Source organism: Adiantum capillus-veneris, chromosome 2 (assembly GCF_014529385.1).
Source record: "Adiantum capillus-veneris isolate H3 chromosome 2, ASM1452938v2, whole genome shotgun sequence".
Taxonomy (NCBI): domain Eukaryota; kingdom Viridiplantae; phylum Streptophyta; class Polypodiopsida; order Polypodiales; family Pteridaceae; genus Adiantum; species Adiantum capillus-veneris.
Genome location: NC_140932.1, coordinates 133,819,740 through 133,963,918, shown reverse-complemented (window position 1 = coordinate 133,963,918; position 144,179 = coordinate 133,819,740). Strand labels below are relative to the sequence as shown.

Here is a 144,179-nt window from a genome sequence, read left to right as displayed (position 1 = left end):
AGATGGACATGGATAACAGCTGGTATGGTCCATTGATACTTGTAAAACACATCCAAGGCTAACTGAATTGTTGTCTTGTTTGGATGGATGTAGGTAAGGACCCCTATCTTATCTTGGAAAAGGTTTTTTTACTTTGGCAAGCTATTTGACTGTGGATGGAACACTCACTGATGACTTGGGAAGTTCTTTTACTTTCTGCATACTGGAAGGGGATCTCTTTTCCTACAAACATTGTACTTAAATGATTCTAATACTGAGTTGTTTTTGTGCATATCTATTCCTTGACTCCATTGCCAACTGTCTTTTGAATGTAAAAATTGAATTATGTCTTATTATTTAAGATTTAATAGCTACACACACATCCTATACATAAGGTTTTTCTTTCAAGAGAAACAAGGATGCTGGCTTTGGAAATTCTCTTCAAAATTGAGTTCTAAGTTGGACCCACACTCTGTAATCCCTTGATCGGTTGACTGGTGTTAGGTGGTCCCTTTTAGACTCTTTTTCTGGTTCCCTACTCACGGCTACTATTGTCTTTGACTTTGTCGGTTGAAGGTTTGCAACGGCCCGAAATATATTACAATTTACTGTTTTTTGTCTATTAATGTTTACATTGTTCCCTTTTAAGGATTGCTTACCCTATAGAAAGACAGCTCGCATGAGCACTAATCACAACCCTGAAAATCATGCAAAGATTGTCGAACAGATTAGGCTTTACCTTAAGGACCATAAACCAAAGAAAGCCTTGGCAGTTAGAACTAGACCCTTCCTCTCTAGGAAGGCCAAAGATTGTATTACCTACTTTGGCAGTTATAAGTGAACCTCAACTCACTGTTTTTGCAGACTCTTGCTCTCTCACAAGGATTGGAACTGACCTCGGAGCCCCTCTCAGTGGCTACTTCTCTTGTTATCAGATGTATTAACATCTTGGATGATTCACAACTAATTTATGAATCAGCTCTTACTTCTGACAAAAAATTATATGTCTTACATATGCTGTCTTTTAATGATTGGGTGAAAAGAAACTTTGGACAAAGACTCCATGGAAGGAGTAAATTTAATTTCCCAATACATTGCCCAAATTCCTCTATTATCCTCGCAATATCAGCAAGAGCTTGCTCTTTTCTCCTCCTCTGGTGCAGAACTACCTAACTTTCTTAGAAAGTTATGTGGGCTTAGTCCCTCTTTTGTTTGTGCACCAACCACTCCTTCTATTCCACAAACTGGTGGAATTTTCTGTCGAGATAGTGCAGCCCTTAAGCAGTTAAGTAATTTTAGAGTAATCTTTGCTCCCTCAATGACTCAAACCTCCTAGAGATGGTGTCCAAAATATCTAAATTTTTTCTTATCTTGCCCGTAAGACAAATTGAAATTGAATCCCTCGAGGTGGACCATCAGCTCTGGGTCCTTCCTAACAAAGCTTTCTTAGCACCTATTTTAAGTGAAACCTGGGTTTACCTTGCCAACCTCCCTGCCTCTATGATTGAAGATTCCAGACTCAAGATTTTGAAAGGAGGGAAATTCTTGGATAAAGGTGAGCTAATCAAAGCACCCTTCAAACTCAATCTCATCAACCACTCCAAGTGCCACTCTAATTCTAGCCTGTACATTCGTACCAAAGGAAACATGGAATTCGCCAAGAGTAACCCCGATTTTTATATTGAGTCCATCTGGAATGTCTTTCATCCATATGTGAAATATGCCTGCAGATTTCTTGACCCTAAAACCTCTTGTGAATCCAACATCATGTGCTTTGATCATACAATCTGGTTTATTCTCAACCATTTGGACTTAATTTTCTCAGAGAAACCTGTGGACTTTCATCTTTCCCTCATTTGCTCCTGGCTAGGTGGCCAAGCTAAACAAATTGTAATCACACAGATTGCCTTCAACATCTTCCGTGGGCTCATGCTTGATATCTTGAAGGAGCTAAAAGTTGATGAACCTGGCATTTACTTAACTACTTATGCTAACTTTAAAGGTGTTAAACTCATCACTAGTCTTCTTAAACCATGTATTGATGAAGATGACTCCCCAGCTCTCAAAAGGGCTAACTCTTTGATCACCCCTATTTCCTTTACTTCTTTCTTAACACCTAGCTCATCCTCTAACCGAGGAAAAGTTCATAGCTTTACAAGAGGAAGAGGCAGATCTCCCCCCATCGGGAACTTCCCTGATTTTTAATCTCTAGCTATATTGCAGGTTGCTATAAACCCTTGCGAAAGAAGAACTCTCAACAAAGTGGATCCAAAAAATGGTTTCATCTACTTACACTGTCTCTTTCACAATGCAATCCTCGATTGGATTCAACCAATTTTTTTTGTGAGTGCTTTGATCTTATTTTTGTAATCACAATTACTCGACAATATACTCATAGGATGGAAATACCATCATCCCATGAAAAGTCTGATCTATAGCAATGACTTTCTGCGGCAAGATCCAGTCCCTCATTGTACATGTGATCATTTTACCTCTTTTTGTAGAAACTTTGAGGATTTTGGTAACCATGTTTGCACTTGTGATCTTAGCATTATTGAAAACACTAAAATACAAAGAATTTTGGCCAAAGGGCTCAATCATATACCTAACTTTCCCAAAAACCCATACCTTGCCTTATCAACTATATTAAGCTGTCTCACTGACCTTGTCAGTGCTCTCCGACTGGAGATGATAGTCCTATCGGACTTAAGGGAAGTGGTGAAGGAATGCCTCCTTCATAAAATTTCACAACTTCCTAATAAATGGCTATCATCTGATGACTCTTGGCTTACTTCACAGCTATCTCTTGATTTTCAAAAGATCTCTAATAAATGGTTTGTTGTCGGTCTTGACAAAAGCTCTAACTGTCCCACTATTTTTTGCAAATACCTTGCTTGGAAAGCCGCTCGTAATCGAGTATCTGGTAAGGAATTCTATCATATTAATGCTACACCTCAAACTATTTCCAATAAAATTGCTAATCACTTAGGGTTGATTAGCTACTCTGTGATGAACACTAAGCTACCAATACTTTTTTCCACTTATAAAATCCATAAGCATAAATTCAGGTGGATATCGGATGCCTCCAATTGTATTTCAGTGATATCACCAAGGATATTACTTTTTTCCTTGACCTTATTTTATCTGAATTTGAGCTTATTTGTGCCATTAAACAGAAAATTTTCCAGGACTTCCTGCATGTCTAGTATAACCCCTTCTGGCTTGCTAAAAACTCTACGAAGGTTTTACTTAACCTTCCTCAGAATATCTTCCACATCTTTACCGCTGACATCACACAATGTTACGAAAACATTCCCCTTGATGGGGATCTTGGCCTTAAAGGTGTTCTTCCCAAGGCAATCAAATTAACTTTCTCCAATGCTAGAAAGAAGAATTTCTTTTACGTCTCTCTTTCCAAAAAACCTAGGTGGATTCACCTATCTCACTCCATGCACTCCCTACACTTTGATGAAGCTAAACTTTGGTCCTACATCTCTTGGCTACTAAATAGTTGCACTATATTTGAACATTTCTTTTGCTTGTCAGTGTTGTGATTACAACTTTGCATACTATTATAGGACTTCTTACCTTGTTGATGAGGTTGTTCAGGTTGCTAAGGATCATACGATTTCTTTCAAAATTTCTTCTAATCCTTTCCAAAAGTAATAAGAGCCATAGACTTATGAGAACCAGAGGTTTTCTCTCTAAGAGTTTCCTCTTGCTTAAATTATGTAAATACAAATTTCTGGGCTATGGAGATCGCTTCGGAGTCACAGCTTATCGCTTTCATTTGCCGGAGCACTGACGCTTCATGTTTTCCTGCTCGTACATATTTGATGAAGGAGCCCTTCAAACCCAATCACCCTTACCTCCAAGCATCGCACCCTCACCAACGGAATTAGCTCTAGACCCCACTCAACATGAAAAATTGGCACCCCATAATTCTCCTCACAAAGCATGTGAACCTCGCTCAACCCTCACGACATTTCTTTTTGCCTGGTCAACTATCTCAAGTCACAAAGTGACCCCCACTCACATCCCACACCCCCTTGTAGGCTATTGGCCCCGTTTTTTGCTACTTCCACAATCACCTTTTGCGCCAATGTGGCTCCGCCTCACGTTTTTGTCCTCACTTTTTTCGACGCTGATCAACCGCTCTCTTTGGATCCTATCACTTTTCCACCCCCTCTTTTCCCTGTAGTTGCTTCTTGTCAGCACTTAGCTTCCCTCAGAGCTTCTGCCATTAGCGCGCCCACCTCACTTACACGCTCTACAGATGACAACTCAAGCTCTCATCCACTTGCTCTCCAATCATTTCCTACATCCCCACCACCAATTGAAACTACCCTATTTGCACCCCTAGCTTCGCACATTGGCCGCCTTGCATCTACTTCTCCCCTTGCACCAAGGTCCATGCCCTCACCCTCTCATCCAACACCGCTCCTAGAAATTCAGCTTTTGCACACCCCTAAAACTCAATTTTCTCTTGCCCTTACACCTCATCTCACTCTGCAGCACCATTATCAACCAGTCATGACCCTGTTTTACCCAAAACTTATACCTTTAATACAACCCCTTCTCTTTCCAATCCCAAGCTTCACGTGCAACCAATTTTCACACCTAGTTACACCCCATCCTTGCTTCCCATGTCCCGCTTTATTCTTTTGACTCATATCCAAACAATGTCTTATCCCTAGCCTCTTGCTACAGCCCCACCTTTCGAGCATGCCATTTCACTCACTTCAAGCCCTTCATTGGTTCGAACTGTGTACGCCTCACCCTCCACTCCGGACTCCCATGATACCTCCATCAACTACAACATCCCCTTCAACATTGATGAAGTGGAATCTTAATCCTCTCAATCGGTCACTTCCCTAGCTACATTGTCTTCCACCACTTCTTCTTTGGGGAATACCAACCTTGATGGCTACTACAAGCCTCCATATTTGCACTCCCTCTCTCATCGACATCTGTGTTGCTACTAGTTTATCTGCAATGCTGGCACAAGAATTTTTGAAGGATCCGTTCATGCAACCACTTGAAGATGAATTACTGCTTTCAGTTGTTGATGCTCTTTCTGTTAGGATTTGGATCGTGCTAGCTACGGTGGATGAAAGAGAAACATGGTGCAAGTGTGTGAGTGTGTGTAAGCAAGGTTATCACTCAAGTGAATTAGGTTCCAAGATAGATTAGCTTGGACTCATAAACACAATCTTGAGTATTGACTTAGCTTAGCACAAGCTCACCATAGACAAGCATGTAGTGCAAAATGAGTTGTTGTTTATTGATTCAAGAAATGAGCTTTAAGTAGCTCTACAGCCTTGCTCCACAGTATGTGGGATAAATCCACTCTCCTCTCCTTGACTCACACCTTAGGACAAAGCTCACACTTTACAATCCTCCCCTTGAGGTTTGGACTAAGACAAGATACTGAAGATGCATGATCCACATAGGCTAACAAAATCCACATAGGATGGCGATATCCACATAGGAAAATAAAGTCCACAAAGGATGGTGATATCCACACAGGATGGTAAAAAAAAATCCACACAAGAACAATCCACAAAGGATGGTAATGTCCACACAGGATGATAAGCTGGTATCCACACAGGAAAAAGTCCTCCCCTACAAGTAGAGAGTCTGCATCTTCAAAATGGGTCTTCCCAAAAGCTACCTTCGTCTTCGTCCTTTTTGTCTTCTACTATGTGAGCTGATCCTCTGTTAGGTCTCTTGCCTTCATTGCTTCTACTGTTGCTTTTAACTGCTTCATGGTCTGACTTCGTAACCTCCCCTCGAATGAGTACTTATGTCCCCCTTTTTGTGGTACAATCAGGCTTTATTCCATGCGTCATAATGACATGCAACAATATGCAAAAATATCCTATGAAAAGGTTTATGCAAAAATTAATGCTCTCTTCCATCTTGGTTGTACTCCAAGAGCCCAAGCATGCGGAATTTCTCATACAATTTGTCACAAATTCTTCACACATGGAGAGATTTTAGCGATTTGGTGACTCTCCAATGCCAATTTCTATCCCATCACAAAAGCACATAATGTCATCCATGTAGACATATACTATTACATACATTGCGAGGATTTTGTTGTGCTTGGCTGCAAGATTTGAATTTGTACTTTGGATTTTTTTAATTTTATTTTTTTTCTTCAATGTGAAGCTCCTCTTCACTGTCAGTGAAGCCCCTCTTCACAGATAGGGGGAAATGATTCTTTGCTTTTGATGCTCGAAAGAACTCCCTCTTTGAACCTGTTGAAGTGGGTGTTCAAGCTCTTTTGAGTGCTTTGGAGAATCTTGATGAAGCCTTAATAGTTTGAATTCTTCGACTTTATGCATGGACGAGCATTTGGTGCACTGCAGTGAGAACAGACTCTAGTGGCCTTGGAGGCTTTTGGAGGCTTGCCTTGGAGCCGGTGCACAGGGTGGGATCACCCTCTTGTGGTAGCTTGGCGACCTTGGCTTCTCGGGCGTGGGATCCCTTGCTAGTGCCAGTGGGCACATCGGGTTTGAAGCACTTTGAGGCAGTGCGGGAAGGGGTCCCAGCAAGGGCGGACCCGAAAGTTCTTGGAAAACACTTGAGCGCGCGGGTAAGGTCCGTGGCCGGACGGCGATAGCAGGCGATCAGGCACCTTTGGGCAGGCGCCGGTCAGCGGTAGTTTGCAAGCCGTTGCGGCCGATCGGGCAGGCGCGGGCAGTCTCGACCGGGGTCCGTTCGGACCCGAAATTTCTACGCAAAGCGGCTTATCGCCGGGGCTGAAATCCGACGTGGGCGCCCCAAGTGTGGCCTCTTAAAGGTCAACACCCTATAATAGGGTTGCTTCACGCAGGTCCAGCAGAAGGTGTGAGCCTTTAATGCATCAACTTTACACACACTCACTCACACACACACACACACACTTCCCTACTGCAGAACACAAAGAAATAGTAGCATAAACTTTCAAAATTGATTAAGCAATTATTTTCTCATGAGATGTCCAATTGGAGCATGGGAGGATGCATTGCGAAGCTCATGACATTGGCTATGGATGCTCATAAGTGACAAAGCAAGGTGGTTCCGTACTTGGGAGTAATGGAACACAAAAGATGGTAAGAAAATATTGAGAGAAACACCTAATAATTAATCATAATGCTAATTAACCTCAGGATTAGCCAGAAGAGTAGTGGCCCAAGGGAATCAAACCCAAGAACTTGCTCACACTGACTAATTGATGCTAATTAGTCACAAGGTATGCAATGGGAAGAGAAGAAGAGAAATACCAAGGATCCTAATGATGATTAGGAGATGCCAATCAAACTAACACACAAAATTACAACAACAATCCTAGCTAGCACACCGTAGCTCTGATACCAAATGTTAGGATTTGGATCGTGCTAGCTATGGTGGATGAAAGAGAAACATGGTGCAAGTGTGTGAGTGTGTGTAAGCAAGGTTATCACTCAAGTGAATTAGGTTCCAAGATAGATTAGCTTGGACTCATAAACACAATCTTGAGTATTGACTTAGCTTAGCACAAGCTCACCATAGACAAGCATGTAGTGCAAAATGAGTTGTTGTTTATTGATACAAGAAATGAGCTTTAAGTAGCTCTACAGCCTTGCTCCACAGTATGTGGGATAAATCCACTCTCCTCTCCTTGACTCACACCTTAGGACAAAGCTCACACTTTACACTTTCTTCCTCTTAGGGCCCATTATGGCATGCAAACATATTAGAAGAGCTTCATGCGTTACATCTGGTTGATACTTGGGAGCTTGTTCCCCTACCAAAACACTTTAATATTTTCAATTGCAGATGGCTATTTAAAAAGTCGTACAAGGCGTTCCCCACTGTCCAATTGACAGCTACAAAGCAAGTCTTGTTGCTTGCAATTTTACTCAACAGTCAATTTTTTTGACAGGTATCCACTAGTTTTAACTATGGCATCTTTTCGTTTGCTAGTGGCCATTTTTACCAAATTTAGCTTGCCTTTACACAATCATGCTGTCATTACAACATTTTTGCATGGTTATTTTTTTGAAGCTGTCTACATGGAGTAGCCACCTAGCTTTGCTCATTCTGAGTATTCACATTATGTTTGCAAATTGACGGCCCAATTTATGGTTTGAAGTAGTCCTCTCGTCAATGCTATACTGGAATGCATGAATATCCTTTTGGCTATGGATGGAAACATCTCTCTATTGATTACAACATCTATCTATGTTAGTGTCATAAAGAAATTGCTCTACTTGGATTATTTGTTGGCCACATTCCACTTACTGGAACCAATGATATGATGGTTCTTGGTGCAATTGATTGCTTGCAGCAAGAATTTCCCATCATCGACAAACATTAGGGAATTTGGGAGGTCATTTGGAGGGCCTTATTGAGGAGAGAGAAAAGGAGGCGCATCCAATGACCATAAAGTCAACGTAACATAGAAATAGGAAGAAATAAATCAAAAAAAATGCAAAAGAAAGAGAAGAAACATGAGGTAAAACCTCATTTTTACGGAGTTTAAGGTATCTATATGTGGGTCCAAGGTCTAAATATAGTTATCTACAATAATATATCATACTTCCACCACCAAAAGCTCTTGCTCCATTAACCAAGCGTTCAAAACTAAATTTCCCTCCATTGGAAGCAAGTTCACGCTTTCTTCGACCACTAAGAAAGATCCATGGTTTCTTCTTCTTCTTCTTCCTGCCCTAATAGCTCTTGGGGTTGTTGTGCTCTCTCCCCATCCAACCTCGCCATTAGTCTCCCAAGGAGGCCAAGTAGCACCATAAGCTCTATCACTATCTCAAACTCCATCAATATAGATAGCCAATGGCAACAACAAACAATATAAAAAGGTTCTTGGGTTCTTATGCAACCAAGAAGAAGGAAAAGATCCTCAACAACAAACTAAGTTGCATTTATAAGCCCGTATGTTATATATTGTACGTATATTACAGAGTTATATGTTGTATATCCGTATCGTACATGCATATCCAAATAAAACGTACTTCGATCGAACTATATTTCGATCGAAATATAGTTAGACTTATAAAAAAAGGCGCCGTGGCAATTCGTTCAAACTGCCACAATTGCAATTGCAAGAGAGAGCTAGAGACAGAGTTGCTAGAGAGAGAGAGTAGTAGAGAGACAACAGAGCAGAGCAGGCCCGAGCCAAGACAGACAAAGTAGGTGATTTTTCTTGTACTTATGTTTTTTTTTTGTACAATTTATTTGCTAACGCTGTTGTTGTGGAGCTTTGCCTGCACCTCAGTGTTAGTTTGTATTTTGTTTTTACTAGCGTTGTTGTTGTGGAGCTTTGCTCACACCTGTTTGGCAGCGCAAACACAAAGTAGCAGATGACCTTCAGCTATGCTATTTTTAGCATATGCTTATGATGTATTAGCATACGTTGCTTCATTTTTTTATAGACACATCATTTTTTATATGTACTTTTGACATATTTACGGGCTCTACATGAGTTCCAACTTGTATATTTGATGTTACCATGATGCCTAGGAGCTATAGAGATGCTCACAATTCTATGCATCTCATGGGCGGCCGGACATGTTTTTTATGCCCTAGGTACAAAAGTGAAAGTTAGGTCATTTTTTAGGGATCCTCATGTGAGTTAGCTTTCATGGAAATCTTGTAGAGAAGATAGAGGTGAAGATGTTTAGAGTTGGAGCTTCCTCTTGTGCTCACCCACTTTCTATGGCATGCAACGGAAAGCGAAGTGCTCTTGTTCTTCTTTCTCTTTGTCAATTGTGTTTATGGTGTGTAGTTAAGCATTGATTAGTCTCTAATTAGTGTTTCCCTCTCGCATTTATCTTCACTTTTACATTATTTGTGAGCTCATTGAGCTTTTGATTGACGTGTGTGTGTGATTGATGAGAGTGTGCACCCATTATTCTCTTGATTGTTGAGATTAAAGAAGATTAAAGAGTAGGCATTGAGTGATTAGCCTTCTTCATAGCTTTCTCTTCTTCTTAACTCTCTTGATTAGGATCCTCTTCTTGCAGATCTAGTGATTCCATGCCTTCATGCACTAGCTGGGTTATCGATCCATTGGTTTGACATTATGTCGGTGGATTGAGCTACGCGACAACCCCCCAACATTGGCGCCGTTGCCGGGGATCGATTACCTAAGCTAGAGGAGTCATTAGTGTCTTGAAGAGTCATTAATCATGTTTTAGAGTAGTTTAGATTATGCTTTAGGTGTTGGCGATGGTGAATTGTGGATTTATGATGAGATTTGGTTAAGAGATTGTGATTAATTTGTATGTTTTTCTCTCTTTTTCACTAATTTTCTATTAATCCGCTAACAATTGGAGTGCTTTATATGTGTGTATGTCTAATTAGAGGCTTAAGCCTCATTCTTTTGATAAGAAATTGCAAAAAAATTGAGTGAAATCGAGTAATTTTTGAGTGTGTAATTAGGGATTTTTTTCCTAATTATGCTCTCTAATTACTCTCTAATCACACATGATTTTTGTGTTACACATAGCTAAATCATTGATTTTAAGTGTGATTATCATTCTTATGTGTTTAATTTGATTGAAAATGATGCTACACATGAGATTTTGTGCTTGATTGATTGTAGGTTAAGCGGTTGCTAGTACACACACATGTGTGTAGGCATCAATTGGAGTGGAAAATCGACGCGATGCTTATGTTATTGTGAGTGCAATAACCCATTCATTTGCTGATTTGATTTGCAAGTTTGATTAAAGATAAATTTCACAAAAAATTAGTGCAATCTTAGTGCAATTAGTGTGCCTATGTGTAGGCAAAGTGCACATTTTTTAGTGCAAATTATGGTTTAATTGGTGCCAATTGGGTTCATAAAAAGCATTGGATTGCTTGATGTTGTTATGATGATTATGGATCAGTTTTTTCATTGCTAAAATTGCGTCAAAATGCTGCCCAATTTTTGCTAGATTGTGTGTGCATTGATTAGCGATTAGTGTTTGATTATGCTTGTGTGTGTACACTTAATTGGGCTTGTAATTGATTGCAAATTGATGTGAAATTGGATGAATTTCAAAGTTCAAAGTGTGATGATCAATTGTATATGCTTAATTTTGCTTAATTCTATTGCTAATTATGTTAGTTTTTAGTCAAAATTAAGCAAAAAGAGAAGCAAAAATCGACCTAATTTGGATGCAAAATGCATAAAAATTTGATTTTGGGTGTGATTTTGAAGTGTTAATTGCAAAAAAAAATCTTCACCAAATTGAGAGCATACGCACTTCACGACCTATTTTTAGCTTTGCATGCGCACACATCTCACTTCTTGGAACAGTGTGTGCATTTACTTAAATTAGGTGTGTGTGTGTGCACTTACTTGATTTAGGTGTGTGTGCATTTACTTGATTTAGGTGTGTGTGTGCACTTACTTGATTTAGGTGTGTGTGCATTTACTTGATTTAGGTGTGTGTGTGCATTTACTTAAATTGGGTGTGTGTGTGCACTTACTTGATTTAGGTGTGTGTGCATTGCTTGATTTAGGTGTGTGAATCATTTAAGAGGGGTGTGTACCATCCTCAATTTGGGTGTGTGTAAAGTGTAGTGCACAATCAAACAAAGGGGGTGGGGGGTCAAGCGCATGTGCATGCTTGTTTTAAGGTGTGTGGAAAGGGAGTAAAGTCAACAAAAGACAAGGCATGTGAGAAAAGAATCTAGGTGAGAGAAAGAGAAACAAAGTCAACAAAGATAATAAAAAGAGTGTGTGCATGGGCGTCCGAATTTAAAAAAACCCAAAAAAGAGGTATCCATGCGTGTAGGCGTCCCATGCATGTGCGCATCTAGTCGGCCTCTTTCGGACCCTGTATTACGAGGATCTCTCTCTTCTACTTTCTCTTATATACCTCGTTCACTCGCGCATTTATGCACGACTAGACACTGAGAGTACATACGTCCGGAGAGTCGTTTTCTTGATTCGCTTACTTGTTTGACATAGCACACTATAGGATTTAGTGGACTCTCGACACATTTGACATCATTGTGATGTGATTTATAAGCCACTATTATCATGCATGATTGACTATAGGTCGCCCCTGTGACAGTTTCATTTGATCACACCACGATCTTGCCATACACTTATTATATTGCATGCTATTCCTTGAGAGATCTAGATCAGTCATAGTGAGCTTCCACATGATCATTGAGTATTTGCACTCTCCAGATTGATGACGACCATGGCCATGAGAGCTTCTGGTTTGGTGTTGCTATGGTTAGTAGGAGAGTACGAGGGACAGTTATGTTATAGAGATCGATCTACCGATCGCTATTTTGTGAGGCTTCGCCTCATGATCACTCTACTCATGCTTTTCAGTCAGTTAGAGCCAGCGCCCACCCCACGAGGCCTGATCATCTCATAGATTTCTTAGATGTACTCTATCGAGTACAAGATATCCATTCTAGACATGAGATCCCAGTACCATCCCTAGAGGATGTTGCAGACACACGATACCATCCAATGACAGTCCAGTTATAGCGTATGCATGATAGTTTTTTGTATGTTGATAATGATGCACACATGTATTTGAGAGAGTCACAGATGCCTGTACCAGAGCCTCAGGTAGATTTTGGTAGATCCATGGGTAGTAGGACCTATTATGGCCTTGATGATTATAGTACCTACACGATGATTTTTGGCCTACCTTATCGACCTATCCCTAGCCCTAGATCACCTACATCTAGTGCCGGCATTGAGCTTGAGTCCACATACACAACGAGATCACCCATTAGACCACCTCCAGGATTTCCACCTAGACCTATTGGTCCACAGGACTCTATCGATGACCATAGATCTAGATTGACACTGGAGATTGATGAGTCTCGAGAGCAGTTAGTGAGAGAGCCACGCATAGAGACCGAGACGAGATTGACATCAGAGTCCTCACAGACACCACACAGAGCTAGATTCGGCATGATGAGCACTTCACAATCTATGTTTACGATGAGATCAGATCCACCACGAGTCATCGAGATGAGAGCACCCGCCGTGAGTGCACCACACATAGAGCCATTGACTATGATACAATTACATTGCGGACCCATGAGAGAGCATCCATAGCCTTTGGTGACGGAGCATACCATGCATTTACCTAGAGAGGCTGTTACGACCACAACATTGAGCCATATTGATGTTTCAGGATCACATGACCATGAGAGAGTTATGTCACATGGGGCTATAGTTTCGACGAGTGACACGAGTCCTACAATGAGAGATGAGCTACACGAGTTAGACACTACTCTGCAGACAGATAGACCTATGCTAGTCTTGTGTGGTGAGAGGATGGGATTATGCATATCTCATGATATGAGCTGATCGAGTTTCTTTCAAAAACTCAAGCGCTTTGTTCAGGATCCTCCCACACATCAGTTAGTGCGAGTTATGCCTAGCCCAGGCATGCCAGGATCTTTTAGAGACGAGTATGATGCGATGTACTTGCCGATGTTTGAGATTGACTTACAGACCATAGAGCCTTTATCATATGACGAGTCCCTAGATACGCATACTCATCCCACATTGGTAGAGTTGTATAGACTTGAGCAGACAAAGACATATGTTGATGACTCTGGACTTCGATACACATGAGAGTCTAGCACATCTAGTGAGTTATGTCAGAGAGTGACTGCCATGCTTTCGTTTGATCGAGATCCTCAAGAGCGTGTATTTAGAGGCACTGATCATGCCATCTATGTGGTGACTATTGGAGTGAGATACACACCTAGATCATTGATCGATCGAGCACATTGTAGCACTAGACTACCTACTACAGCTTTAGCCCACCAGTCTAGTCATAGATCACCTCCTACACCCATGAGTGATTGTGATCCTCTACGAGAGATTACTAGGACTATGCCACCCCTAGATGGAGCTCTTGAGCTTAGCCTACCACATAGTGAGCTTCATAGCTTAGATCAGCATGAGACCGATGACATAGAGCTGACATGTGTTGCTCATCATCATGATGTGCAGCAGAGTGACACATTAGTGATTGATTCACCTACAGAGCACCCACATCACATAGATGTTGATATAGAGCCATCTATTCTTGCAGAGACACAATCCGGCTCTCTAGTGATGACACTTATGTGTGGATAGAGAGCCGGATTACACATGATGGATTATCACACGGTTGGCTCACATCTAGACGATCACTAGAGGCACAGGGTTATGAGGGACATAGACAGATTTGGGTTCCCAGGTTGAGAGTTGTAGCACATAGTGAGCATTCACGATCACATTTAGTTACGAGAGACTTGAGAGAGATTTCTAGACCTTCTAGATGATCTCAGAGATCATTTCTAGAGAGGCCACGACCCCATAGAGACTGTGTCAGAGAGAGAGATCTTTACATTCACATGTGAAGAAATCTCCCAATGACCTCCTCATGAGATTGAAGGGATTGAAGATTTGGCTACCAAAGAGCCGACCACCTATCACATCACAGGTTGACACTAGTCATAGCTTGTCTGAGGTTTCCATTGACCATGTTGTTGACTTAGAGTTTGGCAAGAGTCAGCCATTCAGTGATCTTGAGCCACATAGTTCATTGACCACACAGTCACAGATTGATGTTATCCCTAGATCCATTAGTTGTGCTATAGATTCTACCATTGACATGGAGCTAGGTGCTAGCCAGTTGATGACCATTATAGAGAGAGCTAGGAGACTACAGGTTTTATTGTTTGGATAGAGTTCTCTTATCCCTCCTAGTTGCACCAGGTTTTATTGTTTGGAGAGAGTTCTCTTATCCCTCCTAGTACAAATTGACTATGGTGCACTAGATACATGCGCATATGCTAGAGGCACTTTTTTCCCTTTCGGTTTTTTCCCTCTAGACATCCAGGTTTGAGACCTTAGTTTAGGATTTATTTTTATTTGTGTTTAGGTAATAAAACTTCCACTTCTATGCTGACACGCCTTTCTAGGTGGTAGTGTTTTGTTTATGATTTTGCAGCATAGATGGACTTTAGCTTTCACACAGCATGGACATCTCGAGTTCCAGCTTCACATGTTTTCTTCCTTGGCTATTGAGGATATGCAACACATATCTCCACGTGTACTACTTTCCATGATTTATGTTTGTGGAGATTTATGTTTGTGGAAATTTATGTTTTTGCTGATTGTTGTATCCATGGTTTGATCGAGTGCATTTAGATATGTTTTGTTATCTGCCATTAAAGATGTATAAACTTGTCTTTTCTTTAGTTAATTGACCTTAAGTTTAATCTTATGGATGAACCTTGATGTTAGGAGATTGTGACTTTAGGTTAACCAATTCACTTGACCACTAGTTTTAGTTGGAAATATTATTTGAGTGTTTGAGACCTTAGGAGTGTTTTAAGCATAGAGAGGCTTGCTCACTCAAACAACAACGACCACTAGTGAGAATACAAAGGAAATGGAAGCAAAATTTGGAAGAGAAATCCCAGCTTCATTGTATTGCCTATGGTATTAGAGTCCTAGAGGTTCCCGGTGTGGGCGCTTTTCTTTGAGAAGCAAAAAGCCCCAGGTGTACAAAATAAACACACATGTTTTAAAAAGAAAAATGAAAAGAAAGAAAAAAAAGACATGAAAAAGACTTCCATTGAGCTTCAAGTAAAAAAATTCAAGCTTTTGTTCGGAGTTGTGAGAGTTAGTAAGCTAATCAAAGCTAAAAAACATAAATAGGGAATCTTACATTTAGATAATCTTTCTAACTTAGCTAGTACTAGAGTAATTGTTTTAACCTTTAGTTGTAGTTAACTAATCGATAGACTCATCCATAAGCCCAAAACTTTTGATTAATTAATTTCAGCAAGTGCAATTTATTTGTTCTTAATGGCAGTGTGGCATTCCATAATTATTTGTATTCATTCATTACCACATACATGATTTGCCTTTCCTTTATGCTTTATTGCCATATGATTCAGCTTGCTACCTCATTGCCTTTTTCTTTTTTAGGTCCATTGTTCACATAGCATCTACCACGACATGGCTTTGTCAGGGACGACAAAGCTTAGGAGGGGGGCAGTGTTTGGCAGTGCAAACACAAAGTAGCAGATGACCTTCAGCTATGCTATTTTTAGCATATGCTTATGATGTATTAGCATACGTTGCTTCATTTTTTGACAGACACATCATTTTGTATATGTACTTTTGACATATTTACGGGCTCTACATGAGTTCCAGCTTGTATATTTGATGTTACCATGATGCCTAGGAGCTATAGAGATGCACACAATTCTATGCATCTCATGGGCGGCCGGACATGTTTTTTATGCCCTAGGTAAAAAAGTGAAAGTTAGGTCATTTTTTTAGGGATCCTCATGTGAGTTAAGCTTTCATGGAAAGCTTGTAGAGAAGATAGAGGTGAAGATGTTTGGAGTTGGAGCTTCCTCTTGTGCTCACCCACTTTCTATGGCATGCAACGGAAAGCTAAGTGCTCTTGTTCTTCTTTCTCTTTGTCAATTGTGTTTATGGTGTGTAGTTAAGCATTGATTAGTCTCTAATTAGTGTTTCCCTCTCTCATTTATCTTCACTTTTACATTATTTGTGAGCTCATTGAGCTTTTGATTGATGTGTGTGTGTGATTGATGAGAGTGTGCACCCATTATCCTCTTGATTGTTGAGATTAAAGAAGATTAAAGAGTAGGCATTGAGTGATTAGCCTTCTTCATAGATTTCTCTTCTTCTTAACTCTCTTGATTAGGATCCTCTTCTTGCACTTCTAGTGATTCCATGCCTTCATGCACTAGCCAGGTTATCGATCCATTGGTTTGAAATTATTTCAGTGGATTGAGCTACGCGACAACCCCCCAACAACACCTTAGTGTTAGTCTGCAGGTTTAGACACCTGCCCTTAACTATGTTGATCCTCGTGACACACTGCAAGGGGGGCTAGACTATAGATGCTTCGTCCTTGACTGTTGTTGCTGATCTCCATGTCGTACCGCATGGAGTAGCTTAGGTTGTACAATTAGACTTTCCATCCCTAGTTGTTGATGACCACCGAGTCGCACTACAGGGAGGAGTTATCTATCTTACATCTTTTCTTCCTAGTTGTTGTTGGCCATTGCGTTGCACTGTTGGAAGATCAAATTTAAAAAAATAGATTCCTCGTCTCTGATTGTTGTTGACCACCGTGTCGCACTGTAGGGAGGGGTTTAGGGTTGTCAAAATCTATCATCCTTGGTTGTTGTTGACCATCACATCGCAGTGCAAGGAGATTGGATTTAATGGATTCCTCGTCTCTGATTGTTGTTGACCACCGTGTCGCACTGCAGGGAGGGGTTTAGGATATTTAAATCCATCATCCTTGGTTGCTGCTGACCATCATGTCATACTGCAAGGAGATTGAATTTAATTGATTCCTCATCTCTGGTTGTTATTGACCAACGTGTTGCACTGCAAGGAGGGGTTTAGGGTTGTAAAATCTATCATCCTTGGTTGTTAATAGATTCCTCATCTCTGATTGTTGTTGACCATCATGTTCCACTGCAGGGGGTTTAGGATTTTTAAATCCATCGTTCTTGGTTGTTTCCGACCATCGCGTCGCACTGCAGGGAGATTGGATTTAATAGCTTCCTCGTCTTTGGTTGTTGCTAACCACCGTGTCGCACTACAAGGAGGGGTTTAAAGTTTTTAAATCCATCGTTCTTGGTTGTTGCTTACCATCGCGTCGCACTGCAAGGAGATTGGATTTAATGGATTCCTTGTCCCTAGTTTTTGCTGACCACCGTGTCACACTGCAGGGAGGAGATATATATTTTACATCCTTCAATCCTGAATGCTTTGACCATCGCGTCTTTCATTATTGTTGTTATTATGGTGCATGAAATGTTTAGATCTTTCATTACTGGAGGTTATAATTGTCCATGAAATGTTTTTGTTTAGAATTATTTATAATCATATATGTCAAATTTTTATATGTTCTAGATTTAACTTACTTATATTTGCTTCATGTATTTTCAGGCTTCAGTCATGGTAGAGACAAAGTTAACGCATAAGCATCGCAAAATCATTAGTTATGCTCTGATTTTGTCTCTCTATGGAGCTTCAGGCGATCATTTGCGACGAGCATTTGATCACTGCAAGCAAAGTTCGATGATTTTGTGATTGAACTTTTGGAATAGTGTTGTCTGAAGCTGTGTAGTGCATCCCCAATTTCGTTTGACCCAGATCTACGTACTAATGGAGTGATGCATAACACAGTAAAGCTTATTAGGCCAAGTCACTAGAAGTTTTAAAATTATGGTTCATCCAGAAATCAAAACCAAACCTGGAATCAAAGAGTGAATGCAGCTTGTAGCACAGCTACATTCAGAATTAAAGAGCAAAGATAAGGTTGAAGGCTCTTCTAAACGTCCTAGACGGAAGCGGATGTACCTCCTCCATCAGGTGCTGAGTCCTTAGCTGTACACCTGGATGATACAATGTGTCCTCCTGTCCTACACTTACTTGGGGAGCATTCCACCCTTCACTTGCAAGCACCCTAATTAGGTGAGGGATGTTTTGAATATGTGAAACAAGTATCAGTGGCTCATCCTCTCTTCAAAGATCATGTCTATGCAGCGAAGATATAAAAAGACCAAATAGGAAGGAAGCCTACATTATAGATCATGCTAGAGGAGGCAACTGCTACAACTATTCAGCATCGTGTCATGATATTGCCCTGTGCTCTTGTTTGGTATAGCAAAAGACCTATGCTGATCTTCAAGCTTTGGAATGGAGGTAATCTTGAGCAGTGGATTCAGGCATGCCATCATGATGGAAGCAAGCCTGCAATCAGAGAGTTCCAACACACGTCTAGAACTATTGTACAACTGTTCATAGACAACATTTTGCCAACCTGCAACACTCTTCTGCAGACGATTAGATTTGTGCATAGTCACGAATTCATTCACAATGATCTACACACTAGAAATATTCTACTCCATTTTGGTGAGCGAGGAGTGTATGTTGGCATTGCGGACTAGGGACAAAGTACACCATCAAGCACTTTGGCAACATTTCCCAAGCTGCCAAATCTCATCCCTCAATGTAGAGCTCAATTTGAGCAAGATTATCCATGGACTCCCCCTGAAAATATCAGCACCAATCCTCCTCCATTCACCAATGCGTCTGATATGTATAGTCTCTCATATATTCTTAGACGCTGGTCTATGTGTATTCCAAAGCCCATTGAGGTTCTCAAGTGCGAACTTTTGTGAAATGTAAACAAACATTTTGCTAGTGGCAAATCCCCCAAACCCTTAGATAGACCTAAGATATGGGATTTAAGCCTTTGTTTGAATGGAGGCCATAATGTTGGCTATCATATTGTAATCGAATCTGGCTTGAGGCCTGTTGATGATTAAACCAGTAATCAACTTTTTTGGCACTAATGGTGTGCCATGTGTGGTGATATTTCAAACTACAACTTTAACAGTATTTTTCAGTTACGTCTTTAAAGTTCTTCAATTTGAGGTTTTAAAGTATTTCAAGTTGGATTGCTCAATTCTCTAAACCATCTCTCTTTTTCAAGTGCTAATACCTGTCTCACTAAAGTTTATTATTTTCCGCTTCAGTTATGGAAGATATTACTCCCGACTAGAATGCACACTAGCCTAATGATCCTTCTCTTAATCATGCAATGGCTCAACAAATTTACAAAGAGGAAGAGATTCGGGTGGCTCAAGGAGATCTTAGCGCTTTGGCTGCAACCCAACAAGACGAATCACAACTTCAAGGGTAGCCATTGAATTACAGGCAATGTAGACAGCTATGCCCGAATCACTTTGTATGCAACACATTATTTTGATTCAGTGGAAATGCTAAGGCTTCTACTCCCTTGAAGGTTTCAGATTTGCAACACACTGTCCTTGCAAGATTTATCCAAGTGTACAGATCGCCACCAAATAATAATCAAGTGGAAATTTACTTTGCGCAACAATGCTATTGCTACTATGTATTGCAGCTCAAAGTTGATTGGAACAATCATCTCACTACAGGAGGTGTTGGCAAAGGGTGCCCAGCCGAGAAGAATCATGCACGGGAAGCTAATCAAGAAGACCCTCCTGGCAAGAGAGGATATACATACTTGCCCAAATAAATCGCAGTGATTGAGTAGCTTGCAACCCACGGCATGGATTTGGCAAGTCAAGGAGAGATCCTAGCCATGCTACACGCTTGTATAGCAGTGCTAGAAATAAAGTTGGCATGGTACGAGGCAAAGTATGGGCCTATTATATCGAAGAAGAGATAGGCAATGCGGGTGCAAGCGATTCATTTGGCCAATAAAAATTTTGTGTATCTAATCGTTTAGGAGATGTGGCCCGTGATTTAAATTAAATCTGCCTCACAATACTAAGCTCTTTTTGTATCTTAAATCTCAAGATTTGTAACTAAAATGTCTTTTTGGCATGTAAATCTCTATTATTGCAACAAATAAACATGTCGGATGTTGTTGCAATTGTGTAAGTTCTGTTCTCTCTCCCTCTCTTTTTAACAATGATATGGAGCAGATGGAGAGAAAGGGAGACAATGAAAGAGTAAGAGAGAGAGAGAGAGAGACAGAGAAAGAGAGAGAGAGAGAGAGAGAGAGAGAGAGAGAGAGAGAGAGATTGTGAAGCTAAACTCTACATAACTTTCGTATTTCAAAATCAATAGAGAATACAGTACAAACTTTATAGCTCATATGTCCCCTCAATCACAGGCACCATGTCATCAATTTCTTCAACATCTGAACATTCTAGATCAATATCTTCCAGGTTTTATTCCAACTCATCATTGGATTTGAGCTCATTTGAAATTGCTTCATGTGTTTGAAAGCGCCCGAAGCTTTCTTCTGTGGCACGTGTGGCTAACTTTGCTGGCTTGTGCATAATTCGCATGTTACAAAATACATACACCAAGTCCGCAGCTCGTTTATGACTTAATCAATTTTGTTTTTTAGTATGCACAAAAGCAAACGAAGACCAACTTCTTTCACAGATACCACTCGAGGTGGCAATAGACAATACTCTCATAGTCACATGTTGAAGTTCCACTTTTTCTCCACCGTACTCTTTCCACCAAACTTGTGCGGTCATCGTTTTGATAGCATCTATATGCCAAGGATCCCCAAACATTCCTTCTCTGCTAGTATATGCCATCTTTTGTGTGTATGCCACGTGTCCATCCACATTGCCTAACAGTTGAGCACACACTTTCTTGAAATCACTGATCACTTCATTGTTTGAAGATTGCTCGTGCATCTGGAACTTAGGATCTAAGACAAAACCTGCTCCATGTAAAGGAGTATGCAGCTGCTCCCATTGTATTTTGACAAATGACATCATCATGGATTTCTCTTTTCCTGCATAAGATGTACAGCCTTTTAATGTGCCAGTGGCTTCATGCATGTACCAGTAAACCCGTCCAAAGATAGAGGCTTCTTTGTACACTAATCGTATTAGATGAGTGAAGGGTTCTGTGACAGTAACAATTTTGTATATATTTCTTCAAAAACAGGAGAGTTTACAAGATGATAGAATTTGGAAGCAACAAGTTCATACTTGGGATATTTATCAAGAAAAATGTCCCATCTTCTATCTGCCACTGTTTCAACAAGGGCTACTTTAACTTGTCGTAGCATAGATAGAACGTAATATGCTGTCGTAAAACGGGTCACACAAAAAATCTATAAATTTTTGGTTGGGGACTTTGTTCTGTACAAAGCATAAGAAAATGAATGCTCTCTTATAACTTCACCAAGTGGTTTGCATCTAGAAGAGTTTTCTTAATAAAAGGAACTTTCCCAAAGTCCTTTAAGAGAAGATTCAAAGTGTGAGAAGCACATGGAACCCATGTTATCTCTGGATACTTTGCTTCAATTTCTTTTCCAGCTGCTTTGTAGTTAGATGCATTACTTGTGACAATGGCTGTCACATTTTTAGGTCCTCCTGCTCTTCTGATTGAACTTTCATATACACCAGCAAGATATCCACTAGTTTTCTCTTTCAAGGATGCATCGATCTCCTCAAGAAAGATGGAACCTCTTGGAAAATCAACATCACATTACTCAATGGTTTCTTCTAATAATTTGTCCAACCATCTAGAGCAATTGTGCATACATAATGTGGCACATAATCAAGAATTGTGCGCTTTAAAATATTTTTTGATGTAGTTTTTACTTTATCTAAGTATTGTGTACGCATCTTCTTATAATCAGGTACCACAAAACCCTTCTTTGTCGTGCTCATTAAAGCATCTTTGAAGACATGATTTTGAATGACATTAAAATGAATTCCACATGCAACAAATGCTTGCATCCACTTAAGATGGAGTTCAAGTAGCCATTGTTTGTCAAATGCCTGATGCAAAGTAGGACCACTTGGTGCAGGTTCTCCTCCAGTCCATGCTTCCCTTCGGCTTATGTTAGTAGAGCTTCCGTTAGGATTAGAGCTACAATCCCGAGCAAAGGATGAATGACACCCTCCTTGACCTCAAGCAGGGATCGAGGGAGGTTTTTGATCATTCTCGAGTGTCATCTTGATGTCCCTAGCCATAGATGGAGCCATCATTTTGAGACCTCCCTTTTTTTGCCCTCAAGATGTGCTCTCTTTGCCCTGAGCGCCCACTCAGGAAATTTTTATGCAATACCTTTTGGGGGGTATTTGTAAGCTAAAACGTTTCTAGAAATTTTGAACACGTGTTCTTTTATCCTGTGAGAATTTCCACTATAATTATGGTCGCAGGTCTTACACCTCAACTTTGATGTAGTCTTTCCACTGACCAATTCATCTACATAGTTCCATCATATCCTTTCACCATCTTCTTCAGATCTGTAAATTCAAACAAAACTAATTACTAAATACACATCTAAAATCAAACTCTAATACCATTTACATTACTTTATTTGTCAATATTTTCAACCTCTTTAATTGATAAACACCTGAATCATGATAAATAAATCGCTTAATCTATCTCAATGACTTCCAAGTGTGAGTAAACTCTACACATAGCAAGATATTTTTTTTAAACCTATCTAAATTACCTCCAAGTGTGATTGTAACTCTACACATGGCAAGTAATCAAAATTCACTACTTCTATAATTCTCTTCTAGGTGTGAGAATACCTCTACACAAAGAGAGAGATTATTATTTAATCTACCTAGATTGTCTGTAGTGTGAGTACTACTCTACAGATGACAGACAATCATTAGATAAATCTAACCCAAGTTACTTCTAGGTGTAAACATAGTTCAACACACAACAAGCAACTCCTAACTTTAACTATCTAACTTAAGTTACTTCTAAGTGTGAACATAGTTCAACGCAAAGCAAAAAACTACTAGCTTTAATTTTATTGAATCACTTCCAAGTGTGAGTTTCCTCTACACAATGCAAGTAATCATTAACTACCTTACTTAATTTACCTCTCAGTATAAGATATACTTCACACAGAGCAGATAAAGACTAAACTCAAAACTCCAAAACCTAGAAAAAAACATTTTTCCAATGCTCTAAATTTCTATTAAATAAATTCTATAACAAAATTTAAACTGATTTTTAAAATATTTTTCTTGTTTTTGAGGCTCACCAATAGATGAGAAAAGGGGAAGAGAGCTCAATGGAATGAGAAAACATTCCGTTTTCACGGTATATAAAGAACTTTATTTCAATCGAATAACATTTCGATCGAACTAATAATTTGATCGAAATGTTACTCGATCAAAACTCCAATAAATTAAAGGATACGGTGGTTTTGCTGATGTGGCACCGTGTAGTATGGCCGAATAAAAATAAGTGTCGTATAATACGTCCATTTAAAGTGTATTATACGTACACCGTATAACGTACAATGCAACTTAGACAGCAAATCTATTTTGTTTAGCATGGAAAGCACGAGTACTAGATTTCAAAGTGGAGATGGGCAAGAAAACTGTTAAGGAGGTTTTGGTACAGCATGTCTATAGTCACTCCGATGTGATTGCTAATGGCGGAGATGTCTCACTGGCTTATCATCCTCAATGCAACTGTAAATGTGTTCATAGCCTTCCATCTCTATTCTTTCTTTTAGACCTTGTTGTTCTTTTTGAAAAGGTAGAACAATATTAACAAAGGTAGATCAAGTTCTCATAAATTCTTCATTTGTTTCAGTAGCTAGACTAGGTGGTCTATTACATTTTGTTGTTGCAATTGCAGATGTCTATCCTTCATCATACGAGGAATGGGAGATAGTGGAGTGTATTATAGGTCTCATCCATGCTTACATTGGTGTTTTACAAGATGATGGAAGAACTAGCAAGAGTATTGCAGATGAGGGAATTTTCTTCTACGAGCATTTCTACCAGCTCAACCAAAAAAAATCAAAAAGATACTCTAGTTAAGCTTCCTCTCCCTACCAATTGGATTTGTATTGATTTGCCACTCCCAAATACCACAGTGTGTGAAGCTCTCAAAAGCAAGTTGTTTAGGGATGTGTAGAGGTCCCTACAAATTTTAGTGTGCACTAAATTGGTAAAGATTGCTAATTTTTGTCCTATAAGTTTATTTGTGGAGCTATTTCACACTTGCCACATACATGTTGCAAAGACAATGCTCATATATAAATCTCTAGATGCTTGCTTCTGTGACAAGCTTCTTAATAGAGGGTGGTATGTTAAAGAGGTGGACAACATACATTGCGAGGTTGCACTAAACACTTTGGTGGTCAAGTACATGATCGGCACACAGTCCCTTCTCATCTTCTCATGATACCAGTGCTCTCAAATTGTAGCAGGCTACTCTAAGTTTATTCCTATTGATCAAGAGTCGGTAGGCCTGGAGAACAATGGTGTCATAGATGTGGAGGTATTCGACAAAGAGCTCAACCTTGTGACAGTGGTCATCAATAATAGAGAAATTCAACCTTCTGCAACTTTGGCACGACATCGTGGACGAGACCGCGGAGAACGAGCCCTCACAGTTCTGTTTCTTCATTGGTGGATGCAAAGTAATGCAACGAAGGGAAAAATAGATTGTCTGTAGAGAAATAACTAGCCGAGTCTAAATCGTGCCAATGTAACTTGAATGAATCTATATTCATGACTTCCATTCCAATGTTTCTTGCAATTTAAATATTTTGTTCAATTGTGAGATGATTCCCACAATTTGGTTATATCTTTATTTCAATTGTAAGATGAGGTCTATCTAACTACCTCCGTCCCTTTGTTAGTTGGAAGTGTGATTATTATATATTTTGAACAACATATGCAGAGTTTGATGTATAATCTCAATCTCTCTCTCTCTCTCTCTCTCTCTCTCTCTCTCTCTCTCTCTCTCTCTCTCTCTCTCTCACACACACACACACACACACACACACACACGCACGCACATTTCCATTGCACCACATTGAGAAGTACAAATAATTATATTAATTTAGATAGCTAGCATTTTGGAGAGTATTTGTAAGTACAAATTCTGAAACAGTCAGTGGACTGAAATACATTTGGTTTGGTAGGGTGGTAGTGGCCTTCAATGTAAACATACTCCTTCTACGAATATAAAAAATCAAATTGTGAACGTTCGATTCCCGCTACGAAGCAAATTATATTTACAAGGGGATTGAGGTTTCTTTGAAGCATAGAAGACCATATCGTTGGAACCTTGGAAGTATAAACTATATAAATTCCTTGGTTCTTGGATGCATAATGGCTCTACGATCGCCTATCTTGAAGGTGCACATGTTGAAAACTTCTGCGTGGGGATCATACGGCTCCCAAAACAACAACAATCCGTCATCCAAAATAATTAGTCTCTGCAAACATTTTGTAAAACAACTAAGTAGTTAGACAATAGGTTGACTTTCATATTCTTTTACATTGGCTATTACCAGAACAATCATGTCAATGTCTAGCAAAGGTCCATATTGAGTTTGCCTGTAGTTGAGGTTGTCTTGTCCAGTGTTGACATCCTCGAGCTTCTTCTCTTGTTCTTCTGTTGTTTGAGACTCTTGTGTCTCCAGTGTTGAGGACTCCATTGCACCTGAATTTTCTTCTAATGTGCTATGATCTGTTTGTGTGTCATGCATAAATGACTCTTGATTTTCAAGCTCAAAAGGTGGAGGGGTGGCAGAGGTGTGCTCTGCTTGAGAGTTAGAGCGTTCTTTCTTAGCCCCTCCCTCTGCATAAACTTCTTCCTTATGAAACCCTCCAAGCGCAGAGGGAGTTTCAACATTTATTTCTTCGTTAGCCCCTCGATCTGTGTAATGTTGCTCCTGTGTGGGCTTCCCCTCATTTGGACTTTTCTCCTTGTCAAACTCTCCCTCTGCAACATTTCTCTTCTCAGAAGTCCCTCCCTCCTCTTGCTCCTGTCCTTTCTCAACTGTCCTTATGGAATCTATTTGTTGCATCAGTCATTTAACTCTACAATGTGGTCATCCAATAGGGTTTGTTCTGCATCCATGGTCACGGGATGTAAAATTGCAAGCAGATTCTAGATTAGGGTGGCACGGTATCAGTTCAAATACTCTACGATGTAATTCTCCAATGCACTCTACAAAAGATAAAACAAAAACAAAAAGGAGCTGAGGCACATTTTTGTCCAAACTGTCACAATGTTATAGTAATGCTGTGCAAAATGTATACCTTTGACATGAATGGATTTAGTGTAAAAAAGCTTTGAAAGTATATACAGCATGGAGGAGACATCTCCATCCACATGAGTTTCCATCCATCTGTAGAGGCACCGTGACTTCCTTAATTTCTGACATGTACAGCTCTAGATTTTTGCATAGCCTTCCATATACGGGCAACATTCTTTTTATGCATCTGCAAGCAGGGGTAGTTGGTATGAACCCAACACAATACCTATCTCCATTGTTTATCAAAAATAAAACCAATTTATAATCCTCAATACTCACAGTCTCAATTCTGGATGTGTTCCTCGAATTGAGTTTAGTGTCTAGACAGTTGGCTTGTCGAGTTCAATACAAACGAGGCTCCATTGGCGGTTGCTCTCATATGGGAAAATTATGGTTGTTACTTGCAGCATTGGACAATGAGCAAGCCACTTCTCGAATGTGCCAATAGGGGCATTTTTAATTCTAAGAAAGGAAGAAATCTGGGAATCCAATATATATATATATATATTTCTACATGGGTTTGTGAAGGTAGCTGGCTCTTTATCAAACTACAAGACAATTACTAGTTGTTAGTCTCTAACCTCAAGACTGAATAAAAATATTGTGAAGCTGGTGAAAGCATCTTACTTCAGGAAGATATATACAATTGAATCTGTGATTTGAGCATCTGGATCCCGCAATATATTGATATCTGTAGTATCTAATGCAAGCCTTCTTATACCATCTTCTAGCTGTATATCTACTATTAATCCTTCCTCCATAGATGACAAAAAAAATTAGTTGCTGACATCAATTTTGTGTGTAACAATGTGGTAGTTGTTAATCTCTTCTTCTATAGCATTTGCTGCCTTTTCCTTCTCTTTCAATTTATTCATCTCCACTGCACGTCGATTTTCCTGCTCAGCCCTGGCCCTAGTATTCACATCGTGGGAGACTTCTACAATCTTTACCACCTCTGGCTTTGATGGAGGAATAAGCAAAATTTCCTTCATTTTATTGTCTATACATTCATTGGGCTGGTACAACTTATCATATCTCCACCTTACTCTTTTCATAATTTCATTGTCCTTGTGCATAATTGTTACCTTGTGTGCATGTGTGTTGCAACAATTGTTATGTCATTGAAATATTCCAACAAAAAATCTTTTGTTGCCTCTTGTAATGCCAGCAATGCAATAGGTTTCCACCTCCCTCTTGCAGGCTGGGGAAAACGTTGATGAGGCTGACTGAAAATGCAGATTGCAAGGGCTGAAAACGCTGGCCTTCTGAGTGGAAAATGCAAAGCTATGGGGGTACTTGTCTTGCTTGAGAATTGTCCTGTTGAGCAATGCTCCTATTGACTCCTCTGCCAGAAAGTGCTATCTCTGGTTTGCTTATATATTATCTTAGCAAAATTGCCCTACCTAATTCCCAACAAAAGTCACTTAATAAACAAGTGAAAAATGTCAAAAATAGGGAAACTAGGTTTAATGCACTAGAAAATTCCCTTGATGGATTTTGATGGATTTTGATGGGAATACTTATTTTGAATGCATACTTTTCAGCTTTTCATGAATAATCTACATACATTTGTGCTCATTCATGAGTGAAACGTGCTCAACGTACAATATGTCATGCCTTTGGAAAGGGATCACCATAAAGACGTTGACTAAAATACAGGAAACGATCACGAATGAATGACTTGAACAATGCGTGCTGACAAATCATTCGAACACATAGTACTTCCTGTAAGGGTTCTTTGGGCCTAGGCTCGAGAGCCAAGATCGATTTGTCGTGTTTGATCGAATTTGCCTGAGGGGTGTTGTGGACCTCGACTCAAAAGCCAAGATCGATTCTTTGTGATTGATTGAATCTGCAACGAGGTTAGCTTTGCTAAAAAAGGATCAACTAAACCATCACCCTTGAGAACAATCACATCGTGGTCATACAAATCATCATGCTCGTGAGAAATCACATCGTGATCATCATGCAAATCATCATGCTTGTCATTGTCATCCAAATCATCATGCTTATCATCATGCAAATCCTGTGTATCATGCTTTGGAGAAGACGAGACTGAGAGAGTCTCCTTCTCCTGCACCCGTTCAATCTTCTCCTGCACATTAGAAATGAGAGATGGAGAATGAACAACTTGCTCTCCACAAATGACAATGGGAGAGTCACTTTTGGCATTGAAAGTGAACGTATTTTCCACCCAATCAATGAGAGGGTTATGCTCACAAAACCATCGAATGCCCAAAATCATATCACATCCTGAGAGAGGAGAGACAACAAAATTTCTACGGAAAGCAGCTTGTTGAACCGTAAACAACACATCAAGACACTCTTTCGTAATGAGAGAGTCCATACCGGGAGCGAAGCCAGAGACCTCGAGAGGAGATTTTTGACTAACCTCTAGGCAGGCTCTCAACAAGAGAGGGACTAATCACATCATGCATACTGCTTGGGTCAAACAATATGACAAAAATGATGCCCGTCATGTGACCATAACATTTAATGAGAGACTCATCAATGGGACGGTCATGAGAAACTTGGGGCACACTTGTGTCCTCATTTATTGCATTGACAGAGGAAGTGGGTTTTGTGGATTCTTTAGATTCATTAGAGTCAAGCTTAGGACATGTTCCTTTTATGTGACCCTTAATGTGACAATGAAAAAAACGACCTTCCTTAGAATAAGTGCTTTGCTCTTTAGACGTGATGTATTCTCCTAAAATTCCTTGTGCTACCTTTTCATCTGGAGTGAGCTTAGGTTTAGCAATTGTGTAAGCTTTACCCTTAGGTTCATTGGAAGAGTTCTTTTCTAAGAGACTATTTAAAGATTGGTTAGAAGAGTTACCGTGCTTACCATTCTTACCATTCTGAGGGTTCTGAGAAGTCTGAGAGGTACTTGTGGAAGTCTTGTTTTCCTTAGGCTTTCCCTTGTTGTGCTTCATATCCTGTGCGAGAGAAATCGCTACCGCCTTGTTGAGATCGATTGGATTGAGGACCTCAACATCGTACTTGATATATTTGTTCAATCCATAAAGGAATGCCTCCTTGCGCTCCGCATCCGATTTGTGTAATTGAGTGCCGAGCTGCAAAACACGATTAGAGAAAGACATAACTGGCATACCATTTTGCTTGAGACCGCACCAATCGTCCTTCAATCATGCAAGGTACTGAGGTGGCATAACCCCCACCTTGAGCTTGTCTTGGAAATCAGTCCAACTGAAGGAAAGTGGCTTGAATTTTTCGACTTCCTCTAGGTGCATGGCTAACTGTGCCTCTTGCCATGCATGGTACCAATTGATGGCATCACCAACAAGGTACATAGTTGCCGTCAAAACCTTGCTATCTCCTGTCTTCTTAGTTGTCACAAAATAAGCATTAAATTGATGCAACCAAGAATGAATTACCGTAGCATCCATCTTACTATCATACTTACTGAACTGGATCTTCTCTTTGACTGGGTTGTTGGAGTCCAAATCTCGGCTTTCACCACTTGATGAACTACCAACATCTTTGACTGGCTCGGGCTTCAAGGTGAGAACATGTCGGACCAACTCTTGCATGCGTCGTTCACTCTATGCCACATGTTCTGCCTGTCTTTCCTCGGCCGCCAAACGATTTGTTTCTTGTTGTGCTATCATGTCCAGCATTGTCTTGATCAAAGCCTCCATAGGATTTGGTACAATCCGTGGCGTAGATGGGGAAGGGGGAGGGTCGAGAAAACCTCCTGGTGGGGAAAACTCTTCTTTGCCACTCCCATGCTCACCACCTCCATGCGAAGTATCCATTCCGCTTCGGGTGATGACCATACACTGTGATCTTGGTTCTTAAGTTCTCGAGGAACTTGGGTTCTTGTGGGTCTTGGGTTCTTGGGTTCTTGGGGGTCTTGAGTTCTTGAGGTTCTTGAGGGTCTTGAGGTTCTTCTCCCGCTTGCAATCTGTGTTAGAGAAGGATCTTATCTTCACCCGAGTTCTGCTCTTTTCCGCGGGTGCACCCCTTGTTGGAGGCCTTGCGCTCACACCAAGGCCCTGCTTTTTCCCACCTCACGTTGATAGGCTGGCCACTAAGTACACGGTCCGTTGGTGCTAAAACATGCTTCCTCACATATTGACCTAACTAGTCTTTGGAATGGAAGCTATGTTACTAGAAGCTCAATACATTTATGAGCCTTCCTAATTTCCTTGAACAGCCTGATGTGTCCTTGTAGCCTACTCATCCTTGGATCTTTCAACTTTTTCATGGGATTTCCTGGTCTCTTCGTTTTACTAGTAGATCTCCCTCTTGCTTTAGCAACCAAACAAGATCCTTTGCCTGCCTTTCTTGCATTCGCCTTTGTTCTTGCCATTTACTTGTAAGCCAATCTCTCTCTCTCTCTCTCTCTCTCTCTCTCTCTCTCTCTCTCTCTCTCTCTCTCTCTCTCTCTCTCTCTGAAAGTGGCATTATGGCGCACGAGGGTGTTTTAATGACTGATAGAATGATATCCACACACCATTGTTCACACAAGGTTCCAAGTTATGTTTCCACAACATTAAAATTATTTTTTATTACACATAAGTACACCCACACGCATACACATCCGCTCTCTATCTACCTCTCTCTTCCTCTCTGTACCCTAGCTGTACTTCTCATCCGTGATTTCATACCCATATCTGACTCTCTATATGCAACAAAGTGTCATTATGGCACGTGTATGACGTTTAGCTGAACGTAGAATCCTCTCTGCGTGCCATTGTGCAAAATCATCAAATTTATGGGCGGTTCTCATTTTGGCTTACGTAGCAGTCCCAATAACATACCATTTCTAGTTTAGCATTCACACACACACACACACACACACACACACACACACACACAACACTATTCTATGTCTCCCCTTTCTCTGCTCTTAATCTACTTCCCTCTCTATGTCTCTCTCTCATACCTGTAGGTATATGTAGAATTTGGGTTTCTGTGATGGATAGCAAGACCCTCTACATTGTCACCTTGTGCGATGCTCTTTTGAGCTGTTGTCTCTCTCTCTCTCTCTCTCTCTCTCTCTCTCTCTCTCTCTCTCTCTCTCTCTCTCTCTCTCTCTCTCTCTCTCTCTCTAAGGTGCTACAATAAGCATTCCAACTAATATTGTACAACCCATTAAGTGTGAAAGTGACCTCTCAATCGAAATTATACGATGCACTAAATGCCCACTAGTTAATTTTAGCTGTTCGACATGTGTAAAGCATGTATTTATTTTTTATGCATACCGGCAACGGTACTATGATAAATCAGATTATGAGAGAGAGAGAGATAGATTTTATTATCATCCTCGGAGGTCAAATATGACCTATGGGACCAAAGTTACATGTGATGTAGTATGTGTATGGATGATGAGTGACTCTCGATGCTCCAAAATTGTGGTGATGAGAGTCGCAATGGAGAGCCCACACTTTGGCTAGGAGAGGAAAATTTGTAGGTCTAAGTTATGGCTAAAAATGTGAGAGAAGCAAGTTCGGATGTGACCAAAAGCTGAGCACTCTAGTAGTGTGTGGTACTCAGACTCTTTAACTTGCAATGAGCATAATGTGCACAGTCGATTTGACTCTTCTCCATTGCCCCAACACCCTATCTCGCATCGAAGGAAATGGGAGCTAAGCCAAATGGCTGCGATAGTGCGTATCGCCAACAAGGGGATAGGCTCAAGAATGTAAGTGTGAGTACGGTTTCCTCTTTCAGCAGAGAACATGGTTTTGTAGTTGGGGGCAATTTGGGTGGTGTAATGTATGAAGCGTGACCCACCGGATTTCTCCCAAGCCGTAATACATTGGTGTTGTAGAAAAGCTTCATTCACTTGGGAGTCAATTGAAGCATCATGTAGCAAGTGTAATGCATCCCATCTCCCAAACCACTTCTCTATGTCTTGCATCCATCCCGTGCTCAAGATCTTGCTTTTATGCGTCTTTTGTACTTTTTTGCTTGCTTCCCATGCAATTGTAGAAAGTCGATGTAAGGAGTTTTGACACATCTTTATCATGTACTCCACAACCCTTTCAATGCCCATAACCTCAATTGGAAGACATCCTGACTCAAGAAGTAGGAGCATATAAGGTGTTTGTGTCTTCACTTGGAGAAAGTTTGTGAGAAAACGCTTTTGGACATTCTCAAACTCTTTCCAAGTAGACTTTGAGATGCTCCCGGCCCACACTTCAACTCCATAAAGAAGAACCGATGTCACCAATGCAATGCATCAAAAACATACTTCTTGAGAACCCAACACTTGATGTTTTCCGCATTACACATATTCTTAAATGCATAATATGCTCTTTTCCGTTTCCAAACGACGCATAGCACATTCATGCCACTTGTGATTGGACGGAACCTCAAGTGTCTCATTGTTGTACACAATGCATGGCTTCTCCTTATGGTTGGTTTTCACAAGCATAACCTTTGTTTTTGATTCATTCACCATCAACCCACTATGCAAGCAAAAGTTCTCAAGGACAACCATAAGCTTTTCTGCATCTTCTAAAGTGTGTGCTAGAAGCACTACATCATCCGCATACAACAAAAGCATGATTATCGCATTGCAAATAGTGACCTCTTCAATGCCTTCTTCTTGCATAAAGTCAAGTACCATTAGTTCCAATTGATCGATGCATAGACCAAAGAGAGTTGGTGACAATGGACATCCTTGTTTAACCCCAATAGTGTTTACAAAATTTTTGAAGTTTCTCTTCCCATGCGCAATTGACAAACCTTCTCATAGATTCGAGAGACCGCAAGCATAAACTCACTTGACACTTGGAGTTCTTCCATCCTTCTCCACAAATTGTTACGTGGAATCATATCAAAGGCTTTCTTAAAGTCCACAAAACAACAATGCAATCGCTTGCCTTTCAACCGACTTTCCTCCATGAGAACACGAAGAGTGACAAGATGATCAATGGTGCTATGGCATCGACGAAAACCCTTTGCACGCTTGTCATTATCTTTGGCCCAATCACTCAATTTCATTTTTATTATGCACCCAAACAAATTTTCCATAAGAGACCCAATCATTATAGTTCGGTAGTTGTTTACATTCTTTACATCCCCTCCTTTATGCAAAGGCTTAACCCAATTAGTACTCCAATCATAAGGCATACCATGTTGAAGTGCAAGGTCGAACATATCACACAATTACTCATGGGTAAAATCCATTTGATCATCTCCGGCTTGATACCTTGAAGATCTCCCGCTTTGCGAGTGGCCAACTTTTCAAGCCCACCGCATACATCCTCAATAGTTTTTTTTTTTTTTTTAAGGGCATACATGGGAGTGAACCATAAAATGGCATTTTTTTAGCATTTGCTTGCTCATATAATTGCCTACAATGTGTGTACATATCCACAAGACTCAAGTTACCAAAATTCTCAACCCGCTTGCCCCTCAAGTTTCTCCAAAATCTTCCACATGCATGTGCCTTTTCTTAAACTTGAAAAAGTTGTTGCTTTACTTCCCGTCTTCTTCTCTTCTTTTGAATTAATGCCTTGTATGTATGCAAATGACTTTGATAGTTGTCTTTGTCCATAGTTGCATCAAGCTTGATCAAGGACTTTCGAGCATCTTGACATTCTTTATCAAACCACCTTTTGCGTGATCTATCTTTGTTGATACCATGGAGATGCTTTATAACAAAGCATTCTTCGGCACAAGAACAAATAAATTTCTTGAAAGCTTTCCATTTAGTTTCCAATGGTGCATCATATTGAAGCTTCTTCATCCATAATTTTTGCTCAACCATTTCAATGTACATTGGTGCCCGTTTGAAATCCATACATAGTGATAGTTTCTCTTTCCTTTGGTTGAGAGACACTTAGGTAGAGCTTGTACACACACACACACAGACCAACACAGAGTGAGAGAGAAAAGATTCCTCTATTTGATGTTCTATGGCATGCATATACGTTGAATCGGTCTGCCGATTGTTCTTCGTGCGCCGTGGAGCATATAAGGGGTTGTAAAATAGGGTGCGAGAGGAGTTGGAACTCAAATTAAGTGAGCTGCTCTAAGTAACCTCTGTAAAATTCCAACATGACCTATGAGATCAATCTGTCACAGAGAGAGAGAGAGAGAGAGAGAGAGAGACCAACAGCTTGTAATTTAGGAGAAATGTGTTATAATATTGAATAAAAATTTTAAATGATGTTGTGTCCCAATGCTTACCTATTATTGCCTGTATTATGTTTTTCTTAGGATTAAGATCTTACAGAATGAAGAGTCACACGGTCAATCCAGAAATTGTCTTAGGTGAACAGGAAGCAGAAGAGAGACCACCTAAGTTGTTGAGAGGCTCTTTAAAGAGAGATGTGGACTTTGCTTAGGCCAAAGATATATTTCTTGGAGATGATGTTGTGGGGACAGAGGAACTCCCCAATGACTCAAAAGCTTTAGAATAGGAAGAAGTGTCTGTAAGCCAGAAGCTTCAAGTGAATAGAACCAAAAAGAGAAACATTGATCTTTCTTCTACCACTGATCCAACTAAAAATGTAAGGAGGGGGTGGATGGGGTTGAAAATCATGTATGTGTGGATGAAAGACTGTTTGGTTTTGAAGTATCTGCAAGAGCTGCTGAAATGTTCGACAAGGTCTCTTCTATCTTCAATGCCACATTCATTCTGGATGACCTTATAGCTCAGCACAACGATTTCTTCAAGTCTGAAAGAGACAAGTAAGTTGAGCTTGAGGTCCACAAGGGCAGAGTGGTTATTGCTGACATGGTGGTGGTTCACTTAAAAGATTGTGATTCCACAAGATAGTCATACAAGAAGTACCATCAGCTACCTATCATCTATAGACACTCACGATGTCCTATGCACGAACGAGATTGCAAGCTAATCAAAGAATCCTTTGGGTTCCTACTATTCTTAAATGCTCTATTTGCTAGTCTATTGCAAGATCCTTCAGAGGTAATGGATGAGGAGGATCTACCACCCGATGAACAAGATGATGAGGGCATGGGATCCATTGAGGTTCCTGAGATTGACGAGGATATTAATCTTGAGGTAGAGGCTAAAGAGGTGCAACGATGCAAAATACTTACAATTAAAACATCTGACATCAAACTACCTTTAGATGTTTCTAGCTTTAATGAGAAGCAAGCCACATTGATGCTTCTTGGATTGCCAGAGTTCAAATTTGGTAAGAGATCATACATTTTCCTCCATGACATTCAAAGTATATTTTCTTTAAGGGAGGACTTTGCACTTGCCACTCTCTCCAAATTTCAAGAGGGGAGGAGTGGATTTGTATCTGATGACAGCAGTGGGATGACAAGGCAATGGAAACCTCTAGTAACCCAATGGAGTGCCTCAAACTCTGCTTTAAGAAGGTAGAAAAGTATAGAGAGACACTCCCCTATGAGGCCACCTTTCAAGCTATCAGAAACAACCTCATGCTATCAACCAGTACACAGTAAGTAGAGAACTGGTTTACACATCCGGCACAAGGATCCAGTTCCACGAGGTCAGCGGACCTATGGAAGGATGACTTATATATGCAAGATGAGAGCTACATGGTAAGCCCCCCCCCCCCCCCCCCCCCCCCCCCCCCAAAAAAAAACAAACAAACAAACAAACAAACAAACAAACAAATCCAGCTGTCACTATCTTTCTCTAACTTATCCTTTTGTGTATAGTCATGGATTCCTGAAAAGGATGACTTCCTTCACGGTCGGACAAGACAATATCGTGGAAGGGACACAGCACTAGGACAATACCTTGCTAGACTCTGTGAGGCACCCATACTAGTCTTTCACAATGGAATGTTCCAAGAGGGAAAACGACAACATTCGCCCTCAAGACGCTCTCACGCTTCCTAGGTGGACCAATGCTACCACAAAATGCAGACAAGTTTATCCTTGTCGACAAAGTTTTTGCTACAGAATGTTTTGGATACTGTCCGAGGTACATTGGTGGTCGTGCAGCTTATTATTATGCATACAAAACAATGGCACTCACTTTGGGGAAACAAAACCCAAATGACTATTAGATTATGGCAAACATTTAATGATCCGATACAAGGGTAATGTGCCCTAAGATATCCACTATCTGTCATCAAGTTGAGAGACTTGTGACTTGTATTGTATCTATTATATCATTAGGCATCTCTTGTACATGTTGTGACCTAAAATCAAAATCTCTTGATCCACCTATGGTTGACATAATGCATTGTCTCTCTCCACTTTCTTTGGCCTTCACGACCACTGGAGTTGTTGAATGCCTCTATTTGTTTCTGTTTCCTTTGTTGCAAATGCCTAATTTCTTGTGTTGTTGCCTGAATAGTCCAATACATGTTTTTATTGCAGCCAATGAAGGATTCTACGACAAAATCACTGAAACAACTGTTTCAAACTATTTGCCTTATCTCGAGAGCCACCATGTTGTGTGTATCTGAAATATGCATTCCTAGCCATGTAATGAGACTTTTCCAAGCCTTGGGTGTTCCATATGCTTAGGTTTCCATACTTTTGAATGAAGTATGGTAAGTGATTGAAAATGATGTGCTGCAAATAAAACAAGTTGTCATGAATTTTCAACAACCTTTTAGCCCTTATCATTTAAAAGGGTGCTTTAACAATACCATGTAAAGAGTAATCTGAGTTTCAATCCATGGTGTCCTAAATGATTTCTTTAGTAGCTAAAGGTTATCCTTAAACTTGTTTAGATCATTTTGTGTCCACTCATCTTTGTCACACATTTGAAATAGCACACCGATGGAACGCCACACTTTACCCTTGGCATTGCGAGTTGTGGATTCCTGATCCTTCACTACTATATGGAGATTTTTCCATTGTTGAAACTCAATTTTGCCGACATAAGTGGACTCATATATTCTTCCACGCTTGGTTAGCTTCTTATCTTTGACACCTGTTGGTTTTGATAAAAAACGATGTGCCTTAACCCCACCAATAGATGGTTGCAAGGTACATCTTTATCATTGATTGACCTTTTCTCGTCTCGCTGAATTTTTACATTGCCCCCATAGCGCGTTGACAAAAAACTTATGTTCTTTTGAGTTCTTGATTTTCCAAGAAAACCCAATGTATAGATACACCAACTTCTCCATAATTTTTCAAAGAGCATGCATTGTACAAATGTGGAGATTGAAAAGTGGAATATCCAGAACTGGGTGAAAATTAGAATCCTCATTGTGGCGAGTAGGAGTCTTTCTCCACCATAAGGCTCCATGCAATACAAGCATGGATCCTTTACCATAGCACCCATTCCACAATTATACATACATTTGAGTGTTTTAATGTCACCTGCAAGATGCCATTGGACCTGAAAGTCTCCACTCCCATTGACAACTAGCACCTTTGCTTGATTCATTTGTTTATCAATGATATCAGAGATGGAGGTTTGATGGAACACCCAAAATAAAATGTCGTGGTCTTCTTTCTTTACCTTCAAGATTAAATCTGCATGAGACGTGAAACTAAATCCAAAATTAAATCTCAAGAGGGCTCACCAAAGCTAAAGAGAAGATGGAAATGGAATACTTGAAAAGCACCAAGCCACCATATATTTGTTTTTTGATTGAACACTGAAGTATGAAGGATCATCAGTGGGGAATTTCGAAAGAGCCCTTTTCATCAATGTTATTGTGACTTGTTCTAGCTTCTTATCTTTGAGAATCTCACACTCATCTAGCTTCAAAACAAAATGCAGAATGCCACCTGTCTCTTCAAATGTTACATTGTAGAATTCAACCATTCTAGTTTGCAAAACAAAGTGTGGTCCATGAAGATATTGTTGTACTCATCGTAGGTTACAATTGTTTCTTGAGATCTATAAATACCATCAATATGAATTGGACATCCAATGAAAGGGACATCCATCAATCATTACGAGCGTTATGACTGTCGAAAGAATCCACTTCGAATTACACTTTCTGAACGGTTGATGAGGACACATTTTCTTTTACCACACCTATTTTCTAGAGAGAGAAGGAAAAAAATTATATTTTTTTAGAAGGCCCTCCAAATGACCTCCCAAATTCCCTAATGGGCCCTATGGAGTACTTTCTTGGCATTAAGGTAATCAAGGATCTATTACCATATACATGTGGTAGTGATGTGTGTGAACACACTAGGATCGTCGGGGCATTTTTCCCTCTTTAGGAGGTTTTGTCCCCCGTGCATTGTATATATGCCCATTCATTCTAGGGCTATCTATCTTTCCATTGCACACTAAGTAAAACACTCTCTATTGTGTGCCTTGAGCTTCCTTTGTCTTCTCCAAGATGTGTGTATTTTACTGCTGCCTAATTCCAACAATTGGTATCATAGCAGGTTGCGTCCTCCCGGGCTTAGTCGCCAGCAGCTCCAGCACACGCCTGCTCACTTTCTTCGATTTCAGTGAGCTTTGGCAAGCGTTCACAGCTTAGTCTGCTCAAATTTCTAATTTGGACTCATTTCGGCCTCCATTTTCACTACAGGTAGTACTACACAGGCTATTTTGTCATTTTGTGTAAAATTTCTGTCAGTGTCGTTTTCTACATAATAGGTCCCTTACCGTCTTCTACTGTTTTTGCTATATATCACGTGTTGTTCCCGCTCTCCTTCTCCTCTTTTTGAGCAATTTTCACATCAGGTTCAGCATTTACCACGGCTCACAACAACACAGATGTGTTCAAGATGTTTGTTGTTGAGGACAGGTTGGATGGGGACAATTAGCCCATGTGGGCTTACATGATACAACATGTTATTGTGTCAAAGGGCGTCTAAAATATTGTGCAGGCATTGATGTATGTCCTAGTTCTGAGGATGTAGGCGATGTTGAGGATGTGGCAGGTCTTGCTGCAAGGATTGCTGCTGTTAGAGTTGTTTTGCCTACGACAGAACAAGCTCGTTGGGATGTAAAGGATGCACAGGCTCATGCATTGATTGCAGTGTCTGTGAAGCGCACTATTACTCCTCACATTCATTTAGTGAAATTTGCAAAACATGCTTGGGATATTCTAGCTGGTCTTTATGCAAGTTGCAATGAGGCTAAAATTGCATTGTTGCGTAAAGAGCTGGAATCGAAGATTATGCATGAGGAAGATGATATGGACACTTTCCTTGCTAGTGTCAAGGATATCAATGAGCAACTTATTTCTGCAGGTGAAGCATTTCAGACAGTTTCCTTGTGCAGAGTGTTCTTGATGCCTTGCTAGATTCTTACCAGACTTTTGCTAGTACTTGGAGACTTATGACCCAAGGAAATCCTGAAGTTGTCAAGTTTGATGCAATTTTGCACATTACTATTGCAAGAGTCACTTTCTAGAAAAACAGGGCTAGACAGCATGTAGTTGAACAGGCATTTATTGCTGCTCAAAGAAAGGGTGGTAACAACAATGCAGCCACTTCTTATGGTTCTTCTGTGAGTGGAAAATCACATGTTCCTAATGCTTCTGCTAGCAGCAATTTGTCTAGAAATTTTGGTGATAAGGAAAAAAACAAGATGCGTTGCAATTATTGTAAAGCTAATGATCACTTGATCAAGTAGTGTCCTAAGTTGAAGGCCAAAGAGGCTAAGAAGAAAGAGGGTGGTTCAAATGCAAATGCTGGTTCCACTACAAATGCAGCCATTGTTGAGTCTTTTGTAAAAGGAGATTGCAATATTGATGTTGATGCAGAATGGGCTTTTAGTGCAGAGTGTACCTATAATCATGTTGTCCATGATGCATGCATGTCAGTTGCTACAGATTCACATGTGTGGTTTTTTGATAGTGGTGCTACAAAGCACATTACCTAACATCGTGATTTGTTCACCTCTCTTGAGTGTGTCCCTCACGGGAATTTTGTGGCTTGTGCCAACAATGCCTTTTATCCTGTTCAAGGAGTTGAAAAGATTGTGCTTACTACTGCAAATGGCACTTCTTTCACGCTTGTTGATGCACTTAATGTACCTGGGTCAAGAAGAATCTTTTGTCTGTATCTGCACTTGCTAGACTTGGACTTGTAGTCAAGTTTGTAGATGACAGATGTACAGTACATGATCTCAATTTTGGTGATGAAATATCTGGCATATATGTCGTGGGCTATAAAAGCTCACTTTGTATGACAAGTGTGGGCAGAATTTTGCAAATGCAGTTGTGGATTCAAAGGCTATTTGAGATGCAAAACTTTGGAATGCATGTTTTGGTCATCTGAATTTTGTCAGTTTGTTGCATTTGCAGAAATCTGATATGGTTACTTCTTTTTCGCCTCTTGAAGCACCTATCAAACACGTTTGTGAAGGCTGTATTTTGGATAAGATGCAGCGTTCAAAGTTTGCAAAGGATGGTTTAGTTAGGGCCACATGCAGGTTACAGCTTGTCAATAGTGATGTTTGTGGGCCCATGCAAACTCTGTTCTTGGGCAATTACCTTTACTTCGTGACTTTCATTGATGATTACTCCAGGCATGCATGGGTATTTCCGCTTAAAGCAAAGTCCGAAGTATTTATGTGCTTCAAGCAATTTTTGGCTATGGCTGAAAATGTCTCGAAATGTACTATGGACACCCTCCGTTCTGATCGAGGGGGGAGTATATGTCTCATGAATTTAATGCATTTCTGGCTAGTCGTGGGATAAAACACCAATGTACAGTGCCTTACACACCTCAGCAAAATGGTGTTGCTGAGAGGAAAAACAGGTCACTTACGGAAATGGCACGATGCATGGTCAAAAGTCAAGCTTTGCTGCATTCTTTTTGGCTTGAGGCCATCATGTGTGCCACTTATGTACTAAACAGGTGTCCTACGAAAGCTTTGTAGTCTATTACTCCATATGAAGCATGGCATGATATAAAGCCGCACATGCGTGTTTTTGGTTGTTTAGCATATGCTTTGGTGCCACAAACACAGCGCAGAAAATTGGATGGTAAGGCTGTCAAATGTATTTTTGTTGGTTATAGTGCTGAAAGAAAAGACAGGTTGTATCATCCGCAAGAAAATCGTATTTTGGTTTCACGGGATGTTGTGTTTGTGGTAGATTCTATTTAGCCCTTACTGTCATGTACTAGAGACAATAATGTAAGCTCACATGACATTTATGACACTTTGTTGCCTCTTTTCAGTGGTGGAAGTATGAATGTAAATTCCAATGAGGCAACTATACAGCGTATGGGGGTTTCTTAAAATGTTATAGATCATCCTATTACTGATGCAGATGTACATGATGCACTTGATGAGGAAAGGGCTGAAAATGAGCAGGCTAGAGGTATGCCAAAATGGTTGGTGCATACATTGCATGACAGTAAATTGTATGCACCTTTTTCTAGTCATACTCGTTCAGGCTCTTGCCATACATCTTATGTATCAGATTGTTATGCATTGACTGTGTCTAGATTACGTGATGTTGAGGAACCTCTGTCCTTTGATGAAGCACAAAATTGAAAAAATTGGATGGCTGCCATGCAATTAGAATATGATGCACTTATAGAAAATGACACATGGACTCTGTGATTTGCGGCAAAAAGGCCATTGGTACAAAGTGGGTTTACAAGTTGAAACGCAAGCCGGATGGTGAGATTGATCGCTATAAGGCTCGACTTGTTGCAAAGGGTTATGCACAGCAAAAAGGCATAGACTATGAAGAAAATTTTGCTTCCACTTGTCGTATGACTACTGTGCGTTTTCTTTGTACATTGGCAACTCATTTGGGTTGGGATGTACATCAATCAAACAATGTTACTGCTTTCTTGAATGGTGACATATTTGAGGAAGTTTATGTAACGCACCCTCGCGGTTTTGTCAAGAAAGGACAAGAGGATAAGGTGTGAAATGTAACAAAGATTTGTGTGGGTTGAAGCAATCTCCTCATGCTTGGTTTGAGAAGGCTGACACTCATTTGGTCAAACGAGGCTTTTATAACAGTCCAACAGAAATCACATTGTATGTAAAGCGTGAGGGTGATGTACTTCTCATTGTGGTTCTTTATGTAGATGATTTGCTGATCACTTGACCAAATGAGAGACATATTGCTGAATTTAAGGCTGATTTGAATGTTACTTTCAAGATGAAAGATTTGGGACTATTGCATCATTACTTGGGTATACAATTTAAGCAATGTGATGGTGGTATTGCCTTGTGTCAAAAAAGTTACATAGAAACATTGCTATATAAGTTTGGACTTGAGGATTGCAAACCTATTGCCACTCCCATGGAGACAGGTTTGAAATTGAGTCTTCATGATGCTCGTGATCCTGCAGATGTCACTCTTTACCAAACTGCTGTTGGATGCCTCATTTATGTATGCAACACAAGGCCGGATATTCAGTTTGTAGTCTCACAGGTTAGCAGATTTATGCATAGCCCAGGGTCTAAGCATTGGCAGTCTGATAAGAGGATTTTCCGCTACTTGAGTGGCACTTTACATCTTGGCTTGTTTTATCCTAAGACGGGACCATTTCCGCCAGACTTACATGCTTTTTCAGACTCAAATTGGGCTGGTTGTTTTGACACACGAGTGTCCACAAGTGGTTTTTGTTTCATGCTTGGCAGTTCATGTATATCATGGTTGAGCAAGAAGCAACCTATTGTGGCCACTTCGAGTTGTGAGACTGAGTATAGGGCAATCTTCACAGCTACGGTTGAGTGTGTATGGCTCAGACGCCTTATGGTTGATTTGGGTGTTAGACATGACACTACCAACACTATCTACACTGATAGTCATAGTGCATTGGCAGTTGCGAGGAACCCAATTTTTCATGCTTGCACAAATCACATTGAAGTGCATTACCACTATGTCAGGGAGAGTCTCTCAGCAGGAGAGATTTGCTTGTCTTATGTGCCAATACAGGACAACCTTGCAGATCTTTTCACAAAGGAATTGTCTCATGAGAAGTTCGAAGCATTAGTCCAAGGGGGATTTGTTACCATATACATGTGGTAGTGATGTGTGTGAACACACTAGGACCGTCGGGGCATTTTTTCCCTCTTCAGGAGGATTTCTCCCCCGTGCATTGTATATACGCCCATTCATTCTAGGGCTATCTATCTGTCCATTGCACACTAAGTAAAATAATCTCTATTGTGTGCCTTGAGCTTCCTTCGTCTTCTCCAAGCTGTGTGCTTTTCCCTGCAACCCTAATTCCAAGAGGATCCCGCAGGTAAATGGATCAAGCTTTCTCAACTCAAATACATTGAGGAAATATTGTAATATTATGGTATGAGCTCATGCTCTTGTGAAGCTGCTCCTCTTCCACTAAAACATAATGTAGCCCCTGAATATCACACACATACACAAACTAATTCACTTTTTTTGCTTTCCTTTCACTTTTCACGCTTTTGCGGACAATTATGCTATCTCATCTCCTACACCCGCTTTGATCTCTGCTACACAGCACACATTCTCTCTGCTCTATGTTTAAGACCTACAACATCCACAAGCAAGTTGCCAAGCACACTCTTCACTATTCAAACACCACTAATAATTATTCCATCACATATCACATTGATCCTACTACGCCACTCTCCATCTCTGACTATGTGGATGCGAACTGAGTTGGGGATGACCCACGCTACTTCTCTATCGGCATCTATATTTTCTTACTTGCAAGAGGCCCTATTTCATGGAAAACTAAGCGTCAGGCTTCCATTGCCTGCTCAACTACTGAGGGCAAATATGTTTTTACTGCTCTTGCTGCTCGTGAAGCTCTTTGGCTATCTGAATTTCTTCAAGAATTTTGCTTACCCTATGCTATCTCCGACGAACCATTGCTACTCTACTACGACAATCAATCAACGATTGCCTTAACTACATGGCCTTGTTTCTCCTCCAACCTCAAACATGTTCATGTTAGCTTTCATTTTTTGAAGGAGCTAGTTGCTTAAGGTATTGTGAAACTACACTATGTGTCTACGAAGGAGAATTGGACCGAGTTCTCAAAAAATCGGTGCTTGTCGCCAAGCAAACTGCTTCCTGCCATAGATTCTCTCTCACACCTCATGGACGAACACCCTCTTTAGGTGGGATTTACAGTCGTTTTTTTTAATAGGTCATGCACCCTTATGGGGTGATGTTAGAAAAACTACCTTGATCTTTTGTAAGGGTGAATTTTCATTGTTAAACCTAAGATAATATCCCACAGATTTACAATCAACATCCCCAAATTTAGCCACCTTCCGTAAATCTAGCAACCCTATGATTTAGGCAATGATCCTTCATCCCAACTCTATATGTAGGCCATTGAGCCTCACACCTTGTATGCTCACTCTCCTCTTGAGCATATCTAGTTAAATGTATAGTTGTGGTGTTATTAGTATTTGGGTTATCCTTATTCTCTCACCCTCTCTCTATTATTAGTGAGTTAACTAAGTATAGGTAAGTGCTTGTGTGATTATGTTTTCACATGGTATGAAAGCATTGAAGCTTTGATCTCTTGAGCTTATCTTCCTACGTAGTGCCTATCCTATAAGTCACCTTCAAGGAACCCGAAACCTTACAAGATGGTCGAGCTTGCTTCTACATCTGCTACTACGGCCAACCTACAAAACCCACTATGTTATCGACAAGCTTAATGGCACTAATCACCAAATACGGAAGATTAGAATGGATCTCTATCTCCACAAGAAGAGGTGTGACCAACCCGAAGAGAAGGCGTCTATTAGCACCGTTGACGCCTATAATGCCTGGCAAATAAAAAATACCAGTGCAAAATGGATTTAATTCTTCATTGCCAAGATCAATAGGTTCAAATGGTAAGAACCCTTCCTACTGCTCATGCTATTTAGAAATTCTTTGAGGAAAGCTGTGACCATACTGACCTTGTCTACCAAGTTTCCTTGATCAAAAGTTGGTTAACACTACTATCAGTCATCCTCCAAGTTCTTAGAGACTTGGTAGGTTTTACTAGATGAAGTTTTCATATCTAGACTAACCATCCCAGAATAGCTGCAATCTATTACACAAGCGACAGTTGAAAATTTGCAACTACATAATCTTGTGGCTAAGATTAAGCAAGAGGAAACTCTTAGAGAGCAAACCTCTGGTTCTTAGCACTTTGTGGCTCTTATTAATATTAGAAAGCATCAGAAGCATTTTTCAAAGAAACCACATAATCCTCAACAACCTCGGCAACCTCATCAACAAGGCAAAGTGCCCTATAATAGTATGCAAAGTTCTAATCCCAACAACAAGCAAAAAAAAAAGTTCAAATTGTCATCGCCTTCTGCACGAGGAATCAAGGCAATGTTTATCAATGGCCCCTTATTGTCTCTCCTGCTTATATACATAATCATCTAACTTATCTTCAAGGGGGCACCAAGCCCTCATTTCCCTCTACATCAAGCTCAATACGCTGAAATCTCTACATATGATAACAACCCTCATTATCCCATGCAGTTATATGCTACTACTATTTCTTCTCCATCTACAATCTACGCTATTAGATACTATAGCTACACATCATATAACCCATCAATTCTCTTGGTTATCTAATCTTACATATCTTGATCCCCACTCGAAGTCTGCCTGGGAGATGACAGTATTCAATATGCCAAAGCTTATGGAGATGATATTATTGATCTTTCCAAACAACCATCCCAAAGATATACTATGTTCCTGGGCTTTATAACAAATTTCATTTTTGTCAGTGAGCTCACTTCTACATGTATTAAAGTTGAATTCAACAATGAAGCTTGCAAGCTTCTAACTAGAGACACCAATGGTCGTCCAGTCAATCTGCATGTTTCCAAAACTTGCCTCCTCTACCCACTTGGTCACTCCTCTAATGCACAATCCCTATCCTCTACTCTTAATAAGCCATCACAAAAAAATACTCTTAAATGGCACTATAGATAGGACACATTTCTCACCGTGTATGAGCTCACACACGGCCAACTTGCTTGAGGTCTTCCTAAACAAATCACACCTATTTCACTCTGTGAAGCATGCATTTTAGCTAAAGCACACCACACCATTTCCTCTTTCTGCTTCACGAGCTTTAGTCCCATTGATCTCATCCATTCCGACGTATGTGGTCCACTGCCTGTTTTATCCATTACTGGCAACAAGTACATGCTGGTTTTTGTTGATGATTACTCCAAATACACGGCTACATAGTACATGGCAGAAAATTCGGCACTCATTTTCAACATTTCAAGGCTCTAGTCTAGAATCAACTCGATTGCACTATCGAGGTTCTTCGCATTGATAATGGCAGAGAATATCTCTCTCATGAATTTCAATAGCTATCTAATGAAGCTGGTATCCGCAACAAACTAACTATACCGGATCATCCACAGCAACTCACGTGGGTGTGTGTGGGTGTGTGTGTGTGTGTGTGTGTGAGAGAGAGAGAGAGAGAGAGACCACTATTTGGAAGAGCTTCCAATTGATTTTCAATATAGCCAATGCCTGGTGCTTCCAACCCTAAACCCTAAACCCTGTTGGCAGGTCCGCAACCGAATGCACGACAACACTTTCCAAACAAGACTGTTTTGGTAACATAGATGATGATAAGCAGGATTGCATCTTACATTGACAGAATCCAGTCAAAAAAATAAAAAATACAAGATTAACATATATAAAGTACACAGATTGTATGACTTGGGCGGTCTAAGATTCAACTGCTTACTAGGCATAATGCCCGAGTAACCATGTTTATCTTCTTCCCTCAAAAGGATGAACCAAAAGGACCTGAAAATTGTACAGCAACATCCCTAGGCAATGTAATCAGGATGACATACACGAACATCTCTGCAAACTTGATCAAACTCTTGCTCCAAATCTGTAGCTGAGACTCCCGGAGATTCAATGGCTGTCGTCATAGTTACAGGTGAGTCTTTTGCAATTACTGGCCCTAGACACTTCCGATCTCAGGTTCGCCAACTTCAGAGGCAAGAACTCTTGTAGATCTTTTAAGCTACGCCAATATTTTGTTTCTGCATGACTATGTAGAGGTCTGCAGGAGGACGCGAAGCCACCATTTCTGAGAGAAACTCTGTGATCAAAATTGCTATAACAAAGTTGATTTAGTCTTTTTTCACTGAGTCAACGCAAAACCTTCCATATTCTTGCGCCGTCAAGCAGCTCATTACTTGTGCTGAGCCCCTCTCTGCCACCAAATACACAGATCACTCATCATCACTCAGCTTTCTCATTTGAGGGGCCACATCAATATCTCTTGCACTAGGAAATATCCTTTTGGCACCCTCAGAAATAAGTCGGGTAGGTGAAAACATTTGTGCTAGGCCAGTTGTAGGAGACGTGCTCTCTGAACCCAGCCTCTTCCTCCATCAAATCCATCAGTAACCACCCATAAATTTTGAAAACCGAACCGTGTCAACGACCTTGCAACAAGCTTTGCAACATCTCCATATCTGGAAAATGGATACCAGCAATATCAAACCAAGAGAAGCAGCCCATAATACTTCACAAATTGAGCCTAGTTCGTGATTAAAAGATGTTAATAACATAAGATTCCAAAATCAGGATATCTTATTGATAGAAAGGGATCTCAACATTAAGAAACAATGCTTTAGCATGCTTGTCCAGCTCTTCATTCAAACGGTCTTCAGATAGACGATTGAATTCTGGCAAAACAACTACCTAATAGGTCAAGATTTGTCACTTCACCTATCCAAAATCACCAATTTGGAGGATTTGTTGATTCTTCTCAAATAGGAAATCTTGATTGGTGCCACTTCTGCCTCCGCTTTCCTGTAGTCCCTGAGCTTCCCTTTGAACTTATAAGAGAGATCCTCAATCCTGTGCATGTTCACAAACAAGGGAAACAAAGTCAGGAGTATTGAATTGCTTGCAATCACGGGCCAATATAAAATGAATCAGAACAAACTAAAAGCAACAAATTTTTCCAGGGATCACATGAATTACGATGACTAACCCAAATATATTATGATTTTCTCTAGTTGCCAATCATTCATTCTAGACACACGCACAAGTTGGGTCACCCGCGAATCTGCTGCGAGCTGCAGAAACCCAGCCCCTTCCTCTTTTTCCTCTGCCTGCTTATCCCCCTGCCTTCTTTTTTCCTTTTCTGTTTTGTTTCTTGTTTCTTCTTTTCGGTGGTTTCTAGTTTCGATTGCTTGGTTGTGTGTTTCTAGCTTGTGAGCTTTTGCTTTGTTTCTTGCTGCTTGTATTGGTTGATTCCTGTGCTGTATGGGGGATGCGTGCATTCTTGTCAGTGGTGTGGCCCTGAGGGTGTGCGTTTGTTTCGCTTGTTGATAGTTTACTTGCATGTTTGTCTGTTTTTCCTTTGTTTATGGAGCACGTTTAGGATTTGGGTTTTTTTTTTTACGAGAAAAGAAACTGCCCATAGGGCTACAACCACCTCTACTAGAGAGGGCTACAACAATCATAAGGGGAGACTCTCCGAATGAAAAATAAGCATGTGTACAATGAGGCTAAATTAGGAGACGGGAGGAGGGAAGAGCCACACAAGTGGACGGTAGTGCCATCTGAGCACACCCTGGACCATGGTGAAGAAAGGCCCAGGGCGCCAGAGTCGAAGGAAAGCCTCTCTACGCTCCCGCCTGTGGTCGGAGCTGCCCTGGAGTCTCTCGAACTGTCCCTTGAGAATATGGATCAGCTCTAGCCAGAGATCTTGAACTGTCTCTGCTGGTGGTACAGGGCGAGCCTCAAAGATGCTGAAGCAGCGGGCCCCCCCAGATGAACCAGAGTGTCAGGCCACAGATGAGATCCCAACACTCCTCTCTCTCACTGCACCACTCCTGTGGAGTAAGCTCTGTAGCAGGCTAGAGTGTAGGTCAACCCCCCTGCATCACTATCATCCTGCTGGTGGAGGATAGCTCAAATTGTAGTGCCGGGCCCGTGAGAGTGGACCAAGCAGCTGCCTCCAAGTGTATTGCCGTGTTGTGGAAATAGCTGGCATCAGCCGAAAGACACGAAGCCCAACCTGCTGTGCCATACGACAGTCCCAAAGACAATGACGCTGACTCTCCACAGGATGGTCACAAGCTGCGCATGCTACCGAGAGACCACTATGTATAAGCCAGCTCCCCACTGTTGTAGCTCTATGTGCAACCAGCCACTGGAACAAAGTGACTCACCGCGGCTATCTGGCGTCCAACAACCTCGCCCAAAAAGCTGACAAGAACTCAGCTGTGAGATCCTCCTCCTGCCAATGAGGTGCTGCAGCAGGACGAGCCTCTTCGTGTTGCCAGTATGTGACGTCCCAAGCGAACAGTGTACTAAAAGAAAGGGACACTTGGATGGTCGGCTGATGCGAAAGGGTCCCTCCAAAACCACTCTCCAGGATCCCACGGCACTCGTGCCAGTGGACAGCTCTCCCAAGCCCATAGCCTCCAGTGGCCAATCTCAAGAATTGTTGGGTCAGAATCTTTGACACAAGTCCTCCCACAGATGCCCACAACTCGGATCCGCTGAAAACAGCACTCTGCCACCTGTGGGATCTCTATTGAAACTCGGTGTAAACGACCCTCACCATGTAGCTCGAAAAACAGGGAGGGTACAGTCTTTGAGCAAGCCCGAACTGCGATGAGAACCTTGAGTCGCATGAAGGCCCCCATCCATCTGGGTGATGTTGGCTCGAGAGATGTGAGCCACTCAGTTGGTACTGCCTCTGTGATGTCCTGACACATGCTCTGCACCTCTCTCATGCCCTGTAGCTGGATGCTATGAAGCTCCTCTGACAAGCCTGAGAACTGTAGCCAGTCACCTAAAGTGCATGTTGGACCCTCTGCCATGGGACCCCAAGAAATATGAGGCCTACTACCAACCAAGTAGCGTCTCTGAGTGCTGACCATGGGGTTCCAAACAAGGGGCTGTCTCAGGCGCTCCTCTGTGCAAGTAGGCTGGTGTTGCTCCAAGCCTCTCCGCAGCTGCTCCCGAGAGCGGAGCAAACTCACAGCAAAACGGTCCTCCAGTCTCCTGCTCAAGCCAACCTTGCGCATCTTTGTGAAAATCTATTTGGTCGAAGGTCTCCAAGGGCCTCCAGCGTGAGGCACTCTAGCACGAAGCCGCTAAAGCAAAAACTCCTTCTAGGACTCCTCCCCTGGAAGCAATCCTCTGACAACAAACTTTGCAAGAAGGGCTCTGCTCTGTTGTGCTGGGTCTATGATACCCAACCCCCCCTGAGAACAAGGTAGAGTGATGACCTGCCAGGCCACTTTGGCCCGGGCTATCTAAGTGTCGCGCCCTGACCAAAGGAAATTCCTGATCATCCTCTCTACCTGGCTGATGCAGGAACTCAAAACGATCCAACAAGATGTGATGTACCACATAGTAGCCAACAACACCTGGTTGGCCAGTGGCCACTACAACTCTGCCAGCTAGAGAAAGTCGTCTGGAGCTCCAATGTAACAGCTTCCTCTTGATGAACAAGAGGGGAGCAATCTGCTGCTCAGGAGACAAGTCCAAGCCAACCTGACAACCCAAGTATCGAACTGCAGTCCCTGGGGGAATCCATCTGAAAGCCTCACCTGGCAGCCAATCAGGCGTAGGAGCACTACCAACAGAGAAAGCCACTGTCTTTCTCCAATTGATCACTGCGCTTGATGCACAACATAAAGTCTCAAGAGCCTGCTCACACCTGTGAAGGTTGGCCTCCTGGCTCTCCAAGTACAAAGCTGAGTCGTTTGCAAACTCGTACTAGAAATGGAAAAAGTATAAAGGTTTCATTAAGTCATTTGTATCTATATTTCATGACCTTTCCTGCGGATACATGTGATGATAAAAGGGTGCTAACCACACTAAATCATCTATGGCATCTATATTTGGCATGCAATCGAGGACGTTTGCGATTCAAGATGGGGGTATGTCACGAGGCTGTGGCAACCACTACTTAGTTGTTTGTTTATTTCTCTTGATTTTTGTTTAATTTTTGGGACCCTCTTTTTGAAGTCACAAATTGCCAGACATTGTATGGCCAATGTGAAACCGCCGACAGCCGAGAGTTTCACCCGCAACAGCGGAAGGGCAGGTCACCACGAGATGGTTGGGCCAGTCAGCACTGAAATCCGAGCAGTAAAAGGGTGCCTAGGCTCAGTTCAAGTCATTTTGGCCCCATGCGACACTTATAAGTGGTGGATATTAGGAAGTTAACTCAAAAGAGGCAAAGTGGACACTTGGCACCTCCAGAGTTCTTTTGCAAGCCACCTCAGTTGGAGCCAAATTTGAGAGAAGAGGTCATTTTGGGACTACATCTTCTTCATTAAGTGCTTACACTGTGTGTGAGTAGTGGGTTTCACAACTTTAATAAAAAGCTTGCCTTCTTCTTATGTAGCAGGATGATTCCGCTCTCGTGCACACCTCTCACCCTTTGAATACAGAAACGTGATGCCCCGCTCGAGGGCTTTCTTCATCTGTATGTACAATTGTGTGGAGTCATGCGCGTTTGCCGAGGCAAGAGCCTCTTGCACAGGTATTGGATTAGCTCCGATTCAAAGGGCAAGTAGCCCTACAACTGCGGGAGCTCGAGGGCTTGCTACGAATGCGAGCAGCACGCGAAACGAAGCCCGAAATAGTGAATTACAACCTCTGTGTATTTTTGTAGGTTTAGGGTTTTGACCCTAATTGATCCCTAATACCCTTAGGAGCTTAGGGGAAACGAGGGGATCACTGTATAGGTGATCTGGTCCATTTACAAGGTAGAAAACAGAGAATTCAGCGTGCTGCAGATTCTCGCCAGGTTTGGGAAAGTGCTCGTATGCACCGGGAAAGTCACCTTTTGCACGAGGATTTTGTCTGTGAAGCCTCCTACTACGATTATGCTGCCAAAATCGAGCTAGAGTAGGCCATTTTCAGCACCGTAAAAGTGGGACAGCTCGTAGGAACTTGCATGTTTTCTCCCAAGTTTAATAAGAAGAAATATCGAAAGGGGCACCATTCTTTGGGCCCTACAGAAAGTCGTCGTCTGCTTGGAAGCACTCTAGCTGCCAAGCCATGCTTTGTTTGAAGTGTTAATTCCAGTTACACGTTTATCTTTGTGTCGTGAAGTTCAAGTAAAGAATCGGGTGAAAGCTAAAGTCTACTGCCCTAAGGGCCGGTTTTAACCTGTGACTGCATAAGTTGTATCTCTTCGAATACAATGGTCAAGTGACGCCTATGCTCCTCTTCATTCTTCGAATAGACTACCATGTCATCAAAGAATGTGCCAACAAACTTTTGATGTGGATGGAAAATCCAATCCATCATCCTATGGAGCGTAGCAAGAGCATTTGTAAGACCAAATGGCATCACTAGAAACTCATATAGACCAAACGTCATTCTAAACGCAAACTTGTACAAATTCTCTGGCATGGTACGAATATGATGGTATCCGCTCTTAAGATCTATCTTGCTGAAAATTGCCGCACCCTCTAAACAGTCAAGAATACCATCAATCGTTGGAATAGGAAACTTGTTTTTGATGGTATTCTTATTCAATGCAGGGTAATCAATACACATGCACCAAGAGCCATCCTTCTTCTGCACTAGAAGCACACAAATAATTTGGGCCCATGTGTTGGAGTTCAAGTTATTGGTGTTTGAACCCATGGGTTGGGGTTCAATGCACATGCATCTAGCAAGGAACCAATGCGACGTACTATGGATGTGTTGTAAACAATCCATTGTTGTTGGCCGGATTATGGACAAGATGTGTTTCAAAGTTCATTGTCTAGGAAAGTTTGGACATGATGTGTTCACAGCTCACGAGTGGAAATTATTGGACGTAGTTGTTGTCTACGATTCAATTTTCTATGAGGCAACCGGTGATCAAGATGGCATTCTTCTCAGGTGACACATTGATAATAGCAAATCCGAGGTGTATCTAGCGGATAGTTGTTGCCGGAATGTCCATGGTTTCTTCATCGACTTGGTCTCACTATTTATGTCCACTATGAGCTACAGAGAGTGTGTTAAAGTTATAGAATCTCAAGTGAATAGCCCAATGTGATCCCAATATTTATTTTGGCTTTACGTATTTATTTTACTTATTTTTCACTCTTGGTAGGGCAATGTGCTTTGGGGGGTAATTAGGGTCCCCAAGGCTAGTATATAAGCACACACCCCAGGCCCCCATTTTAAATTGTTAGTTCATTGCCAAGGTTGGTTGCTTCAGAAGTCTCTCTCTCTCTCTCTCTCTCTCTCTCTCTCTCTCTCTCTCTCTCTCTCTCTCTCCTTGGTTCATCCCTTCCGCATTGTCAACTTTGACAACACCGTGGCTCGGTCCTCTTTGACTGCCTAAGAAGAGGGGGTATGGTCGAGCAGGTCCTGCAAGTTTTGGCTAGGGGTCCATAATTCTAGACATGTAGATATTGATGTTAGACACACAGCAGATTTAAAATTCATAGCCAGTTTGGTTGAGTCCAATTAGAACCATCTTGTAATGTGCAGCGGAAGTGATTGATGGTGAATGCTCAGGATGAGTGCTCACTGTGTACTCAAGGTTCCTTTTACTATGAGAGAGTTCCTTTTACTTCATGAGAGATGTGCAAAGACTAGAGATAGAAGAGAGAATGATACTCTGAGTGAAGGTTCTGCCAGTGATAGAGGGAGAAGACCAACAGTGGATGGGGTCCCAAATGCCCTCCAAGGACCTCCCTCTCTATTGCTAGAGAGATATTTGCTTTAGATTACACAAATGCTGATACAATGGCCCTAAATGCTGAGATGCTAATGAGATCTTGCCGTAGATGCTTGACTTGCGAGGCTAAGGACTGGGAACTAAAAACGCTAGGGCTAATCTATCTTGGAACTGCGATCTGACGATGAGGCTACGGCTGAAATCTGAAAACGCTGGGCTGATTCTGCTACTAAAGTTGGCAATGGGTTGATGGATGAAAAATGATGAAGGTGCTTGTGCTGCGGTACTAGATGTCTGGAGAGGTGACCTCTGAGTCGAGAAGCGTCAGATTGAGCCCCACAACTTTATAAAATGATGCTAAAATGTCACTTATTAATAAGTTGATGGACTACTAATAAGGGGTGCTTTGTATGCAGTTGTTACCTAGGCTTGGTACTAATGGTGTTGTATGGGAACACTCCCCAGTGCCTACACCTAGCAGACACAGGTTATGCTCGTGCAATCAGAGGGTATGCAGCTACTGTAAAGTGCCTAGAGTCTAGACATGCACGTCTTACGTACAAGCTCACAAGGGTGCCAAAACACTTCCTAGGTTGTCCTAAACCCTAGAAATAGGAGTTACAGCTTGTCCACATGTAGATAGGGTTAGATGTGCACGTGACACATCTACAAACACTGTCAAAATGCTTTGTCGTGATATAGGCTCTCTTTTCGATCAGTCTCTACTACATTTAAAAGGCTTTCTTGACGAACCTGACTTAGTTAAGGAATCTGTTTGTATATGGTGGGAGTATGTGGAAAGCAGGTGGATAGATGCTCCGAAGCGCCATCCTACAGATGGGTGGACATGATGAGTTGGGTAACTTTGCACGAGTTGCATTCTAGGTGTTTAGGGTCTAAGCAAGAGATTGCCGCCCTTGCTCTTATGAAAAAAACCATCACATAGCTAGGACTCCTCTTGGCCACGTTCCAGTGTGAGATAGAGCTAGGTCTATTCTCAATTCGTCCTGGTTGGAACTTCTTACTATCAGAGTTTAACTGCTTGCAAAAAGAGAATTCGGGGACCTAGCAGACTACTAAAACCGAACCCCTTGGTCTATGTATCTAGAGGAGCCATTATAGCCCTTGACCAAAAGCCACAAACACGCCTCATGCAGATATAGCTTTGGGATTGTACCTTCTAAGAAAACATCAGGAGGGACCATGTTCTTCAAACAAGCCATTGGAATGAGCATACCAGTGACAACTTAGAGCTGATCTATAGCACCATTGGCTTAAGCAGCCCCCTACCCTTCATCACTAACATCGAATCAATTACTTAAGAAATCAGATTGTATTGATAAACGTGCCTATTCAGCTTGGATTCCTGAGATGTATTGATAATACTCAAGCACCTTGTTCTTAAAGAAAACATCCAAACAAAGGAATGCTGTAGTTGCATCAACCAGTAGCCAACTTACGGAACAAATAGAATATTCTTCATTGCATTCTCAGGCAAGCTGGGAATGCCAGCCTTGAATTTTTCTTTTTCTGTTCGAACATCTATCAAAAGATGGCCTCTCTTCAAAACCATATCAAGGGCCTCCAGAGAAGACAATTCACCTGCCACAAAGTGTAAAGCCTTCAGCAAGTAAACCAGCAGACCTTCCCAATAAGTAACCAAAACATATTTTCACCTTTGTAGCCTCTAACCACACGGACTAACATTTGTATAATGAAAAGAACCAAAAAATAGCTCATGCCAATGAGTACAACAGCTCGAATAAGGTAAAGATGATCAGTTGTTAGTCTTGTTTGTGATACGTTTGAAAGAAGAGGCTCCAAGGCTTCACAAATCTGCTCGGATGCTTGCTTGACGGCTAGAAAAATAATCTACCTTGAAAGTTGCAAATGGGAAATTCAGTGATCATTATGAAGTCATGTTCAAAAATCATAGCTTCTGAAAATCATACCTTAAGTGCTTCAACCACTGGCTTTGTGTCGAATCCCAGTGACTGCAAAAACTTTTCAGTAGGCAAGATGAGGCCACCTGCGACACCTTTGGATAGCTGGACAACCAACCTGACTATGCTGTTGAGAAAGGGGACAAGTGCAACTTCAATTGCCGAGAAAAGACTGCAGCCAGTTCGCCCAAGCTTTTCACGGCCCTCAGAACATGCAAATATACAGCTCGAATCTGGAGGATTAAGTTTATGATATTTTTCAATAAGCAATTTCTTGCGTCTTTATGAAAGATAGGTGTAACAAATCTGCTTATACAGGAAGCATACAGCCACTATTACTAAGATACTTAAATGGCAAATCATTAGTATAGAAGATATACATAAGATGAGGTAAAGACTACGATAAATGATCATCTGCATATCAAACAAAACGTTTTTTAACTGTAATTTGGCAATCTTAGCTATCACTCTCCCAAACTCATATCCTTCGAGTGTAGTAGCATCATAAGATCCTAATTTTCCTATGCATTGGCATGGTCAAAAGAAAAGAAGAATGACAAATGTGAACCAAATTGCAATGTCACTTTCTGACTGGAATGCTTACAAAAGTGCCATCTCTTTGTTGATGTCATTCACGTTTGTCTAAAAAACCAAACACAGCCCCTATTTTGTCACCTGTGACCTTTCTAAGCGGAGCTCCCAAGGTAGCAGATTCTGAGGGTTGTTTTGTGGCCGTGAAGGTTACTTTGTGTCTGTGTTCAGCCTGTGTGAGGTAGTTTCTTAAGCGATGTCAGTCATGTTTGCCTAACCCTTGCGTGCTATTAGAGTTTATCACTTCATTGGACAGAGCTGCTAGTGCACCGGTGTATCTCCTAGGGGCAGACCTTAGGGAGTTGGTTATTATGTGGCTGTACCCACCCTATGTGAGGAAGTTTCTCTCTCATTGGGTCATGTGTTCACGTATTCCTGGCCAATATTATTGGCATGGTGTGTATCCACCTAGTTGGTCTGGGACCAGATTTTATCCACCTTAATTTGGGGAGTCTCCCTTTTTTTTCGCCGGGCACAGGGAAGGGGGTTGTGGTGGCCCCGCACAGAGGGGGGGTGGGTGTTATTACCAAAAGCGCAAGAATTGGGCACTTAATCCTTTCTTGGGCAAGTTTAACGTGATTTTATTGATAATTTTTGTATATATAGCATGCACAAAGATCATTGTGAAAGATTTCAGGAACTTAATCCATATATAATGCTTGTGGTAGGCAGCTGAACCCAAAGAAGTGCCACCTTGCACAACCATGGGTGAAACTACTAGGCCATGTGGTGTCCGAAAGTGGCAAGAAAACCCCGAAAAAGTTAAGGCACTTATGCTTTTGTTATCAAAAAAGGATCCTAAGCAACTTCCTACATTCATCCAAAAGGTAAAATACTTTTCCTGATTCATCCCTCTTTGTTCACAATTGCTTTATCCATATGAGAGTGTCTTCCAAAGTGTGAAGAAAGTGCTTGGGAGCTTTCCCAGCTATGCAAGCTCCAAATTGGGATCAACCTTGCTAAGGCCAATCCTTCTGTTGGTGAAAATGCGATGGGAGCTATTTTTGCTTCAAAGAGGTAAAAATTCCCAGTATATGCGGCATGTTTACTATGCTAGTAGGATTAAGCAAGCACTAGAGCCCACGTATTCAAACATTGAGCTTATCATGATTAGTGTGGTTTATGCATGCAGGCACTTTAGGCATTACCTTTTGCCAGGACCATTTGTTTTCTTGACAATCTATTCATCTCTACCGCAACGCATTAATGGTACACGTCTTTTAAAGTCAATCATGAAGTGGGTGACTGAACTGCGAGAGTTTCAATTTTCATTTTTTAGTTGAAGAAAGCACAAGGGCTACACTTGCAGATTCGCTACCTACAAGCAAAGTCCTCTTAGCATCAAGGAGGAAACTTTGAAGAAGCCAATAGAGCCTAGGTGTGATCTTAAAGATGCTTATACACTCTTTTTTTATGGCTCTTATCAAAAATCTCATGGAGCAGCTTCTGGTGGTCTTATAGTGTATGATCCTACAAGGCAGCTTATAGCCAAAAAGAGCAGTCAAGCTTGATGCTAGAAAAAGAGCAGTCAAGCTTGATGCTAGCACTAATAATGAAGCAAAGTACCGGGCTTTGGAGCTTGGCTTGTGAGTATGCTTTGACTTGGGTGTGCACAGATTACAAAACAAAGGTGATGCTTTGTTGGTTGTTAAGAAAGTTTAACATGTTTTGCAAAGTAAGAATCCTAGATTGAAGACCTTATGCTTTGAAGTAAAGGGTTTGTTGAAACGATTTGAATCTTGGAGAATAAAGCACATTGGCAGGTCATTGAAATTTTGAATGAAGCACATGCCACATCTCAGTTCATGGTTATGGAGGTCTTTATGGTCAAGGCCAAAAGACCTTTATAGCATGGAAAGGAACATCTCTCTCATGAGGAATATTTTCTATTGACGAAATATGCATTTATCCATCGAGCTTTTAAATACAAGCTCATATGTGATGTGCACTTTGTGTGTGGTGGAGATATGTTTCTTCGTTGAGTGTCACAATGTGATGATGTGGAAAACTCAGAATACGGAGAGAGAGGAGGGCTCAAGAAACATTTGTTGTGGACTCGGCTTTAGAACCTTTTCACACGCATATGAGCAGGTTATCTCTGAAATTGAGAGGGATAATCACACTAAAATCCTCATATTATAACTAAAAATTCCATGATTTGAACAGGCCTGAAAACCTTCTTGCTCAAATTTCAGCCGATCGTTTTTCATTTTGAACAGGCTTTGGATAAAGCGAACCTATCTTTTGCCGAGCCCTGAGAGAGAGAGAGAGAGAGAGAGAGAGAGAGAGAGAGAGAGAGAGAGAGAGATGATGAGGCAAGTCCTATGCAGTGGGAAACCAACTTTTGGGTGCTAGCAGAAGCTTTTGAGAATGCCAGCTTTTTGTATCTGTTACTTTCGGCCGAGGGACTTTATAAGTAAGCCTACGGAGCCAATTCTGCATATCAGCTTGGTAGCACGATCGCAAAGTGGACTCCCCCAGCGGTTGTACTCTATGATTGACTAATAAAAAGAAGTACCGTGAGGAGGGCGGGCAATGCATCAAGGAGTCGAACTCCACCTCTTCCAGGAATGAGAACGTGTCCCATCTACAGTTTTGCAAGAAGACGACTCTAATGGCAATGGAGATTCGAATGACAACAAGTCCATTGACAAGTAGTTGGATGATCAACTCAAATAAACTCTCATCGAGACCCACAGCTTGCAAATCTTCGAGGGCAGCTACAAGTTAGCACTTATGCAAAGCAATTGATGAAGTACTCAAAGGATCCAAAATATGCTAAGATTTTGAAGGAATAACTTCTTCCACAGTTTTATAAGAGGTGGCAGAAGATTGCCAATCCTCCCCTCAAGTCAACAATGAAAATCTAAGCAAAGCTGAAATTCAACAAGAAGACCTCTCTTTTGACAGAAGAGGAAACTGATTGACCATGGATCAACGAATTTCTAAAACACAGGAAATACCGACACAAGAGACGAAAGTCCGAGTCTTTCCCTGACTAACAATTTTGGCTAATGCTGTAAATGAATAAAAATGATTTTTGTGCACAAAATTACTAGAATTTATTGATACCAATTAATTTAATAAAAAACGGGTAAGTTTTCCAGTGCATTGTGCCATCTGGGAAATTTATCCATGTTCGGGTAGTACGCTAAGTAGAACAGCCAGATGCAATGCAAAACATGTCTAAACAAGCACATGAATAAGATGGTGTCCCTAGTTTTCATAAAGACATTATTTATTATTATTTTTGGTCACACATCAAAGTGGTCGACTAGACAAAATTCTATGACGACTTGGTAGGAGCAGGCACACTAGGTCTGGAGGGCATAGGGTCGGTTAAGAAGAACTTGCTCCAGATTGGCTAGAAACTCACCTCTTAGCACTGGTTTTGAAGCCTAAGGTTAAAAACCTTTTAAAATAACTGGCAAAGCCAGTGTGAAACCAGCCAAAGATTATCTCATGCCCTCTCTCCTTCTCAATCTCATGTTCCCTCACAAACAAAGGCTATGCATAGGCTAAGGACTATAAACAAAAAGTAAGGGCAGCCAACAGACGCTTGCGTGTGTCCCTCTGAGGGTAGTTGCACTCAGACAAGTGTTCTTATTGGCTGTTCAAACAGTTTTCAGCCCTCAAATGAGCTCAGGAAGACAAAATTTCAGTAAGGAGAACCTCGTTTCCGTGCTTTAGAAGAGGGCAGATACAAAAAGGAACCTCTCATGCACGAAACAAGATAATACGAGTCAAAGATAGCCATTATTGGCTACAAGTATTCTAATTTTCAGCCATGTCTCTAATGAATAGTATGCATTTTGTGCCTTGGAGTAGTTTTGGGACAGAGAATAGACCACGCTTCTCCGATTCATGTGCTTTGTAAGAATCGTTTGATCAGTTAATAGAAAAAAATCTCCTGAAGCGGGGGGACGAGCCCATCTTCTGGTCCCCAGTGACGTGTCTATTGAGTTTTTTTTTTTTTTAATTTTGTTTTGAATTTGAATTGTGCAATTAAATAGTACGAAAGTGTTAATTGCTCGCTTCCGATTCTGTAACACTGGTATCGAAGCAAGGTCCTCCCCATAAGGAGAGACGTTTCTTGGCAGAAATATACCCGTCGTGGCAGGACAAGAAGAGGAGCTTGAGGACCTAAGGAAACAGATGGCAGAACTCCACGTCCCTGCCAGCTGGGCACCTCTGTCACCCTCTCTGTCAATGTAATCAGACACCTCATCAACATACATACCAAATAGAGTAGGAGACAATGGGCAACCTTGTTTCACCCCAATAGTAGAGTGAACTAAATCAAATACCCCTTCCGGAGTGCGTACATGTCCCATCACTGATCTGTACAAAGCCATAATCCCCCAAATCAACTCTCTGGGCACCCCCATCTCCTCTAGTCTGCGCATCAATCGAGTGCTCTTCCTCAACCTGCATTACCTGCAATGCCAAAGTTTTGTTCGAAAGTAGTTGTGCTGTCCTCTTCAGGTTTTCCACCATCTTTGCTTTCCCTTTTTCAAAGGTCTTGGGTATCTTCTGTACCTCGGGTTGACTCTTGAGTCATTGTTGTTATATGCTGATGATATTGTGTTGATATCAGACTCACTAGAGGTATGCAGCGACATTTGGATGCACTACACAGTTTTGCAGAGGGTAGTGGATTATGTGTAAACCTTGGTAAAACCAAGGTTGTGGAGTTTAACACCACACCACAGTGGATCAAGAGATCAGCACCTACTTTCACATATGGTCAGGAGATTCTGGAGTATACAAATGAATACACTTACCTGGGGGTAGTCTTTACTGGGCCGAGATTTTCTTTGAGAAGGGCAGCAGAGACAAAGACTGACTAGAGCTTATGCGGCTTTGAGAGGATTGGAGAGGATATATTTGCAGGGTCAATTCCAAGAACCTAGGACAAAGTTATGGCTCTTTCATACTTTGGTTGCCTCTACTATGCTATATGGGGTGTAGCTTTGGGGACCTTCTGTAGGCCAAGATGGTTGGAGAGGTATGGAGAGGCCCTTGTATCTATGATCTCTCGGTTGATTGAAGCCAAGGCCTCCGTACCGCATGATATCATTCGAGAGGAGTCAGTTGGCCCCCCCTATGGAGATTGAGTCGCTTACCAAATCAGTCTCCTTTTACACAGCCTATGGGATACCACCAGAAATAGATATGCCAAGTTGGCCCTAGAGTCCTCCAGACAGTCAGCTCTACAAGGGGATACATCATGCTGGTATGCACAAATGACATCATGGTTTCAGACACATGGTTTCACCATAGACAGGCTGCCTCCTTTTCAGTACTCTCTACAGGCACCCTTGATGTCTCTGACACGGGTGGAGATTACTAGACTCATTCGTCAGGATTTGATCCAGCTGGACATGAGGAGGACAGATAGAGCCGGTACAAGAGTTAGGCACGAAGATGGCTTTCTATAGAGATCTTCTCCACCTCACAGGGGATGGGTTTGTGATCGACCTAGCTATCGAGGGTCGCTTTTCAACTTTTGGTCCATCTCTCTCTTGGTTATATGCACTTGATGGCAAAGCCTCAAGGACCCTAAGAGGAGGAAGAACCTGATGCATAAAAATCACCAAAAAATCTATGTATTTATTTTGTACATAGCTATAGTTTTGACACATTTGGATCTCGGAAATAAGGAGAGATAGGAACAAACCCTATGAAAAAGACAATTTCATTGGATGCCGATTCTACCCGATGGTCATTACCTCATGGTCACTACAGGTGAAGAGTAAAAGTCAATAGTGAAAAGGAGGAGAATCTTATACATTATGGAGTTGGAGTCAACAAAATTATTAAATTCAAATATAATTCACTTGTGGACACAGGACCACCTAGAAGACTTTTGGAAGGGAACAGACGGACACATATTTTTGTGGGATTTTTCTTTAATTTTTTCATTCCGAACTGGAAAAAGTTTTCAACAGCAAAGTTATAGGCGTTGAGCTGATCTTTCTGCCCCTATTTTTTTTATAATTTTTAGAGTTACGGTTTGAGAGAGATATAGCCGAAATGGTGGAGCCTATTTATTCACATGGGAAGAAGTCATGGTTATCCAACTACACACACATAATTTCTTAAAGGTTTCTCTCCATTAGTGCTTGATTTTCTCTTATTTTATCAAGATTCTCTCAAATATTATAAAGAAGCTCTTGGACTCGAGCTATGGAAGGAGGCATGGAGACAAAGCTCGCCATGATGAAGGCGATTAGGAGAAAATTGGTCAATAAGCAGGGCACACAGAGCTCTCTCATTGGTGGGATGTCTCTAACTCAGGTTACTTTGTAATAACTCCTCTTGCTCATAATCTCTTCCCTAATCACTCTCTTGGCCTCCATTAGTGCTTGATTTTTTCTCATTTTATCAAGATTCTCTCAAATATTATAAGGAAGCTCTTGGACTCAAGCTATGGAAGGAGGCATGGAGACAAAGCTCGCCATGATGAAGGCAATTAGGAGGAAATTGGTCAATAAGCAGGGCACACAGAGCTCTCTCATTCGTGGGATACCTCTAACTGAGGTTACTTTGTAATAACGCCTCTTGCTCATAATCTCTTCCCTAATCACTCTCTTGACCTATAAAGGGAGGCCTTCTCTTTTGTAAACACACACAATCAAGCTCTAACACTCACGCTCTCATATGTACATCCTTATGTATGCATCTCTACGCATAGTATTGGCCATGGTTATTCGTTTTGGTTTCTTAATGGCCAAGAGATTTGAGTTACCATGCATACATGAGTTTGTGAGAGGTTGATTATGTGTAATTCCCCTCGTGAATGTTTGTATAGTATTTATGAAGCCTATACTAATTAAGCTCTCATGATCTCTTTCTCTCCCTCTCTCCTTCTCTCACATCTTTCTTGTCTTATGGTGTTTATGAAACCTATACTAATGAAGCTCTAATGATCTCTTTCTCTCCCTCTCTCCCTCTCTCTCTCTCCCACATCTTCCTTGTGCTATGTACCAACCCCCTTACCGTGCGTCCTAGCCGCATTCCAAGATAGGTGGTGCCCCTATTGTGTACCTCCCACGATGAGGCTATTGTGCATAGTCTTGGTGTAGAGGCCACCGGGTCTGTTTTGCACTTCCACCTCCCATTTGGTGCTCCCACTGAGGAGGCTTTGCAAAGACCTTCAATTTACAAAGAGTAGCGATACATGCCATTAATCATGGACGAGTGGCTACAAGATTTTTCAAATTGGAGGACTGAAGAAGAGAAGACTGTAAAAGCACTCAAGGCCTTCATTGAAGTGCTACTGTCTTTGTAACTAAAGAACGCGAGGGTGAACAAACAAACAAATGTCGTGTATTCTTTAGCTACTGGTGACAATTGAAAAATCTAACACATGCTATTGCTGAAGGGAAAATCAAAGAAAAAACAATAAATGCTAGGAAGAAATAACTCAACTTAGTCTCATGCTAGGTTGTAGCGTCGTCGATATCCAAGAGGTAAGCTCCCAATCTCACATTGCTCGTGCTAATCGCAAATCAAGAGCATCAAGAGGGAGGGCTACGAAATGTCATCACTGCTGTCAACCAAAGCATTCTGTCAATGAGTGCCGACAAAGGAGCTGAAGAAAGAACGATGAGTTTTTCTTTTGAGAACCGCATCAACACTCTTACATCAGGCAGATTTTGTGTAGCACCAAGTGTTTTCTCTCCAACGGTCAGAGACGCCACAAAGCCTAAAGCATTTGGTGGAAGCAAGTGGGCCTACACTCTCTCTAGGCCCAGAGAGTTCAAGTCAAGTATGACCATCCAAGCGTCGCTGCCGCATGCAAAATAGAAAGCTGTTTGAGGTGGACTCTTCTTGCCCAGTCTGTTTCGAACCCAATATGGAGAATTATGTGGACTTCAACAAGACGTAGAGGCCTGTGGTGAAGGTGTCACCTTGTCAACACTTAAGGTATGCAACTCTAGTGGTAAAAGCCTTGCCCTACACCCAACATGGATAATAACAATAGGCCAAAAGTCTTTTCTTTCCGTTTCTTGCAACACATGCATGTAAACGTATACATTGATAGGAAGATATTCTACCAGCAAAAGATTGTTTTCTTATTCGGAGCAGAGATGTTTCTTATATTCCCACGTCCCATCATCTTGCCCATTCTTGATTACTGCCACTCTTTTGATGTAAGCATCTTATTTTATTATAGCCTTGTGCTCTTCTTAGCTCTTGCTCAAGTTTTCCACCCATGTATAAACCTTTATGAATCACTAAGTCATTCCAAAAATAAAAAATAAAAAATTTTGTAATTGTCTGCTGATTGATTTACTACCATGGCAAGTGTCTCTTTTCCCACATTCAATGGCAAGAAGAAAGAAGACATCACCACTCATTTTTTGGATAACTTTGACATCGCTTGTGTGGTTTCTAACAAGGGTGACGACGCCTTACGGCTACGAATCCTCCCTCTACTGATGAAAGTAGAGGCGAAGTCTTGGTACAATGCTTTGCCCCAAGCTACCAAGGATACATAGGACTTACTACGTGCTGCATACATGAAGAGGTTTAGTGGAAGCACAACCTCAGAAAAGTTATGGCAACTACTGATAGAGTTAAAGGAGCGAAGTCTGCTAGAGTATGCCACTTACGAATCCAAGTTTGTGGATTTGTGAGAGCAATATGTTGCCTAATTTCCTAAAGGAGGACCGTTTCATTGTTTGCATGTGGTCGCCGCATAAGAAGAAGGTCAAGGGGAGATTCCCTGCAACGTATGATTTGGCAGTGGAAGTAGTCCGCCTTAAAGACAAGAAGCTGCGCATGCAAGCAAGAGTCAACGAGTTAGAGAAATCAAGCTCAATCCGACTAACCCCAGCAACTGCAACAGCCGCTCAGAGAACCCAACCACAAGAGGCATCAGAAAAGCGGCAAGACTTGTTGAGTCGCATCACTCCTCAGCTTGAGAACCTATCTGTCCATTTGGTGCAACAAGGGCAATCAAGAGCAAGGGAGAGGACAACAAAGGCAAAACCAAGAGTACCACTGCTATAATTGTCGGGAAGATGGCCATGGCATGTATTACTACCCACACCCAAGGAGGCAGAATTTTAATAGAGGAGCAAGACAAAACCAGATTTCACCACCAAGAGCAAGACACCACCACAACAAGCACCACCTATGAAAATCGTACAACCATCCGTTCAACCACATCACCACCACAACCTCTCATTCCACTCTTACCCCCACCACCAGTCGGCAACAAGGCAGTAAGTGTCATTAGTCTTGAAGGTAAGGGAAAGGAGAAAGTGGAGGAGGATATCAAGGGAGTGGCAAAAGGTAAGACCAAGGTTAAAGGAGTAGATGCCATGGGAGTAAAGCGCACGAGGGATGGTGAATCTTCCCAAAAAGAAGAAAAGATGAAAACTAAAGGGAAATCTAGCAAAAAGCCGTCCGAGTCACGACGTAAAATTGTTATTATAGATTTCTCTTTGAGTGAATGTTCTAAACCATATGATCGGTTCAAGATGTTTCTGTGCAGGGCCCAAAAATCACCTGGCCCCAGTTACTCTACCTAGCACCTAGGGTGAGGTGACAATGGACAAAGATGGTTAGCACAAGACGACCAAAGCCAAAGATAGCTAATAAAGAGATTATCTTTATTACTAAGGGAGAATCTTTACAAGCACAGGAACGGGGCAATAGCCCGTCCTCTATTCTTTCTTTTTTGCTTCTGTCATCTGACTAAGAGAGTGTGAAAGCTACTCTCTGAATACTGAGAGAATTTTCCCTCTGCGATGAGATTTTGGGAAGCTCTCGAAAACGAGTCCTCAACGGAAGCTCTCGAAAAATGAGAGTCCACCTCCAGCTAATTATGCATAATCATTCCTGCAATAAAAACAAGGGAGAAACACGCAAAATGTATGCGCACATGCTTGCTGTAATTTTCTGCACATAACCTGAAAATGTTACCTGAGCATCTTCCAATGCCGAAATAGAGACCTTTTTCGCGATGAAATCGCACCAAACTTTGTGTACGCATAGTGTAGGTAGAGAAGAACTAGATTCTGTGAGTGCTTTGCTGAAATTCACCCTAATAGAGGTGATTAGGGGCTGAAAATAGAGAATTTGCAGCAGCTAGGCGTGAAAGAAAGAGAGGTTCCTTCTACTTTTTCGTGATGAATCTTCCCCCACAACTATGATCAAGAGAAACCTTGTTCTAAGTGATGCAAGCTCCAAGACTCCACATACACCACAAGGGCTGATTCTTTAGCTTCAATGGAAAGCTCCGATACATAGAGCACGCTCACTTTTTTTTTTGGGGGGGGGGGGGGGGGGAGATGCACTGCCAACCTGTGAAGAGGGGGAGGGGGGGCTCCTAAAATAGCCAACAGGAAGAGGAGGCGCTAGAGAATGAGAGAGGGTGAGAGTGAGAGTGAGAGAGTCAGTTTGCATTGGTAAGTGTGCCAAGTGACACACCTACTTAAAAACTTAAAAACCATCCAACTTTCACATTTTAAAAGTCCCTAAGCTATTATTAAAATATGCAAATTAACTCACAACTGCACACATAGATGCTACTATTGAAATGTTATCTGCTCCCCACCACAATGCCGTACCGATACTGCTCCGACATTACCTGTTCGCACTTGTCCGGCCATTTAGTCCAGCACAAATATTTTAATTGACTTATCCTAAGGCCATAAAAATAATTCAGGACTTAGGGTTACTGAACTAAGGACCCCATCTCATTCCTGTGCTGGCATTGACGTGCATATTTTTCTGAGCCTGAAATCTGGGGCTACTATCTACCCCTTTATTGAAGATCCGATTTCCCAATCACTAAGCTTCAAGGTATTTTCTGCTAGGGTCTCCCTGAGGTGCTCTGGCCCAAACTTGGGCGTACCTGAGGTCCCAGGACTGCTAGATCTATTCTGATGTGCACACAACTAATTAGATAATTATTTTCTCCTAAATAAATTAATTATTTACGAAGTTTGACATTGTTACAACAACCTTCATCACACCATGGGAATGTTTTGCTTATAGAGTTATGCCTTTTGGTCTCACTAATGCTCTGCCACTTTTCAGCGCTATGTGACATTTGTTTTCAGCCATTCTTTGGAAAATCAATCCGTATTGATGACTTTTGTATCTATAGCTCCCGCTCTCTTCATTTGGAGAAAGTTTATGAAGGTCTAGCTAGGCTGCAAGCTTTGGGTGGCTAACTCAACGTGGAGAAATTTCAAATGCCACATTGGTAAAAACAAGGTTACTCTTCTTGGCCATGTGATCTCTACCAAGGGCATTGAAGCTGACCAAGCAAGGTTCAAGCCTTCGTGGCTTTGACCTCTCCCACCACAACAAAGCAGTTGGTCTCTTTTCTTCAAAAGGTGAGGTATTTGAGTAGGTTCATTCACCTGCTCTCTCAAGTGGTTCTCCATTTACAACAAGTTACCCATCAAGAGATCTTTAGTTGGAGTGAAGAAAACGAACAACAGTTCAATGAGGTAAAACAAATTCTACCCTCACTTCCCACCATTACACCTCCAAAGTGGGATGAGCCGTTTTATGTAAACCCTAGTGTGGGCAATGACACACTTGGGATAGTATTGATGCAAAAGAATCCTCAAACTTCTTTCATGCGCCCTATCTACTTCTCTAGTCACATGATGACTCCATCAGAAAAGGGATACACGGCAGTGGAGCACATGGTGCTAGCATTAATGTTTGCTACGACCAAATTTCCCTCTTATTTATTGTCTAGACCATTCATAATTTTAACAATGGAAGAAGTATTTCCTTATGTAATGCAGCACATGGATGTTTCTTCTAAGATTTCCAAATGGCTCACAAGGTTGCAAGAGTTTGACTACACAATGCAAGTGGAGAGCTCCACAAGAGCCAACCTAGGAGGCATTCTCACTCATCGCCACTATGAAAAGAAGCTGAAGATCAAGACAGACAAAGAAGTAAAACCTCTTTTGGAAGTCCCTAAGATAGAGAGGGCTCACTCTCTTTTCTTTGCTAGAGCCTATAAGAAGACAATGGACAAAGTTGCAGCGGGCATTGTCATCTTCAACGAACAAACGGAAAAGGTATTCTCCATTGGGCATCTTTTGGATTCCCACTTCAACAATGAAGCAAAATATGCAACCTTAACTCTTGGGTTAGAGTGGTGTGTGAAACAAGGTATTCAACGATTAAATGTATTTGGTGATGCCATGCTTTTTATAAAACAAATACAAGGAACTTGGACTTGTGAAAATTATAGCTTGCTAGGCCATTTGCACCAAGTTAGGAACCTTTTAGGGAAGTTTCAAGCTGTACAATTACATTATGTCCCTTGAGCAAGAAATCAAGAAGCAAATGCTCTAGCTAGAGAGAAGCTACAAGATGTTCCAGTGGTGGGTGCTATCAAGTTGTAGCTACCTCTCTTCCAAGGTAGCAATGCTATGCCTGACATCATGAGTTTTTTGGACCCAGAAGAGTGTCCTAAAGATCTTACTAAGGGCCAAAAGCAGTGGCTTGTGTGCAAGGCAACAAAATACCACCTTATCAATGATGGCCTCTATTGCAAGGGTAAGGATCAAATTCTTAGGCGTGTACCTCTCTCTAGAGAATCACAGAAATCATTTCAAGTTGCCATGATAGTGTTTGTGGAAGACATTTTGCACTTGACATCACCAGTAGGAAGGTTCTCCAAGCCGCGTTTGTGTGGCCTAGTTTACAGAGAGATGTGCATCACTGGTACAAAACATGCAAAGAGTGTCAAAAGGCTGGTGACAGGAGACTCACATATGAGCCACAGACTCCTATAATCTCTTATGCACCATTTGAGAAATGGAGAATTGATGCCATTGGGCCCCTCCAAGGAGCCAATCAGGTAAATTGTATATAATCATGGGTGTGGACTACATGACCAGGTGGGCTGAAGCAGTTGCTATCACCCGGATTACAGCTAAGGAAGTGGCTAAGTTTGTGTTTGAAAACATTTGTTGCCGTTTTCGCACTTCTCTTGAAATAATTTCTGACAAGGAACCAGGTTTTAGAGAGGACCTAGTAGGAGAGTTGATGGAGAAGCTGGACATCTCAGGACGACGCTCAACTCCCTACTACCCACAATGCAATGGTTTGGTGGAAAAGGTAAATGGTATGATCTGCAAGATCATCACTAAACATGTAAACAATCACAAAAGTGATTGGGACAAGCATTTTATGGCTGCACTTTGGGCTTATCGCACTTCATTTTGCACATCCCTTGGGTTCACGCCATATCACTTGGTGTATGGTAAGAAGGCCATTTTATCCATTAAAGTACGATTGGTTAGTCTCAGGGTGCTAACTAAGCAGATGAAACGCCCTAATGCTCATCTTCACAACTAGACAGAAAAGATGCTATCAGCTATTATGCAGCACAGGCAGAGCAACGTCGACTTACCTTCAACAAGGGACTTAGGGCAAAGGGGCTCAAGAAAGGTATGTTGGTCCTAAGGTATGATAACAGGTTTGATACTAAGAACGATAAAAAGTTTTCATCCAGATGGGAGAGGCAATTCGTAGCAGATAGTGTTTCCAACTTGAGAGCACACGAATCACAGCCAGTAACTCTTTTTCATAGACCTGCATGGTCATCTCTGGCCCTTGCAAGATTTTGCTCTCATAGGCTACTACCTTGCCGTCTTGCATTAGCACTGCACCAATGCTACTGCAACAAGCGTCACACTGAACCACAAATGACTTCCTGAGATCTGGCAAAACAATGGCTGGATCTAAAGTCATCTTTTCCTTTAAGAGATTAAAAGCTGAAATCTCTTTCTGGGTCCATCTGAAAGTGACCTCTCTCTTTTGCAAAGCATGTAAAGGTGAAGCAATCACTTCAAAGTTGCGAATGAATCTTCTATAGTAAGAACATAGCCCTAAGAAGCTACGGACATCGTGCACAGTCCTTAAAGCTGGCCATGTCTTGATTGCTTCTACCTTCTCAAGATCCATTCGGACACCATCCTTTGACACAATGTGTCCGAGGAAGTGGATCTCTTCCAAGAAGAACTCGCTTTTCTTGCCATTAATGAGCAATTTGTTCCTGCGCAATTCTTCAAACACAATGGTCAGGTGATGCCTATGCTCCTCTTCATTCTTCGAGTAGACTATCATGTCATCAAAGAATGTGCCAACAAAGTTCTGATATGGACGGAAGATCCTATCCATCATCCTATTGAACGTAGCAGGAGCATTCGTAAGACCAAATGGCATCACTAAGAACTCGTAGAGACCAAATGTCGTTCTAAATGCAGTCTTGTGCACATCCTCAGGCCTGATGGTACCCACTTTTAAGGTCAATCCTGCTGAAAATCGCCGCACCCTCTAGGCGGTCAAGAATATCATCAATCCTTGGAATAGGAAACCTATTCTTAATGGTATTCTTATTCAACGCACGGCAGTCAATACACATGCGCCACAAGCCATCCTTTTTCTGTACTAAGAGCACTGGAGAGCAATAGGGTGACGAGCTAGGCTGAATCAGTCCTTTCTCTAAGAGCTCCTCCACTTGGCTCATAATCTCTTTCCGCTGCGCCTCACTAACCCTATACGGTGGCCTATTTGGTGGGCTACAACCTGGCACCAAATCAATCGCATGATCCTCGGGCCTCTCCAGCGGTAGTTGAGACGGTAATGAATCAGAAAAACATCCATTAAACTTTTGCAAAAATGCTAGCCTCTCTTTATCTAACACAGATAAATTTGACTGGCAACTATCTGAAACATCACGTGCAAAAACCAAGTACACAGAAAGATGATTCTTTATTACAGAAGTGATAGCAGAAGCAGATACAATAGGGACTGACTCTCCTTTTAGCTTTACATCCAAGATGTGAGTTTTAACTTTTGCCCCTATGCTGTACAATGATCTTTTTGTTGTAGGCATCCAAGACTCCATGCACTCGGAACATCCACGGGATCCCCAACAAGACATCACATCCTTCCAGTGGCATGATGTAGAAGTCTTCTGTGTCCACATACGACTGAATATGCAGACGCAGCTTTCTAATGATGGGAGTAACACACTCTGAGTGGCCAAGACATGCCAACCCTGCCTCTGCTGTGTACCCCATCTCTTGGCTCTGATGCCCAGCTTCATAGCTAATTCTGGCGTGATAAAGTTCGCTTTGGAACCTGGATCAAAGACTTTACCCACGCTCTGCATAACTCACTGGCATCTGTGCTAGGCCTGTCGCCCAACGTGTCTGGCACTAAACCTGGCATAGGCTTCTTTCCTTTCCTGTCCTCTTTGTCATCTGAGTCAGCTGGCCTTTTCTTTTGTGGACAGTTGGTTGCAAAATGACCAGTATGCTCGCATAGAAGCACTTGTTTTCAGTCATCAAGACCTTCTTTTCATCGGGCGTCTTACGCATAAAAGGCTTCCTTTTCTTCTTCCTTGCCTGCGCTATAGAAGTCTCAGCTGAACCTTTACCTTTATTGAACCTAGCTGGCCCCTGGGACGCTTCAGGAACCGCTCTCGTAAAGGGCTGCTTTGCTGAATTTTTCTTTTGTTGCCCTCCTTTCTCGTTGCTCGGAAACCCACTGTCTTCTCCTTTCAACAAGGCAAGACCAATGTTAGCAACTTCCATAAGTTGAGTGAGGGTAGCCACTCTGTTCTTGGTACAATAATTGTGAAGCCCTTTAGGCAACCCACAACAGTACTTCCCAATCTGCTTTGTCAATGGCACAAATCTGTAGGAGGTCACTGAGAGTAACGCTTTACAAAACCTCCTATTGTACTCCAGCAAGCTCTTGCATGTAGCCGAAGTAAGCTAGTGCCAATCTGTCATGACGTCGGCTTCAAATTCATCTGACAGCCAAGCAGATGCAAACATTTGCTTGAAGTAAACCCAAGTGGCGGGTGCCTGTCCTTGCATTAACAATGTCATCCACCATGTGAGCGCATTGTCCTTTAAGAAAGTGGCAGCTTTCCTGACTTTAGAAGTTTCTGTAAAGTTCCCTCCTGTATAAGCTGTATCAAACTGCTGGAGGAAAGTAAGAGCCTTTGTTTTATCCTCGAAGCCACTAAAGGTGCTGAACTTCACAGCTGCACCTCCTCCTTTGTATGGTTTTGGCTTCTCTATTAGCCCCAAATTGTCATAGGGAAGCGTCTGCAACATGGGCACTGTAGTAGGGACCATCTATGCCCCTTGGTCATTGAGATTCTGCATCAAAGGTGCCATATATGGCTGCTGTCCAGAAAACCAGCCATGCCAAAGTTGACCTGTGGTACCCCAAACTGGCCCTGATTGCTCTGAAAGCCTTGCTGCATGCCAATGTTACCATACATGGGGTTTGGCGTCATGCCATGCATACCCCCAAACACTGTTCCAAGCATGCACTGCTGATTCCAGGCGCATAACCAGCCATACTTTGTAACACGGATCCACCCCCGAAATACCCAGGATGTACCGTGGGTGGTGGAAAAACCTGACGCATTGCCTGGAGACTGGTTCCCTGTCCATTCAATGCAACATTTTGACCCTAAAAGGTGGCGGGCTGAACTGGAAAAACCTGAGGAGTAGGGAGCCTCGCCACTTGTTCATGGTCAGGAGGGACCTGTCTAGGCGCCTGACATGACTCCGCAACATGTGAATGCTCCCTATCCTGCTTAGTCGCATGGGGGACCTGGGCTTGAGCCTCAACGGGCTCTGTACGCTAAGGGCATTCCCTTGCCTGCTGTGACTTTAATGGTGCTTGCAGATAATCCATAAACCTGGGATTCTGCACCAACTGAGTGAAGACATTCACAGCTGCAACTAATTGTGTCCTGAACGCATCCTCTTCAAAGTGCCCAGTCATAAACCCTTGAACCTGTTCTCGCTGTGCATTCACATGAACAAAAGGCATAAACAGTGGCAGTCGTGAACTCTCACCAACTTCATTGCTGTAAAGGAATAGCCTGTCTACCCTCGGAAGAGGAACCCTCTTCTCTAGCATTGTCTATCCTGTCAGCCATAGTGTAATTCCAAGTTCCTGTGCTTTGTGTCTTCGCCGCAACCCAACCAAGGCTCACTTCTTAAGGAAAAAGTGATCTTGTCACGGCAACGGAACCATGAAACCGGCTCGTGGGGCGGTAGACGTTAGCTTTCACCCGATTCTTTAACACTTAACTTTACCACACGAAACAATGACTTAAAAGGAACCTGTAGCTGAGACTGGAATTACATTTCAAAACAAAAGCACAGCCAGGAAGCTAGAATGCTCCCAAGCAGACAGCGGCACCTGTAGGCCCCAAAGGTTGGCGCCCCTTTCTGTATTTCTTTATTCTTTCACAGAGGGAATAAAACCTGTGATTTCCTACAGGTTGCCCCGCATAATCCGGGCTGAATTGCACCTGTTTTGGTCCGATTACGGTAGCATAATTGTACTAGGTCGCTTCACAGTGAGTATCCCCACGCAATAGATGACTTTCCCGACGCATACGCACACTTCGCAAAACGTGGCGAGAATCTGAATCACGCTGAATTCTCTGTTTTCTGTCCCGAAAATGTGCCAGATCACCTCTACAGTTGTCCCCCTGGGTCCCCGAACCTCCTGGGGGTATTAGGGACCGTTTAGGGCCGAAACCCTAAACCTGCAAAAATACACAGCAGGCTGTAATTCCCTGTTTTGGGCTTCGTTTCGCGTGGCAGTCGCATCCGTAGCAAGTCCTCAAGCTCCCCACCTGTAGGGCTACTTGCCCTTTGAATCGGACGAGATTCTGCACGTGAAACCTCTCCGAATTCACCTGTACCTGCGGGGGATTAGCCGCTAGCTAATCAAGTACCTGTGCAAGAGGTTCTTGCCTCGGCAATCGTGCATGAACCCACATAACTGTACATTGGTCAAATGAAAAGCCCACTAGAGGATCATCACTCTTGGCACCGCAATGTACATAAGAGGGAAAGGAAGCACTCCATAGCTCTTGCAACCTGTTGCAATCCACCTGTGGCTGAAAATGACGCCCCTTTTGTTGATAAACAACTCGCCCAGCTCTCCCAGAGTGGCAGATTTGCTCACGAGCTGACACCTCGCCTAGTTTCCGACTTTGGCCGACTTGGCTAAAAATATCTCAACTGGTGCGTCAGTTGACTTGGCAGCACAGCAGTAAAATGTTCCCCTTGTCATTCCAGAGTTAATGACGCGAACACGTTTCACGGCCCAAAATAGCAGTTCCCTAAATTTTAGGAGATGCTTCCATGGCACTCACACTCGTCATCTGACCATCAATCACCACTGGAACCACATCGAAAAATACAATGTCAACCAGCTATCAGGTGATTGTCATTCGTAGCCCCACCGTAGCTAACCTTAGTCCATTTGCCCAACTTCAGTGCTCACTGTCCGTCCGGCCTGGACTCTCACTGTCCGCCTCACACCATGCAACTCAGGCATTGGCATTTCCAGAGGAGTGCTTTAAAACAAGTCAAATAAATTTCCCCCAAAAAGAAATCAACAAGTAGAGTTGCCACAGACTCGTGACATATGGTAAGGATACAGCGAGCAATGGTGGGTCACGACGATCCTTGAAAGGCGTAAACTCAAGACTAGGAAGACTTCAAAAAGGCATTTATATGCTCACTTCCTCTTGATTTTGAATCACATGTGAAGAAAGAATGGGATTGGCTCTCTCAGAAAGAGCATGAAGCGGTTTCATTATATCGACCCCATTCATGAAGGTCGTTGATGAAGAAAAGTTATGAAAATTTGAAGTTGGACTCCAACCACCACTCCATAAAAGTATGAAGTTATACTCGTGTGACTCTTCTGATAATGATTCACTTTGCCTTAGTTGTTGGGAATTTGCGTTCGAAAGGAACTCCTTACAAACAAGAATTGAGTACCTTACATGCAAAGCGCAAAGCTCTCTACCCACACACACCTCCTCTCAAAACCGACCTTCAGATCAACCCAAGGATCAAGAAAAGAAGCCAGAGGAAGCCAAGAAGATATCTTACTCCCACATAGCTCAAGGCTTATATGGAAGAAGGCAAGTATTTCTTTTATGGTGAGAAAGGCCATAAGAAACCGGATTGCCCACATCAGAACAAGGATTCTCCACCTCCTCCTTTATACTTAGTACCCGATGTACAAGCTAACACTAGGTACGAGAAAAGCAAGCGGCCACTCTTAAAGGGATGGGGCAGCTCTGATGGACAAAAAGTTTTGATTCTCTTCCATCCAGGGTCAACACTTGATTTCATTTTATTATTGGATATCTGAGAGTCTCTCCCTCACAAGACAAGCACCACGTGCCAATAGAAAAGAACAGACTGAACAGACTTTTAGCACTTCAATAACAACTGAACTGAGAGAGAGAGAGAGAGAGAGAGAGAGAGAGAGAGAGAGAGACAACACGGAGTGGCGAAATTCCACCCCAGAGAGTATTGGCCCCAAACCCTGGCGCCCCTTTCGGTATTTCTTTATATTGCATCAACACAGTACAAGCCGGTACTCCAGACTCTGCACCTTCTCCAAGAAGCATGCCACAGAATGAGCCCATGGCCTCATATTTAAAGGCCCTAGGCCCCAAAATCAGTTTACATGAAAAGCCTTCAAACTCAAAAGCTTCTGGTCCAAAAGCAATGCCAAAAAGCTGCCATCGTAAATCACAAAATTCCGTAAAACTGCCGTCAGTAGTCAACGCAAAACGCGAAAATCCATGTCAGCACAATTTTCGGGTTTTCCCGTACAGCTCCCACGTCATCAGGTGCTACGCAAGTTTTTCAGTGTATGTGTGGGTCTTACTTTATTTTAATCCTTTATGTCACTTGGGCCCCATCGGACGGGGTCCCATAAGTTGGTAGGACTTCTTCTACTGTTGCTTGTTCTTCTTAGGGTTTAGGCCCCTCGGCCGTGATCTGAAGGTTGGCTCTGCTCTTTACTGACTTGACACGTCAGCAGTTTGTGACATCCCCCCTTCTTCAAAGAGAGTAATCGTCTGCGATTACAGCATATCTGCAAAACAACTCAAGTTAGCTTTAAAAAAAAATTCCGAAGGTCATTCCGAGGGAAAATCAGTTTGCTATTTTTTTTTGTTAAGGAGTTGGCTTCTCCTTTCAACTCTTTTAATCAAGGAGTTGGCTTCTCCTTTCGTCCAGTTCAGAACTCTTGATATGCTAAGTTCTAACGTAGTAAAATTAGCCATCACACCCAGATCGCACTGATCTTCCACGGGTGTCTTGATACACTAAAATTACATACCCAGGCAATCTCATCCAGTTAGGAATATTCAGTAGTTGGCACATCACAATGCAACACAAATGCTTACATATGCATGTTACAAGACACAACAAATAGCGTCGCTAAACACTTTCCCAAGACAAACAGTCTACGGTATAAAGCTACTCAACGACTACCTCGTCACTCCCCCCACAAATAACTTAAAAAGGTCCGGGCCATGAGCTCAGAAGACTGTATAACCCAACGACTGTATAACCCAACCCTCCCCAGACTGCAGTCTGCGTCGTTTGGAGGTTCAAGCATAACCTTTGGTTATAGTCGTCCATGGTTTCAGTGGCAAGCATTTTCAAGTTGCCCCTCTCTACCAAAATCCGGACTTCAAAAATCAAAGTCATGTAACTACGTGCAAAAACTGTCTTGAAAGCTTGCCAGGTCCTTGGGACCATGCAGTTGTGTCGCGATTGAACTCCACCATTGCTTAGCATTATCTTTAAGAAATCCCGCTGCTCAAGAAATCTTGGATTCTTCTGTACAGTTTCCCAAAGCATAGATGTCACAAACTAATGACATCGCACTGCCCACATACACGGACCACACTGCTGACGTGGCAGCAAGTCCCGGATATTGCACCTACAGGCTTGACGTGGCAGCCTGAAAATAGCAACGAAAATTGCGGCGAAAATTACGTTGCTGACGTGGCAGGCCATACGGAATTGCGCAATCTGCACTCACTCATTTTTATGACAGCTTTTGGGACAATTACTTTTGAGAATTAAAAGCTTTTGAGTTTACCGCTTTTGGGGCTTTGCTTTTGGGCATCCCTTGTACCTTTAAATAAGTGGGCAAGCCTTCACTTCTCAGAGCATCTGGACGCAGAGTCTGAGAATGAGCACCTACCCGCTCTCTTGTACTTTGAACACAGATTAATACAAAAAGAAATATCGAAAGAGGCGCCAGTCTTTGGGGCCAATACCTCTTGGCACGGAACTACGCAGGGCCGTGTCGACCTAATTGTGAATTGTAAACTGTTTTGAAGTGAATCTCTGCTGTGTCACGGTAGAATCTTGACTTGGGGTGTCCAAGTTTGTTATAGTGGTATCAGAGCGCGGCCGATTTCTCTTCTCTACCAAGAAATCCGATCCTTTTCTCGCAGCATTTATTTCTGCATCTGCGAATGCGGAAGGAGATCACAAAGAAGATTCTCATGAGCAAACAGAGGAAGAGTACTGGCCCACCTCGGCCTACTCAGTCCGAGATTGAAGAGATGGAACGTCGACAATTGGTTGACAAGGCAACGAAGCAGATAATTAAAATTGCGAAGGATCCAAAATTTGCAAATTTTTTGTCTCATCAATCCCTCGCAGAAATACACACCCAGTGGCATAAGGCCACAGAGCTACCCATCAAACCGGCACTCAAGAAACCTCCTTCTCCGACGATGTTTACTGAGCAAGAATTACAAGAGGTAGTTCAGACACAGATCAGCCGGCTTTGGACGCAAACAACAAATTCAAAAAGCACGATAAAAAGCATAAGAAAGGAACTGACTTCCCGGGTTATTTGGGTCGTCAATCTACTTTCATCGGCAAGAAAGCAGGAGCGTGTACGATTTGAAGGACTACCCAGTTCTTCTTCTTCTTCTTCTGACAGTTTTTCTAGCTCTTCTGATTCGAGCGAAGAAGACAGAAAAGGGAAAAAGCGAAGCAAAAAGCAAAGCTTCGGAAAGGCCAAGAAAAAGGCAAAGAAGCCTAAATTTTGCCCAGTTTCTGACAGTTCTACAGAGGACTCATTCTCCGACAGTTCGGACTCCGACGGTCACATGTTTTATGCAAAGAAGAAGCATTTTCATAAAGCCAACCAATATGACTTCCTCGAAGACAAAAGTAAGAAAGTAAGAGAATTCAAAGAAGGTGGACAGTCGATTAAGTTTGACTCTTTTTCTGGATTCCAAGATGCTCCGGGGACTTTGGCCTTTATACAACAGTTTGACATAGCTTTCTCTGGAGGGCATTACTCAAAGCACTCCAAGATTAGGAGGGCTACCACTTTCTTCAAGGGAAATGCTCGAACATGGTGGTCCACCCTTCTACTGAGAAAGGAAGCTCCAGTTAAATGCTCTTTTCTATCAACCTCTTCATTTAAGAAGGTCTTGTTTAAAGAACATCGGTTTTGCTGCGGACTTCCTACAGAGATCCGAGACTACTGCTTGGAAGAAAAGTCAAATTCTATTCAAGAATTGATGGGTCATGCGAAACGGGGTTTTGCAATATATTCAAGCAATTTGACTACCCCACTCATGAGATCTTGACTTCGAGAACCCAACAGACTTCTAATAATGAAAGTAGAAAGAGAAAGAGTTCACAAGAGAAGAAAGACAAGGATTCACGACCCCGCCTCACTCTTCGAGAGAGGGCCAACTACATCAAAGAGGAAGTGTTTTAGATGCGGGGAACATGGGCACGTCTCCACAAAGTGCCCTAAAAAAGCACAACAAGAACAGAATGAAGATAGGCCAGAGAGTTCAAGAGCAGCTGAGGAACGTGGTAGAAAAGGCAAGATGAAAGCAAGACTAGTTCCAAAACTGACCCCAGCACGATTGATAAAAGTACAAAACTTTGCCGAGCTTGGGGCAAAGTGAAAGATCAAGAAGCCCTGATTGTCTTTGATGGAGGTGCCAAGGCCAACTTCACCTGAATTGGCGGCGCGGCTCGAGATTACACCCGATTGGATGGGACCACAAGCAGAGGCAATTCTAGCGGCACCCGGACAGGACAGCCATTACACCTGTCATTGGCAAACTTCGGTTGCATTGTCAGGGGTATTTGGGGCACTAGGACTTCTACATAATGCCCTTGGAAGGTTGTGATGTCCTCCTTGGAGTCCCTTGGTACCATAAGAACAACTCCGTGGTCAATTATCGGACGAAGAAAGCCACATTGACAAATGAAAAGGGGCGAAAAATTGTACTTGATGTGAAATTGAAGGGCGAGTCTGTCCCTATTGTATCGGCTTCGGCCGTTTCTAAATTAATGAAATCCACTCTTTTTGTTTACTCGATCTATTTGAAAGAGTTAAATGATGAACATAGGACGAATATGTCTGAACTTGATAAAGAACACCAAGATTTCTCTCCACACTCGTGCCAATTGCTTTTCTGAGGGCCTGCGAGGTGAGTTGCCACCATCTCGTCCCGAGGATCATACTAATGATCTAAAATACCAGAAAGCACACCACCGAACCGGCCACCTTACCGTGTGAGCCGAGCCCAGAATGAAGAGATTATGAACCAAGTGAAAGACCTCTTGGAAAAGGGTCTTATCCAGCCAAGAACTTCACCCTACTGCTCTCCGGTCTTGTTGGTTTTAAAGAAAGACAGATCTTGGAGAATGTGCATTGATTATAGAGCTCTCAATAAAATCACCATCAAGAACAGATTTCCGATTCCGAGGATCGATGATATTCTTGACTGATTACACGTATCCTCTTGTTTCAGCAGGATTGATGTGAAGAGCGGATATCGTCATATCCGAATCGCGCCAGGAGGTGTCTACAAGAGAGCTTTTCGGACGAGCTTCGGTTTATATGAATTTTTGGTGATGCCTTTTGGCCTTACCAATGCTCCAACGACTTTTACCCGAATGATGGATAGAATTTTCAGAGGGTACAAATCTTTTGTTGGCACTTTCTTTCATGACATTATAGTCTTCTCCAAGGATGAGGCAGAACATAGACAACATTTGCTATAGGTCTTTCAGGCATTGCGAGATCAATGCCAAGAAGAGTCAATTTTTCTTACCGGAGATAACACTTTTTGGGACACAACGTCTCAACAACAAGAGTACAGATGGACCCGGCCAAGATTGAGACTATACATGATTGGCCGATTTGAAGAATGTTCATGAAGTAAGAAGCTTTTTATGTTCTTACTACCGGCGGTTCATTAGAAAATTTGCAGAGGTTGCTTCCCCTTTGCATATCTTGACACAGAAAGGAGTCCCTTTCTCGTGGGGACCCATAGAGGTGACTGACTGCCTTTCAGATTTTGAAAGAGAAATTGACTCGGGACCAGTTTTGACTTTACCAGATTTGCAAAAGTCATTCGAAGTATATCGTGATGCTTGTGGTCGTAGTCTGGGTGCGGTCTTAATGCAAGAAGGCCATGTCATTGCCTATGAAAGCCAATTGTTTTCAAAGCCGAAATTGACAGCATAGATTTATGAGAAAGAGTTTTTGGCGGTTATCCATGCTCCTACTCAGTGGCAACATTACCTACTCGGAGCCGATTTTACGGTCTTCACTGATCATCAGAGTTTACGCTACTTCTTGTCACAGAAGCAGCTTTCAGAAAAGCAGATGCGGTGGGCTAACATCTTGTCACAGTTTCACTTCCAGATTGTCCATGTACATGGATAGAAGAACTTGGTGGCAAATTCTTTGTCCCGTAAGCCATTGGTCTTGGCTATTTTCGCGATTCATCATAGAAGCTTCGAGGACATGGTCGATCAGTACGCCACAGATCCAGATTTTTTGATGTATTCAGTCGAATTCAGAATGGGGAGGTAGTAGTGCGATATTCCATACGGGATGGCTACTTGATGAAGAAACCGATGTTGTGCATTACACAAGTGTTGAGGGAAAAGGTTCTAACTGAATGCCATTGTCCACCATTTATGGGTCACCGCAGCAATGACACCACCTTGAAAGGTGTGGAGGGATACTTCTTTTGGCCGAGACTCAAGAAGGACATGGAGGATTTTATACGTAGTTGCTTGGTATGCCAAAAGGTCAAGTTTGACAGGCATAAAGCACAGGGATTGTTACAGCCTTTACCCATTCCCACTCGCCCCTGGGAAAGTATTGCTATGGATTTCATTTTTTATCTCCCGAAGATACAGAGTGGGCACGATGGTATCTGGACTGTTATTGATGGATTTAGCAAGCAAGCTCATTTCATTCCAGTGAAGAAAACAGTTAAGCCAGACCATTTAGCGAGACTGTTCATTGCCCAGATATTTCGATTATATGGCATGCCTGAGACGATAGTCTCTGATAGAGATCCCCGATTCACGAGTTTGTTTTGGAAGGCTATTTGAGAGAACTACAGCATTTGGTTGCAGTTCTCGTCATCTTTCCACCCGCAGACAGTTGGGCAATCTGAGATTGCAAATTCAGTCGTACTGGATTTATTAAAGTCATACATTTCTGATCAGAAGACTCAATGGAAAAGTTTTTGCCCTTGGTGGAATTTGCCTACAATAACATGATCCACTCTTCGACGGGGAAGGCACCATTTGAGATTATTGAAGGTGCTACAAAGGTTCCACCCTTCCTAAGCAGGAAAGATAAGATTTTTAAAGCCAACCAGTACACGGGGACTTGGACACTGCTTTTGCCAAGGTCCGGGAGGCTTTAGCGAAATCTCAGGAAAGACACAAGAAAGGCAGCAGATCACAGCGTCGCGATTTGAAATTAAAGGAAGACGATTGGGTGCTCTTATGTTTTGAGAAGGCACGCCTGAGAAAGAAAAAGGGAAAGGAGCGGCTTTTTCCAAAGCTTAGCATGAGATACTATGGACCTTTCCAGATAAAAGGAAAGATAAATGATGTCTCCTTTAGACTGAAGTTGCCCGATACTTGAAAAATTCACAATGCTTTTCATGTGGGTCTCTTGAAGCCTTTTAAAGGCGATGTGCTCGATGATGGGGAGCCAAATGAGCAGCCCAAAGTGGAGGAAAACGAGGAGATACTTGTTCCAGAACACATATTGGCACATAAAGATAGAAAGATTAAAGGTAAAGTGATTAGGCGGTTCTTGGTTAAATTCAAGAACTATCCTGCATTGGATGCGAAGTGGCTGGAGGAGGACCTAGCAGATACTCCTCAGATTTTGGAACTTTACCAGCATAGTCTACTCCAATAGAACCCCGATTTCAACATGGGTAATCTAGTGCAACGGGCTTGCACAAGAGGAGAGTTGCTCCGCTCCTTTGTCAACAGATTACCTCGATTTTTGATAAAGAGTCATTGATGTCCCTTTGGGTTTCAAGGATACTGCTGGGCTGACAATATTTTGCTGTATGACTTTATGAACTGGAATTTCCGAAATGAAAATGATAATGATTGATTTGTACTTAACTTGGTTGAGTGCAGGAACTGAAAGACGAAATGACTGCAGCATTTCCGTCTCATAAATCTCTATAGACATGATAGCAATATGGATTAGTTAATCAGGCATTTGTGAGGTCCCGCCTGGATCTAGATGCGATTACTAAATACGTTGTCGATTAATCATGGTCTGAGATTTGGAATGCATTTGAATGTGATTTGTCATGTTATGTCCTGTGATGTCGAGTGATGTCTTGTGATGTCCAGTGATGTGACTGTCGATTGGTAAATGTGCTAGATGTGTTGTGCCTAGTGCATTAGTACTAACAATCGGTGTCTACCAAAACAGATTATGGCCTCTGTCTGTTTTTGCAGGCATAATCGAGGACGATTATAATTCTTTCAAGAGGGGAGTATGTCACAAACTAATGTCGTGGTAGTGCCCACATACACGGACCACACTGCTGACGTGGCAGCACGTTTCGGATATTGCGCCGACAGGCCTGCGTGGCAACGCGAAAATCGCGGCGGAAATTACGCTACTGACGTGGCAAGCCTTACGGAATTGTGCAATCTACATTGGCTGATTTTTATGACAGCTTTTGGGACAATTGCTTTTGAGAATTAAAAGATTTTGAGTTTAATGCTTTTGGGGCTCTGCTTTTGGGCATCCCTTGTACCTTTAAATAAGTGGGCAAGGCCTCACTTCTCAGAGCATCTGGATGCAGAGTCTGAGAGTTGAGCACCTACCTGCTCACTTGTGCTTTGAACACAAATTAATACAAAAAGAAATACCGAAAGGGGCGCCAGTCTTTGGGGCCAATACCTCTTGGCACGGAACTACGCGGGGCCGTGTCGACCTAATTGTGAATTGTGAGCTATTTTGAAGTGAATCTCTCCTGTGTCACAGTAGAATCTTTACTTGGGGTGTCCAAGTTTGTTACAATCGATGTTGTCGAATTGCTGTAGGAGCTGCAATGCTTTCTTGCGATCTTTCACCTCGAAAAAGTGAAAAATTTGACTGTCGTGCCGCCATCTTTGAAATCATTGGGTTGGTTAGGTGCATATCCTACGTATGGATAATAAGAGTATCCATATGGGCTCCAACCATTGTAGCCCGGTGGTGGTGGTGGTGGTGGCGGGGGAGGTGGAGGCAAAGGCAGTTGCACTGGATCAGGGTCAAATGGCTATACCATATTCCTGAAGACTCCCTCGATCAGCACAGACGGCTCGAAAGGTTGCCGGTTGGAAGCCCTCGTACTTTCTGGTGCTGGAGGAGGAGGTACCACCTATGGCATCAGAGAGGGTAACATGTAATTCAAAAATTGTTGAAAATTTTGCAGTATCGGAAGGTTCTGCTGAGGATGCTGCGAAAGAATGTCGTGAAGCTCGTTGATAAGAAACTTTAAATATTCTGTTGAATCCATTAACGCCTTTTCTTGGGTTCTTTTTGGCTTTATGCCCTGTAAGACAGAGCGATGAAGACGGGAGCACGCCCGATGTGCGATGAAGTAAGGGTGGGAGTGGCTAATAAGTTCGGGGTCGCGGCCCGAATATACTTTCAAATAAAATTTTAGTAGTCTCTGGTTTGCTCTATCTGCTCTTTTGTAGGACCGGTATGCTTTTAGAAAAGCACACGCTTGATGCTCTGATACCACTGTCACAAGACGGGCACCACGTGCCAATAGAAAAGAACGGACTGAACAGATTTTTAGCACTTCAATAACAACTGAACTGAGAGAGAGAGAGAGAGAGAGAGAGAGAGAGAGAGAGAAGAGAGAGACGACACTCGACACGAAGTGGCTAAATTCCACCCCAAAGAGTATTGGCCCCAAACCTTGGCGCCCCTTTCGGTATTTCTTTATATTGCATCAACACAGTACAAGCCGGTACTCCAGACTCTGCACCTTCTCCAAGAAGCATGCCACAGAATGAGCCCATGGCCTCATATTTAAAGGCCCTAGGCCCCAAAAGCAGTTTACATGAAAAGCCTTCACATTCAAAAGCTTCTGGTCCAAAAGCAATGCCAAAAAGCTACCAACGTAAATCACGGAATTCCGTACAACTGCCACATCAACAGTCAACGCAAAACGTGGAAATTCGTACAGCCTGCCACATCATCATGTCGGAAGGTTTCTAAGTTTTTCTGTACAGCTGCCACGTCATCAGCTACTACGAAAGTTTTTCAGTGTGTGTGTGGGTCCTGCATTATTTTAATCCTTTATGTCACTTGGGCCACATCGGACGCGGTCCCATAAGTTGGTAGGACTTCTTCTGCTGTTGCTTGTTCTTCTTAGGGTTTAGGCCCCTCGGTCGTGATCTGAAGGTTGGCTCTGCTCTTTACTGACTTGACACGTCAGCAGTTTGTGACACTCGCAGTCTCAACTTGGAACCCTAATCAACTCTAGCTCAGCCTTTGAAGGGTTGACCACGAACCTACACTTGTTCAAGGACATTTGAACTTGAAGATCAGCAGTTATGCCAACATAGTTGCAGAGAATGTCCGAATCCTTGTTTCGTGTTTTAGATGTGAATATACGTAACAAGGAATGGCAATTCACAACCATTTCCCTTTTCCATTCCGCATTCTAATAATCTGTTCCTGGAAACTATGTATGCCGATGGAGTCTTTCTTAGTTGCTCCAATTCAAGGATGTGATGTTATTTTAGGAATGCCTTGGCATTATAAAATTCACCTTATCCAAGATCAAGTAAGAAAGAAATTGTCCCTCTACTCTAAAGGACAACATTATGATGAAGATGCTAGTGCAAGTGAGTGGCCACTTCCTGTGGTCACTCACATTTCTGTTAAGAGAGAAATAAAGAAGTGTCTTTCTGCTTACTTGATCTTTGTCAAAGGGACACACATACACACACACACACACACACACACACACACACACAGAGAAGAGATGAAAATGTATTGTCAAAGTTAAATAAAGATCGTTTAACTTTACCAAGACCGTTTTACTGACTCTCTCCCTGATGAATTACCTCCTAGAAGATTGAAAGATAATCAAATTGATCTAATTCTGGGTAGCTCACCTTTGAATCAACCATCTTACACAATTAGTTTACTACAACAGGAAGAACTTTTTAAACAAATTACAGAACTATTGGAGAAAGGTCTTGTTCGACCTAGTACTTCTCCATACTGCTCACTATGTTTGCTTGTTCAAAAGAAAGATGGCACTTTTCCAATGTGCATAGATTATTGTTCTTTAAACAAGATTACAAAGATTTCCAATTTCTAAAACTGATAATATTTTAGATAAGCTACAAGGAGCGTAAATTTTCAGCCGCATAGATCTCAAGAGTCGCTATCATCAGATTCGTATTGCTTTCAAAGATATACATAAGACTACGTCTTGTACAACCTTTGGATTGTATGAGTTTTTAGTAATGCCTTTTCTCCTTACTAATGTTTCAGCAACTTTCAATCAAATGATGGATTGAATCTTCCATCTTCATCGACAATTCAAGATGTTTAGCTTCTCGGGCGCGGCTATTACCAAATTGAGTTTGAGACTTCAGAGATGGCATCCAAGGTCTTTACGATGAGCCCATTGGCCATCCGAGTAGCAAAAGCTCATTTTCAATAGTGGCGCCATGGCTTCCATCCGGTTATCGATGCTCTTGTCGAGGAGGCAGACCTACCCATCTCTGTCTGCTTCCCTGGCATGAGGAGAGAGTACCTCCTACTACTTTCCAAGATAGGCTCCGAGATTGGAACTGTCTTGGAGGCACCTCGCACGGCAGCTTCTATCGTTGCCAAGGCAACATGTGAAGAACACGCTTACTATGTGTGTTTATTCATACTTAAACTTAGACAAAAACTGAACTCTAAACAGAACTTGAGAACAAGAGACTCAGAGACTAAATGTGTTTGATTCATTGAAATGTGTTACAAGGGCGTTCTTATATAGAATCTGAAGAGACATGACCATGGTCAAAAGACATGACTCTAGGCCAATAGTTGTGTCCCTCTGTTGTAGAATAATGACCATTCGGCGTAGAGGTGCAGCGATTCGCCGAAGAGGCATGGCTATTCGCCGAATAGGTGCGAGTGTTGGGCGAAGAGGCACATCCTTTCGAGAGCAGGGGTCTCTGATATGGTACGTCTTCATATCTGCAAGAGAACAAGGAAGAAAGGTAATAAGAACATGAAGAATACGTCACAAACGTGACATTCCCTCCCATTTAAAATAAAGCCCTGTGTATTAAATTATAGACATTCGTTTATCAAAGAACTCTTGTAGAAGCTGAGGGTATTGTTGCATCTCTTCATCCGTTTGCCATGTAGAATCTGATTTATCAAGATCCATTCACTTGACTAGAAATTATGTAGTAATCTTTCGTCTTGTCTCCTTCTGACGAACATCAAGAATAAGTTCTTGAACTATAATCAAGTGCAAGGTAGTGAGGTACGTAGTGTTCGGTACAAATTAGGTTCGTAAGGTATGTAGTACAGAAAGATTGAGTTTTTAGGTACGTAAAATCCGTACTTTTTTTCACAAAGCCTAAAACTGAGAGTACTTCATACATTTATATATGCATTCACCAAGACTTTTAATAAAGACTCGCAAATCAACAATAGACCATTGTAAATGCCAAAAACTAGAGTCCACAACTGTAACCAAACAATGAAAACACAAAGCTGAGCTTAGCTAACCAAATAGTGTCAGATGTCTGTTGTCAACATAAAACTAAGAGCATCAAAATAAATACATAATGAATCAGTATAATCCAAGACTAAAGTCTGAAGTCCCGACTCTAATAAGTAGTAAGTACTACAAACCGCATACTGCACTCAAAGCTGACACCTGCAAGAGAGAAGCACACACTGCACTGTACCTGTATCTCTGCTAAAACCGGTCGCTCTCAGCTGAAGCAAGGTGTTTTTCAAAAAGAGAGGCCTAATCGGCTGAAATAGAGCAGCCCAAAAACACCCCCCAAAAAAAACAAAAAACAAAAAAAACAAAACAAAACATGTACGGAACCTATCCATACGTCCTGAACCGTACTGTACGGATGTACCGTATAAATAGAATCCATAAGTACGTACGGATGCAACCTTGATCAAGTGTTCTTCCTCTATTTCTGGAACATAGGATGAGACATCTGGAATAATTGAATCTCTTGGAATATATTTCTTAAGCCAAGAAATATGAAATGTTGAATGAATCTTTCCCATGCTGGTAGAAGTTCAAGTGTTAGGTGCAACGGAATGAATGTTGTATTTTCTCAAGATTAGTGATCTTTACTGCTCAAGGTTCCTTTTAGTTCTTAGGGACAAAGAGAGCTTCCCGTCTTGTAGAATGCTGTGGTCACGAACAAAGTGAGTGGATATTGTGCGTGCAAGTGAATGAGACTGAGAGAAGGAGAGAGAAGAGATACGGCACCGAGAGGTTGTAAAACCCTCCTCCGAAGGCCCCACTCTCGTCGGCGAGAGCGGTCTACTTTGATTGCACAAAGGTGTACAATGCGAATGCAATGGACTGATGCAATGGGACTATGCCAATGACGACGACGACGATGACGACGACGACTTGATGGCTGAAATTTGGGATCTTCTATTCGCTGAATTCGGGGACTGTTTCGGTGGCTGAAAATGACTGTTTTGGCTGCGTTTTTATGGATGAAAATGGGGGAACATCTGCTACCTTCTTGGGGGCTGATCTGCTACTGTGCATAAGCTGAAAACGCTATGTGTTTGCTGCAAATTTAGGCTGAATATCAAAAACGCTGACCTGCTCCTGTTCTTGCCAAAACGCTGGCCTGTGGAGATGCAAAAACGCTGATGGGCTGAGGTGTGTCTGGCATTAGTGGAGGCCAAAAACGCTGATGTGACCAAGATGAAAAACGCTAGGGCAGCCAGTAGCTTGGGCGATGGCAGATCTTGGAAACGCCAAGGGAAGGGAGGTATGGCGATGGGGGGTCATGAGGGGGAGGTACTGCTGAGAAGTTGCTTGTTGAGCGGGAAGCTCCTGCTGCCTCTTCTGCCATTTAGTGCTAACTTGGGTTTACTTATATATTAACTTAGCAAAATTGCCCTACCTACTTTTGTTGGAAAGTCACTTAAAAATAATAAGTGAAAATCTCAATAAATAGGAAAATAGGCTAAATGCATTGGAAAATTCCCTAACTGACGCGAATGGATTCTGATGGGAATTCCGATGATCATACTGTGTGCAACCGGAGGATATGCATCTATGCTAAGTGACTGGGCATACACGGTCTACGAATAAACTCACAAAAGTGCCAGATCACTGCTAATCTAAACTGACTTGACTGACTGAACCCTGCTGTGGTGTAGCTTGTCCACGGACACATAGGGTTGGGATGTGTCACGTGACATCCCCTCCTTTTCAAAGTGAGGTACTGGTACCAAACTGTATGGCGTCCAGGGAGATCGCCAATAGCATCCGGAATCCTGGAAGGTACTCTTTGCCGGCCCACTCTGATGTGTGGGTCGTGCGGTACTTGAACTTCATAAAGGTCTGCAACGCTTGCTTCTTTGAGCCGCGCCGAAAGCGACACAAAGTCTTCTGAATCTCCTTTCTTGCTTCAACTTCGTCTAGAGTCCTGCTTCTTCTGTCTTCAAGAATCTCCATGGCTGAAAAATTCCTGTAACCATCTCCAACACAAAACCATGAACATACCCATTCCATGTAAAGTGAAGGAAAAAAATCTTGTCTTCTCTAAAGACTGTGTATGCAATGTAGATGAACATAGAGACGGAGTGACAACCCGTTCATCAAACACATGCAAACAATGCTCTCGAATCTTTTCTGTTTGATCGAAATCAATCAACTGTAGCAAATCACAATGGAAATGCCCATGCTTGGTGCTCATACTATCATGTGCTCTTTCTACAACTGTGTCATGCCAAGGAAGAGACATGGAATGTGACTTCCTTACACACAAACTTTTCAACTTTTCATGAACAATCCGCATACATTCGTGCTCATCCATGAGAGAAACGTGCTCAACATACAATATGTCATGCCTAGTAAAAGGGATCACATAACGATGCTCACTAAAATACAGGAAACCTTCACGAATGAAACACTCGAACAATGCGTGCATATCAATCATGCGAGCACATAATACTTCCTGTGAGGGTTCTTTGGACCAAGGCTCAAGAGCCAAGATCGGTTTGTCTTGAATGAGCGAATCGTCCTGTGGGGGTTCTTTAGACCTCGACTCGAAAGCCAAGATCGGATCTTCGTGATTGATCGAATCTGCGAGGTTAGTTTCGCTAGGAAAAGCATTCACTAACACATCAACCTTGTGAACAATCACATCTTAATTATGCAAATCATCATACTTGTCATTGTCATCCAAATCATTATGCAAATCATTGGCATCCAAATCATCATGCAAATCATTGTTATTCAAATCATCATGCTTAGCAATATCATTCAAATCATCATCATGCTTCAAACAATCATGCAAAGCCTGTGTATCCTGCTTTGGAGAAAGAGAGACTAAGAAAATCTCCTTATCCCGAATCCGTTCAATCTTGTCCTGCATATTAGCAATGAGAGATGGAGAAGGAGAAGTATCCACTCCATGAAAGACAGTAGGAGAATCACTTTTGGCATTGAGAGTTAAAGTGCTAGCCTCCCAATCAACGAGAGGGTTGATTTCACGAAACCATTTCATGCCTAAAATCATATCACATCCTCAGAGAGGAGAAACAACAAATCGTCTAGTGAAGGCAGTCTGTTGAATTGCAAACAACACATCAAGGCACTCCTTCGTGATGAGAGCGTCCATACCAGGACGAAAGCCAGAGACCTCGATAGGAGACCTTGGACTAACTTCAAGGCGGGCTCTCTCAACAAGAGAGGGGCTGATCACATCATGCATACTACCTGGGTCAAACAATATGACAAAACGGTGCCCTGACGTACGACCATAACATTTGATGAGAGAATCATCAATAGGAGGGTCCTGAGAAACTGGGGGCACAATCGTGTTATCATACATTGCATTGACAGATGTAGTGGGTGTTGTGGGTTCTTTAGATTCATTCAATTCAAGCTTAGGACATGTTCTTTTTATGTGACCCTTGATGTGACAATGAAAACAACGACCTTCCTTAGAATACGTGCTTTGTTCTTCCGAAGTGATGTAACCTCCTACAATTCCTTGTGCTACCTTTTCATCTGGAGTAAGCTTAGGTTTAGCAATTGTGTTAGCCTTACCCTTAGATTCATTGGAAGCATTCTTTGATGAGATATTGTTGGTAGAGTGGTTAGAAGAGTTATCATTCTTACCATTCTTACCGTTCTTACCGTTCTGAGGAGTCTGCGAGGTACTTGTGGAAGTCTTGTTCTCCTTAGGCTTTCCCTTGTTGTGCTTCATCTCCTGCGCGAGAGCAATCGCTACCGCCTTGTTGAGATCGATTGGATCGAATACCTCGACATCGTACTTGATATACTCGTCCAATCCAAAGAGAAAAGCCTCTTTGCGTTCATCATCCGACATGTGTAATTGGGTACCTAGCTGCAAAACACGATTAGAAAAAGACATAACCGGCATACCATTTTGCTTGAGAGCGCGCCAATCGTCTTTCAACCGTGCGAGGTACTGAGGTGGCATAAACCGCGCCTTGAGCTTGTCTTGGAAATCAGCCCAACTAAAAGAGAGGGGCGTGAAATCGTCGGCTGCCTCTAGGTGCGCGGCTAGCTGTGCCTCTTGCCATGCGTGGTACCAATTGATGGCATCACCGGCAAGGTACATAGCTGCCATCAATACTTTGCTATTCCCTGTTTTCTTAGTTGTCGCAAAATAAGCATTAAATTGATGCAACCAAGAATGAATCACTGTAGCATCCATCTTACCGTCATACTTACTGAAAGTCAACTTTTCTGTAACTGGATGGTTGGAATCCGCGTCGTGGCTTGCGCCACTTGACGAACTTCCACGATCTTTGGGTGGTTCGGTCTTCGAGGCTAGGATGTGGGAAATAAACTCTTGATGACGAATCTCCCTTTGAGCCTCGCGTTCATCGCGCTCGCGTTCGAAAGCAAGTCGATTTTCTTCTTGTTTTGCGGCAAGAGCAATGTGCTCACGCTCCTGAATAAGCATTAAATTGATGCAACCAAGAATGAATCACTGTAGCATCCATCTTACCGTCATACTTATTGAAAGTCAACTTTTCTGTAACTGGATGGTTGGAATCCGCGTCGTGGCTTGCGCCACTTAACGAACTTCCACAATCTTTGGGTGGTTCGGTCTTCGAGGCTAGGATGTGGGAAATAGACTCTTGATGACGAATCTCCCTTTGAGCCTCGCGTTCATCGCGCTCGCGTTCGAAAGCAAGTCGATTTTCTTCTTGTTTTGCGGCAAGAGCAATGTGCTCACGCTCCTGAGCAAGGCGCTTGTCGTCCTGTCGATCCATCATAGCTATCATTTGCTTCATCATTGCCTCCATAGGGTCTGGCGTAGATGGCGAAGGGGGAGGGTTGGAAAAACCTCCTGGTGGGGAGAATCCTTCGTCGCCTCTCTCATGCTCATCACCTGAAGACAAAGGATCCATGCCGCTTCGGGTGACGACCATGCACTATGATCTTGGGGTCTTAAGCTCACGAGGAACTTGGTTCTTGAGGGTCTTGAGGTTCTTGAGGTCCTTGATTCGTGAGAATCTAGGGTTCTTGAGGTTCTTGAGGTCCTTGATTCGTGAGAATCTAAGGGTCTTGAGGTTCTTGAGGTTCTTGAGGTCCTTGATTCGTGAGAATCTTGGGGTCTTGAGGATCTTGAGGTTCTTGAGGTTTTCTTTCGCTTGCAAATCGCGTTGAGGAAGGATCTTCTCTTCAACCGAGTTCTACTCTTTTCTGCGGGCGCACCCCTTGGCGGCCTTGCGCTCACACCAAGGTTGCTTTTTTCCACCTCACGTCGATTGGCCGGCCGCTAAGTGCACGGTCCGCTCTCAATGAGTGAAAAGAGACACAAGGGGAGGCTGGACAAGCACTTCTTTCTTGGGATTCCTGTCACTCTTCAACAAAACACGATAAGGAATCGCCACGCCCAAGTAAACTTGGGTTCGTGCGATCGCAACAAGCACAAAAATTCTTGTGGTTCTTCCCTTGAGTAATGCAGAACACTTCCAAAGCTCTGACACCAATGTTAGGTGCAGCCGAATGAATGTTGTATTTTCTCAAGATTAGTGATCTTTACTGCTCAAGGTTCCTTTTAGTTCTTAGGGAAAAAGAGAGCTTTCCGTCTTGTAGAATGCTGTGGTCACGAACAAAGTGAGTGGATACTGTGCGTGCAAGTGAATGAGACTGAGAGAAGGAGAGAGAAGAGATACGACACCGAGAGGTTGTAAAACCCTCCTCCGAAGGCCCCACTCTCGTCGGCGAGAGTGGTCTACTTTGATTGCACAAAGGTGTACAATGCGAATGCAATGGACTGATGCAATGGGACTATGCCAATGACGACGACGACGATGACGACGACGACTTGATGGCTGAAATCTGGGATCTTCTATTCGCTGAATTCGGGGACTGTTTCGGTGGCTGAAAATGACTGTTTTGGCTGCGTTTTTATGGATGAAAATGGGGGAACATCTGCTACCTTCTTGGGGGCTGATCTGCTACTGTGCATAAGCTGAAAACGCTATGTGTTTGCTGCAAATTTGGGCTGAATATCAAAAACGCTGACCTGCTCCTGTTCTTGCCAAAACGCTGGCCTGTGGAGATGCAAAAACGCTGATGGGCTGAGGTGTGTCTGGCGTTAGTGGAGGCCAAAAACGCTGATGTGACCAAGATGAAAAACGCTAGGGCAGCCAGTAGCTTGGGCGATGGCAGATCTTGGAAACGCCAAGGGAAGGGAGGTATGGCGATGGGGGGTCATGAGGGGGAGGTACTGCTGAGAAGTTGCTTGTTGAGCGGGAAGCTCCTGCTGCCTCTTCTGCCATTTAGTGCTAACTTGGGTTTACTTATATATTAACTTAGCAAAATTGCCCTACCTACTTTTGTTGGAAAGTCACTTAAAAATAATAAGTGAAAATCTCAATAAATAGGAAAATAGGCTAAATGCACTGGAAAATTCCCTAACTGATGCGAATGGATTCTGATGGGAATTCCGATGATCATACTGTGTGCAACCGGAGGATATGCATCTATGCTAAGTGACTGGGCATACACGGTCTACGAATAGACTCACAAAAGTGCCAGATCACTGCTAATCTAAACTGACTTGACTGACTGAACCCTGCTCTGGTGTAGCTTGTCCACGGACACATAGGGTTGGGATGTGTCACGTGACATCAAGTGTGTAACCGACTATAAAGTACTTCTTCAAAATCTTGAAAGGACCATAATATTTAGGCCGTAACTTTGGAAAGACAGACTTCACTGTCTTATAACGATGCGAAGCAATATATAGTAACACCAAGTCACCTTCTTGAAACTCTGTATGGTGACGATGTTTATTTGCTTGCTTTTGATAAGTCTGTTGAACATGTGCCAACTTGTCCTTGATGTGAATAAGAATATCTTGCATCTCATTTACCAATTGATCTGCCAAAGCAACCTTATGTTGTATCACAAAATTTGTAGGAATCAATGGAGTATGTCCGAAGGTTGCTTGGAAGGGAGTCATGCCAATTGTTGAGTGAAAGAAGTTATTGTAAGCAAACTTCACCAATGGCAAATATTCCTCCCAAGAATTCAGCCGAGTCTGTATGTAATGTCGTAACATTTCCTCCAATATTTGATTCACTCGTTCAGTTTGTCCATCAGTCTGTGGATGATAAGCTGAACTGAATAAAAGATTCATTCTCAATGATTTGAATAAAGAGGTCCAAAAATGTCCTGTAAACTTTGGATCTCGATCTGAAATGATTGATTTTGGTAATCCATGGATTTGAAATATATGTTGCACAAATAATGCAGCAATATCTGGTGCTAAAGCAGTAATTCTGCAAGGTATGAAATGTGCCATTTTGGAAAATCGATCCACTATCACCAATATCTAATTATTGCCTTTCGAAGATTTGCCCCGCAATGGCCATGACTGGAGCGACCATTGAGAGTTCCAAGAAGGCTCAAAACTTGCTTTGAGAGAGGCTCCAAAATTGAAGAATTGAACTGATCATATTGCTTCTCGGACTACACATGCTGCTTCGATACCTTCTTCCGAAGCTTCAGTGGACGAACCAAACGAACCAGATCCAACTGAAGAGGTAGACAATCGTGAACTTCAATTACTTTATAAAATTTTTAATGTTGCATAGAAGAAGAAGCTTGATGTTAAACTGTCTAAGCCCTATAATGGTCGTCGCGATAAGCGCGTGCTGGACCAATGGCTATTCAAAATGGAGGTCTACTTGTCCAATACGGACTTAGTAGAGAGTAAAAAAGTTGCACTTGTGTAACAAACTTGGACACTCCAAGTCAAGAATCAATCACGACAGCACCAAATAACCACTTCAAAACAATTCACAGTTTACAATAGATTTGCACAGGCTCGGTGGAGTTCCGTGCCTAGAGATATTGGCCCCAAAGACTGGCGCCCCTTTCAGTATTTTTTTGTGTATTAATCAGTGTTCAAAGTACAAGAGTGGTTTGGGTCTCACTCTCAGAGTGTGCGTCCATATGCTCTGCAGAGTATGAGCCCTCACCACTTATTTATTTGTTTACAAGGGATGCCAAAAGAAGAGCCCCAAAAGCTTCATTTCAAAAGCTTAAAAATAAAAGCAAAAGTTATTTTCTCTCTCACATCTCTCTTGAGCTTTTGAAAATAAAGCTGAGTAATCTCTCTCTCTCTATCTCCAATGCGTAGAGAAAAAGCACCAGCCTGCCGTCCCCCAAAACCTGTCAATTCTGCCGCAAAAGCATGCTGGAAAGCTGCCGCAATTCACGGGACTGCCGTACGGTGCCACGTCAACAGATTTGCGCATTTTCCAGGATTCGGCCCTTGCTGCCCTAGGATTAGGGTTAGGAGGTGTATTTTTCCTGTTGCCTTCCGTAAATAAGTATTAGATATATTTATTTTATTTTTATTTGTTTGTCCCAAAACCCTTGAAAAGGTGCAAGTGGACATTGCATGGCAAGTGTGAAACGGCTGCAGCCAAATGGGTTTCTCACATTGGGGATCTAGGTCGGTCAGACAGGGACTGCCCGGGCCAGTTAGCACTGAATTCTGATGAGTATGGAAGCTCGTGTACGCCAAACTGGAATTTGGGCCACCTGTCAAGTCACTGCAACTTTATAAGTTGAAAGGGGCCAGTAAATTAACCCACATTGTAGATGTTGGTCAAATGGTAGTCTTCAATGATGGTTAGGAGACCGATAGGGACGCCATGGAAGCATCTCCTAAAATTTAGGGAACTGCTGTTTTTTACCGGAAAATGTGTTGCATCATTAGCTCTGGAATGACAAGGGGAACATTCTATTGCTCTGCTGCCAAGTCAAATGACGCACCAGTTGAGATATTTTTAGCAGGGAAAGCCCAAACTCGGAAACTGGGCGACATGTCAGCCTGTGAGCGATTCTGCCACTCTGGGAGGCAAAAACGAGCTGCATATCAACAAAGGGGGCGCCATTTTCAGCCTCAAGTGGATTGTAGCAGGTACAGAAGCTATGGAATGCTTACCTTGCCCTCTATGCACAGTATGGTGACGGGAGTGATGCCCCGCACGCTACATACTGCTCTCTTTCTCCCCTACGTACAGTATGTTATGCCCCACTAGTGGGCTTCTCATTTGACCTATGTACAGTCCTGGGGGTTTATGCGCGTTTGCCAAGGCAAGAGCCTTCTGAACAAGAACCGGATTAGCTAATTGCTAATCCCCCACAGGTACGCACAATTCCATCACGAAAGATTGCGAGTTTGGAGAGTTTTCTCGCGTGAAAACTAGTCCAATTCACAGGGGAACTGTCCCATTGCGTGCGGGAGCCCTTGGGACACGCGTAGGCGTGTTCACTCCTCTAAAAACGATCCGAAACAGGGAATTACAGCCTGCTGTGTTTTTTTGCAGGTTTAGGGTTTCGCACCTAAACTGCAAGGGAACATCGGGGGAGCCTCATGAGAGCCTTGGGATGCGTGTACAGGCTTTTGGGCTCCCGGCAGTGAAAAACAGAGAATTACAGCCCGCTGAATTTCTGTGACAGCTCACCAGAAAGCTTCCAGATATCGAGGGAATCCGTCCTAGACAGGTGCTTTTGACCTACAGCGGTTTTTGCACCGTTATGCTGTCGAAATCCGGTCGAAAACCTGCGTTTTCAGCCCTCGCTAGGTTTGGACAGCTTTGTGAAAGCTTGTGCTAAGTGGTCGGATCGTCTACCTTAATTTGAATAAAGAAATACCGAAAGGCGCACCAGTCTTTGGGGCCTACAGGGTGTCGGTCTCGTGTGCGCAGTGACATTCTAGTCGCTGGAGGCAACTGTGTTCTCTTCCCTTCTCAGTGCTCTGTGTAAAGTTAACAGGTAATTGAAATAGTACCGCCCTCTACGTTGTGCGGGCCGGTTATATAGGGTTTCTGGCAGGTTTTAGGGTTTGTAGGTTTTAGGGTTAGGGTTTCCAAAAATTAGGGTTTCAACAATTAGGGTTTCTTGCAGAAATTAGGGTTAGGGTTTTTGCTCTCGGACAGCCACGTCGTCACTTTGGGACATACCCCCCTCTTGAAAGCATTGTAATCGCCCTCGATTGCGCCTGCAAAACAGACAGAGCCATAAACCTCTTAGCAGACACCGACTATTAGTACCTACGTACTAGGAACACACATCTAGCACATGTACCAATCGACAGTCACATCACACGACATCACTAGACATCACAGGACATCACATGACATTCAACATTCATTCGGATCTTAGACCATGATTTATCGGCAATGTAGCTAGCAATCGCATCTAGATCCAGTCGGGACCTCATCGATGTCCGATTGACTAACCCTTATTGCAACCATGTCTATTCGAGATCAATCAAACCAAAATGATGCACTCATTTCGTCTATCACTTCCTACACTTAAAAGAAGTCAAGAACAAATCAGTATCATAATCAAGAATTCCATTTCATAAAGTCATACAACAGAGTACTGTCAACTTTCAGTATCCCTGAAGCTCCAAGAGACATCAGTGACTCTAGTATCTAAATCAAGGCATCTGTTGACAAAGGAGCAGAGTGACTCCCCTCTTGTGCATCCCACTGCACCAGATCTCCGGCCAAGCTGAATTTTGGGTTCCATTTGGAGTAGACTATGCTAAACCAAAAGCATCGAGGTAAAGTTTCACAATTTGAGGAGTATCTGCTAGGTCCTCCTCCTCCATCCACTTCGCATCCAATGCAGGATAGTTCTTGAACTTAACCAAGAACCGCCTTCGGACTTTACCTTTCTTCGTATCCTTATGTGCCAAAATCTGTTCAAGAACAAGGATCTCCTCGTTTTCTTCCACTTCTGGTTGCTCGTCAGGCTCCCCATCATCAGGCACATCACCTTTAAAAGGTTTCAAGAGACTCACATGAATTGTGAATCCTCCAAGTATCATTCAATTTCAATCGGGAGGAGACGTCATTTATCTTTTCAGTGATCTGGAAAGGTCCGTAGTATCGCATACTAAGCTTTGGAAAAAGCCTCTCCTTTCCCTTTTTCTTTCTCAGGCATGCCTTCTCAAAATGTAAGAGCACCCAATCATCCTCCTTCAATTTCAAGTCGCGACGATGGTGATCCGCTGCCTTTTTCTGTCGTTCTTGAGATTTCTGCAAAGTCTCGCGAACCTTGGCAAAAGCCATATCTAAGTCTCACGTATATTCATCCGCTTCAAAAATCTTATCTTTCGTGCTTAGGAAGGGTGGAACCTTCGCATCACCTTCAACAATCTCAAATGGCGCCTTCCCCGTCGAAGAGTGTATCGTGTTATTGTAGGCAAATTCCACCAAAGGTAGGTACTTTTCCCATTGAGTCTTCTGATCCGAGATATAAGACTTCAATAAATCTAGAACCACTGAATTGGCAATCTCAGATTGCCCATCAGTCTATAGGTGGAACGATGACGAGAACTGCAACCACGTGCCAATGTTCTCCCAAATTGCCTTCCAAAACAAACTCGGAAATCTGGGGTCTCTGTCGGAGACAATCCTCTCAGGCATGCCATGTAATCTGAAAATCAGGGCCACAAACAGTTTCGCTAAGTGATCCGGCTTGACTGTTTTCTTCACTCGAATGAAATGAGCATGTTTGCTAAATCTGTCAATAACAGTCCAGATACCATCATGACCACTCTGTGTTCTCGGGAGATCAAAAATAAAATCCATTGCAATACTTTCCCAGGGGCGGGTGGGTATGGGTAAAGGCTGTAACAATCCCTGTGCTTTATGCCTGTCAAACTTGACTTTCTGGCATACTAAGCAACTGCGCACAAACTCTTCCACATCCTTTTTGAGTCTCGGCCAAAAGAAGTATCTCTCTACCCCTTTCATGGTGGTAGCAATGCCGCGGTGACCCGTAAAAAGTGGACAGTGGTATTCAGTCATAATCTTTTCCCTCAACGGCTGTGTAACACACAACATGGTTTTTTTGATCAAGTAGCCATCCCAAATGGAATATCCCACTACTGTCTCCCCATCCCCTATCCTCGAAGCTCCTATGATGTATCGCGGAAATAGCCAAAACCAACGGCTTCCGAGACAAAGCATCTGCCACCACATTCTTTTGTCCCTACACATGGACAAGATGTTCGCCCACCGCATCTGCTTTTCCGAAAGCTGCTTCTATGACAAGAAGTAGCGCAAACTCTGATGGTCTGTAAAGGTAGTAAAATCCACTCCGAGTAGGTATTGCCGCCACTGAGTAAGAGTATGGATAACCGCCAAAAGCTCTTTCTCATAAATCTGTGATGTCATCTCCGGCCTTGAGAACAATCGGCTCTCGTAAGCAATGACATGGCCTTCTTGCATTAAGACCGCACCCAAACTACGACCACAAGCATCACAATATACTTCAAATGACTTCTGCAAGTCCGACAGTCAAAATTGGTCCTGTAGACAATTTCTCTTTCAATGTCTGAAAGACAGTCACCTCTGTGGATCCCCACGAGAAAGGGACTCCTTTCTGTGTCAAGATATGCAAAGGGGAAGCAACCTCTGCAAACTTTCAAATGAACCACCTGTAGTACGAACACACTTCCAAGAAGCTTCTAACTTCATGGAAATTCTTCAAATCGGGCCAATCACGGATAGTCTCTATCTTGGCCGGATCAATTTGCACTCCTGCTGCTCAAACAATGTGTCCCAAAAAGTGTATCTCTGGTAGGAAAAATTCACTTTTCTTTGCATTAATCACTAACTTGTGATCTTGTAATGCCTGAAAGACTTGAAGCAGATGATCTCTGTGTTCTGTCTCATTCTTGGAGAAAACAATGATATCGTCAAAGAAAGTGCCAACAAATCGCCTGCACTCTCGAAAAATCCTGTCCATCATCTGGTTAAATGTCGCAAGAGCATTGGTTAAGCCAAAAGGCATCACCAAAAACTCAAATAACCCAAAAGTCGTCCGAAAAGCTGTCTTGTAGATGTCTCCCGGCGCGATTCTGATCTGATGATATCCACTCTTCAAATCAATCCTGCTAAAGCACGAGGATCTCTGTAATCTGTCAAGTATATTATCGATCCCACAAATCGGAAATCTGTTGTTGATAGTGATTTTGTTGAGAGCTCTATAATCGATGCACATTCTCCAAGATCCGTCTTTCTTCAAAACCAACAACACTGGAGAGTAATACGGTGAAGTACTAGGTTGGACAAAACCCTTTTCCAAGAGGTCTCACTTGGTTCATAATCTCTTCATTCTGTGCTTGGCTCACACGGTAAGGTGGCCGGTTCGATGGCGTGCTTCCAAGTATCAGATCAATGGTATAATCCTCAGGCCCTCTAAAATGCAATCGGCATGAGTGTGGAGAAAAATCTTGGCGTTCTTTTGTTCAGGTCAAAACATATTCGACCTTTATCCATCGTTCAGTTCTCTCCCAAAAGAATGAGTAAAGAAACTGAAGTTCATCAAGTACAATCTCTGAGCCCTTCATTTGTCAAAGTCGCTTTCTCGGCTCGGTAGTCAACCACGGCGTAGTTCTTGTGGTACCAAGGGATTTCGAGTAGAACGTCACTCGCGTGCCCTGAACACCCCTGTCATTGCAAACGACGTTTACCAATGCTCGGTGTAATGGCAACATCCCGTCCGGGTGCCACTCGAATTACCTCCGCCTGTGGCCTCAACCTGTCAGGCGTAACTCCAAATCGAGCTGCCAATTCCAAGTGAAAAGAAGTTGGCCTTGGCTCCTTCAAAAGAGCTTCTCGATCCTTCACTTTGCCCCAAAAACGGCAAAGTTTGTACTTTCATTCATTTGATTCGGTTCAGGTCCCACGCCATGTGGTACCAGTTCTGCTTTTTATCTGCCTTTTCTGCCACGTCTCTCAGCTGCTTTAGAACTTTCTGGCCTTTCTTCGTCTTGTTCATTCGGTGCCTTGTTAGGGCACTTCGTAGAGATATGTCCATGTTCCCCGCATCCAAAGCACTTCCCCTCCCTGATGAAGCGAGCTCCCTCCTCAGGAGTAAGCTTGGGTCGTGCATCCTTCTTTTATGGGTTGCTCTTTCTCTTTGTACTTTCATTCGTTGAAGTCTGTTCGGCTCGTTGTGTCATGACCTCATAGGTGAGGTAGGTTAGACTACCAGAGTGAATGGCAAAACCCCGTTTCACATGACTCGTCAACTCCTGAATAGAAGTTGACTTCTGTTCCAAGCAGTGATCTCGGATCTTTGTAGGTAGACCCAAGGTAAACCACTCAATCTGTTCTCTGAACGAAATCTTCTTGAATGAAGAGGCGGGTAGAAAAGAGCTCCAGAATCGCTCGCAATAAGTATCCACTGTATCTCTCTTGGTCATCCGAAGATGGTTTCAAGCAGCTCGTATATCGCATTCATACTCTTGAGTCAGCCAAGAAGAAATAAAAAGCTTCTTAAATTTCAGCCATTTAACTGGCGCGGTCTTGTTTAAAAGAAGCATGGACCACCAAGTTTGAGCATTCCCCTTAAAATAAGAGGCAGCTCTCCGAATCTTGGAGTGCTCTGAGTAGCATCCTCCCGCGAAAGCGATGTCAAACTGCTGTATAAAAGACCAAGCCTTCGAAGCATCTTTATATCCTGAAAAAGTGTCGAATTTGATCGACTATCCACCTTCCTTCAACTCTCGGACTTTCTTGCTTTTATCTTCTAGAAAGTGATACTGGTTGGCTTTATGAAAATTCTTCTTGTTCGCATAAAAGTTGCCGTCATCAGAGTCTGAACTATCTGTAGACGAGTCCTCTGTAGAATTGTCACTCACTGGGCGAGATTTAGACTTCTTTGACTTTTTCTTGCCCTTCCCGAAGCGTTGTTTCTTGCTTCACGTTTTGCCTTTTCTGTTTTCTTCGCTTGAATCTGAAGAGCTCGAAGAACTGTCAGAAGAAGAAGAAGAAGAAGAACTAGGTACTCCAAATCGAACACGCTTCTTCTATTTCTTAGCGTTATAGAATGTCGACTGACGGCCCAAATAACTCGAGAAGTCAATGCCTTTCTTCTGCTTTTTGCCGTGCTTTTTGGCTTTGTTCTGCGCGTCAAAAAGTTGAGCAATCCGTGCATCAACCACCTCTTCTAATTCCTTCTCTGAATAGGTCTTGTGAGCAGAAGGTTTCTTGAGAGCGGGTTTCAAGGGTGATGTGGTTTTCTGCCACTGCTCGTGCACTTCCTGAAAAGAAGTCTCACTCATATATTTTGCCAATTTCGGGTCCTTCGCAAAACTGAGCATCATCTTTGTTGCATCGCCCAATCAATTGGTCGGCGCTTCATCCCTCGTTGCTCCGCCTGAGTAGGCCGAGGTGCCATACTCTCTGCCGGAATCTTCGTTGTGATCCCTGCCCACATCTCCGGATGCAGAGGGAGTCGACTGATCCTTGCGTGAAGCCATAGGTGCCGCGGGAAAAAAATTGGGATCGGATTTCCCGTAGAAGAGAAATCGGCCGTGCTCTGATACCACTGTAACAGACTTGGACACTCCAAGTCAAGAATCAATCACGACAGCACCAAATAACCACTTCAAAACAGTTTAAAGTTCACAATAGATTTGCACTGGCCCGGTGGAGTTCCGTGCCTAGAGATATTGGCCCCGATGACTGGTGCCCCTTTCGGTATTTCTTTATGTATTAATCAGTGTTCAAAGTACAAGAGTGGTTCAGGTCTCACTCTCAGACTCTGCGTCCAAATGCTCTGCAGAGTGTGAGCCTTCACCACTTATTTATTTGTTTACAAGGGATGCCAAAAGCAGAGCCCCAAAAGCTTCAGATCAAAAGCTTAAAAATAAAAGCAAAAGTTCTTTTCTCTCTCATAGCTCTCTTGAGATTTTGAAAATAAAGCTGACTATTCTCTCTCTCTCTCTCTATCTCCAATGCGTAGAGAAAAAGCACCAGCCTGCCGTCGCCCAAAACCTATCAATTCTGCCACAAAAGCATGCTGGAAAGCTGCCGCAATTCACGGGACTGTCGTATGGTGCCACGTCAACAAATTTGCGCATTTTCCGGGATTCAGCCCTTGCTGCCCTAGGATTAGGGTTAGGGTTTTTGGCAGGTTTTAGGGTTTGCAGGTTTTAGGTATAGGGTTTCCAAAAATTAGGGTTTCAATAGTTTGGGTTTCTGGCAGAAATTAGGGTTAGGGTTTCTGCTCTTGGACAGCCACGTCGTCACTTTGTGACAACTTGTTTGTTCTCTGCTCAAGGACACAGCATTTCTTTGGTGGCAAGGACAGGTTGCTAATGGTAAACACACACCTTCTTGGGATAAATTCCGGCGTGCTATTCGCAAGGCGTTCGAGCCTGCCAATGCAGATTTTCATGCCCGGTCCTCTCCTCGCCGCATAAGCCAAACAGGTTCCTTGGCCGCGTACATCACAGAATTCCAAAGGCTAACTCTGGAGATAGAGAACCTTAATCCCTCTGATAAACTTCACAGTTTTATTGACTGACTCGAACCCAACCTGAAGGACAATGTGCACAAATACAACCCTACCACCTTGGATGCTGCAATTGCCTATGTGGAGCGTCTTGGCAATAATCGGTGCCCTACACGGAATTTTCTCCCTTGTGATAGATCTTCAAATAGCGCTTGCACGATCGCAGAGAAAGCTATAGCCGAAGTCAACAGCAACAATCTCAGTTCAGACAGCAAGCAACGCAACCTTATTCAACTTCAAGGTTCTATTCTCAAGATAGACAATTTCAAAGCAGATCTTCTTCAAATGTTCCTCCACTTGATCGTGGTAAAGGACGTGATTTTTCTCAAAATTGGTATTCCAATACTCAGCAAGGCTCTTCGTTAAATGCATCTTCGACTTCAAAGAAGGAAGGATTATGTACAATTTGCGGTGGTGACCATAGATGGTATCAATGTCCAAAGAGACCAAATCCCTCTAATCTGAAAAGAAATTCCAACGCGGAAACATCATCGAATTCTTAAGTCTGAACAACCAGATTCTGCTAAGGATAAAGGAAAATCAGTGGTCAATACAATTCGTGTTTCAAAGGATACGACTATTCTTATGAAGCATGCTCAATGTAATTCTTCAATTTTGGAGCCTCTCTCAAAGCAAGTTTTGAGCCTTCTTGGAACTCTCAATGGTCGCTCCATCAACATTTTGGTGGACAATGGATGCTCGAATAATTTCGTCAGCACTCAGATAGTTCGACAGCTTGGCTTGCCAACTCAGAAGACATCTCACTTATATGATGTGGAATTAGCAGATGGATCAATTTTGACTTGTGATCAGGTAGTTCGACAGTTGCAGTTTGGTATTCAAAATTATGCAAATCAATTGGATTTTGAAGTCATGCCTTTATCTTACTACGACATGATTCTTGGTCAACCAAACCTTCCCACTGTGTGGCACGGACCAGACTGAGTGGACTTTGGACTCGGTGATGGAATAGTTGCAAGCTCAAGCTCTCGATTTCTCTCATCATATGGGAGACTTGGGGGTGACAGATTTGATACAGACTCAGGGAGTTCTTTAGGACTGTGGGGCCCCACCATGCGCACACTAGTGTCAGCCAGTTGAGGAGACCCGACGGGTCAGTTGCTACAGAGCTTGAGGATATGCGTGCAGTTGCTACTGACTTCTTCTATGATTTGCAGTCAGTTGAGCCACATTCAGAGCGTCAGGATGCATGCAGAGAGCAGGTTTGGGCACAGATTCTTTGCCTACTTACTGAGGAGATGCATCAAAGACTAGAGCTGCCTCTCCAGCCAGAGGAGTTCCATGAGGCTCTCAGGGCACTACCCAGAGGTAATTGTCCAAGGGAGGATGGTTTGACTCCCAGCTTCTTCTTGGAGTATTGGGGCATACTTAGTTCGGATCTGTGTAGCACCTACCAGTACATTTTACACATCGGAGAGATGCCTGACAGTATGAGTGAGGGCTTGATATACCTTATTCCCAAGGAGGGAGGCTCCTTGGATGAGATTAGGTAGTGGCGACCCATCACCATTCTCAACTCAACCTACAAAATCTTAGCCAAGGCTCTAAGCTTGAGGATTCAGCCGCTGCTTGAGAGCATTATACATGGGACCCAAACAGGTTTTGTCAAGGAGCGTAGTATCCTTGACAACATTTTCACCTTTTGGGAGGCATCTGCCCTCGCGCATCTCCAACGAGAGGATCTTGTGATACTCCTTGATTTTGAGAAGGCTTACGACAGAGTTGACTGGGACTTCTTGGAGGGCACTCTATGCAGGATGGGGTTCTCAAATGCTTGGATCAGATGTGTATCAGCCCTGTACACATGCGCGCATAGTCAGGTGCTCTTGGCAGGGGGAAGAGGGGAACCCCTTGCCCCCTTCCGCTTTCTCTTCTCTGCTGAGGCAATGAGCAGATTTTTGGCTTCACAGGAGCTTGGCTTGCGTGGTCTAGAGCTCCCTATTAGAAGAGACGAGCTACTTGACGTTGAGTTTGCTAACAACTCAGCCATCTACTTGAAGGGCCATGAGGCCAATTTGCACAGGCGTGAGCAGGTTCTTGAGTTGTTTTGTTGTGCATCAAGAGCATTGATCAACTGGAGGAAGACAGTGGACAAAAGTAGATCTAGGCTAGGGTGATTTACGCCGCGATTTGCGGATTGCCACATGGCAATCCATATGGCCATATTTGGGGCAGCTTTTTGTGCACGGCTTTTGAGCAAAGGAAAAGCACTTTGGGCACCCAGCTTTTAGAGGCCCGTGTAACCTATTTAAGTGTGCCTTGGGGGCTCTCTCTGGTGGATCATCTTGGAAGCGATTGATAGAGAATAAGAAAGAAATACTGAAAAGGGCGCAAGTCTTTGGGGCTAGTGCATCTAGAAGCAGAACTCCGCAGCGCTCTCTCTCTCTCTCTCTCTCTCTCTCTCTCTCTCTCTCTCTCTCTCTCCAGGACTTGAGTTCAACTCTCCTTGTCGCGTAGATCTTTAAGGTCTCTTGGGATAGTTTCCTACAACGACATAGCAGCTATAATACGCGTACTTTATGTAGAATATGGGACATGTCGTACTGAAACGTACAATACATCTCATAACGTTTTTTTATTCTATCGTTTTTTTGCTCAAAAAATATTCTACTCTAATGTCTTTTGCTAGTTGATCAAGTATGTTATAGAGGTTCATGGTGCTTGTTTATGCATGCTATGATTAAACATTGAGAAGTCATTGAGGAGGTGCATGACCCGCTTCATTTGTACTTATTAAAGTATCATGTCTAAAAAGGTCATATGTATTTTATTTTTAATTCTCAAAAATACGTCTAGTACGCGTATTGTAATCACGTATTAAACGTCTCGTCCCGTACCGTGGCTGCTATGTACGACATTAAAACTCTCTCTCTCTCTCTCTCTCTCTCTCTCTCTCTCTCCCACAGTGGGGGTCGCGCGGAGATTGAACCAGAGCCCGCCGGCGGCAGGGGCCTGTCTGAGTTGCGGGCTGACCGTGTTGGGGGGCTGCGTGCTCTCACTTAGCATTACCAGCAGATTTGATTAGTGTCTGCAACAGGCTGCTGCGCAGGGGCTTTGCGTGGATACGGTAAGGCACAGCAGGTTCGGTATTCGCAAGGAACCAGCGAGGCTTGAGCAGGTTGGAAGTCTTCTCACCGTGGGCTGACCCAGCAAGGGGGCCGAGTGCTGTTTGCTATTAACAGCATGAGCAAGAGCTGCGTGCTCTGGTTTCTATTGGCAGGTACAGGTGACAACAGCATAATACCAAGGGGCTGAGCCTCTCTGACTTTGGCGGTACTGGTCGAGCGCCCGCAGTGGGCTGAGTTGATGTATACACCCACATCGGGTTATGGTATTTTGTTTTTACCGCCTGGACTCTACCGAGCCATAGCGTCGAGCTGTTTTGGAGGTTATGCTGATTCCTCGAGTGGGCCACGAACCCACATCTTTGTATGCCAGTAGTTGGGTGAGCTAGCGTGCTCCGATCCCTCACCATTTTGTATTGTAAGCCGTGGTGGGCTCGCCGAGCTGAGGAGGATATACTCTGGCTCGCCTATCCTTGTTTTTGGTTTGGTTTGGTTTCTAGTGTGACCTGTCCACATGGACTCAGCCGAGCCAGAGCATCGAGCTATACCCGCATCACCAATGGAGGCCATGAGCGCTTCGCCAGTGGAGGCCATGATCATTTCGCCAGTATGTAAGCCCCATACGAAGGCAACTTTTGTGCTTACAAACAAGCAGATAACACAAATGGAAAGGGAGATGAAAGAATGGAAAGCAGAGACGGAGGGATGGTGGAAAGAGAAGGCCAACCTTCTTCAAATGTTTCTCAATGAAGGCGCGCAATGGAAGAAGGAGAAAGAGGACTTGCACGCAGAGCTACAAGCATTTAAGGCGGATTCACAAGCACTTACAGAAGAGGTCACAGCCCTCAAGCGAGAGCTTGCGGATAGAGTAAGCAGTGGACTGGAAGAAGGGGAATTTCAGCCCTCGGTGATAGACGAGATCAAGGTCATCAAGGAGCAGGTGCAGATGATCACAGAGGAGGAGAAACCATAGTTACCCGGAACACGGAACGGGAACGGCGACGGGATCCCCGCGGAACGGTGGAACTGCTAGGGGTCCGGAACGGGAACGGCGCGGAACGGGAGGTATAAAAAACACCCAAATAGTGCATTTTTTAGCTCCTTGTGTTTAAATACAAGGAGTATTAGAGTGCTTTGACTCTAGTACTCACAAAAAACTCGTTTTGAAGACCATTCAACCTTGCTATGACTAGATGATGAGAGAGAGAGTGAGAGGGAGAGACTCGAGAGAGTGAGAGGGAGAGGGAGAGGGAGAGATTTGAGAGAGTGGGAGGGAGAGGAAGAGAGCTTGAAGGCTTGAAGCCTTGAGCCTTGAGAGAGTGAGTCTTGAGAGGGAGAGATCTTGAGAGTGTGAGAGGGAGAGAGCTTGAGCCTTGAGGATTAGCTTGTGGAAAGAAAGGGGGAGGGGGGTGCATTTTATGAGTCCTTGAGGCCTTGCACACTTCAAAAAGAAGCCCAAACATTCACTTCAATTTTTGCCAAATTTGTTTGTAGCCGTTGGCCGTTCCAAGGGCATTCCGGAACGTTCCGAGGGCGTTCTGGAACGTTCCGGAATGGCCGTTCCGGTTTGCACTAGCCACCCGGAACGTCAGACGTTCCGGAACGTTTCGGAACGTTTGGGAAGAGAATTGCCCCCCTGGAACGGGGGCTAGGGGGCATTCCCCGGTAACTCTGGGAGAAACAAAAGGTGGTAAAGACATCTTCGTGGATGGATGTGATCACGAAGACGCAGAAGAAGGTGGATGAGACCGAGAAATGGATAGAAGTCGCTAAGAAAGGGAAAGGGAAAGAAACCACATCCGTCCCCACTCCTACAATCATCAAAATGACTCTAGAAGAAGAGCAGCGAAGGAAAACTAGAGCCTTGCATATAAGAGTAACCGGTCTAAAAGACCGAGATGATGTGGAAGGGGAAGTCGAAGAACTTCTCCGCATGAAGGGTAGTGAGGCTACTCATACAAAGGCATGGAGGGTAGGGAAGAAGACACAAGGCATTGGGGAGACTTCAAAAGGGAGAGCTTTAATCATCCGTTTCCCATCCATGGAGGCAAAGAAGGACTTCTTGAAGAAGCGCCCTACACTAAAGAAAACGGGCATATTCCTTGGAGATGACCTCACTCTCACACAACTTGCGCATATGAGAGAGGTAATGCCAGAGATTCCAAGTGGCAAGGGAGAAGGGAAAGACGGCCTTCTACAGAGATGGCCAGGTGGTGATTGTAGAGCGGCGCTCCACATGACGGTGTGAGACCTATGGGACCACACTCAAAGTTGCCACCTGGAATTGTAATGGATCTATGCGCCTTGATGTGGGTGCTTTTGAGGATAGTTTTACGGGAAGAGACATCGTCTTCTACTCTGAGACACATCAGGCCCTGGGGCAATCTATGCCTCACATTAGTGGATATAGATGGGAGACAGCCTGTAGACAGGAGACACGATCAGAGCACAGAGGGCGGGGCTCAGGAGGAGTGGCAGTGTTATTCAGGGAGAAGTTGCAGCCATTGATACATATAGCCTGCAGGGATGAGCAAGCTAGGTACATGTGGGTGAGATTGAGAGCAGAGACAGGCAGATATCTTTACATTGCTATTTGCTACTTTCCCTCGAGTACGTCAGTTTATGCACCACCCAGAGGACAGTCCCCCTTCTCTATTCTGGATGATGACACATGGGAGTTCTCTAGAGATGGTGACATCATCATTCTATTTTATGATACTTCAGAGGAGATGCTGAGAGAGTTGGATGTTGCAGAGACGGGCCTATCCAGACTATCACACAATAGAGAACACACTGAGTAAGGACGACACTTGATAGACATGGGGACTGCACATGGATTGGCCATCTTGAATGGCCTACAGAGATTTCCCGTTGTGGCAGGTTTTACATGCTTTCCACACAGACATGGAGCCAGCACAGTGGATTATGTCATGGCACAGCCGAGCCTCATCTCTACTATCCAGGACCTCACGGTTGGACCCAGACCTGTTGGTGTGGCAGTGGATCGTGCTCTTGTGTCACTGACCATTTCTTTTCAGTTTAGTGTAGCACACAAGCTACGGGCAGCAGCCCCTACTCGCTACACCTTCACGCGGGAGACTGACTCTGTATACATAGATGGGATCTACAGACGCCTGTGCACAGAGGAGCCAGGGAGACCTCTGGAGGAGCTTACCACTATACTAACACAGACACTACATGATGCAGCAGCAGAGGCATACCCACATACCCAGCCTGAGCAGAGACGCCGTTCGAGGAGCATGCCCCAGAACAGTTGGTATGATGAGGAATGCCGGGACACTAGAGCTAGACTTCAGAGGGAGGTGCTCTTGGGGGACATCACTCACAGGCAGTCACAGATTGACTTCCGACGCCTAGTGCGGCGAAAGAAGAGGGCATTTTTGGCTCGCCTAAAGCAGGATCTATACCAGCTATTCTTGAGTCAGGACTCACGTAAGGCGTGGAGGCTCTTTCATGAGCACCCCCCCCCCACCCCTACCATCACTTATACAGAGGCTTGGGGCCAGTACTAAGTATGCATCATCTTTGTACACAGTTCTTGAGCAGCCCCCCCTTCCCGACCCCCCCGATCCATGCCCATACACGTGTTTTTTTCACCGTTGAGATGGTGAGGAAGGCCATTGTGACAGGATGAGGACTGGGAGAGCATATGATCATGATGGCTTAGTGGCTGAGCATTTTACGCATGCCAGAGATTTACTAGCAGAGCTTCTAGTAGTTATGTTTAACCGTGCCATGTGTGAGGGCTTGCCTGATACTTGGAGCCTATCTACTATTGTACCTATCTTCAAGTCGAGAGACCCTATGGAGCCTGGGAACTATCGCACTATCATGATTGGACACATATTGGCACGGTTGTACGCATCTATTCTTAAGCAGCAGCTGAGTAGATGGGAAAATAGGGAGGGGATACGCGTAGCCGGGCAGGCAGGTTTCAAGAGGAGTTTTTCTACTCTTGACCATATCTTGACACTCATAGCCATCATTAAAGAAGGCAGATCGCGTGGGAGACGGATCTATTGTAGCTTTGTGGACTTCCGCAAAGCATTTAACACAGTGCCCAGAGCTAGATTGATGCGCAGATTATAGCAGATGGGAGTACCCACAGAGCTCATTTGGGGAGTCATGGCATTATACAGGTCAGTAGTGGGGCATGTACGCACCCCAGAGGGTCTATCCACACCGGTTTACTCCACTATTGGGGTGAAGCAGGGCTGCCCGCTCTCTCCTACTTTATTTGGTATGTATGTAGATGAGGTTTCTGACTACATTGAGAGAGATGGTGATAGAGGTGCACAGCTGGCAGGGACATGGATTCCACTATTGTTATATGTTGATGATATTGTGTTGATCTCCGACTCTCCGGAGGGGATGCAACGTCACTTGGATGCTTTGCATAGGTTTGCCCAGGAAAGTGATTTGTCCGTCAACCTTGGTAAAACCAAGGTCATGGTATTTAATACCACCCCACAGTGGATCAAGAGGTCAATGCCCGCCTTCACATACGGCCAGGAGAAGGTGGAGTATATATATGCTTACACTTACCTTGGAGTGGTGTTTAGTGGACCAGCATTTTCATTGAGGAAGGCAGCAGAGACTAGATCGACCAAAGCCCATGCAGCATTGGGTAGATTGGAAAGGATGTGTTCACAGGTTCAGTTTCAACAGCCTCGGACGAAGCTCTGGCTCTTTGACACTTTGGTGGCTTTTGCATTGCTTTATGGAGCTGAGATTTGGGGACCTTCACTGGATCATCACGGGAGGACAAGCCGCAGTGATGGATGGGGGCACATGGAGAAGCCTCTGGTCTCTATGATCTCGCGGCTCATTAGAGCCAAGGCTTCAGTACCACGTGCTATTGTACGAGCAGAGCTAGCTGCCCCCCCACTGGTCGTTGAGGCGCTCACCAGATCTGTCTCCTTCATACACCGCATGTGGGAACTTCCCAGCGACAAATATGCATGCCTTGCACTTGAGTCCTCTCGACAGTGAGCCATGAAGGGAGATACAACATGCTGGTATGGGGAGATGACATCATGGTTTCAGGCGCATGGGTTCAACATAGACAGTTTGCCTCCCTTCCAGTACTCACCGGATGCGCCCTCTCTGACTCTTACACAGTCCAAGATCACCAGGCTCATTCGCCAGGACTTGACTCAGCTAGACACCAAGAGGACATGGATACAGCCAGCACAGGAGCTGGGCACGAAGATGGCTTTCTACAGAGAGCATCTCCTCCAGCTTACGGAGGATGGTTTTGTGACGAGGCCCAGATACATGGACACCTACTTGTCTCATGGGATACGATGTGCTATTGGCCAGATACGCACATCTTCACACCAGCTGCCGATCGAGACTGGGAGATACAACGGAGTACCAACAGAGGCCAGGACATGCCCCCTGTGTGACATCGAGCCTGAGACAGGGTTGCACTACACATGCCACTGCCCCGTCTACTACGAGATACGAGGGCGCTTCCATTGCTTGTTCAGAGGGAGCTTTGGACCACTCTCTAGAGTCATGCGGTACGAGGACTAGAGATGCCTGGGTTTGTTTTTGCTCGAGCTGCGCAGACACAGAGAGAGCCTGATGAGAGGAGAGGCTAGCCAGTCTCAAAGACAGATCACAGACTTCTATAGAGCTGCCACTAGACACCCGGAGGAGTTACTACCACAGCAGAGCTCGTCGCCTTACACCAGAGGCATACTGATTAACCTAGGGACTGAGCTAGGGAGATCCAAACGCCCATGACTGCGGAGGACTACACAGCATCGATAGAGGCTACATCAGAGGATTCGAGTCACTTTGGCTCGACATGCATGATGCCCGGTCAGACTACTGACCATGAAGGAGATTGATGAGACCCGCCAGCGATCGATGCTCAATCTCCTGTGATCTAGCTATCCTAGCTAGCTGTTTAGCTGCTTAGTCCACACCTAGCAGTTTAGGATTCCATAGTATTTTATTTTGTCATTTTGTCATTGTATCATTTTGTCATCTTGTTACTCTGACTTTGTATCAAATCCACCACATTGTACCTTTCTAGTCTCATAGGTCACTTTGGCCTTTTGAAGACGTTAATATAACATTTCATTTTCATTTCTCTCTCTCTCTCTCTCTCTCTCTCTCTCTCTCTCTCTCTCTCTCTCTCTCTCTCTCTCTCTCTCTCTCTCTCTCTCTCTCTCTCTCTCTCTCTCTCGCGCGTTCAACTCCTCATCGGCTAGATCTATAAGGTCTCTTGGGATAGTTTCCTACGACGTTAAAACTCTCCTCTTCTTCTTTTTCTTCTTCTCTCTCTCCAAAATCAGTTGTTGCGATTTTCTTCGTGTGTTTACATAAGTTATCATGATCATGATTTGTATCTAAGATCTAGACGGGGATAATGATGTGAATGTGATGTGACTGTCAATGATTGGTGTCTTTGTGCGAGTGTTTCTATTTGCCAAATGAAATTTTCCGAGTAAAGTTTAAACTTATTTCCGAGCAAAGCATGACAAAATTATTTAATTATTACGCACTCCATTTTGACAATCCTTTCATCTTTGTATTTTGGATGAAAAGAGCTAAGTATCTCAAACGTATATGATTCTTTAGTGATTGCAGTGTGTACTCTCCATTTTGATTATCTTTTTATCTTTGTACTTTGGGTGAAAAGAGGTAGGTGCCTTTGCAAGCAAAGTTCTTCTTGAGTGAAGCATGAAAAAGTTATTTATAACTATGTCCTCCATTTTGACAACCCTCTTTTCTTTCTTAAAGCATCTTTCCTCTATGTGGCTACGAATGAATTTCTTGGTTAACTAGCCACACATGCACCCATAGATTGGAGTTTGCAAACCTCCCAAGGATGTTAGTGTGTCAAATTACAAAACCTTTCAACATGGGCCACATATCCAAATTTGCATAAGATTTGTTGAAAAATGCTTAAGCAAAAAGAGCTAGTTCTCCTTTTGGTAAGAAAAGCGCTAAACGTTAAATTCACAATTTTGTGCAAAATTTGAGAATTTTGACACCACCAAGAGCACATGAAAACCCCAAAAACGACTTTTGAATGGCCCGATCAGAGTAAGAGGGAGATAAAACAATCCAAGTTTTCCTACCTAAAAGAGGGCACGCTGATTTTAGGTAGGAAAACTTGGACAACTAGATTGCATCCCTTCATACAGAGTTCGGTCGGGGCGATTCAAAACACTATTTTTGGGGCTCCGGACACACTAGTGGTGTCACTTTGAACAAAATTGAAAGTTTAGAGTTAAGCACTTTCTTGCCTGTGGAACAAGCTCTTGTTGCTTATGCAATTTTGCATAATTTGACAATCTATCCTTAGATTTTGTAATTCAATACACACACATCTTTGAAAGATTTGCAAAGCCCGATATATAAGACATTCTTTACCAGCTAGTTAGCCAAGGAATCCGTATACAATTGATATAAGAAAAAGACAATTTAAGAATATATATCTAGCTATCATATAAGAAAGCAGGGAATGGATTCTCTCTATTGGAAAACACGAAGACTTTGAGTAGTGGAAGCAAGCACTCTTCAAAATCAGAGAAAGTGTTGACTATGGGCTTCCAACTTCACACAGCTTGAAGTAGATTTGTAGAAGTGGCTAAGAAAAGGTAGAAATCTGCACCATGTTGTATTTGTTGGCTCATCAAGGCGTGCTTCGGCTTAATGTACAATCTTCTTTGAGGTAATACAACTCTAGCACTACAATGTGAGTATGGCCAAATATATATATATATATATATATATATCTAGCATTGTGATTGTTGATGGTCGTTTGCTCTATGTTTACTTTAGTAACTCTAAGGCACTTAGATCTTTCAAAAAGAAGTATAAAAATATTATTAAATAAGAGGACGCAAACAGGTAAATAATTCTGCCATGCATACCTCGAAAATAAGGTTGCTCGAAAAGGTTCACTCGCTGCACGGATACTCCTTCCTCATGGACGCCCTACGCAAGTCAACCACCTGGAACTTCATAAGCAGTAGAATCTCCTATAGCTTCTCAAGTGGTTCTTGCAAAATTTCAACAAGCATATCAAATGCATTCAACACTTGCAGATATTCAGCCCTATCCATGGCTATGAGCTAAATCGGTGACAATGCTTGGCATAAAGTGGATCCTTAATGAAACCAAGAAGTCGATCCATAAAAGCTTGTATTTCCAGCTGTTGTTTGAAATCTGCAGCAGCCGGACTCAGACTGGAAATAGGGTCACGAGTCGCTTGCAACCCAAGGCTAAGTAATTAAGAGAGAATCCGACGAGAAAGCAGTGGATTCTGATAGAGAAGCCGAAGATGATCAAGCCTATCACGATGAAAACCAAGGCGAAGAAAGGCAGGCTGATGAGGATGAGTTCGAGGCTCAGCCAAAGGAACATGTAGAGCGAGGTGTTCCAGCACTATATGGCACGGTTCTAAGCCAGAGGGGATCTAGGGTCCAAATTTGGGGGCGCGAGGCAGCTTTAATCTCCGTCGTCGGATCACAAAGTGAATTAGGGGTGAACTGAGGGTGAATTAGGGGCGGGTAAGCTAGGGGTGGGTGAACTGAGGGTGAACTAGGGGCGCCTAAACTAGGGTGTTATCATGTGTCATGCCAACATGGACATCGACGCGCACTAGTGTGGTGGTAGAGCATTCGTGTGGCAATCGAGACGTTCCAAGTTCGACCCACACCCCGCGAGGCAGGTGAACTAGGAGTGAACTTGGGGCGCCATTTTTGCCCCGAGTTCACCCCTAGTTCACCCCCCGTTTACTGCGTGATCCGACGGCCGAGATTAAAGCTGCCTCACGCCCCCAAACTTGGGCCCTAGATCCCCTCTGGCCTAGAACCGTGCCATATAGTGACGAGGACTCCGTGTTAGATATAACTATGTGGATTTTTTAATGTAAAAAGTACGCGCTTGAGATATATAGGGGCCAGTGCATCCAAGTAAGTGATTGGAGGAAATCACACCTATGGTGGAAAAAGGTGAAAGTACAATTTTTCCTTTTACGAGGCACTAGTGTGGCCGGCAGCCTTCGGTCGCCTCTCTCTCTCTCTCTCCCCCCCCTCACTCACATAAACTGGAACTCACCAAATGCAGCAAACTTTGACACGTGGCAATGGAAAGCCAGCCTCCTTAATATATAGTATAGATTTAGTCTACATCTTTTTTTTTCCATACAACTGGAGGAATCCTTTTTTGTTTTTGTTTTTGCCAAACTCACAATAGTGAGTGAATGTATTAAAATCTCATAGAAATTACAAAACGACGGCCTCAAGCTCGGACTGAGCCTCAAGGTACTGAAGATTACAACTTGGATGTCCTTTCTCCGAGGTTAACAAGAACATACTAGGTGTACTTTAAAAGTAAGCTTTTACCTATTGCAATATGCCAAAATGGCATGGGTAGTCCTAGACCAATCGTTTGAGGCTTGTTTGTTTGTGAGCAAACAGATTGTCACCCTGCTTTCTTGGACGATCTCTGAGAAGCTCGCCACAACAACAAGGTCTCTTTCAAACACACGACGGTTCCTCGCTTGCCATATATGGCGAAAGAAGAAGTATCTGACATTTTGAGTGCATATAAGAAGAGCCAGACTTTCCATCTTTTTGTCACCAAGGAATAGATCAGTCTTGAAGAACTTGATCGGCCATGTCTTTTGTACCCACTTGCAAATCTTCCCTATCAGGCCTCTGATTTCCTGCCATTCCATGATAAGGTGGGCCACGTCTTCTCTAGCTATCCTGCAACCTGAGCATTGATCAGATCCAATTCCTCTTTCCTGGATTTTTATGTTTGTTGGTAGAGCACCCCACAACACCCTCCACAAGAATATCTTCATATTCTAAGGCCACTTTGGCTTCCAGATGTTCTCCATGACCTCTTCCCATTGTTCTCTCGGTCATTGTCTCTTCCATATTTTGTTGAGGGGACTACACCAATTATCCTCATGCATTAATACATGATAAATGCCTTTTGAATTAGGTTTCCAAAAAAGGCTACTTCTGGGTCATCTCCAAGATTCCACTCAAAACTGGATTCACAAATTGGCATTACCACAATATCAAGCTCTTTCAATATTCTATTGACTAGCAATATCTCATAGCCATTTAGTTGATACTGGGTTGCCAGCGCAAAAATGGATTCCCAGCTCTTATTGTTACCGTCCAAAAATTGACCAAGCCGTTTAATGCCCTTATATTCACTTTCTTGGAAATTTCGATCCAACAGGGACTTTGAAGTGGCCTTAAAGCTTTAGAAAGCCAGCGGGACTAGTGCAAGATGGAGTTCTTAAAGTACCTAGTTTCTTCCTCCCACTCCAATACCCCAACTGCGCTTTTGCACTTCCTCACCAATTCCCCTGAGATGCCCTCAAGACGTAAGCTGGACCAATTTGGGGCAAGAAGTTTGTCATGTAACTCAACCCATTTCCACCATCCACCTTTCGATCCAAGTTTCGTTGTATCTAACATATTCTTGGTCATGATAGCCCAAACTAGGTCCTATTTAGCCATTGAGATCATAAATATGGCACATAGGACCTCAGCATGGACAACAAGGTTGTGAATTCCGAGACCTCCTTGATCAATTGGACCAACGATTGACTCCCATTTGGCCCACTGCCATGGTTGGGAGGTTTTCGTATTGTTTTTCCTTAAAAATCTTTTTACTGGTTTTAAGAACTTTTTCCAGTTGCACTTAGCCATCTTGAGAAGAGGGCTTGTAAAGGCCATATAGGGGAGCATAAATGAATTTATCACTTTAATTTGGCTCAGGAAAGGGGAGAAGAGCATACTTCCACCTTCTCATTTTTGTTCTAACTTTCTCAAGGATTCTCTACTCCCCTATATATCTCAAGCGCCCCACATAGGTACTTTTTACATTAAAAATCCACATAGTTATATCTGACACGGAGTGGCTTTACAGATTTGCAACCATCCGCTCCCAAGGCTAAGTAATTTAAGGCACTGTGGACCAAAAGCAAAACTCTAAAAAAAGTGGTGCCCAAGAGCTCATGAAGTCAAAGCTTTCAATAACCACCAAAAGGCATGCTTCCATACTACCACGTCAGCCTGCAAAACACAAAAAAAATCACAATGCGAGTTGCAGTGCGATTTCCATGTTCCACATCAACAAACCAAACTCTGTGTGTGTGTGTGTGTGTGTGTGTGTGTGTGTGTGTGTGTATGTGTGTGTGTGTATGTGTGTGTATGTGTGTGTGTGTGTGTGTGTGTGTGAGTGAGTGAGTGAGTGAGAGAGAGAGAGAGAGAGAGTAGCCACATCATCAATTTGTGGCATTCCATGTTCCATATTTGTATGAGGTAATGGAATTGCTTGAACAAATTGTAGTAGTCGTACATACTACGCATGAGTCTCTATAAGCTTTTGCTTTGTCCGACTTCAAGCAAAGGAGGGACCAAAATTTTAAAGTCATGGTAGCTGACAAGAAAGAGTGTGCTTCGACTTGCAGAGGGTAACAAAGCAAAAAGCTTTGATACCACTGTTATAATTACAGGTACTGGCCATTTTCAGGCCTACGTTCCCCGTTCCCATTCAAGCTTTCCATTTCCATGTTTCAGACGTGAGTATTCGTAACAGGGAATGGTATTTTCATGCCAGTTGCCATTCCCCGTTCCAGGTAACTATGACCACCATACCTGTCAGAAGATATACCAATGAACTACTTGAATCTGCAATACATGAATCTAAACATCTAACAAATCAGACATAGTGAATGGGCAAAGAAAAGATGGAGAAAAATACTCACACACAGAAGAATTAGTGGGCGTGAACTACCAAACACCCCAAGTTGGGTATTTCTTTACTGGTTTATCAATCAATACATAGTTCGTCTTGTCAAACTTGATGATGTGGAAGTGAAGAGCAACGGGGAGAATGAGAGAGAGAGAGAGAGAGAGAGAGAGAGAGAGAGAGAGTTGAACCAACCAACAGGGCATTGAATTAGTGATTTACAATGGGGGCTTGGGTGCTCCTTATATACTAGCTTTGGGGGCCTTAAGTACCCCCCTCAGCAAATTGCCCTACCCAAGATTTAAGAAATAAGTAAAATAAATAACTAAAGCCAAAATAATCATTGGGATCACATTGGGCTATTTACTTGAGATCATATAAACTTTAACACCCTTTTTGCAACTCATAAATAGTGAGACCAACTCGATGAAGAAGCTACCATGGATACTCCAGCAGTGGCCCCTACTCGATACACCTCGGATTTGCTACCTCCAACTTTTTACCTTAGAAGAATGCCAGCTTGAGCACCAATTGCCTCATAGAAAATTGAACTATAGGCCACACTACATCCAAGAATCCTCATTCGTGAGCTCTGAACACATCATGTCCAAACTTTCCTAGACAATGAACTTTGAAACACATCTTGTTACTTGTACATAATCCAGCCAACAACAATGGATTGGTGCACTCATTCATAGTGTTTTATACGTTGTGTTGGTTCCTTGCCAGATGCATGTGCATTGAGCTCCGATGCACAGGTTCAAACACTGATAACTTGAACTCCAACACATGGGTCCAAATCATTTGTAGGGAGCTTCTTTTGCCCCTCTCTGCAGCTCACAAGCCTCTCCCTAGCTGAAGCTAGCTAGTTGCGGCCGCCGCCATCTGACTAGAATATGGCGTCCTGGGCCAGCTTGCCTTTGCCTTTGTCCTCTTGTGAGTTCCGAATTTTACCTTTTGCTTCGCATTCCTGAGCTAAACAAAGACTCTTCTCGCATTTATAACAACGAATCTCGGACCTCTAGGGTACCGAGGCAGCTAGTTGAGCACTAGTCCTGTCGTCGTCATCATCAAGTGTGCCTTTGCCTCTATCCTCCAGTGAGCTCATGCAGTTGCCTTTGGATTCATAATCGAAGCCAAACAAATTGACGGCTTCCTTGAGAACTTCATCCGCGCATAGGCCGCTAACTGGGTGCTAATCTTGCCGTCCTTGTCAAGCTTGCCTTTGCCTCTCTCCTCTAGCGGGCTCGTGCATTTGCCTTTGGCTTCACATTCTTGAGCCAAACAAACTGAATTCTTCCTTGAGGACTTCATCCGAGCACATGCTACTAACTAGGCGTTGGTCGATACAGTTTCCATAGTCGTGATTTGATATTGGTTCATCTTTGAGTTTAGAAACACAAAAGCCATCATAATGTCAAGGACAAGCCGACAACATAGATCTCAAATTGCCAAGTACTCCTTTAAAAAAACGCACCTACAAGCCTTCTCTACATGCGCTTTCCAAAACGCTCTTGCACAATGACAATCCACTGCACCTGCATTTCAAAATTCTGCTTACAAGATGCCCAAAACTGTCGCTAATCAAGGGTGACCACAGCGTTTCAAAATGTTGCCCGCAATGACTCCGCTAAAGTCCACCTCTGCACTTAGCATTTCAAAATGCCTTGGCAATAGGTCCTCCAAGCTCTTGGCAATCTCTGCACCTGCACCCCGGTAGCATATCAAAACACTAGGCTGAGCAACACAATAAGAGCACTAGAATTTTGAAACGCTACGTCCAACACTACATTAAATTTCCCCTACCAACTACGTTTCGAAGCACTGCACAGGTGGTGGAGAAAGCTTGTGCAGCGGAAAGGCTTTGCTCCCAATATTTTAGAATGCTACACCGAGATGAAGAAACGTTATGATAGCGACACCTCCTTCTTCTCCGATTCCTCTTGACAACGCCAAGCTTCTCCTTCTTAGCTTTGATACCATGTCAAAGTTGACAATGCGGAAGCAAAGAGCAACAGGGAGAATACACGTGCGCGCGCGAGCGAGAGAGAGAGAGAGAGAGAGAGAGAGAGAGAGAGAGAGAGAGAGAGAGAGAGAGAGAGAGAGAGAGAGAGAGAGAGAGAGAGAGAGAGAGAGAGAGAGAGAGAGAAGAAGAAGAAGAAGAAGAAGAAGAAGAAGAGTATTTTAACATCGTAGGAAACTATCCCAAGAGACCTTAAAGATCTATCCGACGAGGAGAGTTGAACTCAAGACCTGTTATTCAAGAGGGAAATGGCATAACCAACCTACCACACTTGGGTGATAGAAAGGTTATACCATTTTCCTCTTTTTATTAGCGCGCACACACACACACCCGAGAAGAAGAGTATTTTAACGTTGTAAGAAACTATCCCAAGAGACCGTAAAGATAAATCCGACGAAAGAGAGAGAGAGAGAGAGAGAGAGAGAGAGAGAGAGAGAGAGAGAGAGAGAGAGAGAGAGAGAGAGAGAGAGAGAGAGAGAGAGAGAGAGAGAGAGAGAGAGAGATTGTGTTGAACCTTAACTGAGCAATGAATTAGTGCTTTACAATGGGGGCTTGGGTGCTCCTTATATACTACTAGCTTTGGGGGCCTTAAGTAACCCCCCTAGCAAATTGCCCTACCCAAGATTTGACAAATAAGTAAAATAATTGGGATCACACTGGGCTATTCACTTGAGATGCTATAAAATTTAATACGTCTCTCCAACTTGCAGTGTGAGAAGCACTTCATGCTATATGCAACCACCTTCTCACGTGTAGAAAAGACCCCTTGGCCTTTATATAGCAACTAGGGCTGACCATGAATATCACAGACCAATGCGTGCAGAGGAGAGAAAATCTAAAGTGGGATGGACAATGATAAGGCTACGTTGGAACTATTTACAACATTCGATGGAGAGCCTCCCTTTGATCTAGTAGCGTACACTCCTCCCCCTCCACCTATGACTCATGAGTGCCCAAGCCTTATTGAATGTTCTCTTCTTGAAGATAATTGATTCCATTTTGCAATGAGGGTTCATGTTCTTTTTCCTAAAAAACTAAGATAACATTATGGAAGCTTTTTGGCAATGCGTCTGCTACTTTGTCTTCTTCCTCTAATATGCATTGAGTGTAGACTAATTGAGAAATTGCGCTCGAGCTCATTGACAAGACTAGGTTGCAATTAGGTCCACGTAGCCCTAGCACCAAACATTTTCTCAAAGGACTGCCATGTGCATTGATCATCTAAGTGAGCATAATTATAATTTAGCATTGTAATTATGAGGCCAAGTGCCTATTGATTCTTTGCTAAGAGCATAAGTGTGCAAAAGATGCTCTTGTTTCAGCTTCTAACTAGAAATGTGATTGGTCCTTTCACTATTGCCCACAAATTCTTATATTAGATAATGGTCTGTCATCTTCTGCCCTAGAGTGTAAATGAAACGTGGTTCTCAGTGGACGAAGTCAATGTTTCATACCCTTTCTTTTCAAAAAATCTTAAAAGATGGGGGATCCCAGATCCCAAATATCAAATGTTCAGTTGGCCAATCATTAGAGGCCTATGTGGCCATGTATTTAGTAAAGGGGGCCGCCTATATGACCCAAAGCCCAAGGTCAACAACCATTTGATAATAGGGCACCACACACATGAGACCTAAGTTGCATTATTCGTTATTCGGGAGATGGATAATACGCGAATAATGGGCGTACTATTCGTTTATTTAAATTATACAGCCGTATTATACGGTGCCACATCAGCATACACGGCCAAGTGTATAACTTCTTAGTTTTTCGAACGAAATTATTTTCGATCTAAAATAATAACGAATGGAAAAAATATAGGTCGAAAAAAAAAACGATCGAATATATTAGTATGTAAAGCAACACGCGACAGCCAATTTTCACACCATCATTCACAAAGTTAGTGTTTTCCATGTGAGTATTTTCACCAAAAAAATAAAAGAATAAAATGTAAAAAAATAAAACAATTTGAATTAGATAGAAATTAAAATTCAATGGATTTTAAGTTTTGTGTTTCAAATTTATAAATTTGTTTTGAATAGATTAGTAAATAGTTGAAAGTTTGTATTTTGTGAAGAGTTTAATCTCTCACCTGATACAAAATGTAATTATAAGAATCACTTGTCAATGTCTTCAATTAATTGACACTTGAAAGTGACTAATTAAAAAAATTAGGATATTATCGTTGTGTGTAGAGTGTACTCTCACATGAGATAATTAGTTTAAAAATATAATTACATAAAAATTAATTTTATGTAATTTAAAGTTCGATTTTGATGTGTAGAGATTTTCTCTCACTTCAAAATGAATATAATGAAACAAAATTATATTTTTACGTCTTGTGTAGAGCTATTCACACTGCTATGCTCTCACTAGAGTAAAAAATTAGGAAATACATGTCCAAAATATATTGATATTCTCTTATCTTTATTTGGACTGTAAAATCTATCGTACTGTGTGAGAGCATACACATGCTCGCATTGTAGATAGATAATCGCTTAAAAATCTATGGTAAAGTGTAAGAACTTTTTGTTCGCACTTTACATAGATATGATAATTATCAAGTATTTTAAGTGATTATCGTTTTGACATTTAAAAATGTCACTTATAGCTCTTGTAGCTATAACAATTCATAATGATAATCATTTTAATACTTGATTTAATTGTAATTATTGATTATCGTAATGTGTTAAAGCTACAAGCTTGCACTTTAGATCAATCGATGCAATTTATATGTAATCCAATGGTATTGTTTTTATTATTTTATTTTTGTTCAATCATTGTTTTTAATTTCGTTCAATCATTATAAGTTAAATTAATTTAATGTTTAAATTGATTTTGATTATGAAAATGATCATTGAATTTGTTTTCACTAGCAGATTACTTTTGTGCATCATGGTGAAAGGACAAGAGTGGAGTTATGTGCACGAGTTAATTGCTGAGAGAAATACATCTCGACTTAAATGTAAATCTTGTGGCCACCAGTTCAGTGGTAATGCAACCAGAAATAAAGAGCATTTATTTAAAGTCCCTGGAAATGTTGAAAAAAGCGGGGCACCACCAGAGATAAAGTAAAGTAAAGTTGCAGCTAAACATAATTTAGGTGATGTTTCTAAAGATATTCATGCGAATATTGAAGCATATGTATGCAATGAGGCAACAGAACAGGTGTTTACCACTCAAGTAAACGATCAGAGTTCTCAATTGAACCCTCTTCATGGACATGCTTCTACATCAGGAGGAGTTCCTAGCACAAGCAAATCCGCCAGAGCCTCATCCAATGGACAGACGTTGCCTGAAGCATTAGATAAACAATGGTTGCTTGAGTTGCATTTAAAATGGACACAAGCATTTGTTGCGTGTGGCATATCGTTCAATGCTATGCGCAATCCAATATTTCAAGATGCTTTGATGAGTACAGCCAAAAAAGGATTTGTGCTTTCCGACTATAACAAGATGCGAATTGAATATCTTGATAAAGTCGAAGACAATACTAAAGCCATTCTCAAACGCACAGTGCTAGAGTTTGTTCCAGCATATGGATGCACCATAGCATTGGATGGATGGACTAACTGTCATAAAAAACCTTTAATCAATGTAATGCTTAATAACCCAAGAGGGGCTATGTTCATGGAAGCAATTGACAGCTCATTGAAAGAGAAGACTATCTCCTATCTAGCAGGGGTATATGAGCGTGCAATTGCAAAAGCAGGTGGACCAAAGAATGTGACTGCTATTGTCACAGATAATGCGGCCAACTACAAAGGAGTAGGAAGAGCTATTCAAGTCAAGTATCCGGAGATTTCTTGGGTACCATGTGCAGCTCACACTATAAATTTGCTTTTAAAAGATATTGGTAAAATGGCATGTGTGAAGCAAACTTTATTGGATGCAAATCATGTGGTGAAATTCATGTATGCTCTTTTTCGAACCAAGTCACCAAATAAAGCTTTGCAAATATTTTGCGCGACAAGGTTTGCTACGGCATACTATGTTCTTGCTGCTTTGCAAGAGTTGAAGCCTGCATTGATGGAAACCTTAGCAGACAGAAGATGGGATGGATGGCTCAGCAAGTATCCAAGTTATCAGGAAGCAGCTGGTCGATGTGCGCAAATAGTAAACTATCCAGTCTTTTGGCGTAATGTGGAAAGAATAGTAACTGTGTCAAAGCCATTTGTAGATCTTTTGAGAGCACTTGACACATATTCTTTTATTTTTGGTCAGGTCTATTGGTATATGTCAGAGGCTATACGCAAGCTAAGAGAAAATGTCAGTTTTGGTACAAAGGATAAAGCTACCGTGATTACAATTGTTAACAAGCGTTGGGTGCAGTTGCATACACCATTGCATGGTGTGGATTTTGTATTGGATCCTAAGTTTCAAATGCATCAGCCAACAAAGAAGTTATGTTCGACTTCAAAACAGTGTGCTCCCAACTCTTAGGGCACGAAGATGGAAAAGTAGCTTTTCATCAACGAGTAGATTATGCCAACAAAACTGGTATGTTTCAGGATCCGTGGCATATAGATGCCATTGGCAAAACAAGTGCACCTTTATGGTGGAAGGAGTACGGTGGAGAGAAAGTGGAGTTGCAACACATTGCAGTTAGATTTTTATCAGTAGCTGCATCAAGTGGAAGTTGTGAGAAAAACTGGTTAGCATTCGACTTTGTGCACACTAAAAAGCGAAACAGACTTCATACTAAACGTGCTGCTGATTTGGTGTATGTTTTTTGCAATATGAGACTTATTCATAAGCCTCAAAACATTGCAACTAGAGCCGCTCAAAACTCCAAACGCATGAAGCTATTTCTGCAGAAGTTGATGATGATGATGATATGGAATGGGAGATAGTTTCAGAATGCTCAGATATGGACGAAGTAGATGATATGGTTGCAGTTTTTGAAGATGGAGATGATTTGTGAGAGTACCATTGTAATACTTACTCAACAAGTTTTTGTATATGATGAAAGAAAGTGTTATCTCGTAGTCGTTCACATCAAAACCTCTCTCTCTCTCTTTCTCTCTCTCTCTCTCTCTCTCTCTCTCTCTCTCTCAGACACATATTCACTCACACTCAAATATATACACAATTAAGAGATGTGGTCTCTTCAATTGAAAATAATAAACTGCCGATAATATCTTGTCGAATAAAAATTACATAAAGTCGATGTAGGTTTGAAATTACAACAAGGTTCTGGGAAATCACTCAATCGAAAAGAGTTTGATATAATTTTGAGATTACAAAAAGCTTTTGAGTGACTTATGAGTTTGATAGATCTGCTATAAGTTAGTCTATGGTAAAATCTGTAATTCCTAGCTTAGGGGATGGTTTAGCAACATCTTGATGTGAAGTGGTAGTATCATTTGGCAAAGGTCCATACAATGATTCATATCGTTGAATCTTTTCTTGTGCATCACTTATCTTTATTTCAAGCTCAAGAATCCGGCCACGAAGGATGTCCGGTGTTTCTCCTTGGCTGGCAAGGTCTTGTCCTTGGCTGGCTAATTCAGTCAGTGTTTCTGACTCTTCACGAAGTAAAACAATAGGACGCTTGCGAGGAGGCATTGGATTATTTGCATTGCGTGCTGCCACCTTTTCTGCAATGCATCCACGTCCAACACCAGCGGTGCCTGGACGATCTGACCAATCCACTCTCTTCAACAAAACATATTGAACATAGCATTGCTGGATAAAGTAAATTGCTACTTGGTTGTTGTTTGGTAGGCATCTCTCTTGTCGTATAAACCTTTGCAGCAATACACGTGCCAGTCCTTTATGTTGCAAATTAGAGAGCTTTAACGGAGCTGTATCTTTTGCATTGCCACTTATTTGAAATAGTTGATGGCGTACAAAGTGATTAGGGCAAAGCTTTTTGCACTCTTTAAGGGTTAATGGTTCGCCCTGCAGCTCAGATTCATCTTCTTCAATGTTGGCAATAGTAGAAAGATCTGCTTGTCCACATCTAACTTGTTCTTCTTAAAAAATTGCTTGAGCTTCAACGTGGTTGAGTTCTTCTTCCATATCTGCATATCAGGTGAACATGTTATTACTTTTAAATATCCATTCAATTAATTTGACAGTATATCGAATGACAAACATAGAATTTTGGCGCAATTAAACATACGATTAAATCTGATACCAAAAGTATAACAATGATGAAATCATGAGACTGCGTTTTCATTAATCATCAAACTGGTCGTAAGCCAGATGTCATTACAATGTTGTAACCCACTCTATGGGCACCATTTAAACATAAGGAGAGATCAAAAGCAATAGGCCGGGTTTTGGGGTGAACGCACTTGCCGCTTTCAAGATGGGCAAGTACATTACTCAAAAAATGTCTCTTGCTTTGTTCTTGGAGGTCTGGTAAGCACTTCAAAATGCGTTTACATGTATGACACATGGAATAAATATCCATAGCTTTGGTCCAGGAGGGAGGATTACTAGATATACATTCGGGGGCTGCCCATGGATAATCTCTCTCATATTGTTTTCTAGTTTCTATCTGCATATCGCGTAGAGGAGGAAAACCAGCTGTTGTATTTGTTTTGGTGCATGAACCCCAATCCACAATGCCGGCGTAAACACCTTTTTCGCCAAAATGCAGCATCATATTGCGAGAGTGTAGATCATTGTGAAGGTAGTTATGCGTATGTATATACTTCAGAGTTTGGAGGAGAGCATTGATGATCTGCAAAATATTCTCTTGGAATAGCTCTACTGTTCCTACAGTGAGTATGTAATCGCGAATGACAGGCTGGCTGTCGTCTGCAGTGAATTCTTTTATCCATTGCTCCACATGGCCGCCATTCCAAAATTGTGAAATGAGCATAGGTCACTCCACGTGGCGCACCATGGAAAGAGGGTAGATAATACCACGATGTGAAATATCCAAAATTGTTGCTTCTTCTTTGACCTGTTGCTCCATGGTGGGCCCATGTAAGTGTACTTTGAACACTTTTGCAGCATACACTTGATCTTTGAAAACGGGATGTGTGACACCAACACGCTTCACATGTGCCCATCTTCCCTCTCCCAGCTGTGGAGCTTGGATATTGAAGACGGCTGTGTCGGGTAAAAGGTGTAAAATAGGTGGTAGCTGAGAGAGGTCTAATGCAACAACGGATGATGCTAAAGGCTCTGTTCTAAGAAGGATTTTTGGTTCAACAACAGCTTCAGAAGAGCTGGCTTCCACTCTTGCACACTTTGCTGCTCTTTCTAACTGTATAAAGATGTTGCACAAGATGTATGCGCTCAACTATGTTTGGCAAGGAAGTAATTGCAGGATTTTTCAGTTCCCGAAAGGTCCTCATGATCTGCCCAATGGTTTGTTTGACCATGTTTACTAAAGCACATGATGTCATGAGGGCTATGTCCAAAATAGCCGGAGCAAACTCTGCCTAGAGCTGCTCAAACACAGACTTGGTCAGAGTCTCTGTAAGTTGATAAAAATGCTCCAGAGCGATAGGGTTTAAACAACGCCTAATGTCTGCCTCTGACATGTAATGAAAGTGTCTCACAATCACTTTGGAGACGAACTTTCGTTGATGTTTCGCTAGCTTCGTGTCTGCCATATCTGTATGACAAAATTATAAATTAAGAATCTTACGATAAGATTGTACACCATAGTTATTATATAATGAGTGTTAACCCTATATATATTAAATGATGATACAAATCTATTAAAAAATATGAAATTATTGCAAATTAAAGAGAAAATATTATGATTACAAACCACATTGTGCGAATCGACCATGAAAATTAAATTAGAGAGAGAGAGAGAGAGAGAGAGAGAGAGAGAGAGAGAGAGAGAGAGAGAGAGACCAGGAGTGTGAGATGCTCTCAGCACAAGAACTGGACCCTGCTATGTGCAGAAGTGTGAGATGATGAAAGAAATTACATCTAAAGGATTGGAAAATTGTACATGTGAACAACCCAGCTAGTGTGAGATATTCTCAGCACAAGTCCTGGATGCTGTTGTAAAATAAATTGATAGTTTTTATCAATCTAATCCTTGATAAAGTGTGTGGAACTCACAACACAACTATCAGCGGATAAATTAACAATTGCAGATGTAAGTTACCTATCGTATGTGTTTACTTCCAAAACAACACCAAGTCATTTAATGATGAAAAATGATGTTCCTTTGGAATATGAAACACACAAGTAACTAGTATGTCACATTAAGATGAAGAGGGCATGAAAATATACATCTCTTTACTCTTAATATAACGAGTGGTAACGCTTGTGTTTCTATGTAACACATATGATAGAAAAACTTAATATAAAATTGTAAATTTTATAAGCTATTTCTAATGGAGTGTGTGGAACGCACAACACAACCATCAGCAAACAACTCAACAATCTCAAATGTAAATCAATTGTTGTATATATCTACGTTCAGAGTAACACCAAGTCATCTGCTGATGAACAATGATGTTACTGTAGAAATAGAAGCACAAAAATAACGAAAGTCACATTAAGATGAAGAGGGCATAAAGTATGCATCTCTGCACTCTTAAAATGACGAACGTTAATCTTTGTGCTTCTATGTAGAATAATTAACAATGACTTAATTTAAGATTGTAAATTTTATAGGCCACTTTGAAGTGAGAGGTGTAGCATCATGCCTACTACACTCCACGAGTCGACTTCTAATCCTAACTCATCTCTATGGTGAGAGGTATACTACTACACCATACGAGTGAGAATCTAAATTTACCCTAAGCCTTCCCTGGAGTGAGTCATATGACTACACACCACGGGAAAGGGGACTATATTCTACACACTTCTGGGTGAGCCATATGGCTACACACCACGAAGTGGCCTACGACCTGCAAGCCAACTTTGTGGTGAGAGTCGAAACTACTGCACCACACAAGTCTGGCACAACACAAAAAAAAAGTTAGTATTTACTAAAAATTAAAAAATATACCTGAAAACCGCTGTAAACTGAAGGGGTTGTCGCTATCTGCTAATCTCTCAAAAGCTCCAAGCTTTGCAAACTCCCAAAAGCTCCAGAATGGTTTTCGATCGAATACAGCGACAGTTGTATATATATAGGCGTTTTCGATCGAGATATTTTTCGTTCAAAAAAGTTTTCGACCGAAAAATATCTCGATTGAAAACTGTTTTATACTGGTATTCGGGTATTATTCAAAAATACGGCTTATAATAACATTTTATACATATAATTTTTGTTATACGGACGTATAAATGCAACCCAGCATGAGACATGCCCTTAAGCCCAAGGCCGATAGGCCAACACAAGGCCCAAGGGCCTTACCACACATTTACTCTCCATCAAAAGGAGAGTTCAATTGGGCAAGGCATAACCGGCCTTCAACACATGCGACAGGTAATGAGAGAGCCACACACATCTCATCGCGGGACAGAGTAGTGCCATAGGCCGGGCCTCCATGGCAGCGGATCATGAGAGTTCTCCCTCTCTCTAATTTGAGTTGTGAAACGAGGGAAGCATATACCATTAACTATAGTGACTACAACCCATATATGGGATTATGGACGCTCCATGTGGCTGCTGCCTGTGTATTCCACTCCAAGGCCTCCTCAATCTTCTACATAGAAGCATAAAAAAATGCTCATAGCCAAGTGCTTAGCACCCTACTTTAGGGGGTCACACAACCTAACTAGCATTTTCAAAAATTGCTCTATAAAGTATATGTTAAACCTCCCATATCAAAGTGAAGGAGAATATAGTCAAACCACCAAAAAGACCTCTAATGCCCTTTGATTTGGGTCCATGGCACTAAAGTCATCTAGACACTACTTAAAGCATAAAACCACAAGCTTCAAATCTCCGTATCTTTTTGCCATGGGTCCTATCCCTGAGCCGTAAAGCATAGCAAGAAGCTCTAGCTAAACACTACTAAGATGGTAGAACAAAGCCCCACCTCAAATCTCCAAAATCTCATCATATCAAGGTAGAGAAGGGCCACAATTGGCAAACTTTTCCATCTTCCCAAAACCATACCTTCTTTGCTAGTTTATTCAAATCAAAAGCTGTAAAGCATAGCTTGGAGGCCATATCATAAACTATCAAACAAGTAGTTGAACAAGAAAAAATAACACCCCTATAGTAGTTCAAAAAAATCAATACCATATAAACAAATGCTAGGCACGCTCTTCAAAACCAAATGGAATATGTACACACAATTCTGAAAGTCCAGGTTGGCAAGTTTTCCAAAAAATTTTGCAGCATTTTGGAATTTCAAAAAATCCTCACAATGTGATGAACAAGAAGAAGAGGGAGAAGAGATAAAAAATGAGAAGTGGGGAAGGATGAAAGAGAGGGATTAGAAAAGGTTTTTAAAAAAAGAACAATTGGAGGATGTGCAATCAAAGGAGGGTCGCAGGAGAGGAGGGGAGTTTGAAGAATTTGCCTTGGCAACATGGCAAGAAAGAGAGGTTTGTAGGCATACAAGAGGGACTGACATCTAATTTGAGGCTGTGTTTTTATTTGTGTTTAATGTATGATTATTTTCCCCCCCTTTAGTGTGGAGGGGAAATCACTACAGAGGGCTCCAGCTTGCGCTAAGAAGTGGGTGCTAAGACAGAAAACTTCTATTAGGGAGGGGCAAGCAAGGCAAGCCACTAGGTGGTGATCAGGGGGTGATGATGGTGGGCAATCCTCTACACTTTAAGAAGGAATGGAAGGTTGGATGTAGGAGCAAGGGGGTTTGAGGCTGGGGTGAGAGGGGAAAGGGGGCAGGTTATAAGGGTTTGAGTAAGGCAAGGAGGCAAGGTTCTTGTTGATTTACAAGTGGCCAATAGGGTCGATGTCGGGGCCGCGCGGGGGGGGGGGGGGGGGGGGGGGGGGGGGGGGGGGGGGGGAGGGAGGGTAAGTGGGGTCAATGCACATGGGGGTTTGGTTCATAGGAGGCAAGGGGGAACCAATTACATGGGAGACAAGGGAAAAGGTTGGGGCCAAGGTCGATAGGGACAAGACAAGGGGGGCCAAGTACAGTCGTAGAGGGCGAGATTGGGTGGTGAACAGCAATGGTGTCACTTTGGGAGTTTCACTAGGAGACAACACAATGGGGCCACAATTGATCAAGGGCAAGGAGAGAGCTAGGGTTGGTGGCGGGGGGGTAGAAGAGAGGCAACATGTGAGTGAATAAGTTAGAGCTGACGACAATAGAGAATGCAAAGAGAGAAAGAGAGAGAGAGAGAGGGAATAGGTGACTCGTTGAAGGAAAGAAAAAGAGATATAGAAATTAAATAGGGAATGATTGAAAAATGCAATTGACGAGCGAGACTAAGAGATAGATAGATATATAGATTCCATTATCGTCCATGAAGGTCGATTATGACCTATGGGAGCAAAAGATATATATCACATGGTGTGTGTGGAGTTGATACGTGACTCTTGATGCTCAAGAATTGTAAAGTCTTAGATGAACATTAGAATGGAGAGGCCACATTATGGTTGAAAGAGGAATGTGTGGAGAGAGAGCTTATGGCTAAGAGTGTGGGGAAAGCAAGCTCTAATGTGATCAAAAGCTGATTGAGCACTCAAGTAGGGTGTTATACCTAGACTCACAAACTTGTTGGGGTTATAGAGTGCATAGTCAATGAGACTCCTCACCGGTACCCCAAACATCATATCTTACATCATAGAGAGTGAGAGCTAAGTCAAATAGAGGCAATAGTGCAAATCACACTCAAGGAGATGGGCTCAAGCAAGTACTATGGTTGCAGGTCCCTCTTTTAAATAATCATATGGTTATGTAATTGGGGGCAACATATGTGGTGTAATGTATGAAGTGTGAACCTCTAGATTGCTCCCAAGTGATCATATATTAGCGTTGTAGAAAAGGCCTCATTCACTAAGGAGTCTCTTGAGGCATCATGTAGCAAGTGTAATCTGCATCCTATCTTCCAAACCACTTCTTAATATGTTCTATGCATCCCATGCTTAGTCTTTTACTTTCGTGTGTCTTTTGGAAATTTTTACTTGATCTGCATGCAATTTTAGGAAGGCATTGAGAACGTCTTCTCTACATCTCAACATGTACTCCACAACTCTCTCAACCTCAATAGCAAGTGATCCCAACTCAAGGACTAAGAGCATGTATGGTGTTCGTGCCTTGACTTGGAGAAAGCTTGTAAGTGCTTTTGGACATTTTCAAACTCTTTCCAAGTAGATTTAGAGATGCTACCACCCCATAGTTCAACACTATAAAGAAGCACTGATGTCACCAAGGTATCAAAGAGGTATTTCTTGAGAGTTCAACATTTAATCTCTCCCGCATTACACATGTTCTCAAATGCATAGTAGGATTTCTTCCGGGATTCCAAGCATTGCATAGAACAATCCTTCCATTTATGATTAGCCAGAACCTCAAGACCAAGTACTTGAATCTCTCTACCACTTCTAGTGACTCTTTATTGTATAGTATGCATAGCTTTTCCTTGTTGAACGTTTTGACAAGCATAACCTTAGTTTTGGAGCCATTCACAATCAAACCACTATGCAAGCAAAAAGCATAAGCTCTTGTGCATTCTCCAAACTATGGGCCAAAAGCACTACATCATCAGCACATAACAAAAGCATGATAACTGCATTCCCAATCATAACCTCTTCAATGCCTTCTTCTTGCGGAAACTCAAGACCCGTGCATTCCAATTCATCAATTAGTAGACCAAAGAGATTTGGTGAAAGTGGACATCCTTGCTTGACACCAATAGTACTTGTGAAAAATTTTGAAATCTTTTCTCCCATATGCACTTCATATATCACACTTCCATACATTTAATCAACTTGGAACTTCGAGTTTCTCCGTACGTCTCCAAATATTTTCTCAGAGAACCATTTTAAAAAGATTTTTTTGAAGTCCACAAAGCAACAATACAATCCCTTCCCTTTCAATCAGTTTTCCTCCTTGAAAACTTGAAGTTTGACAAGGTGATCAATGGTGCTATTTTTTCGGAAAGCCGCTTGTCCATGTGCATGCTTTCCATTTTCTTTTGTCCATTTGCTTATCTTCTTTTTCCATGACACATCCAACAACTTTTCCATAAGAGTACCAATAATTATAGTGAGGTAGTTGTTTACATTGTTTGCATCTCCCCCTTTGTGTAAAGGTTTAATCCAATTTGTACTCCAATTATGTGCCATGCTAAAGTGAAAGGTTGAACATAATGTTTCTTTCCTTGTCCATTTCAACATTTTGGACTTGATACCTTGAAGAACTATTGCCTTGCAAGTGGCCAATTTTTTAAGCCCTCCACATAAATCTCCAATGGTGAAAAAGTAAGGCATACATGAAAAAGAACCAAGACAAAGCATCTTTTCCACATTAGGATGCTCATACAAATTTTTGCAATGTATGTACATGTTCATAAGAGTCACAAAAAATTTCAACATTTTTACCCTTTAGATTTCTCCAAAATTTAACACATGCATGTGCTTTATCTTGAGCATGAAACAGTTGCCGATTGACGTCATACCTTCTTTTCTTTTTTTTGTTAAGTGCCTTGTTTGCATGTAGACACTGTCAACAGTCTTCCTTGAGTGTGCATCTAAAGTCATCAACAAATACTTTGGGGCTTCTTTACATTCCATATCAAACCACTTTTTCCTTGATCTACCTTTCTTGATGCCTTTTTGAGACTTGTGCTTCATGGAAAAACAATCCTCTACAAGAGCAAATGACTTGTTTGAAAACTTCTTATTCGCATTCTAGTGTTGACTCATTTTGAAGTTTTGCCTTGCAGAACATTTGCTCAACCATATATGCATGTGTAGGTGGCTATTTGGAGTCTATGCACAAAAATGAGTGTCCTACATTATGGTTGAAATTCACATGCTTTGTTCTTCCTCAACATTTGAGATCAATACATATAGTTCGATGATCTGATTTTGGACTCCACTTGCAAAGTGTAAAACTTTGTATGCAATCCAAGATGGTTTTTAAAAGTAGTATATAGTCAATCTCACTATCTCCATTATGTTTTCCACATGTGAAGCCATAGGTACCTTTCCATAGTGATAAACCATTTTCTTTGAGCATTCCAATGTTATTACACATGTATAAAAGTGACTTACCTTAATGATCTAGCTCTTTTTCATCACTAGAAGTTAGCTTATACATGAATATGTCTTCAAGTCTCCTTGAAACACATGGCATGTCAAATTTTTGTATGTCATGTTAGAAATTTTTTGCACGAGCATTCATGTCACCAAAGACAATGACCTCACCTTTACCCTTGAATTGATCAATGCCTTCCTCTAAGTCAACAAAAGGTTGGTCTTTATCCAAGTAAGCATATTTTAGCCATAAATAATGTTTATATGATGTTTGATGATATAGACATAATCTTCCAATCCTTTTTGATCATCCAAGCTATTCCTCCTTGTCCTCTTCGTTCCCTTGGATTTCTGCTCCACATCAAAGAGTGTACATTTTATTTTTTTCATCCCAAGAATCTGTTGGGCGTCATGCTCCCATGTCTCTACAAGAAGTATGATAAGCTCATCAATGCTAATTCCTGCATTCCATGGATATCCATTACAATTTCAAAAACACACTCATAACAAACATGAGTTGGTCTCATGGGTCATGTGTTCCTACTTGTTGGATAACTCTGTTTTCTTCTCAAGTGCTTTTTCTTCATAGGATTGCTCCTTGGGTTTTTTGCTTCTATCATTGTATGCTCTGTGCAATGAGCATTTGTTGCATAAAGATACGATCTTCATACACAAAACATCCTGCTCCTTTGAGATTGATCCATGTCAAGGATAATCTTTTTCTTTGTCTCATCAACCATACTGCATACAATAGGCCTTTCTCCAATGCAAGGAGCTTCTTGTTTGCCAACTCTATGGTCACCATAATAAATGGTTTTCGATTATTCAAGACATGCCAAAGTGGGTCTTGAAAAACTCTTCAATGGAAATTGCAAGAGATAAAGGTGTTGCCGAGATCTCTTCAACAATCCCACGAATGCCAATGTTCTTGAAACATTTTCTGTTCTTTTAATTCTTTGTGCATCTATATGTTCTACATTCTTTGCTTGAATCAAAACTTGCATTGTAGATGAATCAAATGCCACATTACTCTTACATACATGAGCCTGTTGAGTGTGGGAGTGGAAGCCCAATGGTGAGCTGAGATGGTGAAGCTATGGAGATGGTGATTGGAGTGGGAAGTGTACACAGACACACACACACACACACACACACACACACACACACACACACACACATACACACACACACACACACACACACACACACACACACACACACACACACACACAGATATGACACACACAAATAAAATACTATATTATGCTTGTATATACAATCCTTTGAGAAAAGGAACAGAGGGATTTCTTTCATAGTTGCAGCCTTCTTAAAGGCTTTACACAAGAGGTCTATGATTGCCTCAATTGCATCCGCAATCAAAGGGTCTTTGCACAATCATTGTAGAAGGAGTTCACACACAAGACTTGGGATAGACTTTGACATGGAGAGGGTACACACAATATGAGGTGCGAGAAACCCACAACCCAAACAATCCTCCCCTGTGGGTTTTAGAGCACTCATACAAAATAAACCTCCCCTTAAAACACACACAAGGTAGAGGTACACACAATTGCCTCCCCTTAACACAAAGGGTGTAGGCACACAAACCTTTCCTTAAACACAAGTAGGTGGTTTAGGCAACACAAGCCTCCCCTACACACACATACATAAGGGTGAAGCACACGCACACATAATTCCCCCAAACACAAGGTAGGACACACACAGCTTCCCCCGACACAAATGAGGGTGGTACACAATTTTGAGTGCTTTATCACAACATTTTACTGTCATGTACTACTCCGGCGTTGTTGTTGTTGCCGAAGTCATAACCACTGGAGTCGTCACAAGAGTAGGTGTCAGTTTTTCCTTGTCCCTTATCTTTGTTATCTTTGATACTTGTCGCTCTAGGTTGTTGGCACAGAGTAGCATTTTGGTGCCAGTGCAGTTTGTTGTGCTAGAAGTAAAAGAGCCCATAGTCAACATCTTCATGTAGAAGTGTTTCAAAGTTGTGAAGCCATTAACATGAAGTAACTCAAGTAAAAGAGCCCAGAGTCAACATCTTCATGTAGAAGTGTTTCAAAGTCGTGAAGCCACTAACAAGAAGTAACTCTTCATGATGAAGCCCTCTTCATAGTTTTGAAGCTCTACTTGAAGGCACACCTCTTCCCAAGTTGATGTTGTAGCTTCGGATATTGCCTGTGTGAGCAAGGGCTTATCACTATACGATGTACAGTCTATTCTTTTAGAGGCTTTGATAATCCTAAGAGCTGAGATGCTTCTCGAAGATTAACTCACAATGGTGTGAACAAAGTCGTGAATACAAGGCTTGATGCAATGTGTAAACATAACCTACTAGAAGCCTTAAACTAACATTGAAGAAAGAATCTGAAGCAATGGCGCTAATGATCTTTGGAAGGAGTAGTAGTAGCCATCCACGTGTACTGGTAGCGGATCTTCAACACGAAATAAGGAGACTTATGTGTGAGACGTTGCCAGGGGCTCGATTGAGCATCCACATTGCTTGATCGGGGTGTGGTGAACCAGGGTAGTGCCACACAACAGCTCAATGAGGGCCATCGATTGTGAAATTTGGCACGAGAGGTTAGGGATAGTGAAAAAATGCGAGGGGATTGCCTAGCTCCCAATCGTGCATCAGTGGCCTTAGATTGAGATGATATCCATTGTCGAGGTTGCACACTGTTGATCAGCTGTCGATTTCAGACCATTGCAACAAAAAACAACCTCCTAAATTTAGTGTGTGCCTTTGAATGTTTCGTTTGCAATGAAATGCAAAAACAAAAGTGCTTATATTGGCTGTCAATAACTCAATTCATTGTTGAAGTTGACTGTACTCTTGCATACCATCAAGCTTCAGATTTGGGAACCTTGTATCCGAATTTTTCTATGCTTTTTAATATCACACACATATACAATTTGTACAATTTGCATATTGAAAAGCTTGAGATTGGCAGTTTGTGTGAGCTCTACTGATTGATTGCTGTAGTAATGAGCATTATGTTGAGGCCCCTTGATTAAGCCATTACTGTAATCTGCACGACACTTTTAGATTGAGAAAAAATGGCTTCCATAGACTCATTTTTATATCAAATTCTATAACGTATGCTGCAGTTGTTGAGAACTTACTCCATACTACATAGATGTGGATTCAATTGCTCATTTCAGCCTGTTTTGGGGGGCTCGATTATGCTTGTTGAATAGCTGTAAATGCCACAACATTTGAATGATTTCTTCAATCAATTTGGAATCCTGCAGTCTTGATTGGAAGAAAACTCTCCAAAAACTTGCCAAATAGAATCATATAGACCATCTTCTTTCAATGAGAATTCAATTAAGGTGGTTGATGCAGACTTTCAACCAAAACTACCATTCTCCATGGCAAGTGCACACAAATATTTTCCTTGTTAATGATCTCTTGCAAAATGAGACCAAGTAAAACATAATTGTAGCTTTTGTTGTTGTTGATGATGTGTTAGGGAGAGAGAGGGAGAGCAGGAAGAAAAATATAATTTTTGCCAGCGAATGTGTCAACTCACAAAATAGAACAACCAAGGGATTACTTGCTAGGAAAAGGATAGACAGAGGGTTTGGGGTCAAATGGGAAACTAGATAGGGAGAGAAAAATCTGAGAGGTGATATGATTGATTCAAAGAAGGGATAGAAGACAACAGAGACAACCTAGAAGATGAGTGGACAAAAGATGAGTGTATAGAAAATTCTATGTGATTTTTTAATGATCTTAATTGTTTCTCTATAAAGAAAGAAATTCTTAATAGAATCTTTAAATTATGACTTTTGAATATAGAGGAGAAGCTCATAGTTTTGACTACAAAAAGAAACAACAAAATGCTCACCAACTGCAAGCTCACAACTAGCACTCTCAAAGACTAACACAAATAGACCATTCTACCAATTGAGACAATATTTTCTTGAGCTTCATCTAAAACCCTATTGAAACCATAACTATGGAAAATAAAAAGTTTGGTTAGGAAACTTTAAGAAAAACTCCAGGGTCTTTTAAGCCTACCCAATGAGTAACTCAAGTTATCTTCTTAACTTTGGACAACGTAAATTTTGACAAGATCCTTATGTGTTGATTATATTAATTTGAAATTTATAATAGACTGCTTGTCTAAACATACCGTGTGGCTCAAGTTTATATACTTAAGATATCCCTCTCCTCCATATAATGCAAAGGAACGCCAAATAGGATACATTGTAAGCCTATACAACACACTCTCAACTTCTAAAATCAGAACATACCTTGTTTGAGTTATGCCTCATGTACGTTAAAGTATTTAATGATTCAAAATTGAAATGTCAAGTCCTTGTACCCTTAATCCTATGTAGCCATCAACACTAACTTCACAATAATGAGGATCCTTCTCAAACTCCTTTGTGATAAAGTGATATTCATGAATTGTTCCATTGCTCAGCACACTTTTGTACATAGCCTTTTTCCTTTCTCTATAATATTCTACTATAAATGATTATATCTTTTGAGTAGTAATGAAAAAAAAGCATTTGTCACTCTCCTTCTGCATTGTGTGCTCTCATGGTGGTGTGTGTGCAATTGCAAGTGCCCTCCCTCTTTTTTCTTGTATCAAATCCTTGTGTGGCTAAGGAGTTGTGAGTGAAAAGTAGAAGTAGTAAAAGTGTGATCAAGCATAGGGGTTTCTCCAAAGCTTCCATCCTTATGTTGAAGCTACACGTGCTCAGAGATTTTTGAGAGGTGTCAGCAACAAACTCCTATCAATGAAAATTTTTGCTGGCCATTGTGCATAAAATCCAATGCAATCCTTTGAGCTTAATTTTTGCAATTAAGATTCCATTTTGGACACATTTTGGCCTTGGTTTTGAAGTTAGTGTCGTTTCATGCAAAAATGTTAGGTTTTGGGTCTTTATTTTTGACCATTTTTTACTTACAAATTTTTTGGTTGTTGCTAAACTGTTCACAACTATTGTGACGTTGTATTGGACATTATCTTGGGTGTATGTATGCATATGTGGTCATAAGCGGTGATAAGAACTTGCTACATTTATTCTAGTATAGAATTGTAGATTTTTATTGGCATATAAAACAATAGTGGATACGACACCATTAGCCTATTCATGCCAAATAATCTTTTGGATGCTTCCCTCCTTTGTGCATGGAAGAAGAGATATATACACATTGTATGCCATGGTCATGATTCCATGATCACCTTAGTTAAGCACACCACTAAAGCACATTAAGCATGGAGCACATTGGCTTGAATTTTGCTTCAAGACATTAAGAGCAAAACTTTTGACAATGGGCAAAGGTTGGAGACAAAAACTCTATAAAAGATAAGAACACTTCCGATTACCGGAGAAAGAGGTACAAATAACATTGGTATAAAGGGTTTTTTGCCTTAGTTTTGTTGTATTAAAGGAAATGCAAAAGTCTGAGATAGTTGAACATATGCCTACAATCTTAAATTTGCATGAATTTTGGTGAGGCTTGTGCAATGGGCAAGCAAGAAAGCAGGGAATTTCCACAAGAGAGGTAGCAATAGACTGCAAGTTCCTCTAGGATTGGTAGATGCAAACCTCTATGATAAAATGACTAGTTTTGCTTTGAGTGCATCCTTTATATTTTTGTTGTTTTTGAAACTTTTTAAAGAAGATATGGGTATATTCACTTTTGAAAAGTGTGAGGTTTTTGGAGAATTGTCAATGTATCAGAACCTTGTGGGGAAATAGAATAGGAGAGAAGGTTTAAAAGCTTTGTACAGGTTGCAACAAAGAACATGTTGTCTCAAATGAGTTCACTTAGCACTGTTATAAGCATTGCATCAAGTGTTAGCTTACCACCACTCACACACAATTAAAACATGGACATGAAATTGAACTATCGTCGAGATGGCATGTTGCATGCTCAAACCCAAAGAGTTGCTGTTCTTTCAAGGTCAAATCAATAAACACAATAGTGCATTAGAAGCTTCACATGATGTGAAGCTTTAAAGAGTATGAAACCTCAATAAGCCAATCCGGATAAGAAGCTTGAAATTTTGAATATCAAAACTTCTAGATTGTTATGTGCACATTCCATATTCTACTAGAACCAAGCTAGAGACCAAGACCAAGAATTGTAGCGTTTTGGTATATACTTAAAAGTCTAAAGCATACACATTCCATGACCCAAAGGTAAAGAAGATATCCATGAGTCAAGGTGTGGTAGTTGAAGAGGACCACACACTATGAAGAAAATGAGTACTTCCACTATCTCATCAAACAAGAAATATCTCATCATAAACCTTGAGTCATAAACTATATTTATCTACACTAGAGTAGGCACATTTGAGGCAAGGTAGATTCCAATTTTCAAAATATAGAGCAGTTGAAGTTATAATGATAGCTAGAGTTAAGTGTCCAATGGGAAAGCAAAAGAAGTACTAAGGCACTTTGCAAATGATACTTAATAAGCCAAAATCTTCATTTGCAAAACTTCATTTAATATACCATGTGCAATGGGGTTTCTTCTATATTAACTTAGTTATGTATATCTTCATTTAATAACTTACTTAAAATCTTCGTTTTCTTATTAAATGCTGGAAAAATATATCAAAGCTAAAAAGATTTACATAACTAAGTGGGTATTAGTAGCAAAATCTAATGAGAAGAATGAGGCCAATACAACATAGCAAATCCTACATGAGAAAATAAATAAATAAATAAATAAATAAATAAATATATAATATGGTTTGGCTATAATAATGATAGTGATAGAGCAATGCACTTTGGGAGTAAAGTTGTAACTTTTCTTGACTAATTTAGGTAGCTCATTGCAAGTATACTCCCTATCAATGTCACTATAAATGACCAAGTGAAAAGTACAAACAAGGTGCTTTGAACTATTCACTTGACTAGATTGGGATTAAAAGTCGCATTCAACTTTGGGATGAGCATATGGAGTGGCTTAAAAGATGACTATTTGGGCTTAAAATTGTATTTCAAAATAGATTTGACTATGTACTTCAAACTTGTGAACGATAGAAGATTAATTTGGGATCAAAAGTTGCACTCAACTTTATGATTACCATCAAGATTGGCTTAAAAGGTGACAATAGGAGAAACCCTATTGAACGTAGTATATGGGCTTTAAAATTGTCTTTCAAACAAAAATTGATATTAAAAGTACAAGAAGAAGAATCAAAGTGGATGAGATACAAACTTTTGGGGCCTTAGACCACCTTGAACAACTTGATCAAGTACATTTTTAGAGCTCTTTCACAATTCCTTGAGAAAAAAAGAAGCCTGAAATTGGCTCATGATAAACAAATTGTTGAAACTTCTATAAGGGGTATGATGAGTGGTCTTCAAGCGTGGGAGTGTAGTAAACGTATGATTAGATAGACTTAGTGTGAAGAGGTAGACCAGGCTCCATCATGTCATGTTAAAATGTTGCAAAGGAAAGAAAAAGAGACTGTTGAATTGGCAGGAGACATACGGTGTCATGGTGGTATGCATCAAGGGATCCTACTTTGAAAGGGTAGGATGAGTGCATGTGGCAAGGAGCTAAACATCAAGTCTAATTTTGTAGTACCAACAACGCATGGGTCACGTATTAGTATCATCTTAAGTGGTCCATTTTCCATCATCCTCAAGTTTCACTTCCAAACTTTCTATACCTATATAGTTGTTTCCTTTGAAACTATGCTGTGGAGATTTTACCATTTATTGGAAACTTTGAAGTTAACAAATTAAGGAAGAAAACTCATATAAAATGACAAAAATAATTGAAAATCAAGAAGAAATTTGTCAAAATTAAAATGTTTTGTCATGTAACTCAAACTTTATGCACATTAACACCTATTTATAAAAAAAGAAGGATATTTGCGAGTTTGTGATTATTTACAACTTGTTTATGGACTAAGGGGATCATGGGTCACTATTTATTTTATTCTTTGCACGTTATAGGGGTGACTTTTCTTGGTAGTTAATATAAACTTTCTAGATATAGTTAGTTTACAATATTAATTAAAAAATTTGATTCTAATTTGACCATTAGGTCTACATTTAGCAAGGCTTGCATAATAGGATGCCTCTCCCCCATCCTTAGTTAGAGTTCTCTTGAACAACAAAGAATTATGTTTGTGCATTTGATAGAAATCTGTGTCATTGAAAGATCTTTAGTGAGACCCTATCATGTAGTTTTGTGAGTCCGTGAGAAGTACGATTGCTATCCAAGGTGGGGGCTTGTGCTTAATACACAAAGGCTTCTAGTGTTAGCGTATCTTAAGTCTACACTCCACAATTAAAGAAGACTTCCCTTGTAGTAAATGTAAACTCGCCATTTTTTTCTTTAATTGATAAGTATTTTTTCACAACAACTAGAAATGACATGTTCATGAAATTTTGGTGCAGTACATGTTTTGGTTGCCTCTAGCTTATTAATTTCTTTGTTTTGACATTTTTTCAGGGACATTTTTATTGATATTTACTTACAAGTGGTTGGATCTTGATGATATCTATCACTCACTTAGGGTTGCATTCCCCAACAACTCGACTCATTCGATGAAGCCTTGTGGAGTAAAAGGATCCAAGCTTGATGAGGCTCTCACTCTCTCTAATGCCCCTTTCCATGGAACTTGTGTCTGGTTCATTGCATAGGACGCCTCTCTAGATTAAAATTTGCACAGCCGAGCGATGTGATTCCCAAGCAGGGATCTTTCCAGTTTGCTTGCCATGCTAGTAGGGAAATTTTGGTTAGTTTGTTTTCCTCCACTTAGTGATATGCTTAAACTCAATGGGTAGCCTTGCGTGGTTTGTGGTATGCGTGTTTGTTTTGGCTTCAATGGGGAAGGGGATGAACACTTGTCTCATCTTCTTGTTGGGGAAAAGGCGACAATGGCCTTGTCTCCAACCCTGTCCCCGGCCGGACATCCATGTGCGGTCGGACACACACTAACACTAACCCATTCTTATCTTTTCATATAGTGAATAAGGAAGCATCCTTGCATTGAACATAGGCTTTCACTACAACGTGTGCTTCTTCTCTTCTCTCTCTACTACTCCATCTCTGTTGCGTACTCTTTCAACTAGTATCAGAGCTGGAGGTTCTTGAAGCTTGTGAAGCTTATTTGTGTAGATCTTGAAGCTACTGTGTGTGGACAAAAGAACAAGTTTTGTGGAGGATAAGGTTCAGAACCATAATGCCTAAATCAGCCTCTATAGAAAAATGTTAGAGTTGAGGCATTGAGTTGCTTTTATTTTTCCTTCAACTAGCGCAGCTTGCAAGCAAGCAGAGTGTGAGAAGCTTTGTGTGTAAGGCTTAGAATAGCATTGGATTTTATAGGACACTAAGGAGGTGTGTGAAGTTGTCTGAGTAGCACAGGTCAAGTGGGCTAAGGATGCAAAATTAGAACGTCTGC

At 42.1% G+C, this 144,179-nt stretch overlaps 2 protein-coding genes across 3 annotated transcripts; one reads left to right on the top strand and one right to left on the bottom strand.

The window, feature by feature from the left end:
* Positions 1–46,975: 46,975 nt before the first annotated feature.
* LOC147463675 (calcium sensing receptor, chloroplastic-like) lies at positions 46,976–115,402 on the bottom strand. 2 transcript variants are annotated; one of them, XM_086490138.1, is made up of 7 exons: positions 56,303–58,707; positions 55,985–56,208; positions 55,709–55,904; positions 55,493–55,634; positions 48,101–48,232; positions 47,815–47,844; positions 46,976–47,755 (listed from the first exon to the last, which is right to left on the bottom strand). In XM_086490138.1, exons 1-7 carry the CDS (start codon positions 56,355–56,357, stop codon positions 47,599–47,601), a joined length of 936 nt encoding a protein of 311 aa, XP_086346264.1. In that variant the 5' UTR covers positions 56,358–58,707; the 3' UTR covers positions 46,976–47,598. The 2 variants fall into 2 exon arrangements, 1 of the variants encoding a protein (XP_086346264.1); XR_015185271.1 differs by lacking the exons at positions 46,976–47,755; positions 47,815–47,844; positions 48,101–48,232; positions 55,493–55,634; positions 56,303–58,707 and adding an exon at positions 114,841–115,402 and having other exon boundaries at positions 55,641–55,908.
* LOC147463676 (uncharacterized) lies at positions 106,529–107,897 on the top strand. The gene has a single exon (XM_086497130.1). The coding sequence runs from the start codon at positions 107,439–107,441 to the stop codon at positions 107,895–107,897; it is 459 nt and encodes a 152-aa protein (XP_086353256.1). The 5' UTR covers positions 106,529–107,438.
* Positions 115,403–144,179: the final 28,777 nt, after the last annotated feature.

What these genes read in the sequence shown, in the direction of transcription:
- LOC147463676 (XM_086497130.1), top strand. Translation starts at nt 107,439, where the DNA reads ATGGACTCAGCCGAGCCAGAGCATCGAGCTATACCCGCATCACCAATG.
- LOC147463675 (XM_086490138.1), bottom strand. Translation starts at nt 56,357, where the DNA reads ATGTATATCTTCTATACTAATGATTTGCCATTTAAGTATCTTAGTAAT. An exon ending in GTATCTTAGTAATAGTGGCT is followed by an intron (nt 56,209 to 56,302) that starts GTATGCTTCCTG and finishes TTAATCCTCCAG; the next exon opens with ATTCGAGCTGTATATTTGCA. An exon ending in AAGAATATTCTATTTGTTCC is followed by an intron (nt 48,233 to 55,492) that starts GTAAGTTGGCTA and finishes GAACATGCACAG; the next exon opens with GATTGAGGATCTCTCTTATA.